The 144,179-nt window shown below is 41.2% G+C and overlaps 2 protein-coding genes across 12 annotated transcripts; both read left to right on the top strand.

Moving 5' to 3' along the window:
* The first annotated feature begins 41,491 nt into the window (after positions 1 to 41,491).
* DAB2 (DAB adaptor protein 2) lies at positions 41,492 to 98,381 on the top strand. Of its 5 annotated transcripts, none has more exons than XM_034440786.3 (15): positions 41,492 to 41,731; positions 69,413 to 69,614; positions 71,147 to 71,286; positions 72,612 to 72,710; positions 74,212 to 74,343; positions 75,976 to 76,059; positions 78,049 to 78,072; positions 78,163 to 78,210; positions 78,450 to 78,512; positions 80,653 to 81,279; positions 84,256 to 84,412; positions 90,534 to 91,064; positions 93,566 to 93,681; positions 95,205 to 95,282; positions 97,106 to 98,381. In XM_034440786.3, exons 2-14 carry the CDS (start codon positions 69,512 to 69,514, stop codon positions 95,271 to 95,273), a joined length of 2,193 nt encoding a protein of 730 aa, XP_034296677.2. In that variant the 5' UTR covers positions 41,492 to 41,731; positions 69,413 to 69,511; the 3' UTR covers positions 95,274 to 95,282; positions 97,106 to 98,381. The 5 variants fall into 5 exon arrangements, with proteins under 5 accessions (XP_034296677.2, XP_034296680.2, XP_087744354.1 ...); XM_034440789.3 differs by having other exon boundaries at positions 41,501 to 41,731; positions 95,205 to 95,278; XM_034440788.3 differs by lacking the exon at positions 41,492 to 41,731 and adding an exon at positions 43,481 to 43,600.
* A 5,775-nt stretch (positions 98,382 to 104,156) lies between these two features.
* Positions 104,157 to 137,267, top strand: LOC117679140 (complement component C9-like). Of its 7 annotated transcripts, none has more exons than XR_004595298.3 (13): positions 104,157 to 104,264; positions 106,676 to 106,769; positions 109,510 to 109,657; positions 110,940 to 111,087; positions 115,129 to 115,267; positions 116,802 to 117,014; positions 120,939 to 121,179; positions 125,157 to 125,282; positions 127,044 to 127,225; positions 133,072 to 133,300; positions 134,857 to 135,031; positions 136,959 to 136,991; positions 137,137 to 137,267. XR_004595298.3 is itself a non-coding variant. In XM_034440783.3 (13 exons), exons 1-11 carry the CDS (start codon positions 104,188 to 104,190, stop codon positions 135,009 to 135,011), a joined length of 1,752 nt encoding a protein of 583 aa, XP_034296674.1. In that variant the 5' UTR covers positions 104,157 to 104,187; the 3' UTR covers positions 135,012 to 135,031; positions 136,964 to 136,991; positions 137,137 to 137,267. The 7 variants fall into 7 exon arrangements, 4 of the variants coding, with proteins under 4 accessions (XP_034296674.1, XP_034296676.1, XP_060546686.1 ...); XR_004595299.3 differs by having other exon boundaries at positions 137,096 to 137,267; XR_004595300.3 differs by having other exon boundaries at positions 137,069 to 137,267.
* The last annotated feature ends 6,912 nt before the right edge of the window (positions 137,268 to 144,179 follow it).

Here is a 144,179-nt window from a genome sequence, read left to right as displayed (position 1 = left end):
GCCTACAAGAGAAACACTGACTGATGAAGTGAGTTCCGTCATCTTGAACCAAATCTACCTAGACTTAAGCCCAATATTTTAATCATTACATTGTACTGGCTTTCAGTGTAATCCTGGTTATTAAGGCATTTCAAAGAAATCCTGGTTTAAAAATGGGACTTAGCATGATGTGTAAATCCTACCAATCATCTCCCCTGCACTCATCAGGACGATGTTTTTGTAAGATGATCTTTTGAGTGCCAAAGACCTTACTGACATTTTCCATTCTGCAGCAAGTACAAATAGTATCTTCAGACCGTCACAAGAAAGACATATTTTCCAAGTGTCCTGCAAAGATTTTTTTTTTAAGCTTTCTCCCTCTCCAAAAAAGTGGGAGAGGCTACTCTGCCTTAAGTTACAGAGTGGTTGAACTGTCTTTGAATTTTCCTTTGGTGTTTCTGAACTTGCTTTTATTATTGGGGATAGCAGAAAAAAGCATGAATAGGAATATATTTTTCTACACTGTGATGGAATTCTTTAAGAGTACACGATCGTATCAGCTGCTGCAAATACCAAGGAATATCTTTGGGAGGTTGGCACACAGCTACCCTGGTGGGAAAGATTTTTATTTCTATGTTTTGGAAAGAATTCTTGTTTGAATGCCTAGGAAAACATGGGTGGAACCACAGGCAGCAAGAAAACTATCTTGGTTCTCTTCCCACTCAGATACAGAATAACATAATTCTCAAAAAGGCTGCTTGGCTCAGTTTCTAAATAGCACTCAATATGCAGTTAGCAATGCAGGGAATACTCATTTGAACGTGATTGTATCTAATTTTGCATGCTTTCCCCAATATGCAAACAAAACATAGAGACATCCTTCAAAATAAGCCCTTTTGCAAATGTTCCAAGGCAGTTCTCTGATTGTATCTTAGGGATACATAAGCACCTAAATTCATATATTCATAAAAACAATATATTACAAAATCCTGTACGAGAAAATTGATTGAAAACAATGTGGACATTATCCAAAATTGCAAATCAATATTATGGTTGTTAGTTGTGAAGTCATGTCCTGACCCATGGACAACGTTCCTCTGTCTGCTACCATCCTCTGGAGTCCATTTAAGCTCACGCTTACTGCTTCAGTGACTCCATCCAGCCATCTTGTTCTCTGTCGTCCCCTTATTCTTTTGCCTTCAATCTTTCCCAGCATTAGGCTCTTCTTCTCCAGTGAGTCCTTCCTTCTCATTAGGTGGCCAAAGTATTTGAGTTTCATCTTCAGGATCTGGCCTTCTAAAGAGCAGTCAGGGTTGATCTCCTCTAGGATTGACTGTTTGATCGCAAATCAATATAGTTGGAGAATTATGCATTGCAGTTTTCAAGCTAGTGCTGACTGAATCACATTGATGAAAGGGTAATTGGGAAATGCCACAACTGGTAGATTTACAAATATATGGAAAAAATCCAGAATATGAGATTTTTCTCAACCTTAGTTCAGGTTTTGCAAATTGATCCTAGCTATGGGATTCTAATAGAATAGTTATTCTATTCATAAACTATGGCTTGTCAATGAATAGTAGAATAATTCTTCCTCAGTCACAGCCATTTATGGAGATGGCGGAGTTTGATTGTAGAGCACGTTGCTTATGGAGATAGACTAAGTTGAATTCATATTATCCACAGATAAAGATATAGTAGATATGCATTGTAGTCCACCAAAATAAGGAAAGTATCACACCAGGGATTGATAGGTAGGGATGGGATTTCTCAATCATTTTATTCAGCTGCCTTCACAAATGAAGTGAATTGGAATGGAATTATCTGTGTATGCTTTGCTACTCTGTCCCTCTCCACAGCTTTTGCTTGACTTATTTGATAACTATACAAAATCATCCCTTTCAATTATTCACATATATACAGTTTCTCCATGCAAAAGTAAGTCCTGTTTGGCATAAATGTGTGGCACCATAGCTAAAAGTGTCACTGGGAGCATGGTTGACCAATATCCCATGAATGGTGATTGGCCTTTGTTAGCTCTAGTGCAGGGGTATCAAACTCGTGGCCCACAGGCCAGATGCATCACACGCTGGCCACGCCCACTTTAGCAAAGGGGGGGAAGTCCTGATACATCACATGACATCACTGTGACGACGTGAGTTTGAAACCCCTGCTCTAGTGCCTCCAGATATATTCATTTAACAAGTCTGCATAATATTGCTGCATAATACTCAAATATTCCTAAACTTTTGCTGAATGTTGAATAAATTGAATGAATTTATTCGTAGTGAATTGGTTTATTTATTCTTCTTGGGGAAGGATAATAAAAATGAAATTTTAGGCAATGAGAAAACCACAGTGACAATTGGTGACAAAATAAAAATATCTGGAGACTGATTCTCTCATTGCCCATTGTAGAAAAAAAAATCCTCTCAACTTCTGCTTATAGTTTTAAGTAGTTTATCTAATAAACCAGAACATTCCAGAAAAGTCTCTCTAGAGTCCATTATTTTTAATATATGACATAGTAAAGAGATGTAATTTTGTACATGAGTAGATGCCCCCACCGCATATACTCACCCTGCATATTTAACTCTGTTTTTCTCAGTTGGACTCATTTCAGATTTGCGAAGAGTTCACAATATTTCCAGGAGTATCTGTGGAGGTTCAGAAAAATCAAGGTGTGCTCAGCTGAGCCGCGGCTTCGTCAGTTCATCCCATCCCTGCAGATGCTCCTGTGTAATTCATGGATGTGGGGCCACATTTTAAACTTTCTGAAGTGATCTTGAACAACCATGAGATTATCAGGCATTAGGGTCAACGTATGGAGGTCAGTTTCTAAATTCAGCCATCCAACATGGAAGATGAAGCTGAGGGCCCTATCAATCCCAAAGAACTCCACCTTGTTTTCTCTCTTTAGACTGCAATTCATAAGGACAATTTTATTAACACCAGTTAAATAGTTTAAATAGTTTTGAAACTCTAGAAAGAGTGCAGAGAAGAGCAACCAAGATGATTAGGGGTCTGAAGGCTAAAACATAAGATGAACGGTTGCAGGAACTGGACATGGCTGGTCTACTAAAGAGAAGGACCATAGGAGACATGATAGCAGTATTTGAGGGGCTTCCACAGAGAGGCTGCCACAGAGAGGAGGGGTCAACCTATTTTCCAAAGCAGATGAAAGTCAGACAAGGAATAATGGATGGACACTGATCAAGGAGAGATTCAACCTGGAAATGAGGATAAATTTTCTGACAGTAAGAGCAATCAACCAATGGAACAGAAGTTGCCTTCAGAAGTTGTGAGAGCTTCATCACTGGAGACTTTCAAGAAGAGACAGGACTGCCATCTGTCAGAAATGGTGTAGGGCAGTGATGGCTAACCTTTTTGCCATCGTGTGCCAAAAGTGGGGGGAGTGGGACGGGGTCACGCGTGTGTGTGCCCACACCCATAATTCTATGCACCCCGCCCCCCCGCGCATACGTGTGCGACCCCCCACGCTCCCCGTTTTTGGCATGCAATGGCAAAGTAGGCCCAGTAGGCCTGTTTTTCACTCTCCCCAGGCTCCAGAGTCTTTCTAGGAGCCTGAGGAGGACGAAAACGGCCTTCCCCAGCCCCCTGGAGGCCCTCTGGAGGCCAGAAATGGCCTGTTTCCCACCTTCCGGCGCGCCCAGAACGCCCAAAAATCAGCTGGCTAGCATGCACATGCTGAGCTAGGGCAACGCTCACTTGCCCACAGATATGGCTCCGTGTGCCAACTGTGGTATGCGTGCCATAGGTTGCGGGTGTAGGGTCTGCTTGGGCAGAGGATTGGACTACAAGGTTCCTTCCAAGTCTGTTAATCTGTATCTGATTATGCCACTCTAAACTCACTGTCAGCAGGTGAGTTAGAAACCAAAGACTTTGGGTTTAAAACATGATTCAGGACCCAGAAATTCCTCTGAATGTGGGTCTCTGAGTTCATTTTTGTTCTGAAGAAGTTTCCGGTTTCCATATTGAGCAAGAGGAACAACCTTCCTTTCTTCACATCCCTCTAAAAGTGCAGTTTGTACAAATGCTTTGTTTGTCTTAGGAAAGATTTTTTTCCCAGAATGAAAGTCATCAGGATGTTGTTGCTTTAAGAGCAAATAGCAGTCACCAAAATAACTTGACACAGTAGATTTTGTTCTTCGACTTTATTTTAAATTTATTTCATAAATGTTCTAAAAAGTAGTGTGGGTGTTTATTATTTTATTTTATTTATTTTCTACTGGGAAGAGGAGATGTTTTTCTGCCAGTAAATAATAATCAGGCTGGAAGGAACACATGAATTGTCAGGCGTCCAGAGGCTAGCATTGAATTCTGAAAAGCCAAACATTTATAGTTCGAGTAAAAAGAAAGAGCTTTTAAATATTCTGCCTAAGCAGAAAAAGATGGCACACATTCTGTCCATCTATGCTTACTGATAACCACTTTTGTTCTCTAGAATCTATTAATCCCAATTCTTCTTTTGATGTTGAAGGAGGTCTTTGTAGAGTCTTTTACTGTACTACCAAGAGCCCTGATAGTACAGTGGTCTAAAGCACCCTGTTATTAAGACCAGCTGCCTGCAATTACTGCAGGTTCGAATCTCGCCAGGCTCAAGGTTGACTCAGCCTTCCATCCTTTCTACGGTAGGTAAATTGAGGACCCAGTTGTGGGGGCAATAAGCTGACTTTGTATGAATATACAAAAGGATGAAGGCTATTGCTTAGCACATTGTAAGCCACCCTGAGTCTCCGGAGAAGGGTGGCATATAAATCAAATTAAAAAAAAAAAAAGTCCAACCAACCAGCAAGCCAGTGGTGGGTTCCTCCTGGTTCGGCCCGGTTCGGCTGAACCAGTAGCGGTGAGGATATGACATCACCGAACCGGTTCTCTTTGTTCGGGAGCTGGGCCCTCCCGCACCCCCCCATGTTATTCTTACCTTTTATTTGGCCCCACCCCCAATCTATGCCTCCCAAGTCCCAGCTGATCAGCTAGAAGGAAAGAAACTGTTTAAACTCTTGCCACAGGGCTTCAAAGGGCCGCCCTACAGCTGATCAGTGTTAAAAGGCAGTGTGGTGGTAGACCAGTGCGCTCCAAAAACAAATGGGTAGACCGGAACGCTCCAAAAACAAATGAGTAGACCGGTGCCTCCAAGAACAAATGGGTAGACAGGTACAGCTCTGCAAGCAGTTAAAAGCCTGGTAGACCAGTACCTCTGCTAAATCCTAAAGAATTGTCACATGACCATCAAACCATGCCCACAAAATAAGCCACACCCACAGAACCAGTAGTAAAAAATGTTAGAACCCACCCCTGCAGCAAGCACAGAGTGGTTGTTGTGGGGAACAAAATAGGAGGGAACACAGCAACGGTGGGTTGCTCCCGGTTCTGTCCGGTCCTTTAGAACCAGTAGTAAAAGCGGCGGGAGGCTCCACCCGCCTGGACGTCATAAATGACGATCTGTGCATGCGCAGAAGCGCAAGCGAGTGAGCGAAGCAAGTGCTTGCGCACGCTCTTATTGTGAACCGGTAATAAAGGTAAGTAGAACCCACCCCTGGAACACAGTTTAAACATCTGATCAATATTGAGGAAAGGGTGGTGGTAAGGTTGTATTGAAATGGCCTTTTTATATTTGCCAGCCTATTGGACAGCAATGGAACAAGATGACATTTTGAGAAGCATTTATCAGGACCAAGGGTTAAATGGACATACTTCTTGCAGACAGAACAAGTCCTATAGATGGAAAACTGATGATCAATATCTTGCATAAAGTATCAATGTGGATTCAATTTTTTATGCATTGATTGCTAAGCAGTTTGGCTTCTCTGGAGTTTCTCTCTCAGTTTCAGTATTGTTTCAGGCCCGAAGATTTTCAATATCAGTCCTTAACATCTTGGTATACTGTATTTTACAAAAACTTCCACAGTTCTCACTATTCAGTATCTTGGCTGCTTTAAGCTGTGTGGACTTCAACTCCCAGAATTTTATATACAGATGGATTCTTTTTAATGTCTTCGTTTGTTTGACTTCATTTTTCAGGTTGGCTCTAAACAGAAGAATGGTATATGGGGAAATAATTTAAAAATTAAAGAAGTATTAGAGGTAGTCCTCGACTTACAACAGCTTGTTTAGTGACCGAAGTTACAAGGGCACTGAAAAAAGGTCTACAGTATGTCTCATCACATTTCCCAAAGTGCTTATGTAACTATGAGAGCCATAAGAACATAGAGACAATCCAAAGGGACATTGTGTTCATAAAATTGAAAGTCATCATTGACTTAGAACAGTGAGTAATCTCAGTTTGCCATTTGACATATTTTTTGAGGGGGGAGAAAGTCCTACATTTTATTCCAACTAAAGATGGAAAGAATACAATGAAATTATATGTGGTAACCCAGTCTTCCTCAACCTGATGCCCTCCGGATAGATTTAATCACAACTCCCATCCTTTACACAGTGGCCCTTTTGGAATTATAACCTAACGCTTCTGGATTATGGCCTAATGTTTCTGGAACCACCAAGTTGGTAAACACTCTGCTAGATGACTTTCTTATTTTTTTTCCACTGGAAAATATTGGGGTGGTTAAATGGATATGGTTAATGGTTTTAAAGGGACGCAGTGGCTCAGTGGCTAAGAAACTGAGCTTGTCGATTAGAAGGTCGGCAGTTCAGCGGTTCGAAACCCTAGTACCGTATAATGGGGTGAACTCCCATTACTTGTCCCAGTATCTGCCAACCTAGCAGTTTGAAAGCATGTAAAAAATGCAAGTAGAAAAATAGGGACCATCTTTGATGGGAAGGAAACAGTTTTCTGTGCGCCTTTGGCGTTTAGTCATGCCGGCCACATGACCATGGAGATGTCTTCGGACAGTGCTGGCTCTTCGGCTTAGAAACGGAGATGAGCAGCGCCCCCTAGAGTCGGGAACGACTAGCACATATGTGTGAGGGGAACCTTTACCTTTACCTTAAATGGATATTATAGGTAGTCCTCAACTTACAACAGTTCATTTAGTGACTGTACAAAGTTACAGCGGTATTGAAAAAAGTGATTTATGACCGTTTTTCAGACTTATGACTGTTGCAGCAGACTGCTTGTCACGTGAACAAAATTCAAATGCTTGGCAGCTGACTCTGACGGTTACAGTGTCCTGGGGTCATGTGATCACCTTTTGAGACCTGACAAGCAAAGTCAATGGGAAGTTGGATTCACTTAACAACTGGGTTACTAACTTATCAATTGCAGTGATTGACTTAACAGCTGTGGCAAGAAAGGTTGTAAAAAGAGGCAAAAATCACTTAACAAATGTCTCACTTAACAACAGAAATGTTGGGCTCAATTGTGGTCGTAACTCAAGGACTACCTGTGCAATTTATATAATCCATACCAGGGGTGAAATCCAGACAGTTCTGTCTAGCTCGGGTGAACCGGTAGTGGCGGCTGCGGGACATTTTTTGATAACATTTTAAGACTCTGCGCATGGTCAGAAGGCTTTGTGCACACTCAGACAACAGCGCGTGCATATTGGCGAACTGGTAGGGAAGGTAAGTGAATTTCACCCCTGATCCATACTGCTGCAGGCTGAGGAGACAACAACAATTTGATGAGGGTGAGAGGTTGCAGTAACAAATGCATATAAATCTGAAAGTATAAAATGTTGATTTTGGCTGAAGCTATTGCTAAACAGCAGGAGAAATACCGGAAGCTCCTGCTGCTTCCTTTCCTTCTCAGAATACATTCTCTCGCAACCTTTACTTGGATGGATTCCATCAGCCTGCAAACACAGCCCAAAATACATGAAATTAGATTTTCCTTTCCTTCTCTGCCTGCCCCTCACCTGATTGTTTCAGCTTTTAGTTTTGCTGAATCAGTAGCACATCCCTTCCACATGGATACATTTGTGATTGCAAAAAGTAAATGAAGGGTTCCTGAAGTTCTTGTACTAAGAGTAATTGGCAAAAGTTTAGCACAGAAACCAGTGGTGAAATGTAAAATTTGTTACTACCAGTTCTGTGGGCGTGGCTTGGTGGTGGGGGTTTAATATGACTGAGTGGGCGTGGCCAACTTTTTTTTTTTTACTTTTAAAACCATTTTTTCTACAACCTCTTCAGCCGAAGAGGTTGTAGAAAAAATGCTTTTAAAGCCTCTGACGATCCCAGCTGACTTGCCTGTTTGGCAGAGGCTTTTTTTCCTTTTAAAAACATTTTTTCTACAACCTCTTTGGCCGAAGAGGTTGTAGAAAAAATGCTTTTAAAAGCCTCTGATGATCCCAGCTGAGCTGCGTGATCATCAGAGGCTTTTTTTTTTACTTTTAAAAGCATTTTTTCGGCCAAAGGGGTTGTAGAAAAAATGCTTTTAAAAATAAAAATAAAAAGCCTCTGATGATTGCGTGGCTCAGCTGGGCAATGTGGGGAGAGGGATTTTTGCTACTGGTTCTCCGAATCACCCGCCTCCATTGCTACTGGATCGGGAGATCCGTTCCGAACCGGGAGCATTTCACCCGTCAGAAACCATAAATGACTTCGGTTGTCTTGCTTTAAAAGAACAATGGGAGTGAAAAATAACAATTGTTTAATTTGGAATTGTTCAGTATGTCCCAAGTTAATTAACCCAGGTCCCAGTTAAGAACTATCATCACTGGCAGAAGAAAAAGAATCACTTTGCTCCATGCATGTGATAAATCAGGCCTTTCCAGATAATGACCCAAACCTACACAACAATGTTAAGAGGATCAGAAAGAACACAATACATAAAAATAAATATGAAATTCATATATGGGTCTGTTTAGAATTCTGAGCTGCCGTCATCCCTAATAATTGGATGTTTTCAGGCCCAAAGAAACAGGAACAACACATGGAGTTCCCTTTGAGCAGTTTCCTTATTGTTGAGGAATGTTGTCTAAAGCAATTATCTGCATAACTATAGCAGTACTGCTCGGTAAAGGTAAAGGTTCCCCTCGCACATATGTGCTAGTTGTTCTCGACTCTAGGAGGCAGTGCTCCAGTGGTGGGTTGCTACCGGTTCACCCAGGACTGGACGAACGGCGGTGGCATGCGCAGAAGCGTTGAGCACACGAGCGCACAAATGTCCACGAGTGAACCGGTAGTGATGGGTTTTGAAACCTGCCCTGCAGTGCTCATCTTTGTTTCAAAGCCAAAGATCCAGCACTGTCTGAAGACGTCTCCATGGTCATGTGACAGCATGACTAAACAAAGGCACATGGAACGCTGTTACTTTCCCACCAAAGGTGGTCCCTATTTTTCTACTTGCATTTTTTACGTGCTTTCGAACTGCTAGGTTGGCAGAAGCTGGGGGAAGTAACAGGAGCTCACCCCATTACGCGCCACTAGGAATTCAAACCGCTGAACTGAGGACCTTTTGATCGACAAGCTCAGCGTCTTAGCCACTGAGCCACCACATCCCTTAGAAGTACTGCTAGGGAGAGTATCCTTGCTCTCTATGAACTAAGGAGAAACTTCCTAATGGTGAGAACAATTAACCAGTGGAATGCCTTGCCTTCAGAAGTCGTGGGTACTCCAGTACTGAAGGCTTTTAAGAAGGGATTAGACAATCTAATTTTTCTGTCCAAATCCATGCTTTGTATGCCTCCAAATCTATATGTCATCAGATACCTTGAAACTGGCTGCTTCACATGTGCTGAGTGAAACAGAGTTAAAACTGAGCAGACAGAAACAGAACAAATAAAAATGAAATCATTCTGTGTTTTGTGCGCTGCAAAACTCATTGCTAATTTTTATGGCAAAAACAACAGTAGGGTAAGTCCACAGTGGTGCAGTCAACCTCCTGAGCCTTCAAAGGCAAAAGGGCACCCCCTCCTGATTACAAGGGAGTCCCCTACTTTAGAATGTCCAAAGTTGTTGACAAAGAATTAAAATGGTGGCTTACATGGTGCGATCAAGGCTGGGCTCATCTATATATATAAAAGCGAAATACCACTCACACATAATCACAAAATCTCCAGAACCGTAAAGCCTACAAACTTGAAATTTGGCATGTATGTTCCTCTTGGCTTCTAGGTGCTCGCTAAGAAAGGATTTTTCGAAATGACCATTGGATCATTAGTATTTCTTATATTCTTATAAACACACTCTGATGCTAAGGAGTTAGATGTTCTACTCCCCCTCCCCACCTGAAAAGAACTCTGTTCCAACTGCTACTTGGGCATGGGTATGGCCAGCGCATGACTCATCCAGCCTGTGGGCTGGGAGTTTAGACATTCTACTCCCCACCTGAAAGGGAGAGAAGGGGATAAGATGGGAGAGGCCTCTGTGGGGGCAAGACTGAGGGAAAGAAGGGATAGGAGAGGATCAATGGGGCCAGCCTGAGGGAGAGAAGGGGGAGAGGAGAGGCTTCTGTGGGGCAAGCCTGAGGGAGAGAAGGGGAGTGGAGAGGAAAGGCTTCTTTAATTTTCAAGCTGTAAGTGTCGATTTATCAAGCCCGATCACATAGTTTCGTACCAGAGCACGGGTATCCAGCTAATTTCTAATACGCAGCACATATCAGAATGAATATCTATTCAATCATACCATCTTGAATCTTGCAACCTGCAGATACCCCTATACCTATCTCTGCTTTGGCATGCATGAACACCTCCTTTAAATTTTATCTATTTTCGCTCATATATAGAGTACTAATGAAAGTCAGTGAAACTAATCCTTTCTAATCTTTAGGAATTCTTCTACATAACGGGTAAAATTGAAAAACGGTGGTTTGACATTATTACCCTCTCAAACCTTAGCTCCTGCTGCTACATGAATTCCAATCAGCTAGAAGGTAGGCGTTTATAGAATATGAATCCTGAAGCAGAGCTGACAAGTTTTGTTTTTTTTCAGAGCAAGAGGCAGCTGTCCCAGACTACATTCTGTATTCATGACTTCATGATAATTTATTTTAGGATGCCAGAATTGAAGGAGAGTCCTAGATTGCACTAAAATGAGCAGATAATTAGGACTTTCCATATTTTGACTTTCCCAAAATATGTATTGTCTCCTTCATGAAATTTTGTTCTACATGTTTCTCTTTTGGTTTCTATCCTTTTTGGAAAAAAAAATAGTTGAATTCTGTTGTCCTGCACTTCATCTCCTGGTGCTTAAGGGTCATTATTATTATTATTACAGTTGGTCGCACAGTCAGCCATATGTTTAGACTGAATTTGGCATTTTTAATCCACCTATCAAGTCCTTCCCAAGCAGATTTTGTTACTGTTATATGCATAAAAACATGAAACCACAGCTGCCAGTTCTTTACTGGTGTTGGCCTTCAATCATTTTGAGTTCTTCCCAAGAACCTAGGATGTCATAATGTATCAGCATAGTATATAGGCAGATCCAAACAGTGTAATTAACAGATGGAAATTTTGTCAATGCGCAGATTTTCTAAGTGCCATACAAGTTTTTTTCTGATCTGGGATCTTGTGTGGCACTTCAAAAAAGTGTGCTGCTAAATATCAGTTTTGCCACTGAATTTTGGTTGCACAAACTGGGGACATTCCAGGGATAGCAGAAAAGTGAGGTTTGCAGTCTACCTGTTGACTATAGTGGTGGGATTCTCCCGGTTTAACAACTGATTCGGAGATCATGCGCTTTGCGCTCGTGTGCACAATCTGAAGAAATCTTCACTTCCTGGTTTCTTCAGAGGAGTAACACAGCTGATTTGCATGGCAATCTGTTCTACCGTGCAAATCAGCTGAGACAATAAAGATAGGAAAATAGCGTGCGCGGGCAGGCGGGTAGGCCCATCTGATCATCAAGACGAACTGGTTCGCTCCCAGCTGGAGCTCCCAGTTCGCTCCCAGCTGATTGTTGGACCTATCGGTTCGCCCCAACCAGTCTGAACCAATAGAATCCCACTGCTGCCTATAGATATCTACCTTCTGCCATAAACTATGATTTGAATAGTTCACAAGGGTTGAGTTCCCAAAATATGCTAAGAACAAAGAAATCTGATTATGGCTGAACAATACGTGAATCCTGTCTTACATCACATAATACCAAGAAAATTCTAAAAGAAAAATGAACCATGTTTCTTCGTCACTAAAACTAGTTTTCCTGTATGCATGCTGATCACTGTGACAGATGATGTGTGATCTTATGCAATATGAATTGTACATAAAGTAGTGGTTTTCATGGGAAAAAAATCAGTTGAATTGGCTGATTCTTGTGTGCACCAACTGTTCCCAAAAATGAAGCAAAGACAATAGTTGGCTTGACTTTTGCTGATCCATCTTCTTTCCATCTATTTAGAGGCAGCTGAATTTCACCATCCATCCTGTGTATTTAGCAATCTGCTGCCAGTCATTTCTGGCCAGCAGCTTCAGCCATCATGTGACTTTACACAGGCCAGCCTGAGAAGTTATTGTTTGACTGTAATGATGAATGAAAAGCAAATAGTTAACAAGTGACTTGAAATCCTTAGAACCTCTGACCTTTGACAGTCCATATAATGTGACTTCAGGCCACTGAGTAATAAAAAAAGGCAGAGGTAATATTTGCAGACATGTCTGGGATACCATTATTTGTTCCCTTACGGAGAGTTATTGATGATCAGAGATGGAGGCAGATGATAGCATATCTGTCCTGGCATTTATGCTTAGCGCTCCTGATTTCTTTTGAGAGGCCTTTGGCATTTTACCAGATTAGAGGCACTGCTCTGTTTTCAAAGTTCAAGATCTGTTTGAAAAATCTTCATTTAACAATTAGACATTTTTCCAACAATAGGGAAAGGGTCTAGAATAGGGGTGGGCTTCAAAAATTTTAGCAAGGGGTTCTCTTCCTGGTTGCTGGGTGGGCGTGGTCATGGTGGGCGTGGCCTAGTCAGCCTCTCCTGCACCACAGCAGGGGGTGTGTGTGTGTGTGTGGCATTTTTGCCCTCCCTGGGCTCCGGAGGCTTTCCTCAAGCCTCCGGGAGGGTGAAAACGGTATTCAGAGCCTCCAGAGGCCCTCTTTCTGGTAGGCCCTTTTTTCCACCCTCCCCGAGCCTCCCCGCATGCCCTGCACTTACCTGCATCCAAAAGGGGCTGTGTGGGGCCTCCTGGGAGGGGCGGGGTGGGGTAGGTGGGGCCAGCCAGGAGTGGGATTTGGGGGTTCTCCAAACTGCACAGAATCTTAGCTAGAGGTTCTCCCAAAACCCTGAGAATCCCCAGCAGCCCATCCCTGGTCTATAAGCCGGCTCTTGCTCATACCCCTGGGGTTGAAAAGGAACAAATCATTCAACTGAATGGGTATTTTTTTTCCCCTGTTCAAAGTATAAACTGAACTGTTTCATGGGTCTAGCAGGCAGATCCCACAACTTTAAAACATGCAGTTATTTTAAAAGGGGGAAATGTGGGAAGCTTGTTGTCTTACAGAGAAATCAAAACACGCATCTTCTAAGTTGAAAATCAAAATACCTGATTGAGAAGCGGAGTCTGTGATTGGAAATCTTCGTTTTTGTCCTCCAGAGAATTTAGTTACTGGGCCTTGCTGAGAATATAGGATTTGTTTGATTAAATAGAGATACTGTTTCATATTTCAGGAAAATAGCATTATTCCAAATCAATTTCATAATGAATCTTAGATCACTCTGGACATGGTTGGTAACTCTTTGCAACTGACCTGAGGCTGTTTATTAAAATTCCACCCTAAGAGCAAAGACATGGGGAGAAAGGAGGCTAGTGCCAGTTTTCATTGATCCTGTGGTGTTGAAGGTATTCTGAATATTACTACCTTGTTTTTGTCTTTAGGCCAACAACAGAAGAATGCATAGATCTGTTTCCTATTTAGAACAGGAACATGTAATCAGATTATTTATAATATCTAGCTAAAAATATGTGAAAGGCACCAATTATCTTCAAATAGACCAGCAAGAATTTTTATTATTATTATTATTTTCAAGAAACAACAAGGAGAAGGAAAACAGAACTATGGGGAGGAAGGAAAAGTTTGAACAGTTGATAACAAGAAGTATTTAGGCTTCAGTAAAGTACTTCTAATGCTAGTCTTGATAAATACAGAACCTTGAAATTTGCAGGAGGAATTTCCTGCTCTCGTTTATAATTAGTTTATAAAAGCGGAGTCTCTGAATGATTGGAAATGCTTCTTCCCAGGTTTCTTGCCACATAGGCTGCATTACCCTTTATGAGGGAAGCTGTTGCTACTTCTTCGTAAGCTAGAAAAAAGTGGGCTAGATAGCTTCACCATCAGATGGATTCGCAACTGGCTGACAAACCGTACTCAACGAGTAGTCCTTAATGGGCCTAAGTCTACATGGAGAGAAGTAAGCAGTGGAGTGCCACGAGGTTCCATCTTAGGCCCAGTACTCTTCAATATCTTCATAAACGACTCAGATGAGGGAGTAGTAATAGGAGTCTGGTGGCGCAGCAGACTAAACTGCTGCTGTTAACGTAGCACTTAGCTGCCAGCTGCCTGCAATTACTGCGAGTTCAATTCTCACCAGGCTCAAGGTTGACTCAGCCTTCCATCCTTTCGAGGTAGGTAAAATGAGGACCCGGTTTGTGGGGGCAATAAGCTGACTTTGTATAAAATAGAACACTGCTTGGGGGGGGGGGCAAAAAAGCCCTACTAAGCACCTGCTTAGTATATACAAAAGTATGAAGGCTACTGCTTAATGCATTGTAAGCCGCCCTGAGTCTCCGGAGAACTAAATCGAACTAATAATAATAAAATAAAATAAAATAAATAAATAAATAGAAGGGGAACTCAGCAAATTTGCAGATGATACTAAGCTGGCAGGAATAGCTAACATCCTAGAAGATAGGCTCAAGATCTAGATGGATCTTGACAGACTTGAACACTGGGCCCTATCTAACAAAATGAAATTCAGTGTAGAGAAAAGTTAAGTCTTACACTTAGGTAAGAAAAACCAAAAGCACACATATAAACTGGGGGAAACCAGGCTTAATAGCAGTGACTGTAAGAGGGATATTGGAGTCTTGGTGGACAATCAGCTAAATATGAGCCAGCGGTGTGCAGCGGCAGCTAAAAAAGCCAACACAATCCTAAATTGCATTAACAGAGGGATACAATCAAGATCAAGTGAGGTACTAATATCACTCTATAAAGCTCTAGAAAGACCACACCTAGAGTACATCACCACACTATAAAAAAGATGTTGAGACTCTAGAAAAAGTGCAGAGGAGAGCAACCAGGATGATTAGGGGACTGGAAACATGATTAGAGGAACAGTTACATGAACTGGACATGGCTAGTCTAGTGAAGAGAAAGACCAAGGAAGACATGATAGCTGTCTTCTAATACTTGAGGGGCTGCCACATACAGGAGGGGGTCAAACTCTTTTCCAAAACACCTGAAGGCCAGACAAGCAATAATGGATGGAAACTGACCAAGGAGAGATTCAACCTAGAAATGAGGAGGAACTTTCTGACAGTGAGAACAATCAACCAATGGAACAGAAGTTGCCTTCGGAAGTTGTGGGAGCTTCATCACTTGAGACTTTCAAGAAGAGACTGGACTGCCATTTGTCAGAAATTGTGTAGGGTCTCCTGCTTGAGAGGGAGGGTTGGACTAGATGATCTATAAGGTCCCTTCCAACTCTGTTAATCTGTTAAATCTGTTAATAGACTTCCTATTAATCTCTTGATTGTTGGTGACGACTTTAGTGGGAGGGAATTCTCTGGAAAACACTATTACATGAAAATCAACCAAAGATCTTTGGGTCATCTAGGATTAAATGTTCACTTGATAGTCCTATTACTGGGAGAGGGAAAGGAGTGATTCTGAAGATCCTGGGAGCAAACAATTAACACCTTTGATATAAACCATCTGCATGAGTTAGGGGGGTTATTGTATCTTCTAAATAGCGGTTGCAAGCAGAACTTTCTTGAGGTCATACACATTTAATACGATCAGCCTATAAAATTCTACTTCAATGTGTGAGGCATGAGGCTTATCCAAATGATTTCACCCAGTCTGAACAGCTCCCATCACAAGATACCAGGTCCTCCATCGCAGATTAATGGGTAGGATATCATCAATAAATGCTATTTCTTGCTTTTCATTTAAGTCACCCAGATTGCGTAAATACATCTTGTGCAGCACAAAGCATTTAAAAATCTTTTCCCCTGTATTAAGTATGCAACAAAGGAGAGAGAGCTATTGAACAGCATATTTTAGGCAATGAACATATTTTACCTGTTAAGTAACACTGTCTAAAGCAGTGTTTTTCAACCTTCTGAACTTTAAGATATGGGGACTTCAACTCTCAGAATTCCCCAGCCAGCAAACCTAACCCAGCATGCTGGCTGGAGAATTCTAGGAGTTGAAGACCACACATCTTAAAGTGAAGAAGGTTGACAAACACTGCTCTAGAGAGTTTCCTTTCTCTATCTTGATATAACTTTTCTTCCTTCCATTCCTTTCGCAGCCTACCCATAATCTCCCACAATAGTAAACTAGGGTTTTGTGTGTAATTATGATACAAAAAAGATGCTGAGACCCTAGAAAGAGTACAGAGAAGAGCAACAAAGATGGTGAGGAATCTGGAGGCTAAACCATAAGATGAATGGTTGAGGGAACTAGATATGTCTAGTCTAACAAACAGAAGGACTAGGGGTGACATGATATCAGTCTTCTAGTACTTGAGAGGTTTTCACAGAGATAGAATAGAATAGAATAGAATTTATTATTGGCCAAGTGTGTGATTGGACACACAAGGAATTTGTCTTGGTGCATATGCTCTCAGTTTACATAAAAGAAAAGATACATTCATCAAGAATCATAAGGTACAACACTTAATGATAGTCATGGGGTACAAATAAGCAATCAGGAAACAATATCAATATAAATTGTAAGGATACAAGCAACAAAATTACAGTCATACAGTTGTAAGTGGAGGAGATGGGTGGTGGGAACAGTGAGAAGATTCATAATAGTGCAGACTTAGTAAATAGTTTGACAGTGTTGAGGGAATTATTTGTTTAGCAGAGTGATGGCGTTCGGGAAAAAACTGTTCTTGTGTCTAGTTGTTCTTGTGTGCAGTGCTCTATAGTGTCGTTTTGAGAGTTGAAACAATTTATGTCCAGGATGTTAGGGGTCTGTAAATATTTTCAAAGCCCTCTTTTGAGATGGTGGGGGGCAGGTTTCCACCTATTCTCCAAACCACCTGAGGGCCAAACAAGAAGTAATGGATGGAAGATCATTAAAGAGACTATGGATATTTTCAGTACTGAAGAAGCTTCTTTGATAAGAAATGAAATGTTTTCAAGGAAAAAAAAAACCAAGAAAGTCCAGTTGCCTTTTGAAAAGCACCTTTGGGACAATCGTTAAAGAGAGATCCAACCTACAACTAAGCAGAAATTTTAAAAGAACATTGAAAAGTAAACTTCAGAAGCGAACAAAAAAAATGCATGCTCCAATTTCAATTTGATAGAGAGATGGAGATTTATAGGGGGCAATGCCATCCATTTCTGCCTTCCAGAATATTCCAAAGGGTGGGATCCATCATAGAAAAGGCTCTTCTAAAGGACCCTGCCAGCTACAGTTCCTTGGCCAACAGGATCTGGAGCATGCCCCTTCTTCCAGAATAAGTGGGATGGGCTGATCACACAGGGTGAGACGGTTCTTCCTATTTAACTGAGACAGACTATAGTCACTATAATCTTGCAACTCTGCCTATGTTTCCTTCCCTCTTTTGTTCCTGAGAATCAAGAAGAGAAAGTCTCTTTCTAATAATTTCCTTCTCCCTGTCTCTGCATCTGTTTTTGTCTTAACAGTTTCTGGATGGTTTCTCCAAGGTCATCTCCACAACTCCCTAAAGACGTAAAAAATAAAAATAAAAATAAAGCACCCTGGAAGATAGCAATTCACTTCTGCTTTGTTATCAAGCAATAAATATGGACATATCACCAGGTGTTGAATTCAAACCAAGGGAGCTGATGGTGAAAAATCTAAGCTAGATAGGAATTGTTTAGTACTTGGATGTGAGATTACTAGGAAATCCCAGGGCTGAGAAGTTGAGAAAACATCCTAGTTGAAAGCAATGGCCAATTGTTTTCCTATTGCTGCTAAGAAAAAAATATGGACACATCCACATAGATAGTAGGAGCCAAGATCAATACTGGGGAAACACCATCATCCCTGGATCTAAACATTGGCAGTTGTATCATCAAGAATTGGCATGTTTGCAACATACACCTTGTTTTGCTATCTAGATAGCTTAAAAGGTTCAATACAATCAAATATAGAAATGTGAATCAGGAATTAAAAGAACTAGTACGTTACCATTCTGGTCAGAAACAGTTGAGGCTTTATGGGCAAATGTTATGCTCTGGATTTAAATCCTTCACCATTCATCATGCTTTCATCAGGATTTCATTGGCAATGCATCTAGAAAAAGATTTCTACACACAACTGGTTTACACAACACATTGACACATCAGAGGTGGGTTTCAGCAGGTTCTGACCACTTCTGGAGAACCGGTAGCGGAAATTTTGAGTAGTTCAGAGAACCGGAATTAAAATTCTGACTGGCCCCACCCCATCTATTCTCTGCCTCCTGAGTCCCAGCTGATCGGGAAGAAATGGGGATTTTGCAATAACCTTCCCCTGGAGTGGGATGGGAATGGCGATTTTACAGTATTCTTCCCATGCCACACCCACCATGTCACGCCCACAGAACCGGTAGTAAAAAAATTTGAAACCCACCACTGTGACACATCACATACAAAAGAGCTTTAGTTAGTTTAGGAGCCCAGCTAATACAGTTTGTAAACTTGATTTTGTGACCTAGCATGTTATGCAAATCCAAATTGCAGTTAATTTAATAGACTAGACTTAATGACGTTGTGAAGTTGTGACGTTATGAGCCCAGTAATCTACACCCACACATCCCAATGGTTTTTCTTGTTGCTAGGAAACAGCCCAATTGTCAATTGTCTGACTAAAAATAGATGGTGCGCTAAAATAACTTTGTCTTAATTGTAACTCCCTTAATACGTCATAAGTCCCAATTGAGATATTATTTATTAAAATTAAATTGATATTGTTTCCTTCAATCCCTCCTCCCTCCCCAGGAGAATTGCAATTACTTCTTTTTGTGTGTGTGTGCACCTATCTGAGTTCTGATTAAGCCATCATTAGCATACAAATGAGAAGTTCATGCCAGGAGAACTGCACAAACTGTCTCAACCATTAGCAGCATTGTCTGAAAGGCCAAATTAAAAACCATAAATACAGCCACAGTTCAAGGAAAAAACAGAGTTAGTTCTGACTTGCCTGCATCTCCCAGGGGAATGATTCATTGCTTATACTTCTCTCTAGACATTTTTCTTTTTCACAATCTGGCTCCATTTCTGAAACTGGATTTTGCCAGTAGGTGAGTGGAATGTTCCTATATTTAGATTTTTTAGCAAACTCGTTTGTCTTCTGAAAGAATAGGCCTCCTATGAATAAGCCTTCTGCTTCCTCCATTGGTTCTCTTCTCTCGCTTCCCCCAAATTAATTTATCTGAGTTAGTAGGTTGCAACCCCTCACAATATTCTTAGCAGCCTATGTAAAGTTGTTTTTGTTTCTCTCTTAAAACATATAGTATCCCCTTTCCAAATGCCAGATACAATGATTTAGCAATACTAATGGATTGGGTTATACTGAAAAGAGACATCCATTCCACCAGCTTCCAATCAATTTTATCTATGTTTATCCTTCTGGAAGCAATCAATTCAGAGGCTCAATTCATTTTTTTTTTAATTTGATTTATATGCCGCCCTTCTCCGGAGACTCAGGGTGGCTTACAATGCATTAAGCAATAGCCTTCATACTTTTGTATATTTATACAAAGTCAGCTTATTGCCCCCACAAACTGGGTCCTCAACCTTGAGCCTGGTGAGATTCGAACTTACAGTAATTGCAGACAGCTGGTGTTAATCACAATGCTATCAGTCTGCTGAGCCACCAGGCCCTCTCATTCAAGAGAGACACTTGGCAAATTCCCAGATCCTTCCTTACTGAAGGAAGGCGCATCTTTCCTCGGCTTTCAGAAAATTTTCGACTTTATGGAATACGGGGGCAGTGGGGTGTAAGAAATACAGCTATTCTTAAACCATTAAATGGCTTCTACAAGATGGCTGGGCCCAGTTTTCAAAAAGTGCAGTTCTCAGTTGCATATTGGTTCATGTATGAATATGTATGTGTGAGTGTATATGTGTGTGTGTATATAATTAGCCAAATCATTCCATTGCAGGATGAATCCTCTTCACTGAAATTGCAGATGATAATAACAACAGCAACACTGTTGACATTGACAAAATCACCATCAGTCAATTGCAGAAGGCAGCTTTGCTTGGAATAGCTTACATCCTGCAATGATACCTTTAACACCATCAAACAACATCTGCCTTTCCAAAAATCTTTGGGAAAGATTTGATTAATAAATAAAAATCACAAATCTAGTCTAAATATTTGGCCAGTCTAAATATCTGGCCAGTCTAAACATCTGTCCCAAAGCTCCACGCTTGTTTCAACTCATTCCAGATCAGAGGTGTTATCCAGTTGCTTTGGCATAGTTCATGCAAATCCACCAATACAATTTTCCTTAGAAAAAGGCAGAGACCCAGGAGTAGTGCCGGGCTCCTCAATCAGACATTCACACTGCCTGCATCCCTAGAAGCAATCATTTCTTCAGCCAGAGCCCCTGTTAACGGAAATAAAACTAGTCTGAGTTCCCCACTAAGCCAGATCCACTATGACATTTCAATAGGCTGGAGGAACTGGAGGAACTGAAGCAAGCTAAAGCTATCTGGAGGGAGAGGAAGAAGAAAGGGAAAAGGAGAGGAAGAAAACAGGGGAAAGAGGAGCAGAAGAGAAGACTAGAAGGGGGGAAAGAAGAGAGGAGTGGGGGAAGGGAAGGGGAAGTAGGAAAGAGAAGGAGAGGAAGAACGAAGAAAATAGGAGGAGAAAGAGGAAGGAAGAGAAGGGGAGGAGAAGAAGAAAGGTTGTGATAAAGATAAATGGTAAAAGAGCAGCCCCGAAAAAGCAAAAATTAAAAATGAAAGTTAAAAGATAAGATGAATGAAAAATGATGGATAAATGACTGTACATGTAAATGTGTTTATGAGAAATAAAAATAAAAACTTTTTTTGGAAAAAAAAAAGCTATCTGGAGTTTGAAGCAGAAGGTGCAGAAATAGGATGGGGAGGAAACCACTTTGTAGGAGAAGCAGGGGGGCTAAGGAAGCAGCAGGTGCAAAAAAGAACCACTTTTAAGATGTTTGGTCTTGCTTAGAAGATGACCTTGGAGAAACTATGCAACAGCAATTTAAAAAATAGGAGTAGGGCAGAAAGAAAACATTAGAAAGAAACTCAGCCTGGCTCTGCCTTAATTATTTTGAGCATAAGAGGGAGAGTAGGAAGAATTTAGCCAGCTTTTCAAGATTCATTTAGCCCATATTGAATCAACAGACCTCCAACCTTCTGCTCTATCTCAAAAGGTTGGGTGTTCAAAAACCATAATTATTCTGTGAACCATAGTTAAAAATGTTGATATGTCCAGATTACTAATTACTTTGATACCTCTTATTTTGAAGACTAAAATGTTGAACCATCAACAGTACCTGTTCTCTAATTTAGATATCACCCCTGCTCCAGAAAAAATCCAGTTAGAACTTGTAACGGAGTGTTACTTCAAAATTATCAGTGTTATGAACTTCCTATATTATTCTTGCCACAATGTAAAAAAGAGGTGGAGACTCTAGAAAGAGTGCAGAGAAGAGCAACAAAGATGGTTAGGGGACTGGAGGATAAAACATATGAAGAATGGTTGCAGGAACTGGGTATGTCTACTTTAATGAAAAGAAGGACTAGGGGAGACATAATAGCAGTGTTCCAATATCTCAGGGGCTGCCACAAAGAAGAAGGAGTCAAGCTATTCTCCAAAGCACCTGAGGGCAGGACAAGAAGCAATGGGTGGAAACTAATCAAGGAGAGAAGCAATTTAGAACTAAGGAGAAATTTCCTGACAGTTAGAACAATTAATCAGTGGAACAACTTGCCTCTAGAAGTTGTGAATGCTCCAACACTGGAAGTTTTTAAGATGTTGGATAACCATTTGTCTGAAGTAGTATAGGAACCCCGAGCAGGGGTTTGGACTAGAAGACCTCCAAGGTCCCTTCCAACTCTGTTAATCTAGTCTATTCTTTCTCCCACCCCATTCTTTCACTTTCTCATACAAATCTGCCATTTCCTCAGAAAGAAGGGACATCATTTTTTCAAAGCCTATTGGGACCTCCTTCCGAAAGACACAGAACATCCATTCATCAATGCATCATTTCCTGAGCTTTTATCTTCTACTGATGGACATCAGACATCCTGGGATGATGGTAAGGAACCTGTGTAACTTCATTGCAAATGAGCAGTTAGAACAGTGTTTCTCAACCTTGACAACTTTAAGATGTGTGGACTTTAATTCCCAGAATTCTACAGACAGCCATGCTGGAATTCTGGAAGTTGAAGTCCACATATCTGCTAAGGTTGAGAAATACTAAGCTAGAATAGTATCTAAATTAGCCTTCATCCTTCTGAAGTCTTCCAGATATTTTGGGACCCAAAATTCTCTAGCCACCAGAAAAAGTAGAAAACTGGGGGATCTCAACTTCTCCAGTACATATTTCTTTAAATGCAGCCTTGCAGATTCCCAAAATACATGCTGAATGCTCAGAATATGCTGAAACAGGAACTTTGGTTTCCTATAAATTTAGAATATGTTATTTTCTCATGCAAGGATGGATGGGTTCTATCTCAAATGTTAAGGATCCCTTTTTGTTTTAGAAAATTTCCCAGTCCTGGGTGGGTTTTTGGGTGGGTAGGTGGGAGAAGCCCAGTTGTGAGGCTAGCTGCAGAACAGAGAAATTGTTTTAAAATTCCCCTTCCAGTTATCATTAAAATTTTACTGCTTCAGAAGTATCCTCCTTGGTTATAGTAACTCTTAAAGGGACATTTCTCCAAAAGATGTGGCAGGAAGGGAAATAGATCCCTGTAATTTGTGTTTCCTCCTCTGCTTCCAAATTCCAATGATAATTTTTAGTGAAACATTTACAGCTGACTTGGGGGTTAGAAGCAACCCATCCTACTTATTTGTTTTGGGGTTGACTGATTGTTACTGTAATTATTATTTCGTTCCACCTAAAATATGAGTTGTCTTCAAAATTCAAGTAGATTTTCCTTTCCTGTTGAGAGTGCCCACCTCCTTCCAAAATTTTTTGGATGGCAATATCCTTGCAAGAAGTTCAGTTTCTTGGAGAAATAAGACATTAATTATCTGCATTATAAGGTAATGGAAATCAGCACAATGGTAGACAAAAGTCTTCTCTTTTTTTTTAAGGAAAAGGGGGAAACAAATCTAATTTCTGCTTAGAATGCAGGATATAGTGACGTGATGGTGAACCTATGGCACATGTGCTACAGGTGACACGCAAGGCCCTTTCTGCGTGCATGCAAGCCATCCCACCGGCCAGCTGATTTTTCAGGTCTCTGCCGTGCATGCATGAGGGGCGGGGCGCATGTCGGAGATGCGTGCGCATGCACAGGGGAAGGGGGATCACACGTGCATGCGGGGGAGGCAGGGGAGCCTGGGAGGTCACATGCACATGTGCGGGGGCAGGGGGGATGCAGGGGAGTCGTGTGCTTAACATAACTCCTGTGAATGCCAGCGTGGCATAAAAGAATCACATATTCCACAACTCATCATACTTCTTTTCATTATTTTAGATTCTTTAAGGTTATTACATGGGAAATTTAGTAAGTTACAAAGAAAGAGTTGACCCCATGCAAACTTTTATTTGGCAGAATTCCTAATATCCCAAGACAATGAAAAACACTGGTAAATAACTTACTTTACTTTACTTTACTTTTATTTGATTTATATACCGCCCTACTCCCGAAGGACTCAGGGCGGTGAACAGCCAACAATAAAATACATACATACAAAATTTAAAAAGCAGAAATAAAATCAAATTAAATAGTTTGGCCCAGGCAGATTAAAACCCCAATCAATTTAAAACAAATTTAAACTTTGAATATTAAAATATTAAAATTGTTTAAAAAGAGGGAGAAAGTTAGGCCAGGCCCGCCTGGTGAAATAAAAAGGTCTTTAGAGCGCAGCAGAAGGTGCGCAGATCTGGGATCCTTCATATTTCCGGGGGGAGCTTGTTCCAGATAGTAGGTGCCCCCACAGAGAAGGCTCTCCCCCTGGGGGCCGCCAGTCGACATTGTTTGGCCGATGGCACCCGGAGGAGCCCCTCTCTATGAGAGCGTACCGGCCGGTGGGAGGCTATTGGTGGTAGTAGGCGGTCCCACAAGGACCCAGGTCCTGAGCCATGGAGCGCTTATAACGAAATAACATTGGCAGGTGATTGCACACTTTGTTGAAATTGTGCCTTTCTGCCAGACAAAAGGTATGGCAGGAAGCATCATGATAGAATGAAAGGAGACGATGAAGAACAACCGTCTTATGATCAATGTCTATTTTAAGTCTCTGGTCAGTGGTGGGATTCAAATTTTTTTACTACCGGTTCTGTGGGCCTGGCACGGCTTGGTGGGCATGGCTTGGTGGGTGTGGCAGGGGAAGGATACTGTAAAATCTCCATTCTCTCCCCACTCCAGGGGAAGGTTACTGCAAAATCAACATTTCCTCCCGATCAGCTGGGACTCGGGAGGCAGTGAATAGATGGGGGCGGGGCCAATCAGAGGTAGTATTTGCTGGTTCTCCGAACTACTCAAAATTTCTGCTACTGGTTCTCCAGAACTGGTCAGAACTTCCTGAATATCACCTCTGCTCTGGCTATCATGGCAGCCCTTCTATGAGAACTCCGGATTCTCCACATACCGAAGGTTGAGGACTCCTGTTTTAACCCCTCCTTGAGATCTATCTTATTTGTTTATTTAATTTCAATTATTATGTTAGTATCTTCCATGTTTTATGTCATTGTTATTTTTTTTTAAAAAGACATTTGGAGAAAATGACAATAAAAGCACAGGGATCCGGATCAGATGATGATGATGATGATCAGTGGTGGGTTGCTCCCGGTTCTGTCCGGTTCTTGCAAACTGGTAGTAAAAGCGGCGGGAGGCTCCGCCCACCCGCCTGGATGTCATAATGGACGATCTGCGCATGCTCAGAATATGCGCACGCTCCTGTTGCAAACCAGTAGTAAAGGTAAGTAGAACCCACTCTTGATGATGATGTACAAAGATCAAGATAATATCTTCAACTGTTTGGGGACTGCATTCCAAAATGGTCCAGCAATTGTAGCTCTTGGCCATGTTGACTGGGAATATGCTTTAACTCTGGAGAACACAAATTGACTCTGCACACAGAGAATGCTGAACCAAATGCCTGAACAGATTTTGTAATCAGATTTTAAGACTGAGAATGCAACTCCAACTAGAAGGTTTGGAGGTTTTTAGCCAAAGCAGACTAAACAGCTGTTTTCAAGAAAGATAACCAGAATTACCTGATGTTCAGGGTAGTGTTCAGTGGATTGAATGTATGACCTTAAACATATATTCTCTCTCTGCTCCAGGGCACCATGTCAACTGTACATTGAATTAGGGAGGAGACTTTGAACAGCTTGAAACAATTGGTTTATGGAGCACCTTGATTTGGCAGCCGTATAAATGTTTATCAGATTATTCAGATGACCCAAATCTAGACCTAGAAGAAAATAACCTGTTGTAATGGCTGGAGGTGGAACAGGCAGCTTGGGGCTTCCAGGTACTTTGAATTCTCATGCCTAATGTCTGTGGCCACCAAAAATAGGATATAAAATGGAATCTTAAAATCCTGAAAGTTGCCCTCTACCATCAGTTAGAACAATCAATCAATTAATCAGTTAATTAATTAATTAATCAGTTAGAACAATTAATCAGTGGAACAACTTGCCTCCAGAAGCTGCAAATGTTCCAACACTGGAAGTTTTTAAGAAGATGTTGGCTAACCATTTGCTTGAAGTGGTGTAGGGTTTCCTGCCTAGGCAGGGGGTTGGACTAGAAGACCTCCAAGGTCCCTTCCAATTTTGTTATTCTATTCTGTTCTGTTCTGTTCTGTTCTGTTCTGTTCTGTTCTATTATCTCTTATACCAAAGAGGATCAAGATGGGGTAATCTTGAACTTCTTTTTCACACCCTTTAGCTTTCCCAAGGTCAAGCTGATATTTATTTAATCATTCTTACATTCTCCTCTCAAATTCATTTCTGATGAAGGTTAAACCTCAAAACATGAAAAGGGCCAGTATGAATCTCCCTGCGCTGCACAGAATTTTGTAAAAGTTTAAGATCATCTCCAGATCTGTCATTGGGTCAACAAGCAGAGTCAATCAGTTTGGCATGAGGCATATGACATCCTAACACATCCATCTTTTATCTTGAAGTGCTTTGGCTGGGCACAACCTCTGGACCATCATTAGTGGGAATTTTGGCTTCTCACTGTCTTCTCGCTTTTTTTCTCTGAACATTAGCAGTGTTCTCTTCAAAATGGAATAAAGACCACAGCAGGTTGGTTTCCAAATACATCTGAAGATTAGTGTGGAATTTGGTGTGGAAGTGCCATTAGAATGAAGGCTAGAATTGTGAAAACCCAAATTCAACTCTCCATGAAGCTTACTAGATAACCTTAAGTTATAATTATTATTTTTATTTATTTAATTTGTATACCGCCCTTCTCCAACAGGACTCAGGGCGGTGAACAGCCACGGTAAAACATAACATATAAAATTTAAAATAAATAATAAATAATAAATAATTACTGTTTATCACTTATCCTATTATTATATTATAATATAATATAATTATTATATTTTAATATAATTATTATATTAAGGGATGTGGTGGCTCAGTGGCTAAGACTCTGCGCTTTTTGATCAAAATTTGATAAATAAATAAATAAATAAAAGGTCGGCAGCTCAGCAGTTCAAATCCCTAGTGCCGCATAATGGAGTAAGCTCCAGTTACTTGTCCCAGCTTCTGCCAACCTAGCAGTTCAAAAGCACGTTAAAAATGCAAGTAGAAAAAATAGGGCCCGCCTTTGGTGGGAAGGTAACAGCGTTCCGTGCGCCTTTGGCGTTTTGTCATGCCGGCCACATGACCATGGAGACGTCTTCGGACAGCGCTGGCTCGTCGGCTTTGAAACGGAGATGAGCACCGCCCCCTAGAGTTTGGAATGACTAGCACATATGTGCAAGGGAACCTTTACCTTTACCTAATCTTATCCTGCAGGGTTTCTACCAGTGCTCTATGGGAATGTTTGAACTGTGTGGGAAATAACTGTAATGAACCAATCCCTGAGAATTTTATAGGAGACAGCTCAATTTTATAACTCTAAGAGTACTCTTCAGAAGCAAATGGAAGTCTATGTGGCCAAACTGTCCGATTTTGATGCTACTTTTTATCAGCTTGCATTGTTATCCAGCTTGCAGGTTAGCGTAGTCAAATCCATAGATATAAGGGGCTGTAGCTGTTACCCTGGCCTCTATACAATCACCTGGAAAGGAACACAGAGGCTTATGAAAGTATGTAATAATGGGTCAAGTTCCTTTGTATATACAGAAGAATCTGTGCTGGGTTGAGCAAAGAGCATGGATCGCCATCTGTTTCTACACTGCAGAGCATTCCAAGATCTTTACTGGCAGAACAAAAGAGTGTATTTTACTCATTGTTGATAAAAAAAACAAATGAACAAAATAGGAAATTAATTAGAAGAAATTTGCAGTATGTGGGAAAGAATACACAATGAGTTCTATGTTTATAAAACATACATAATAAATGTCCCAAAGGTGCTTTTTTTTCCAAAAGGCAACAGGACTTTCTTGATTTTTTCCCCCTTTGAAATGCTTTGCTTCTCATCCAAGAAGCTTCTTCAGTTCTGAAGTTCAGCTTGGTTCTTGGATGAGAAGTGAAACATTTTTTTTAAAAAAAAGCAAGCGAGGAATGTCCAGTTGTTTTAGAAAAAGCGCCTTTGGGACAACCATGACCTGGATGATTGAGAATATTCTTAAACATATATATTAAATGCCTATTTGTGTTTAAAAGTTTACATTAGATGCATACAGAAGTTCTGTATTTCAGGGAAAAAGTAAGGTAAAAAGGATCAAATTCCATTCTTGATAATTTTATGGGCTTAGAGCTTTCCTGACAGCAATATAGAAGAATTTGGCCACTGCCATCTTCTGGGATATATTTTGAACTTTCTGCCTGGCATTTCCTAATGATCTCCCACCCAGATAGTAACGCAAAAAGAAATGTGGCACACATGTGCATGTATGAACTAGACAGAGAAGACCTCTACATATACCTTTGACAATGGACCTCAATGGAAGGGGATACAATAAAGGAAATTGAATGGCATGTCAAATGTGGCTGACAGGCATTCAGCATGCTAAGCATAAGATGTTGAGACTCTAGAAAGAGTGCAGAGAAGAGCAACAAAGATGATTAGGGGACTGGAAGCTAAAACATATGAAGAACGGTTGCAGGAACTGGGTATGTCTAAGTTTAATGAAAAGAAGGACTAGGGGAGACTTGATAGCAGTGTTCCAATATCTCAGGGGTTGCCACAAAGAAGAAGGAGTCAAGCTATTCTCCAAAGTACCTGAGGGTAGGACAAGAAGCAATGGGTGGAAACTAATCAAGGGGAGAAGCAATTTAGAACTAAGGAGAAATTTCCTGACAGTTAGAATAATTAATCAGTAGAACAACTTGCCTCCAGAAGTTGTGAATGCTCCAACACTGGAAATTTTTAAGAAGATGTTGGATAACCATTTGTCTGAAGTGGTGTAGGGATTCCTGCCTGGGCAGAAGTTGGACTAGAAGACCTCCAAGGTCTCTTCCAACTCTGTTATTCTATTCTATTCTATTCTATTCTATTCTATTCTATTCTATTCTATTCTATTCTATTCTATTCTATTCTATTCTATTCTATTCTATTCTATTCTATTCTATAATTTTCAAAAACAACTTCCTCCCATGCCTGAAGAGAAAAGTTTTCAATCAGTGTATGCTACCTACTCTAATAAATGCTGGTGAAACATGGATATTAACAGTGGTGAAATCCTTTGAAGTCTGCTACAGGTTCTGTGAGTCTGCTACCAAGTGCGTGCTTTGTGAACATGTGCACCTGAGGCGCACCTGCGCAGCGCTAAAAAATGAACATTTTGAAGCTTTCCAAGTCTGCAAAGGTAAGTAGAACAGAGGGGGGTGGGAATCCACTGTGCCACACGATTTAGATTAGCTAGAAAGCAGGAAATCTGATGATTCTAGCTAATATAAATCGTGCATCACAGCTGATCGTCGCCCAGTTGATCATCGGAAATGTTCGCCTGAACCAGTAGCATCTTTTACTACCAGTTCGCGAGAACTGGTCTGAGCCGGTAGCATTTCACTCCTGGACACTAACTTCACAATTGATAAATGTCTATGGAGATTCTCATTCATCCAAGTCATGATTGTCCCAACAATGCTTTTTCAAGAGGCAAGTGGACTTTCTGGTTTTATTTTGAAGATGTTTCACTTCTCATCCAAGAAGTTTCTTCAGCTTGGTGGGGAATGGATCCTTCCATTCCCCTCCATCCAGTCAGAGCTGAAGAAGCTTCTTGGATGACAAGCAAGATGTCATCAAAGAAAAACCAGAAAGTCCAGTTGCCTCTTGAAAAAGCACCGGTGGGACTCACAATCAAACAAAAGCTACGAGTGGTGCGAAGAGCCATGGAAAGAAACATGCTCGGCAGCACAAGACAAGATAGAAAGAGCTGCACGTGGTTTAGAGAACAAATGAAAGTATACCATATCATCAAGAGGGTAAAAGAATTGCAATGGAAATGGGCTGGTCACATAGCAAGAACTGATGGCAGGTGGACCAAGGCAGTCATAGAATGGACACCCTTGATTAAAAAGCATCCACGAAAGAGATCTAAAAAAAGATGGATCAACCACATCAGCAAGTACTGTGGGCCAAATTGGCAAAAAGAAGCTCACGACCGTATTGGTTGGAAACATACGGAAGAGGCCTTCATCCTGCAGCGGATAGACAATGCCTATAATGATGATGTATTAAGAGCATTGGCTCTTAAACCAATTAAGAAAAGAAAGGAACTGGAACAATGACCTTTGAATGCAGACATTGCAAGAGCCACTTATTTTTCAGCACTTTGGTCTTCCAGCTGACAAGCGACACCACGGATTAATTCCAAGCCTGACTCCTGAATGAATGTTTAAGAACTTTAAAGTCAGTGATTATTTTACTCATTTTGTTTTTAATGAAGATTAAATAAACATGGGTGGGCAGGGCAGGAAAGGATTACATTTAAGCACTTGCTGGCAACAAGAGTCCTTTGTGTAGCATTATTTTCTAGCTTTAACACATGCCCATGTTGGAACTGTCGCAGAGATACTTGCAAAACTATTTGAAGAAGAAAAAAAATACCATCCAGGTAAAATTGTTGAGGTGTATAGGTGTGTGTCCCATTTCCAACCAGGAGTTATAGTCTATTTTTGCTGTGGCCCGCCAGCGGCCTGTGCGGATTGTGGCTGATCCCGACGACGAGGAGGCTGGTGTGGTGTCACGCCAGCAGCCTGCACAGCCGGTGCTCGCGTCAGACAGCGAGGAGGCTGAAGAGGATGTGGTGCCAGAGGCAGAGACTCAGCCAGGGCCTCCAGAACCTCCAGAGGCTCCTTCAAGTGGAGATAGCGAAGTGGAGGAGCCTCTCCTCAATGCTTGAGCACGCAGGGCTACCAAAAGGCAGGAGTGGCTACTCAGGAGAAGGAGGTCTCCTCAAGAGTAAGGCTTGAGGATAATTGGCCACTCCCATAGCCTATTTAAGTCGCACGCCGTTAGTAAGTTTCTTGCTAGAAACAACTTATAATTATCATCAGAGCATTTTTGGAAAAGTCTTATCGTATCTTGTTTTCTGAGCTGGTTGCCAATCTTGCCGGATTTTGGTTTATCCTTGCTTAATAAATTTGATAAGGACCGTTGGTGTGTGTCAATATCCTCAGGAATCTGGAGCTGGGGCAGAACAATTTTGAGATCATCTTGACAATGTGCATTTATAACCAGGCTGTTGGTACTTTTGTAGGATCTGTTAGAACTTGCAGTAATTCTTCAGGATCCATCGCAAGGATAATCATAATCATAGTGCTGTGAGTAATTTCTAAATTGATGTCTAGTACACTTTCACATCCTGGATTACAGCATCTGCCTCTTCTTAGGACTGATTTGCATCACTTCCCTTTTTTTTCTGCTTGCGTTTTATAACGTTCTATATTCCCTTCTCTTTCTTGGGTAGAGTTCTTTTCTGAGAGAGGGAAACTCTTTTAAAGGCTGCAGTTCGGTTCTTAGTGAGAGGCAGCCACGCGTTCCCTTGGCAGCTGCTCCAGATTGAAGCATGTGGGAGGCCATGGTAAGCTCAGCTCCTCGGGCCCGTGGGTGGCTGGTTATTCTTACGATGTTTACAATTGAGCAACAATAATAAAACAGCTGCTACAGGTGGTGAGTTGCCGAACACCGTAGAATCATAACAGAGATTTAAGCATGGCGTACAATCGACGTGGAGAATATTTGATCCTGCAGAACGTAATGAATTATAAATCCCATTATCCTTCATCTAGGACAGTGTTTCTCAACCTTGGTAGCTTGAAGATGGGTGGACCTCAACTCCCAGAATTCCCCAGCCAGCGCTGCTGGCTGGGGGATTCTGGGAATTGAAGTCCACCCATCTTCAAGCTACCAAGGTTGAGAAACACTGATCTAGGATCATAATGGGACTGCTGTGAACTCTCATTTGGCAATCCCACAGGCTCGTTATTCCTGAGTGTAAAGAACCAACCATGTATAGGTCTTTAACAGGACCAATCCTAATACCCTGTTTCCCCGAAAATAAGACCCAACCGGAAAATAAGTCCTAGCATGATTTTTCAGAATGCTCGTAATATATTTCAATTTTATTTTAAACTGGGATGTCTTGAATTATCTAGGACCAGAGTATTTAGTATATTTAATTGGTTTTTGTTTAATTAACATTTGTATTACATGTATTTTTTATCGTTCGCTGTTCACCGCCCTGAGTCCCTCAGGAATAGGGCGGTATATAAATTTAATTAATAAATAAATAAATAAATAAATAAATAAATAAATAAATAAATAAATAAATAAATAAATAAATAAATAAATAAATATAAGCCCTACCCCCAAAATAAGTCCTAGTTAGGATTGCAGCCAGATGGATGCATTTAGGACTGTATTTCCCCCAAAATAAGACCTAACCAGAAAATAAGCCCTAATGCGTCTTTTGGAGCAAAAATTAATATAAGACTTGGTCTTCTTTTCAGGGAAACCCCACACAACAAAGGAACACATTGTGTATTTTGTGTATTAGCCACACACAAAAAAGGAACACATTGGATGGCAAATTGAAAAAAGCTCATAGAAGAGTCTACCCAGTCTCCTGCCCAGAATGATCGCTTCATCGCCCTTAATATGTCAGGCTCTTTACAGCAATTGACAACTCCTTTAGCATCACTGCAAGGGCCACCTGTGAATTGGTTGTGGCTCCTGCAATTTTCAGAGTGAGCTCACAATCAGTTGCTTTCAAAATTCCATCAAAGCCACATGGACAGGCTAAGTATGTCAGTAAGTAGCATTCCTTCTAGATAAGACAACTTTATTGTCATTTTTTTTACTGCGAGCACACCAGACCACATTAAAAATAAAATTCTGTTGCCTGTTCTCAAGAGAAAGTATATATCTACCCAAACACATACATAACACATATAAACACATGCTATATACATACATAAATATATACCTATATATAGGTATATAGGTATATACATATATCAGGGGTGAAATCCAGCAGGTTCTGACAGGTTCTGGAGAATCGCTAGCAGAAATTTTGAGTAGTTCAGAGAACTGGCAAATACCACCTCCAGCTGGCCCCAGAGTGAGGTGGGAATGGAGATTTTGCAATATACTTCCCACAAGAATGGGGAGGGAATGGAGATTTTGCAATATCCTTCCCCTGCCATGCCCACCGAGCCACGCCCACCAAGCCCCACCATGCCCACCAAGCCACGCCCACAGAACCAGTAGTAAAAAAAATTTGGATTTCACCACTGACATATATGTATATTAATCGCTGTCCATTTTGAATAGGTAGCAGAAAGAGGTAACTTGAGAGTTCACCAGTTTGATGCTACACGGTACAAAATTGAATCCAGATGTTCGGAATCTAGATGCTCTGAATCTAGATCAGGGGTGTCGAACTCGTGGCCCGCAGACCGGATGCATCACATGCTGGTCACGCCCACCCCTGTTTTAGCGAAGGGGATAAAAGTCACAATATGTCACGTGACGACAACATGACAATGTGAATTTGACATCCCTGATCTAGATGTTCTGCTTTGGATACCACAAAGCCTCCTCCCAGAAGGTAACAAGGAAAACAGATCGTGAAGAGATTGTATAGGGTCCCAGACAATCCTGCAGACTCTACTGTTTCTACTGTTGTGTGAAAGGGAAGTGCAGAAGAGAAAATGAAAAATCTCAGATAGTGATTCCTGCAATCCGAGGACAACCTGGTGGCCTTCAAAATCCATTATAACTGGGTCCTTCTAAGAGCCTTTGGAAGTTGTCATTCCAAATGCATGAAGCCAGTAAACTAGTATACCCCATTACAATGAACTGGCATAGTTTGGTAGGGAACTATCCCTCTCATATGAATATACTAATCTACCATGATGGCTAGTGAGCACGTGCAGAGTGCTTTTCTCTCACCAGTGACTAACAGCCACTGCCCCATCTATCTTGGTGTGTTTGATCATTCAGGCCTTATTTTTAAATCAGAATTACCAAGAGGTTTCCATGCAATTTGCTGAACTTTATATCATGGTTGCGGTATGAAATATTTTGTGAACCAGACTGGGCAAAATGAAAAACAGACTTCTGGTCTAAAGATAGAAAAGAGGAAGGAAGGTTATACATCTCCGAATTGCAGATAACCAGGATGGCGGTTCATGTGAGCTTTCTGGCACCTGCTCTGTAGATCATGGGCTGCAAACTTGAGATCTTTGCTCCTTCTAAGATAGCAATGGGATAGTTATGTCTAACGCAGTTGGCTTTGAAGATTTTGAGGGTGGCGGTGGTTATGCTGCTGAGCATCTTTGGTTTAATCCTCAAGGTAACCATATCCCTTGTAGCTCTTATTGATATAATAATACCTTGCCAACACTTTGATGCTTCAAGGATAGTCCTGGTAGAAACACGTGATTCATCAAGGGCAAGAGAAAGTAGAGCAATTAAAAACTCAAAACAGAGCTGCAGGGAATTCTCCTCCTCCTTTCCTTGTTCCTCTAATGAATAACATCTCAATTTGATCTTGTTTTTATTTGTTAAGGATTCCTCCTTCTTGAAAAAAAACCCTACACACTAATTGTCTTTAATTACCTTGCCATATATTTTAGATGCTTTTAATTGTTTGAAATAGAGGTTATCCTTAGAAACCTATTAGTAGTGCCTGAACATATGTAAAGCCAAAGAAAATATCAGAATCTCCAGCTAATAGAGGATGGAGGGTATTATCCAATGCAGAAAATGGGAAATTCTAAATTTGAAAACCTAAAACCAGTGGATGATGTTCTGTCCCCGTCTCACACACGCACACAAACAGTCAGCCAGGGGTTAAATAAAACTTGCAGACAATAAATTCCATCGATAACAGGATTGGCAGCAACCCAGTAGCTGCTTGCCAAGAACTTTACTCACAGAGGGAAGTGTTCCTCCTCCGTCAGATAAACCAAAATAAATACACAAAGTCAAAGAATTGTCAAGTCCAGTCCGTATTAAATCCAAGGCAGGCAGATAACGTAGTTTCAGAGATACAATGCGACTCACTAGTTGTTTAGTTTTGTCCGTCACAGAGCCTGAATGGCCACCACACCCCCTTTTATCCCCTGTGGGGTGTGGTCCAGTGACTCAGCTTAATCTCTGACACGCCTCCTTTTCTGTTGCGTGTGCTTGTCTCTCTGACACTAGGGTGGATCCAGCCAAGACTTATCTCCGTCACTGTCCGACTGCGACTGCTCAGAGATACCTGGCTCCTGGCCAATCTCTTCTCCTTCAGGAGACACCTGAGGCATTGCCAGAGAGGAGGGTCCTGGAGACGGAGGCCTGGCCATCTCCTCTCCTTCACTTTCGGAGCCTTCTCCCTCCGATAAGACGGGCTCGGGGGTCGGAGTCACAACAGATGAAAAGGATTAAACCTAGTGAAATTTGATGGGCTAAGGCACAAAGGTCAAACTCAATCGTGTCACGGGCTGGATTGTGACGTATCGTGATGCTTTTGCCTTTGCGGAGCCGGGGTGGGCTGGCCTGCGTGCAGAGGTGGCCTTCACATTCTTTCACCACCGGTTCGCCAAGCACTGGAAATGTGTGTGCACGCCATCCACACATGCGTGTGTGACATCAAACAACATGGGAATTTGCTCATGCACACCATCAACACATCCGTGCGGCATCAAAACCACAGCGATATAGGACAGGATTGCACCCCGGCAGGTACTGGGTCACCCGAACCGGTTCAAGCCTGCTGAATACTACCTCTATCTATGCATGACATATCAGGCCCATGGGCCAACAGTTTGATAGGCCTGGACTAAGGATTTTTTCTCATGGGTCAAAGAAAACTTTTGCCTGGTTTCGCATGGTATGTGTACCATATAATCTTTTTTTTAAATGAAATCTATAAATGTTTCAGATCTCCAAATTCTAATTTGCAAAGGAGTGATCTCATTGATCTAGGTAATTAGTTGTAAATTCTAGAGCTGGGGTGTCAAATTCGTGGTGTCATGTGACATTTCACGAGGTTTTCCCTTTCCAGTGGTGAAATCCACTTTCGCCACTTTCGCTACTGGTTCGGGAACGGGATTGTGCGAGCGCTATGCACGCATACCTCTTCTGCGCATGCTCAGAAGGTCAAAAACTGGACATAATAATATCCCTGTGGGTGGGCGGAGCCTCCTGCCGCCGGTGCTACCAGTTCGTGTGAGCCAGATAGATCCGGACGGATTTCAGCGCTGTTTTTCCCCTTTGTGGAGCTGAGGTGGACATGGCCTGCACGTGACACATGTGGCCCACGGGTCGCCAGTTTGACACCCCTGTTCTAGAGGAACAGTGGAAGCATGCTTTAAGGAAACTCTAGAAAGGACATATTGGCATTTCTAATTATTTATGCAACCTGGGTGGGAGGATTTGCATGTATGCGAATATTGTAATTGCCTTATAATGTAATAAAGAAAACTTCATTATGAACCAAATATATGATTCAGCTTATTTTTATTAACATGAGAAAAAATGGGCAGAATTGGAGAGTTCCCCCATTTAATCAAACATTTTGATTAAACATTTTGCTCTCTTCAATGGCCAACCAAAAAGATTTCAGAATTCCACCAGAACTTGTGCAAAATGTTGTATTTCAGCAATTATGTATATTGAGCATAGCATATTCAGTGCCAATATGAGAGTAGCATACAGTGGAACCTCCGGTTACGATCATAATTCATCCCAGGACTTCGGTCACAACCCAATTTGGTTGTGACCGGAAGCAAGACTGACTGCACATGTGCATACCCCCCAAAAATGGCACAGAATGGGAAATCACTGCGGCAGGGAAAATCGCCACGGCTGTGTTTGATCGCCACCCGAGGATGTGCTCATGACCAGAGTGAAACATTTAGCAGATTTTTTGGTTGGCACCCGATTTGGTCATGGTCAGAAGCATTCGTGACCCAGGTTCTACTGTATAGGCGTTGAGTATAATAGCCACCTCCTCCATAAATTCTGCTTCTAAAGATATTGAATGAATAAGGTTTTTCACTTACAATTGCCTCATGTGCCATTCCCAAATTAATGTACAGTTTCTTCTGATTATGCAGTCAGTCTGGAAATATTTCCAACTCATGGACATGATCATAACTAATTAATTTTTAATTTAATTTAATTAATTTAATTTAATTTTTTTTTAATTTTATTTGATTTCTATACCGCCCTACTCCCAAAGGACTCAGGGCGGTGCACACCAAACAATAAAATACATACATACAAAATTTAAAAAGTAGAATTAAAATCAAATTAAATAGTTTTGGCCCAGACAAATTAAAACCCCAATCAATTTAAAACCAATTTTAAAAATTTGAATATATAAAATACTAAAAAATATTAAAAATTAAAAATCTTTTATAAAAGAGGGAGAAAATTAGGCCAGGCCCGCCTGGTGAAATAAAAAGGTCTTTAGAGTGCGGCGGAAGGTGCGCAGATCCGGGATCCTCCGTATCTCCGGGGGGAGCTCGTTCCAGATAGTAGGTGCCCCCACAGAGAAGGCTCTCCCCCTGGGGGCCGCCAGTCAGCATTGTTTGGCCGACGGCACCCGGAGGAGCCCCTCTCTATGAGACCGTACCGGCCGGTGGGAGGCTATTGGTGGTAGTAGGCGGTCCCGCAAGTACCCAGGTCCTGAGCCATGGAGCACTTTAAAGGTTGTAACCAAAACCTTGAAGCACACCCGGAAGACTACCGGGAGCCAGTGCAGCTCACTCAGGAGGGGTGTTACATGGGAATCCTACATTCTTGGGAATACTAAATCTTTTGTGTAAGGAAGGTAGGAGGTGTGGCTTCAGTCAATCCTGCCAATCCATTTCATTTAATAACACTGACTTGCAATAGAACCCAAGAATGACTGAAGTGAGCTTTTCTGTAGGGTAATGAATTGACAGCCTTTTCAGCCGATGATTACCATTGTGAAAATTTACATATCAGAGATCATATATAATAATGTAGCCTTTTTCTTTAAATAAAGGCTATTGTAAAATGTTTGAAATTGTAGCCATTGATATTCCCACCCTGAGATGTCAGTATTATGAAGACAAATAATGTAAAGCCACGATGGTGCAGTGGTTAGAGTGCAGTACTGCAGGCTACTTCTGCCGACTGCCGGCTGCCTGCAATTTGGCAGTTCAAATCTCACCAGACTCAAGGTTGACTCAGCCTTCAAGGTCGGTAAAATGAGGACCCAAATTGTTGGGGGCAACATACTGACTCTGTAAATCGCTTAGAGAAGGCTGCAAACCACTGTGAAGCAGTATATAAATCTAAGTGCTGTTGCTAAAACAGGTGAGCTCAGGTTGATGGTTTTGTTCAGGGCCTATTTTGTTCAACACAGCCAGGAAAAATTGGTTGATATTCCATTAGCAGAAGTTAATCATTAAAGGGAAGGATTCATGAGAGTTGAAACTATTTTTGAAATGGTTCACATATCCATATCTAAAGAAGATGATTGGTTCTCCAGTTGATGCCTGGGTGGAGTCAGTGATAAGGGATCTTCCATTTCAAAGGAAGATGCAGAGAGAAGTAAACCAAGGAATTCTTGATTGCATTAGCCAGAATTGAGGATGCAATCTTAGAAAAATGCTGGAATTGTTCTCCTGGGATCTTTGTCCTGAAAGGGTACCATTGTTTCCCCACTGTCTATATGCTTGTTCATAACACATTTTCTCATCTCAAGGAAGTCATCCTGCCCTTGAAACTACTCACTGCTCAGGAATGTGAGGAATAACACTCTTAATTGTAATAATAGTTATGTAGTAATCTTGTTTCATGTGTGTTTCCTTACTATAATCATTGAAATAACTACATAAGGCAGACTTTTCCAACATGGAATCTCCAGATGTTTTAGACCAGGGCAGTGGTGAGATTCAAATAATTTAACAGCCGGTTCTCCTGAAGTGGTGCGAACTGGCTGAATCCCACCACTGGACCAGGGGTCTCCAAACTTGGCCACTTTAAGACCTATGGACTTCATCTATAGTGGGCTGAGGAATTCTGGGAGTTGAAGTCCACAAGTCTTAAAGTCTTAAAGTCTTAAAGTTTGGAGACCCACGTGTTAGACTGTAACTCCCAGTACTCCAAGCTCTATTAACAGTGGATAATTAAACAATTATCAACCTTAGCTGTATAAAGTTGCAGCTGTTGTCATAGCCTCTAATTGTGGATACAGTGCTTCCCAATCTGGTCATTTTCATATGTGTGGACTTCATGCTCTCTAGGAATTCTGGGAGTTGAAATTCACACATCTTCAAGTGACCAAGGTTGAGAAACACTGATCTATGCTATTGTTGACCCATGAGATTTTTGCATAGTATAAGTAAAATTGCAAAAAAATACAAACAATTTAAATGGATGTCATGTCATGGAACTGGTTTTTTTTTTTTTTTAGGTTTCCACTCACAAGCATTTATTATTGCTCGAATGCAAAAAACTGAATGGAAGCTACTATTAAATATCAATTTTAATTATGCTCAAAGGTTAATAAACTGTTCACAAAGGAAGTGTAATTAAAAGACAAATAGGCAGAAATAATCATGCAAAATTGGGTTTTTCAGATTATTTTTTCAACAAATATTCTGGTATATAGATAGCAATTGAGCGAAATTTTCCAATTCCCTTTGATTCATATGGAAACTGATCACTCAGTTAAAAAAAAAAAGATATATTCTGCCTTTACATGCTTGAGTATATACTGTATAACAATGAGTTGTTTTATTCAATCATTTTGAAGAATTGTATAAAACAATAAAGTGATACATGGCCTACTGCAGTGTTTCTCAATTTTAGCAACTTTATGATAAGTGGACTTCAACTCCCAGAATTCCCATGCTGGCTGGGGAATTCTGGGAGTTGAAGTCCACCCATCTTAAACTTGCCAAGATAGAGAAATTCTATAGAATTTGGGAAATGAGAAGGCCAAATCTGTTTCATTTATTCCTTTCAAATATAAAAATAAAACATTCCTCTAGCTTCCAGGACATCTAACCCACAATTTACTTAATCAGGATTTACTCAATCAGTTGGATTCACCTCAGCCTCTCGAAGTAACAGTAACAGTTGGAAAGAGGTGGATCTCTTGCCTCACAATCAGGAGGTTGTGAGTTTGATCCTAGGTAGAGGCAGATGTAGGATCTCCTGTTTCGGCAGTGGGTTGGACTGCAAGATCCTTTCCAACTGTTAATCTTGGAGATCATCTAGTCCAACCCCACTCACGAAGGAGACCTATAAGAGGGATTCAAACCCCCGACCTCTCTGATCGGCAAGCTCAGCGTCTTAGCCACTGAGCCACTTAGGGAGCAGCCTTTGAAGCATCTCCTGCCAGAATATCCCAAACTACATTTGAGCTCATCCAGTTATATGAATTCTGTCACTTGCTTTCTTCTTTCTGCCCAGCATATATGTGTGTGTGTTTTGTCAACTCAAATGAGTTGCTCGGTTCCCAAATAAACTGAGCAATGAATTTAGGATATATTGGCTAGAATATGGTGGGTTCCTCTATGATTTGCTGGCAACACCAAATCAGTTAAAAGAGCAAGGAACTGCATTCACACAACATACTAAACTTGGTTAGCATTAATTCTGTGTTAACTTTACACTTCTTTTGAATGTCAGGAGAGCCATTTAGTCGACTGTGCCAAATCCAGCCTGGGGGAGGGGGCTAGTTGACAGATCAAGGTATCTAGCTAGATTTACAAATCTAGCAAGCAGAAGAAATCATCCATGGGGTTACTTTATTTATTTATTTTTTAAATTTGATTTATATGCCGCCCTTCTCCGGAGACTCAGGGTGGCTTACAATGCATTAAGCAAATAGCCTTCATACTTTTGTATATTTATACCAAGTCAGCTTATTGCCCCCACAAACTGGGTCCTCAATTTACTTACCTTAGAAAGGATGGAAGGCTGAGTCAACCTTGAGCCTGGCGAGATTCGATCTTACTTTAATTGCAGACAGCTGGTGTTAAATTACAGAGCTCTGTCTGTTGAGCTATCCAGGCTCCTGATTTAGTTGAGAGGTCTATAAGGGGCGTGCATAAGTGCACCAGCGTGCCTACCGTCCCTGTCCTAATATTCCTTTTTTACTTACTCTTTTCATGTATTCAAATTATGCTTATACTTTTACCTGTTATCTTATATATGCTTGACAAAATAAATAAACTTAAACTACAAAAATAAAGGGAACCCAAGCAGAAGACATCCGAGATCTGAATGAATGAAATAGCCTTATTAAATACTTTGTTCTTTACATACAGTAGTTTATACACTGCTCAAACAACTAAAGGAAACACAAAACTACTGTATGTAACGAACGAAGTATTTAATAAGGCTATTTCATTCATTCAGATCTCGGATGTCTTCTGCTTGTGTTCCCTTTATTTTTTTTTTGAGCAGTATATTTAGTTATTTATTTAGTTATTCAGCACGCAGGCTAGGGTACCAGGCTAACCCCGCCGGAGCGGCTATTCAAAGGGATGCGCGAACTCGCAACACTGGCGTCGTTCACACAACCGGGGAGGGAGGGGGGGCTCGCGTGTCGTGCGAACGCAGCTCCTGCTGCTGCTGCTGCTGCCGTTTCGGCTCTCCTTTCGGCGCGGAAGGAGTTAAGTTTTGGCAGGCGCAACAGACACGATAAGGGGGAGTAGCCCGAAGCCGAGGCAGGCAGCGCAAACAGCGCGGCGCATTCCTGGGTAGCCCTCAGCTGCCAGCATCTGATTAAAACCATCTCTCTCGCTGTGAGTGGCTAACTAAACAGAAGGCTGGAGTACGGCTGCGTCTATTTAAGCCGAGTTGCCGGAGCTGCGCCTTCGCCGGCTCCGAGAGGGGAAAAGCCTCATGCGCCAAGCGGGTCGGGGGTAAGCCGGGTAAGTGGGCAACGGAGTAAAAAAAAAAAAAAGAGAGAGAGAGAGAGGCGCGTCTTTGGGGAGCCTCGGAAGGGCGACGCTGCAAAAGGGGTCGCGGTGGGCTGCGCGTTTGGAAACGCCAAATTGGGTGAAGGAAGGAAGGAAGGAAGGAAGGAAAGAGGAGACGGTGGCCAACTCGAGGGACGAAGCCGAAGCGGTCGCGGCTTGGGAGGGAAGGGTCTTCCGCGGCTCTTTTTTTTTTTTTTTCCCATTCCCTTCCTTCGCCCCCCCCCCCAAAAAAGGAATCTCCTTGGGGATCTATTCCTCCAGGCCGGTCGCTTGGGCGAAAGCGGCTCCTGCTGCTTTTTTTTGCTCGAGCTGCTTGCGAAATAACGAGGATCTTTTCTGATCTCCATCCGAGCTGGCTTGTTGAGCCGCCGAGCAGACGCGCATGGATTATGCGGGCTATAAAACCTCTATGGAGACAGATTTTTTTTTCCCCCTCTTACGTTTTCTAAACGCTTTTTTTTTTTTTAATTTGTTGCCCAAATAATTGGGGGAAGGTGGGTGGGGGGGAAGGAAGAGTGCTTTGCTGTAAGGCTTGTTCGAGGAATCCAGAAACCTTTGCCAATCTTGGAGGGTGACGGTAGGAAAAAGGGAGGCAACAGAATGAATGGGAAGCACATAAGAGACCTGAGCGAGCTGTAAATATGGTGTTTTGTATAGGAAACTTGGCTTAGAAGATTACCTTTTCAGCGTGGAAAATACCACCCTAAGAGTCCAGGATTTCAAAAGGGGTTTGGGGGGGGGAGCATTGACTTAAGAAAATAAGTATTGGGCACAGCCTTAAAAAAAATAATAACAGGCAGATGCTTGCAGCTGCTAAAAAGGAAAACTTGGAAGAGTTGTGGAGTAAAGATTGCAATGAAATTTCGGAAGACGGAATTGCAAATCCCTCAGAACTGGAGGGGAGGGAAAAAAAATAGATGGTTAGGAGTTGTAGGCCTTTCCTCTTAATGTAAACCCACTTGTTCGTATGCTAAAAAAAAAAAATGTTAAATTGAGCCCTGGTACTTTAAGTCACTGGACAATGTTCTAAACTTAATAGCTTTGCCTGGAGCAGAATTTCCTCCCAGGTGTAACATTATTCCTGCAGCCCCTTCCTTGCCTAAGTGAAAACAAATAGTAACTTCCCCAAGCAGTCCAAGATGGAATGATACGGTTTTCCCAACAGCAATGGATGAATGGTGTTTTAGTCTGTGAGCGAACCAGTTATGTTGAAATTAACTTAGGCGTGTCTGGCTCATCTTTTGAAGATAAAGTATTGTTACTTTATTGTTACTCTGAAGAGCTTGTTAGGATTCTTGCTCCCTTCAACCTGCCTCCCCCCCCCCCAGTCCCTGTTTGTTACATGGGGAAGTCTAAACCTTTCTTATGGGATAAAATGCGTATTTGGTGTCAGCATCTGGAAGCATTTGTCTAAAAAAACAACACTGGCCATGTTACGTGAAATAATACATAATCTATGGTTTCAATAAAATGTCTTGTGTCCCCCGTAAAGGTGGAAGCAAAGATTATCTGGGGATTGCAGGATTAATTGTGGACAGCAGACATTCTTGCTTAGGAAGAAAGTGGGTTTGCCAATTTATCTGCTAGTTCTTTATTTATAATCCAGCATGTCTGAACGCAGGCTGACTGCCTGCTTTCTATTGCTGGGTTCATACCAAGTTAGCTTCATTACTCGGAAAAAAGAATTGCTCCCCTCACTGGTTTTGGATTTAGGAAGCCTAAAGCACACACCCTAATGTGTATTGATGCTGGCTGCAGGGAAAGCTGCTGATATCTTGGAAGGAAAATTGTCTCCAGCTGTATGTAGAGATCCTGCAAAAGGTTAGTTGAAGCTAGAAAAGGGAGCTGATGTGTCATACATTTTTTTTTTCTTTTGGGCTGTATGAAGCAAAATGAGAGACAGCTGACTACCCTCACAGGTGTGATAAGGAGTGCAGGACATATGAGTCAAGCTGTGTTGTGGCTTCTGTTGCTGAAATAAAATCTAAAGAAGGTTTCATGATGATCTGTGTATAACCTTGGTTAGCTGAAATGCTTGCTATTCACTCAGCCTGTTTGATTTGTAGAGTTGGCAACTACGGGCCAAGGAAAATAATTTTCAGCAATGCTCTTTTAACCTCTGATACAAACGATGGAATTTTTTTCCTCTTGGACTGCATGTCCAGGAAGACCTGGAAATTGCTTTGTAAGCAGAAGACTGTGTGAGTGAAGATGTAATGTTTAACTCTGGTTAAAAATGTCTTCAGCAGGCTACTGACATTGGGAGCAATGTAGGATCAAGGAGTACAATGTGGATGTGAAATGTTATGGTACAGTTTTATTAGCTACTTATGAGGAAGCTTGAAGGCCGTGTTAGTCTCATTAGTAAGGCAGCCCCTTACAATGGCTGTGCAAAATCTTAAGTACTTGCTGCATTCTTTCACTCATGTAAATGTTGAGTCATCTTTTCAGTCCCAGCAAGGGGCTGTAACAGCAAATAGAGATATAGAGGATAACCAGCTTAGCCTGCTCTGTACAGCTGAGATACAGCCAGCAGGGGGGTTTATTGGAAAGCTGGTTTCAGCAAGATTTTTCATAATCTAGTCTCCTAATATGATACCCTCCAGATAGGAGACCACAACTTCTTGAGTGTGCCAGGTATGGGGAAACCAGATTGTGAATAGTTTTGAAATGTATAGATGTACGTAATGAATGTATGTAAATCTGGGATTCTTAAAGCAACGGGATGCATAGCTAGTGCCAACCTCGGGTTATACCAGTCATTTGATGTACGGAACTAATTTCCTAGTGAAAGCTATTGAATAGGGCAGTTGGCAACAAATCATGGTCATGCAGAAACTTTGCTTGAAGGGCTTCAGTTTTGTTCTAACGTATCATGCTGAGAGTGTCTTCCTCAACACCTTGAATTTCTTTGGATGAAAAGTCCTCTAATACATTCTGAGGAATCTCTAAAATGTAGACATTGCAACATGTTTTCCTGAAGAGTTGCTTCTACTGGAAATCGATTGGACGACAGTTGTGATGATGAGGAGATGATTAATTTCCAGCCTGATACAGTTTTTTCACAGATGTTGCCAAGCAAGGCACATGACGGTTTTGCTGAAAGGATATTTGATTAGGAAGGAAAGTGAAGAAAGCAGATGAGTCAGTTTGCCTTCTAGTCAAATTGTGTTTGGCTACAATTTCTACAGTCTGATGTTTTGCTTTGTGCTGCCTGGAACTTTTGGAGACTGAAGTCTAAATCTTTTGCAGATACCTGATTGCTTATTCCTAGGTCTTATATATTGTGCTAGTTATTGAAGTCAATGACCTTAACACATCTGTCCTGGGCCTTGCTGATTTTCAATAGCACTTAGATTTATATACCACTTCACAGTGTTTTCCAGCTCTAAGTGGTTTACAGAGTCCCCAGAGTCTATTGCCCCCAACAGTCTATTGGGTCCTCATTTTACCGACTTCAGAAGGATGGAAGGCTGAGTCAACCTTGAGCCACTCAGAATTGAACTCCTGGAGTGAGCAGTGAGTTAGCCTGCAGTACTGCATTCTAACCACTGAACCATCTTGTCTGTGTACCATCAACCATGGTATCTATCTGGATCAGCTCAATGATTTGGAACACACCATGTTGTGATGGTTTCCCCCCAATTCCACTTGCTGCTGGGGGGAGTTGTCCCGCCTTAGAATTCTGCTTTGCAGGGGTATCAGCTTGGGGGCAATATGTTGACACTGTAAACTGCTTAGAGTGGGCTGTAAAGCACTGTGAAGTGATATATAAACCTTAACTGCTATTGCTATCAGGGCTGTACCTTCTCTCTACTTACCGGTATTTTAAATATATACAGGAAACTACTGGGGAAGGTCATTCCACCATGTGGTGTCCAGTATTATCAGTACATTGATTATTTCAGTTGTAGATCTTTGTCCTTGGCTGAACAAGTGTGGCTGTCAAAGTCCTGGCCTGGCCATCTGGATACTATAGGACTTTGGTTGAGGGAAGAAGAATTTTTGGTGAAACTTTAGCAGCTGTGGTTGCACAGTGGTTAGAATGCAGTATTGCAGGTTAACTAGGCTCACTGCCAGGAGTTCAATCCTGACTGGCTCAAGGTTGACTCAGCCTTCCATCCTTCCAAGGTTGGCAAAATGAGGACCCAGATTGTTGGGGGCAATAGGCTGAATCTGTAAACCGCTTAGAGGGAGCTGTAAAGCAGTATGAAGCAGTATGTAAGTCTAAGTGCTATTGCTACTTATCAAGACCAGATTGTCCATTCTTGGTTCTACTCAGGGATGTACTCCCCTACTCAAAACTAATGTGCAATTTTGCCAGCCTCCTAGACTCGAGCAGCTCCTGATCGAAGAAGTGGCCAGAAGTACTTTTGTCCAACTTGTGCTTCAGTTGCTTCCCTTTCTGGATTGGGAGGTCCTGCCTACTGCTTCTGAATGGAGTACTGCAATGTGCTCTATCTAGTGCTGCCCTCTAAGGCTGTTGAAAAACTCCAACAGTCCAGAATGCAGTGATGGTTATAGTTATGGATGCACCTCATAGACACACATAATAACATCATTAATTTTCTAAGCCACACCAACTACCTATGGTTTGATAACTTGAGTGCAATTTAAGGAACTGGTTATTTCTGACCCTACTGGTCTTCAGAAAGACATTTAAAAATATGGCTTTTTCCTGTGGATTTTAACTGGGATTGTTGTTTTTTTTCTTTCTTTTATTGTGCACCAACAGGAGTCACAGCGTTTTGAGTCTGGAGGCCGTATAAATTCTTTAAATAACTTAAATAAATGAAAACCATATTATGGCTCAAAGGTGCATGCATCAAAAGATTTTGGCTTAAAATCGTTATTTTAGCATCATTGGGTTGCATATGTGAATTTAATTTATCTTGCATCTACTGTGTTTCCCCGAAAATAAGACCCTGTCTTTTATTTTTTTTTGAACCCTGAAATAAGTGCTCAAAAGCCCGATTGGGCTTATTATCAGGGGATGTCTTATTTTGAGGGAAATAGGGTAAGTATTATTAGACCCTGAAATTCAGAGGAGTTTATTATTACTTTTGTTATGGCTGTCCAGTCCAAAAGGCATTGTGCAACAAGCAATATACAAAAATATCAAATTAAAACATTGAAACAAAATATATCAACCTGGACAAAAGCCAGCTATAATAACCAGGCACACTAATACACCTAGACCAGGGATCTCCAACCTTGGCAACTTTAAGACTTGTGGACTTCAACTCCCAGAATTCCTCAGCCAGCGAAGCTGTTCTAGAATACTATCAGGTCTTAAGGCCTTCTAGAACCCCAAGAGAGGGGAAGCCAGGAGTGAAATCCAGCAAGTTCTGACAGGTTCTGGAGAACCGGTAGTGGAAATTTTGAGTAGTTCGGAGAACCAGCAAATACCACCTCTGGCTGGCCCCAGAGTGGGGTGGGAATGGAGATTTTGCAATATTCTTCCCCCAGGAGTAGGGAGGGAATGGGTATTTTGCAGTATCCTTCCCCTGCCACACCCACCAAGCCACACCATGCCCACCAAGCCACACCATGCCCACCAAGCCACGCCCACAGGACCGGTAGTAAAAAAAATTGGATTTCACCACTGGGGGAAGCTATATAAATGTCTGAGGCAATGGTGTACCAGAAGGCAGGAGCAGCAGCGACAGAGAAGGCACACTTTCTCTCTTTCACAAGATGATTTTGAGGGGGAACCAGGGATGGGTTCTACTTACTTTTACTACTGGTTCACAACAGGGCATGCGCAGAAGTGTTCGGGGTCGGTGGGCAGAGTCTCCCGCCGGTTTTGCTACTGGTTCTATAGAACCGGTGCGAACCGGGGGCAATCCACCACTGCGGGGAACCACAGTGTCTCTGTTTGAAGATACTGGGTAGGGAGAAATGATTGGAGACAGGAAGTATCACAAAGAGCTTTATAGGTGATGACCAGTACCTTTGAATTGCATTCAGAAGCCAGTTAGCAATCAATGCAGCTTGTATAACAACAGTGGTATGATTACGAGGCATGAAATGTGCCCATTACAGTTTCCACCACTGCATTTTGGAACAGCTGTAGTTTCTGGATGGTCTTCATGTGCAGCCCTCTAAATGCAGTACAGTAGCCCAGTTCTGAGATCACCAGTGACTTCCTAGTCTGTCAATTCCTGAAATTGACAGACTAGATAAACCTATGCAAAGGGCCTCCTGGCTGCAGTTGTCATCTACTCCTCAGGTGTCAGCCTCCAAGACCAAGGATGGAAATGTCCCTATCCCAGGGGGCTCAATCAGTCACAGCTACTCAGTTATGTCAGGCTTGAGCTGAAGTCGGTTCCCTATCCAGTTGTTTAGGTTAGTACACAACTGACGTCATCCATGCAGCTTGGAGTTGAGATGTATAGTTGGGTATCATCCATATACTGATGATACTAAAGTCTTAACTTTTAAATTTGGTTCTTAATAAAACATCTAAGTACATTGTATTGTCACTGAGTTTTCATGTACACTCTGAAATTCCTATCCAGCAGAAATTGAGCAAAAAAGTAGGCATTACAATACTTATATACCACTTGTCTTAGAGCAATAGCAACCATCCTATCCTTTGGAGAGGTAATATACCAAGATTTATCAGTTTATATATCTCAGATGTTCTGCATTTATAGAGGAGGATACAGATTGTATAGCAATCTGGTGTAATTCTGTTTTTCCTCCAGCAGTTTGGGGGAGTGTACCTATTACCTATTACTTCATTCTCCCCACAACAACTCTGCAATAGGTTGAGCTGGGAGCTGGTCCAGAATCACCAGCTGAGCATCCATGGCCAAGGATAAACTTGAATTTGGGATTTTAGCCAATGTTCTGGTCTTGTGGTTGCTAATTGAATACCCATGAGAAACATACAAGAAGACTGAATATTCTCTTGCATGGTTCTAGTAACATGAAACAAAGGCAGTGAGATAAAAATCAACTTCAACACAACATAGTGTATAATTAACTTTCACCTGTGAGTGCTGGAACCATTAACAGGATTGTGAATTAGTGATGAAGAACATAATCCACCAATTGCTGTATACTTGACAGAGCAAGTTGCCTTAGTTCTGGGATCCATGTATTGGCCAAGATAAACCTTGCATCACTAGACTGAGTCATGGGTGGAACCATTGGCATCATTGCAGTCAACCTTGTGATAAATGCATAGCCATGCCTTCCTTGCTTGATATAAAACTTCATACACTTGCTAGCCCAGAGCCCCATCACTGCATATTCTTTTTTTAATTCTTATTAAACTTCAAACCAGTGCTTGCTATTAAACTTCGTACACTTTCCTAGCCTAGGACCCATCAGTGCATGTTATTCTTAAAGCCTTAATCCAGGGGTGTTAGTCAGCAGGTTCTGACAGGTTCTGGAGAACTGGTAGCAGAAATTTTGAGTAGTTCAGAGAACCGGCAAATACCACCTCTGGCTGGCCCCAGAGTGGGGTGGGAATGGAGATTTTGCAGTATCCTTCCCCTGCCATGCCCACTAAGCCATGCCCACCAAGCCACACCACGCCTACGAAGCCACACCCACAGAACCTGTAGTAAAAAAATTTGAATTCCACCACTGTCTTAATCCATGTTATGGATGCTGTTTTCCCCCATTAATTTGACGTAATGGGGTCCTTGCTTGGTGCAAGCATCTCTAAAGGAAAAGGATCCCAAATCACGTTTCAGGATGCCATGGATTAGCTTTTTCAGATGTTTTCCAGATGTAGTGGGACAATCAACATTTATGTGACATGATGACAAATATCATATCATTTGATCTTTGTCTCTCTCAGAAACAACTGGGAAGATTGACAAAACCTGGCAAAAATGTTTCAACAAATTCAGTTTAAGATTGAATATCTTAATATTTTAGGAACTTATAGTAGTGAGTTTTTCTTGTAATCGTTCAAGAAAGAATCAGAAAAATCGCATTGATCTATCTTGGATGTTATAGTAAACAAAGCAAATAAGGAATGTCACTTTAAATTCCAAGATAAGAAAGCGAGGTTCCAGTTGTACAATATTGAAAAGTATTTTGTAAATATTTCCTGTTCGGAATTCAGCGTCAGAAAAGAAGGATTGTTTTTTTCAATGGGATTTTTGCTTTAATTCATTCTTACCTATGCAGACTCTTAACAATTAAGCCTCTGGATCAGAGGTGGTATTCAGCCGGTTTCGATCGGTTTGTCTGAACCGGTAGCGGAAATCGCCCACCCATCCCAGCTCTATGCCATCCTATTTAGGCATGTTTTTTAGCCATGCACATGCATGCAAGCTGCACGTGTAAGCAAAGCCCATGCGCAGAAGGCCGTTTGCATGCGTGGACTGCGCGCACGCTCACATTTGCAAACCAGTAGGGAAGGTAATGAATACCACCCCTGCTCTGGATGGCTAGAATTAGTAATCAGGCAAATATGAAGTTATAATGGGAGAATAATATCTATGCCCTACATTGAGGTGTGGGGTACAGAAGAGTTCACCATCCTGATCTGGCCAAGAATGAAGTGCCAGAATAAACCGTGACAACCCATGTCTTCTTAGCATAGGGCTCTTTCCCTGCAGACTTACCACCGTGTTTCCCCAAAAATAGGGTCCAGATAATAAATTATTGTATGATTTTATGTATCTTATTATTTACACAGTATGTCTTAGAAATAAATCTCTTCCTAAGGAAGTTTCCAAAATGTCTTAATAAAACAGGCAACTAAAAGCAGCATATAGAATAGTGCTCTAGAGTAGTGGCCGTCAATCTTTCTGGTCTCGGGGATTAGTTTTGGGGGGGATTATCTTTCATGGGACTGGGCACAATTGTAGAAGATGTCGGGGACCCCTCCTCTAAAGTTTGGTTTGAATCCTGGTTCTGCTTGTTAAGGGTTAGGATTGTAGACAAACTTCCTCAACCTCATTCTCTTTGTGTGATGTGAAGAGGTGGAGAAGAGTAATTGAAAATATTACTGTTGCAGTAATTGATCAGGGGTGAAATTCAGCAGGTTCTGACAGGTTCTGGAGAACCGGTAGCTGAAATTTTGAGTAGTTCTGAGAACCGGCAAATACCATCTTTGGCTAGCCCCAGAGTGGGGTGGGAATGGGGATTTTGCAGTATCCTTTCCCCAGAGTGGGGTGGGAATGGAGATTTTGCAGTATCCCTCCCCTGCCATGCCCATCAAGCCATGCCCACCAAGCCACACCATGCCCACCATACCACGCCCACAGAACCGGTAGTAAAAAAATTTGAATTTCACCACTGTAATTGATATACTTAACTGCATATGCTGTTTTGAACACTAGAAATACTGAAATGTAAAATCAATATTGAATTTCGAAGTTGTAGAAATTTGAATGAGAATGTCATCCCCTAAGAGCAGGCTTAATGCTCATATATTCAGATCTGTTTATGATTCATTGATAGGAAAGGAGTACAATTCCATTCTACAAAGGAAGGTACATTTGCTGATGACTGAAGTGCTATATAATAAAATGTGCTGTATCAGCCAAAATGCCTTAGTTTTTGAAACGGGATGTTGTAGTTCATTTCACAACTTCCCCTTTGACGTATGTAACAATTCATGAATTATCCTCTTCTTGACTTACCCTTGACTTAAGGATATCACCATTCTTGGTGGTATGAATACAATAGATATACAAATTTAGCAAATTTTTGGCATAATTTCCCAATACAGTGCTTTACTACTCATTCAATTCCAGTGGAATGCATTCAGTTATAATATCCATCCATGCGCATGGCTCGGCAAAGGAGGGAAAACTCTTGTTTCTTGCTAAGGAAATGTATTCCTTCCTGGCTATTTCTAAATAATAAAAATCCAAATAAAGGAGTTGTCTATTCTCCATGGAAGAAGACAAATTTTCCTGTGTCCTACACCGATGAGAATAAGTTGGCTGAATTTACACAATGTGCCTTGTCTTGGTTACTGAATTAATTCACCTGCCTGGGTTTTCAGTAGCGTATTGAACAAATTACAAAATAGGCAGCCAGATTTTAACAGTGTATTAGCTATGCCTTTGAACTGTTTGGTTTCAAGTGATTTAAAAATAAAGAACAATGGGAAGGAGCCAAAATCTGAAGGTTTTGACATCAATCATTAGCAATAGATGGAATAAGCTGGTTTTCTTAATTAAGGTGAGATTTTTCTTTGACACTGACTTCTAAATTTGTCTCCATCTTTATCTATGAATAGAAGATGGCATTCCTTTTCTATACTTTGGTATAGGACATATCAGTTATTGTACTAACTGAATTCCCTAAGAAATGGAGATTAGATGCAGGATAGCTTTGATTGGATAAAGGACACAATTTTTTAGAATATATTTAGAGCTATTGACACAACTGAATGCACATTGCCGGGTTAAATGTTGGTATTTGGTGGGGGGGGTTTCTTGCTTTTAAATATTAATCTTTATCATGATAAGGTAATTCTCAATTTACAGCTGGTCATTTAAGGACTGTTTGCAGATGTGACAGTTGTAGAACGGATGCTTTGTGGCCTGTAAAGCACTTGTAGGCATTGTAAACTGTTGTGCTGCCCTCACCAGCTCACATGACTATGTTTCTTAGCAGAGTCTTTCCGAATGCTGGTTTCACTAGCATTTTCTCCCCCAGAGAGGAGAAGGATGCTAGCGAAAGAGATAGATTCCAAAAGATAAAATACTGAAGGCTTCTGAAAGGCTCCAAGTCTCAGTATTTTGAAATGTATGCAGTTGCTTAAAGACAGGTTCCACTTACTTTTGCTACCGGTTCAAAACTGTGAGTGCACGTGTGCACATGCACAGAGCATCCGTGATGACATCCGGGCCGGGGGGGGGACGGGCAGAGCAGGAGTGAAATGTTTCCGGTTCGGACCGGATCGCCCGATCCAGTAGCAATGGTGGTGGGTGGTTCAGAGAACCAATAGCAAAAATTCCTACCCCCCCCCATGCCCAGCTGAGCCGCACGATCATCAGTGGCTTTTTTTTTTTACTTTTAAAAGCATTTTTTTCTTCGGCCGAAAAAATGCTTTTAAAAGTAAAAAAAAAAAAAAGCACAGCTCAGCTGGGATCGTCAGAGGCTTTTAAAAGCATTTTTTCTACAACCTCTTCGGCCGAAGAGGTTGTAGGGGGGGGCATGCATGTTCCCCCCTGTGCCCCGTTTTCACTAGCAGAGGCACCATGGGTCTGTCCTTCGCTATTTCCAGGCTGGCCCCGCAGGCCAGATTTAAGCACCCCACGGGCCGGATCCCGCTGTGAGCCTTGAGTTTGACACCCGTTGTTCTGATCCAGCTCCCCAAACACGACAAACCTTCTGAAGTTAACTCAGTTCTTTTATTAGGAGCGCCAGCAGCCCCGGCAACAAGTTTCTCTCTCACTGCAGGCTAATAAGTCCGGCCAGCCAGAAGATGAATAGTTGTCTGCCACATCTTTTCAGCTCTGCCCCCTGCCTTTTATCCCCAGAGCTAGAGTGGGGTTTCGCTAGCAGTGGTGGCTCTTCCTTCCCCAGGATCGGTCCATGGATTTCTGCTGCTCTCCTCTTCTCTGCCTTCTGCGCATCCACGCGTCAGGCACTGGACCCAGCTGTTCCTCCTCTTCCTCATCAGCCACCTCCAGACCTGGGTGCTGTTGTCTCTCCATCTGAGGGCCGACGGCCAGCCCAGGCTCCACCTCTCTCTCTCTCTCTCTCTTTCTCTGCCAGCTCCATTCTCTCTTCCCCCCTCAGAGCTCTCAGGTTGCCTTGATGCTGACCCTGACTCCCACACCGCCTCCTCCTCTGATTCGGCTGCTGGAGGGGCCGGCGGCCGACAGGCCACCACACCCCTGTTCTAGCCCAAGATCACCCATTTCAATCTGGGGAAGAAATTCCCTTCCTGCACATAGGAAGAAAATGGGAAATGATCAAAACAATCTCCCACCCCACCCCCACAAACACTATGTTTAATATATGCTTAAAAACCATGTAAAACATAATTATTAATGTTAAACAACATTATCTTCTTAAATTCCAAAAAGCAAAGCTATCTTCCATAAGCTATGTACATTCTTAGCAAGATGCAGGAAGAGGATAAGTATTCTGAGACTTCCCATATATCTGCCTGTGAAATATAGACTATTAATCTTGAGTACTTGCTAGACCAGTGTTTCTCAACCTCAACAACTTTTAAGATGTGCGGACTTCAACACCCATGCTGCTTGGGGAATTCTGAGAGTTGAAATCCACACATCTTGAGTTAGTGAGGTTGAGAAACACGGTGTGAGGCCATGGAGAGATCAACATAAGACATTTGCTGTTTGCTGCCTGGCTACATTTTAATAGACCTCAAGATAGTAAATACCCAGAACAATACCCAGAAAGATGAAAATAAACAGTAGACCTGTATAAGAGATGCATGAAGTTGTGGGCTAATTAAGATGGTGGTATATGTTTTGTAGCCTGAGGTTAATGCCTAGCTCTGGCAATCTTGGGCCTTGATACAATTGGCAGCCTGGTTAGCAATGTTTTTCATGATACCCGATCTTATTACGTAAGTTACTTTCAGTAGCTGCCTGTCAGGTCTCATCAACTTTCTCTAATTTGTGAAGGTGAAATGAGCATGAGAAGTTAAGGTGAATTCCTGCTCTTCCTGTGATCAGTGAGGCAGTTCAGGTCCATAAAGGGAAATTAAATGAAAGGGCCTTGATAGTGAAATGGTTGCCCTTTTGGCAGGACTCTACACCCCTAATCAGTTATGATTTCAGCATAGGCCAGTTTAAAAGACACCTCTTTCTTCCTGAATGAAAGTGGGTAGCCCTTGCTTAGAGATTGCCTCACGTTATGGTGGTGCTAAAAATCAACTTAGTGTCCAGTCCTTACATTTGTAACCTTCACAGAATATCCCTGCTCTTAGATTTACTTATTAGTTCCATTTCAATATGACCTAATAGAGAAAGAACCCAGTTCAGTTGAAGAAAGTAATAAGAAGCAAAGTAAAACTGAAGTAAAATCGTAAGCCCTATCGCTGTCATGGGAGTTTCACCTAGCAACCGCTTCACTTAAGAACCCAAGTTGCTGGTCCCAACTGTAGACACTAAATGAGGACTGCCTGTACTGCTTCCAAGATGACCACTTGTAATCCTGAAAAATTTTCTTCAGATAATAATTCCATTTTTCCATTTGAATTGAGGTACCAAGATTTGGCTCAGTGGCTAAGACACTGAACTTGTCAATCAGAAGGTCAGCAGTTCGAATCCCTAATGTTGCATAACAAGGTGAGCTCCCATTACTTGACCCAGCTTCTGCCAACCTAGCAGTTTGAAAGCACGTAAAAAATGCAAGTAGAAAAATAGGGACCACTTTGGTGAGAAGCGCTCCTTTGGCATGCAGCCACATGACCACGGAGATGTTTTTGGACAGCGCTGACTCTTCGGTTTAGAAACGGAGATGAGCACCGTCCCTAGAGCCAGAAACGACTAGCACGCATGAGCGGGGGAACCTTTACCTTTACCTTTTTACAGGTATTTTTAAATTGTAACCAGGTTTGCACATTAGAGTAAATCCCAGCTTATTTATCTACTGTTTATTGAATAAACTCTATACCGAGATATAAATTGTGGTTTACACAAAACCTCAATGACTGGGGTCATGCAGCCTTGTAAACCACAGCCAAATTACAGTATGGCTTAGCTGTACATTGTCAGAGCCATCTTTCAATGTTCTTCAACTTTTGCTAACTTTTGCTATGCCTGAGTGGCGTAGGAGGCTAATGCCTCCTACTAAGGCAGCATTTAACATCCAGCTGCCTGCAATTACTGCGAGTTCAATTCTCACCAGGCTCAAGGTCGACTCAGCCTTCCATCCTTTCTAAGGTGGGTAAAATGAGGACCAGGTTTGTGGGGGCAATAAGCTGACTTTGTATAAAATATACAAAAGTATGAAAGCTATTGCTTAACGCATTGTAAGCCGCCCTGAGTCTCCGGAGAAGGGCGGCATATAAAAATAAATAAAAATAAAAAAGAATAAAATAAAAATGTTCAGCAGTGAGAAGCATTCATATCTTTGCATCTACAAGGGTCAAAAAAGAGCTTGAAAACACACGCTGTATCTCTGTTCCTGATCCTGTTGGCACATTTTGTAGCATGAATGTAACTCTGAAAATAGAACTTGACTTGCCGGTCACAGAGTGATCCAGCTATTCAGCCATATCCAACTTTCACACTTCCTTCTCTTGCGCTTCCTTGGGGTTCTGTCAAGCAGTGAAAGGCAGGACCAACACTAGGCACAAAGCTGAACAGGGCTTGGGTGAAGATTTATGTGATCCGCGTCATAGTAGGTCAAGGCTGGCAGGCATAAATGATTGTGCTATTGTACAAGGCATAACTAGTGAGCAGCTTGGACTATGGCTTGCTATTTATAAATGTCATGCTACTTTGGCTCTACACAAGCTTTGTAATGAGTGATGGAGAGTTCTGTAATTTTCTCTTTTTGACAGATGTTCCCATCTATTACTTGGATACATATATTCCAAATGCAAAAACCACTGTACTGTGACAATGCATTGCTTCTTCAAATTGGGTGAAAAGTGGGGGAACTCACGGTAATTTAAATGTGAAGTACTCTGTTTTGAGGACAGAAGGCAAAGAAGTAAATTTATCTGTCAAAACCCCACATCAACTTGGAAAAAAAAAAATTTTTTTTTCAGGGAATAGATAGGATGTTGATAGGAAAGTTATTTTTCAGTACTTCCTGGCCTTTTGATATCATCAGCACATGATTAAAAGCCTTGCAGTTCTCATGATTTCCAAAAGGGGGCCTCCAAGATTGATTGATTGATTGAATCACATTTCTACCCCTGGTAATCATAGAACATGTGGCCGCTTACAGTACATATAAATTAAATTAAAACAGCCAGTGTGAGATTAAAATTGATCTAAATCATAATCTCCATCAATAACCACCATTAAAAATGCCAAAACATAAAAAGCAACAAGAAAAGAAAATGGAACAAGGGAAAATGTAAGAAAAGTTTCCCTAAAACAATTCAGTTTGCAACTTTCCTTCAATTTATGTGGAAAAGTGAGAGAAGAAGTTGAACATAATTCCTTTTGACTTGACAAGCTAGATATATATCCCAGCAGCCACTGGGTCTCCAGAATTGGTAAGGTAGGTTCTCCTAATAATTAAAAAGAATAAGATCAAAATCAATGAGAGAAAGCTTTTCCAGAGGACCTGCATTGGAAACCTGGCACCTAAAAATATTTGGCTGTTTTTCCTTCCCCCAGGGGGTGAAAAGTTCTTTTCCACTGCTGGTTTTTTTCCCCTCTGTCAGGGTTCCCTGGAAGTAAGAATTCACATAATAGCAACATTTAGGTAGAGTGGTATATATTTTCTTCAAGGGACAATTATGTTTGGGTTTTCATTTGTTGAAATGAAATGAAATTTTGTTTTTAGGATGGTAGATAATAAAATTGAAAAGAACACCTTTATCCTCTGATAACGTCAATAAGTAGGTTTGTATATTAGTAGTAGATTAGTACATACTAATCAGTGGTGGGTTTCACATGTTACTACCAGTTCACTGTGTGCATGCTTGCTTCGTCCGCATGTGCATCCAGTTCACACATGCACCTGCCTTCCACACATGCGCTTTGCTCATGCGTGCGCTTTCCGTGCTTGTGCCCAGCCTCAAAAATGTGCCTAACTAGGAAGGGATAGAGCTGGGGTGGGTAGGCGGGCCCACCTGTGATTTCCGCAACCTGTTCGGGTGAACTGGTCTGAATCGGCTGAATACCACCTCTGATACTAATCATGAAAAGGGTCCATTCTCTCACCTCTATGGGATTAGAAAAGATCTAAAGAGCTCTCTAAGTAATTCCACAGCAACATTCCCAAGCTGGTGCTGATGTTAGGAGTTCTGGAAACTCTAATCCAATACATCTGAAGGACATAAGTTGAGGTATGCAAAATGTTTTGAGTTTGAAGCATTCTAACCTGAAACAGAAGCGGAAATGGTTTTTCTAAGACTAGAGCAGAGTGTTTTGACCTTGAAATATTTTGTACACCTCTAGGCATTAGATTACTTGGTATTCAATAACTTCCATGCTTTTATTTTTTTTTAAGTTGTCCTGATGTGCTAGAAAGTTTGAACATAAAGTCCTAGAATTGTTGTATTACGGATCTGGAACTTCTTAGGCATTTGTTATAAAAAGCTTCAAGAGCTATCTTTCTGGAACTACCATTTCTTTATAGGGAATAGCTGGCTTACAAAGCTATGTTTCCCCAAGAATTGAAGTTGTTCTCAAATGCAGTCACAATCCATCTTTATGTCTGTTCAGCTGCAACTTGCATCATATCTAGCTGCGTACCTACCATGATGGGGAGTTGCAATCCAACACATCTGGAGATATCAATGGAGATCCTCAGTCATCCAGATCATAGTTGTCCCAAAGGTGCTTTTTTTCAAGAGGCAACTGGATTTGTTTTTCTTTGAAAATGTTTTGCTTCTTATCCAACAAGCTTCGTCAACTCTGGGCTGGATGAGAAGTGAAACCTCTTCAAAGAAAAACAAGGAAGTCCAGTTGCCTCTTGAAAAAGCAACTTTGGGATATCTGGAAATAGTAGGTTTAAGAAGGTTGCTCTAATGAATAACTTTGAAGGAAGAAAGTTCTGCTGTCTTGGTGAATGTACTATGGTATGTTAGTTGACTATGATGACTGAATGGAAAGTCCACATTAAAAGAAGATTTTTAGTCTAGATGTTTGTGTCCTATTGGCAGGATTGCTAAAGGCATCTGAAAGAGGCAGATGGACTGCTGGCTTGGATGCACCTTGACCCACCACTGTCTTGTGTTCTAATGGGATAGTGCCACTGGTTCATGCAGTTCAAAAGCATCCACTGCAGAGTAAATGATTGGGTGCCTTCCAAGTGTTATCTAGATCAGGGGTCTCCAACCCTGGCAACTTTAAGACTTGTGGACTTCAACTCCCAGAATTCCTCAGCCAGCAAACAGTTGAAGTCCACAAGTCTTAAAGTTGCCAGGGTTGGAGACCCCTGATCTAGATTACAGCTGTGGTGAATCCATCAAATACAGCAAGTGTTTGAGGTTATGGAAATGTTTATCCAAAATCTTTGATGGACTGACCTTTTGGCTTTGTGTCCTGGCTGAAAGCTTTCCAATGTTCTGAGAGGAATCTTTTTTCAGCTCTAGCTGGAGATGCCAAAATTTAACCTGAGACCTTCTTCAGGCGAAGCACCTGCTGTGGCTCTTCTCCTAAAATACTGGGAGTTTCCTTCAACTAGTTGTTCTCTGAATGAACTATCTGACACCCCCATATAATTAGCATAACATGCTCATTATTGTATTTTGTAAATTATTGCTCTTTTAAAAACAACTAAAACCTACATCCACATTGCTCAACTATCAATTAGGCCTGATTTGTTCTTTCATCTGTATGGAACCAAGTTTGGCTTCTTTGTAACAGCAGGATTTTGTCCTTCCGCTTTTCTGATGTACCTTGTTAGTGATTCTTTTTTCCTCTTCAAGACAAATGGAAAACGTTTCTTGTTAGATCTATAAATGTGACTTTTTTGAGTTTGTAAGACTTCTATCACAGTGTTGGAAGAAAATATCCATCTAGTTCAGTTCCAAGTTGGGAGAAAGACACTGGAAACATAGAGGCTGATTGGAAAGATGGTTGATGAAACAGAACCACATGTGATTTTGGTAGCTGACAAAATGGAGTTGAGAGTGGGTGGCTTTTATAGCTTCTCTGGGCTTTGTATGTGAGCTTCCTGTTCCTGTGCAAGAACATATATTCTATTGGCTGTTGTCAGACTCCCATGGGGCCATGTAGGGGTTATGTAGGGGTCATAGCTGGCTCTATAGGCAATCTACAAATCCTAGGTGTTTGTCTGAGCTAAGTTTGGTTGAAGTTTGTGAAGGTGATGCAATGACTGAAATACCCTTAGGACAGGGGTGTGAAACTCATGTCATGGTGTCACGTGACGTATCAGGACTTTCCCCCCCCTTTGCTAAACGGTGTGGGCGTGGCCACCACGTGACGCAGGCTGGGAGTTTGACAGCCCTGCCTTAGGAGATTTTGCAATGTAGTGAGCTCTCTGTCTTCTGATACATGGTAGTGGGTTAATTTTATTATGTCCTGAAGGCTCATGTCCTGTTCTTAAGCCCATCCTGCTGGAGCTGAAAGTCTTTTGTTTTGTAGATAGGCTGGCCCAGTCTTTCTTAAGGGGCACCAGATATCTGCTGGGGGGATGGGCTATTAAGAGTGACTCTGCTTCCTGCCTCTAGAAAAACCATGTTTTTCCATTTCTCATTTAGGGAAATAAAATATTCTGCCTTTTTAATATTCCTCAAAATATTTCATTCTTCTGGGGGGGGGGTTAGCTTCCCACAACAGTCTCATACAAAATGCATGTTTTCTAAGCCTTATTATTGAAAACAAAAGTGTTAACAATAGCTGTACTGTCCTCACACATTTATCTTGAGGTAATTACTGTTTTATGTATGTCCATTGCCTGTTTCCTTCTGTGCTGGTAGTTATATCTAATAGGGCAAGGTATTTTTTTCTGTTGGATTATGGAATACTTATGGAATTTATGGAAATGTTCCAGTGGAAAGCTTCAAACAGGCCTGTACAGGTAGTCGTCAACTTACTACCACAATTGAGCCCAAAATTTATGTTGCTAAGTGAGAAATTTCTTAAGTGAGTTTTGCCCCATTTTACAACTTTTCTTGCCCCATTTACTAAGTTAATCACTGCATTTCTTAAATTCCCCCATTGACTTTGCTTGACTAGCTTTGACTAGCATTGTCTAGCTTCCCCATTGACTTTGCTTGTCAAAAGGTCGCAAAAGGAGATCATGTGACTATGGGACATTGCAGCTGTCATAAATGTGAGTCAATTGTCAAGCATAGAAATATAAATCACGTGACCATGGGGATGCTGCAACGGTCATAAGTGTGGAAAATGGTCATAAGTCACATTTTTCAGGGCCGTTGTAACTTCGAATGGTCACTAAGTGAAATGTCGTAAGTCGAGGACTACCTGTATTGATTTAAGTTCATTGGAAATGTGTCTTTGTAATGTCCTTTCTGGAAAGGCTTTAGTTATGATGTAACACAAGCTTTCCCATTCTCCTAAGACGACTTCAGGGCATGAGGTCGACGAAGGCTTTTCTAAGAATTGTTATTACCCGAAAAAGCATTTTTCTAAAGTACAGTTGTGTTTTTTATTAACATGGAACAGTGCAGGAGAGAAATAGCGCAACATTTAATGGGTGTTTTTTTCAGAAACATGTTTAAATACTATTGATGAATCTTGGTCACAAACTGAAAGCCATGTGCTTATATTTTAGAAACAGTAGTTCTTACTGAAGTGTTCTGAGATTGAATGTGAGTAGTTTACAAAGAAAAAGGTTGGTAATGGAAGTTAAACCTAGCTGGTACCTAAGGTAAAGGTAAAGGTTCCCCTTGCACATATGTGCTAGTCGTTCCCAACTCTAGGGGGCGGTGCTCATCTCCGTTTCAAAGCCGAAGAGCCAGCGCTGTCCAAAGACGTCTCTCTGGTCATGTGGCCGGCATGACTAAACGCCAAAGGCGCACAGAACGCTGTTACTTTCCCACCAAAGGTGGTCCCTATTTTTCTACTTGCATTTTTTACGTGCTTTTGAACTGCTAGGTTGGCAGAAGCTGGGACAGGTAACGGGAGCTCACCCCGTTACGCGGCACTAGGGATTCGAACCGCTGAAGTGTCGATCTTTCGATCGACAAGCTCAGCATCTTAGCCACTGAGCCACCGCATCCCTAAGGATAGAAGGCTTCAATATCATTTGAGTCCTCCATAAGGATTTTCAAATCGGCTATGTAAGGACAGGGTCCTCTTTTTGCTGATGCTGCTTGAAATAGTGAAAAAGCAAAGCTCCAAAATGAGCTGGAATTCAGGAGCAAAAGTCTTCCTTAGCTGAAGAGCATGGCAGGATCAAAGGAAGGAATCATGGGGACTGAAATATTAACTTGTTAAGGCTGCAACCTTTGTACTCCAAAAACCCATGTCAGCATTCCAGCAGTTTCAGCTGACAGATAAAAATCCAAGCAGGGAAGAAAACATGGTTCAGTCTTGGGTTTTAGCTGGGATTCTCTTGCAAATACTTTTCTGTTCCAGTAAAGGAGAATACAGTATTTGCAACTCGGGGTTGAAATGAGGTGTCCTTGGGGGGGTCTCTGAGGTTGGTTGCTTTCTTGCAGATATTCTTGCTAGCACTGACAATGTTGCCTAGTTTGGGTAATTGAAACATCTGCAAGAAAGCTAAGCTGAGAGAGCACGAAGGACCCCTCTGCTCCTTGCTAAAAGCACAGAGGAGGGAACACATGGATGCCAGTAGGACAAATGCTTACATATCTCTAAACAAGAACACGAATCTGCAAATCTGGCTGTTCCCCTGCCTGAGGCGCTGAATGTGCTAAGGGCCATGTTTCCTGGCTGTATTATTAACTGATCAAATATCTTGCCCCCATGTGTATTTAATTTGGATGTCTTTAGTGTGTTGTTTTAAAATGTTCTTAGTCTTTTTCATTGTAAAGGGGTTTTCTGAATTGTAAGCTGCCCGGAATCATTGACTGAGATGGGTGCAGTGGTGGGATTCAGCCAGTTCGCACCACTTCGGGAGAACCGGTTGTTAACTTTCTGAGCAGTTTGGAAAATGGTTGTTGGAAGAAATCATTAGGGCAGAGAACCAGTTGTTAAATTACTTGAATCCCACCACTGGATGGGTGGCTATAGAAGTTGAATAAATAACACGCATTTTGCTATAACTAAATGAAATGTTTTAATGCGAAGACTGTGCCCGAAGCCCATTCCTCAGTAGGATGCTGTCTACATACTAATTGACCATAAGCCTTTTCAAATCCTATATTCCATTTATCTTTATTTTAGTTATAAATGGCCTTTTAAACCAAAGACTTCTGGAAAATAGATGCAGGGGTTTCCTATAATGTATGTATTAATTTATTAGGGCCAAATGCTGCTTCGTTCCATTATTCAGTAGAAATAATGAAATTAATCTTTCTCATGAGAAGAACTGAAATATGGAAGGTAACAGCACAGAGCTTGCCTTGGCCAAATTGGGAAAAAAAAACGGGGGGGGGGGAGGGTCAGCCGTATGAGGAAGACCAGGTCAGAGAATTGATTCCACAAGACGACTTGGACTAGACTTTATTCAGTGGCTAAGACGCTGCGCTTGTTGATCGAAAGGTCGGCAGTTCAGCGGTTTGAATCCCTAGTAACGGGTGAGCTCCCATTACTTGTCCCAGCTTCTGCCAACCTAGCAGTTCGAAAGCATGTAAAAAATGCAAGTAGAACAACAGACACAGGCAGGTAGACAGAAAAGTATTAGGAAAAGACTCAGATTGTCTTCCCTGATTTCCTGGCACATTAAGGGAGGGAAGGAAAATACAGGCAGATTTGCAATATTCTGATTTGATAGGTAAAGGTTCCCCTCGCACATATGTGCTAGTCATTCCCGACTTTAGGGGGTGGTGTTTATCTCCATTTCAAAGCCGAAGAGCCAGCCTGTCTGAAGATGGTCATGTGGCCAGCATGACTAAACACCAAAGGCCCTGTTACCTTCCCACCAAAGGTGGTTCCTTTTTCTCCAAATGGCTTATAGTTGCCTTCTCCAAGGTCTTCTCCCTTGTACTGAACAGAGTCGGTAGAGGAATGGCAGATCACAAATGTCACAGCTGTACAGTAGACTGAAGATATGAACAAACATACTGGAAAGAGGTAATGATGTTTCCACATTGCTGCCAAGAAATTTACATGGATATGCCCTCGTAATCACCAGGAATTCAGCTTGAATCCCTGAATCTTTTACTGCCAGCAGCATCTAATAAAATACTGCATAATGAAATGTCGGGGGGAATATAGCAATAGCACTTAAACTTATATACTGCTTTATAGTCCTTTACAGCCCTCTCTAAGTGGTTTACAGAGTCAGCGTATTGCCCCCAACAATCTGGATCCTCATTTTACCTACCTTGGAAAGATGGAAGGCTGAGTCAACCTTCTGCCTGGTGAGATTCAATCTGTCAAATTGCAGGCAGCTGGCAGTCAGTAGAAGGAGCCTGCAGTACTGCACTCTAACCACTGCGCCACCGAGGCTCATAATGAAACTCTGGGATTCTTAAGATGCAAGGCCTGATGTTTCTTCATCATTTTCTTGGTTGTAATTCAGGTCAGTGATCCAAGAGAAATGAAACAATGGAAACCAGTTACTTAAAAATATAAAAATGTCTCATCACGATTTCATCATACTTGTGGCTAATGGGAAACTTCCCTGAGTGAGGCAGGATACAATATTATAGTTTCCAGAGATTAATATTTAAGACTGTTCAGAACTCCAGCAACTGTGACACTTGTACCCCCATCCTAAATATTTTGAAATCCAGCCTAAGACTTTCCAAACTTGACTAGAAAAAGCAGGCCCATTAAGAACATTTGATTTCTTCTGAGACTTTAACTAATACTTTCAACAGGCCGAATTGAGTATTTCATAATATTGCAATTTGTTGTTGTTAGTTGCGAAGTGGTGTCCGACCCATCGTGACCTGATGGACAACGTTCCTCCAGGCCTTCCTGTCCTCTACCATCCTCTGGAGTCCATTTAAGTTCACGCCTACTGCTTCAGTGACTCCATCCAGCCACCTTATTATCTGCCGTCCCCTTTTTCTTTTGCCCTCAATCTTTCCCACATTAGACTCTTCTCCAGTGAGTCTTTCCTTTTTGCATAGCTTGTGGCAATTGCTTAGCGCATTGTAAGCCACCCTGAGTCTCCGGAGAAGGGCGGCATATAAATCAAATTAAAAAAAAAATTGCATAGCTTGTGGCAATAACCTTCCAGATTCTATGGCTAGAATCTATGGCACATCCTGAGATTATAACCCATTCAAGATATTCAACAGTCAAGATGCTTGTCAAAGGAAAGACTTTTAGTCAAGCAATTATTGTGGCATAATCAGGGTGCAGATGATCGTTTCATTTTGGAAGTGATGTAGGCTTCCTTGTACCATTCAACATTATATGGGTCTACTTGCTTTATGGAAGCGCCTTGAATTCAAAGTGAGAAAGCATCACTTAACCTTACCAAAGTTAATGTTCTGGAGAGCCAGGTTTAAATTATGACTCATACTGTTTGGCAATAATGCAAGGTATCATTTTGAAAGCAGCAGGTTGGGAAAGGCTGGTTTGATAGAAATAAATGACATGATTCTGCAACTGACTGTTCTATTTTAGCCTCACTGGAAAAGTAGAAAGATCTAGTGGATTCTCAAAGTAGAAAGATATGGGCAGGATGATGCAATCTGTGGGTTTTGGATTTAATGGTTCAGCTGTGGCTACTTCGTAGGGCAAATTTCAGGATCCAATATAACCATATAGAGCAGGGGTGTCAAACTCGCATCGTCACGGTGGCATCATGTGACGGGACTTTTTTGCATTTTGCTAAACGGGTCAGCACATGACACATCCAGCCCATGGGCAGCGAGTTTGACACCCCTGATAATAAAGAAATATAAGGATCAGGCAGCCATCACCTAATTTGGAATTACTTAGTTGATATTACTTGCTATAGCATTACTTTCACAGACAACAGAACATATTAGGTCACAAGGATGATTTTTTAAAAAACATTTTAATGTACAACTATGTTTTTCTAAAACTACATGGTGCATACTGTGAGAGATCATTTAGTCTAAGGTCTGAATTTACCTTGGTGCTCTGCAGTTTGGATTGTAGCTCCCAAGAAACTCTTCTCCTGAAGCCACATTGCTTGATGAGGGTGACGAGAGTTGAAATGTACAGTATCTAGCAGGCTTCAGCCAAAAGACGTCAATAGCATTTAATATTTTGGTTTGATTGATGAGTTGCTCTGGAAGTCATAAAATAAACTGAATGGGGGGATCTTGGCTTTGTTGATAGCCCATCCGTCTTTCCTCTGTGAGCCAGTTCCCTTCAGATCACACGTGGGATATGAGATCTGTGTCAAGTATGTGAGACGTTTTGATACAGTTTGCTATCTTAGTCTCATGCCAGAAAGTCTTCTATTTTTATTATTCCTCTGGATGTAATAATTGCTGATGGAAAAGCAATTGAAATATTTTCACAAATTTTTAACAGATGAGGTAGGGTTTCTGGCACTTTGCTTCATTATGATGGGAGTTATATATGTATATGTAAGACTATCTAGTACAGTGTTTCTGAAACTGTTGAAAATGCGTGGCCTTTAACTCCCAGTATTCTCCAACCACATGGTTGGCCACAGGGAATTCTGGGAGTTGAAGTCTAAATATCTTCAAGTTGTCAAGTTTGAGAAACACTGGTGTAGTCACTATTTCATCACCAGTTTGCAGTCTGATGTTCATATTCCAATTTGTCCCAAAGGAAAGTATCGTAATGAAACACTTTGTCTGATGTAAATTTTTCAGATCAAGAAGCAAGGCGAACCAGAGAGGCTGTAGAATGATGGGAGCTTTATTATTATCATCATTATTTTTAAACTACTGAATGCTACCTTTCTGAGCAAAGCTATCCCTCCTGGTAGCTTGCAGCATCTTAAAGTTACAATTCAAGTATTAAGTTTTCATTGAAAACCTGTAACTGGAATATACTTCTGTAGCCAAATGAAGTTAATTCAATTCTTTGGAAGAAAAATTTAAAATATATTCACACACTCCTCCTGAACATAAAATAGTGCCATTAGCCATTTGCAACATCATAGTAAACTCATAAATACCATACTTAAAGGTACAGAAACAGGCTTTTTCAAAAAAGGAAGACAGTATTTAAAATATTAGATAACATAATCTTAGCTGCTCACCATGATGCAGGAACAAATGGAATTTAAATAGGAGTAGGACACATCTCTAGAGGGATGCAGTGGCTCAGCGGCTAAGACGCTGAGCTTGTTGATCAAAAGGTCGGCAGTTCAGCAGTTCGAATCCCTAGTGCCGCATAACGGGGTGTGTTCCCATTATTTGTGCCAGCTTCTGCCAACTTAGCAGTTCGAAAGCACATAAAAAATGCAAGTAGAAAAATAGGGACCACCTTTGATGGGAAGGTAACAGCGTTCCGTGTGCCTTTAGCCACATGACCACGGAGACGTCTTCGGACAGTGCTGGCTCTTCGGCTTTGAAACGGAGATGAGCACCGCCCCCTAGTGCCAGGAACGATTAGCACATATGTGCGAGGGGAACCTTTACCTTTACCTAGGACACATCTCTAAATGTGTATTTCCACTAGGAGAGATGAGTGTTCAGAAACTTTGATTGGATCTTGCAATGATGAATTTAGAGAGTTGAGCAACCCTTTCGAGAAAACAGTCCTGTTCATTTCCAGTGTGAGTACTTATCCAGACCTATTTAAATCTAAATCGAATCAAGTCCATTAAACTTTTAATCTTATCAAGTTTAAGAATTATTCTAACCTCAAGGAGCTGATTATGTAGTTTATCAATGAATTTGTAATTGAATGATATCAAGACCTTCTGTTTTTTAATTGTTACTATCAGGGAATTGCAGGATAGAAAGCTTTTTAACACCATTGAAATTATTATGGAGGTATCTGACCTTGTCCGGGATTAGAAATTAAGTAGTGTGGTTGTTTTTTATCTGTACTTGGATGGAAGTTCATCAAAATGTCAGGGCTGTAGACAGTACTGGAACAAAAACAAAATACTGGGAAAAGGCAATGGCCAATCAATTATATACTGATGTGAAGGCAACTGCTTCGAGGTTCCATGAAATCACCATCAAATTCAATTCAGAAGACAAATTGTTTTTCCATGCAAAAAAATATATATCTAGCATTCAAAAGTCATATTTAATAAGACTTAGAATTGGAAGAATGAATGACAGAAGTGAGATGGACAAATATTCTATCTTAATGTAAAGCAGCATTTATAGCTTTCTGGTTTTTTGAGAGCTACATGTTTGAAATTAGAACATGGATCCAGAAAATCTGCCACAGAGCTTGTTGAGAGTGAATCTGAATCTGGATTTTCTTTGCCACTGATTCTGGGGGACAGTTGAGCTGCACTGTTTTGGAGTAGTCAAGTTTCTGCTCCACATCCTGCCATACTTGAAAAGACTGAGTCCTTTGATGGTTAGGGACCTTTTGCCAGTTGCTTGCTAGAATGTCCATATGATAAGAATATCATGAGGCCTGCAGCGAGAATTGTATTTGCACAAAATTGGAAAGCAGAAAAAAACCCTACAGAGCAGGGATGGGTTCTACTTACCTTTACTACTGGTTTGCAACGGGATCGTGCATGCGCAGAACGTTGATGATGACATCCGGGCGGTGGGCGGGGTCTCCTGCCGGTTTTACTACCAGTTCTTGTGAGCCGGTCTGAAACGGGGGCAACCCACCACTGCTACAGAGAGACAGATAATTTAGAAAATATTAGAATGTGCAGAAATGAATAGATTAACATTGGTAATTAAAGGGAAGAAAGAATCGGAGTATTATAATATATGGGGGCAATTTTATCATAGGATGAAAAGTGAATATGGACAAAAAGTGGTATAAAATTAAATAAATTTGGAAGGAAAATGTTTTAACAGGAGATATAATAAATTGAAATGTAAAAGTAAAGATATGTACATGTTAAGAAAGTGGTGGTAAGTGTTAAATATGATGACACAAAGGATTTGTACCCAGATGACGCACTGATAGATCAATGATGTAATGTTTGTTATGAAGAGAAAAAATAAAAAACTTTTTATTAAAAAAATATCATGAGGCCTCTGGGGTTCAAATGGGTCGCTTTGTTGTAAAATGTGCCTTTTAAAAACTATTAGAAAATGGAAGAGACCTATGTCATCCATTTTAGTTTATGGCCACATCTGTCTTTGGACCAGATCAGATTCATTTTTCTGTTGACTTTTAATGAGAGAGACAGAGTGAGAGAATGGAGGTTTACCAGATCAGACATTTACTCCCAAGTGGAGATCATTAAACAGTACAGATCTACTTTTGAGTTGCTCCTTCCTACTTGAATGCAACACACACTGAAATAAATCAGTTCAGAATGTATTTGCACAACATTGGAAAAGTGGAGAGATTCCCATTGATGAGAAGGTGATAAGGAAAGTATTAGAATGTGCAGAAATGAACAGACTAATATTAACAATTAAGGAGAAAGAATAAACTGAATATTATGTGATATTGGACATATTTTATCAATGGCTGGAGAATAAAAAAGGAATTTGGAAATGAAGAAGATTAAAGAGAAAGTAAAAATATATTAAGATAAAGATGTAAATAAAAAGGAAATTGTTAGTATATATATATTTAATGAGAATATGGATGTTTAATGTTAAAATGTATTATTATAAGATATTAAGAAGAAAATTGAGAGTTTTATAATGTTTAAATGTATAATATATATATATTAAGCTTAGTGAAATAATGTTATGTGAATGCGAATGAGATAGAAAATGGTGAATGATGTTGCACAGAGATGTTTGTAACCAGACAACACACTGCAAAATGGACAGATGGAATGTTTAAGTTTGTAATTGAAAAATAAAAAACTTTTTATATGAAATAAATCAATTCATTTTCTCTTCTGAAGGTCAGAGTGGTATGCTTGTCCTCTGAGGACCAGGAACTGGAGATCAGTTTTATTATTAAGCCCAGTCTTTGTCTTTGGAATTGAAGCTGGCCTCTCACCATGTCAAGTGAAGCAGAAACAGTCAGTGTCAACAGTCAACAGCCAACTGCCCAGCAGCAAACACCACTCAAACCACAGCCTTCCAAAAAAGAGAAAAAGAAAGGTAAGGTGTAAAAGTGAATCAGAAGGAAGATCATTTCTGAAACCACCTGGAAAAGACTTGAGGAAACAGCCTGGTACAGATCAAAATAGGGTGGAGAACCTGGTTTCAGTCCAGTTTGAATCAGACCGCACTCATAATTTGGTGCTTGGGATTGTCCAAATGATGGGACATATACTTCTCTGATGAATAAAATGCATGAAGGTATCTGTGAGTAAATAGCAACTGGGAAAGCAGATAGTAGGAGGAATCGTTTGCAGGGGATGCTTGTAGGAGAGGAATATATGTGAAAGTTACAAGAAAGTTCATGCAACATGTATCTTAAGCATTTGCAAACAGATGCAAGAACAGAAAATGTACTCTGGAAAACACAAAGATAAAATGAATAGATTTGGTGGATCCAGTGGTCCAGTTTGAAGCAAATCTTGAACATGATGCTTATGAATCTTTAACATATTTTATAGGGTACACAAATATACACCAGTCTCTTAAATATCCATCTATCCTTTTTACTTTGTTATTACAAATTGAAAACAAGCTACAGTAGTGGCCAAAATTGTGGAAACCTTTTGGGAAAGGTGTATTTTTGAGGTTTGATGGCTAATAACACCACTTTTTTTTTTTTTTTTGAGTTTCAAGATAATCATATTTCACTGCTGGAATGGCCTGGGAATAACCCAGACCTTAACCCAATTGAAAATCTATGGAGCTGACTAAAGAAACTTGTTAGTCAGAAGCGGCCCAGCAATAAAACCCAGTTAATAGAAGCAATCATTCAATCTTGGTTTCACATTATAACAGCTGCAGAACTAAAAGACTTAGTTCACCCTATGGGAAGACGTAGTAAGACCATAATTCATGCTAAAGGTTACCCAACTAAGTATTAAATGACGTAACATTTTTTGTATATTGCATTTTTTTCTATGGTGATAATTTCTGTATATCTCGTTTTTTCGACGTGTTTCACTTTCTTCTTTATACTGTAACTGCTATTTTAATAGCAAATTCTCCATAAAAGTTATTGCATTACATTCTTGATTAAATTATATTTCCATTGATATATAATTTTATGGTACTACTCCCCAAAAAAAAGTGGTGTTATTAACTAGTTTTAGAAAATACACTTTCCCCAAAAGGGTTCCACAATTTTGGCTACTACTGTAATTGGAATCTTGCATTAGACTGCCATCTTATGGTCTTGACGTACATAGCAGAATTCTTTGACTTTAAAAAGCGGTCAGCCAATCTTTGCTCTTCCAACTTTTATGTGTATGTAACCTTCTATTCAGAGAACTGACCCTTTGTGCTCCTCTATACGCAATTATAGCTCAAGTATATTTATGGCTAGTGCAACACGAAAGAATTACTAACACGCTGAATGTCTGCTCATTGCATCCAGAAGAAGAGCGAATAATTTATTAACTACAGTACACCGATGAGGGTCGCTGGCGGTTATAAATTGCATACTGTACTCTGTTATCTGTAGCCACAGCAAGAGTTCAGATGGGCTTACATGAATTAAACTGGCTTTTCAGGATTGGAAAAGACAGAGGAATTCCTTTTGGCCAGATTTCAAGGTGATGGGGTAAAGTACAAGGCCAAATTGATCGGTATTGATGATGTTCCAGAAGCAAGAGGAGACAAAATGAGCCAAGATTCAATGATGAAATTAAAGGTAGGTTTGAGACATTCCTTGCAAGTTTAAGTCTTATTAAACCTATAGATAATGTCATATCATGTACATAGATATGGCTTTTTGTCTAAGACAGGGGTCTGCAACCTTAAATATTCAAAGAGCCATTTGGACCCGTTTCCCGCAGAAAAGAAAACAACGGGAGCCACAAAACCTGGGTGGGCGTGGCCAACTCTGTCACTAACTTCCACCAGTCACATGATCCCCTAGCCACGCCTACCCAGCCAGTCATTAGGGCAGAGAACCAGTTGTTAAAAAACACTGGGAACCACAAAATCCTGTTGACATATCTCTCTCTCCCCTCCCTTCCTCTCTCCCCCTCTCTCCCTCTCTCTCTGTATCTCTCTGTTTCTGCCCTGGCTGCTTCTTCATCCCCCACCGTCGCCCTTACCATCTCAGGCCAGGTGACGAGTGACTGGGAGGGGAGGGCAAGGGGGTGGGGCCAGCCAGTGGTGGGATCACCCAACAGGGAGCCACAGCAGAGGGCCCAAAGAGCTGCATGCGGCTCCGGAGGTTGCTGACCCCTGGTCTAAGAAGACCATCTCTAGCATTGGAGATGGTCCTTGGTGGTCTCTGAGCTTGATTGTTTTCTTTGCAGGCATTTCATTACCCAACTAGGTAATGCCATCAGTGCTCTGTTGGGGATGGTGATGAGTCATTGACAATGGACAGGATGTGCTTGGAAATCTAGATTTACCAGAATTTTTGGAGCTATTCATTATTGCATCCTGACAAAGACTTAATTTGGAGATGGGCCAAATGTCATGTTTGTGACTTTTATGAAACAAGTGTTTGAAGAAAAGAAAAATATCTAGAATTTCCAGACTGGGGCGGGGGGGGGAGGAGAAGGAAACCTTACTAGAACAAGTGTTCCGAGTCTTGTATTCAGCTTTCTTCTGGCTTTTCTTTATATTTTCCATCAGAAAGCTTTGTTTACTGCGGCAGGGGAAGTAAGGTTCAAGATTTGTACATTTTCCAATATAGGTCAAAAATGTTGATAATATTTTGAAAAGTGACAGTTCATTATGCTGCATCCCAATTCGACAGGACTGCAAAAATCAAGAGATGTACTGGATCCATCCAGTTAAGCCAGGCGGTTTCTTAACTGTGTGGCTTCATTTTTCTTTGGATGAAAGCACTAAAAGACCCAAATAGTTTTTACCTGCTCTTTTAAGGGGAAAAAAAAATGCAAAGTGAAGTGAACCGATTTGAATAATGCCACTCTTTTTACTTTCTTTCTTTCTTTCTTTCTTTCATTCATTCATTCATTCATTCATTCATATAATATGCTGGCTTTTTATTACTAGGGAATGGCAGTTGCAGCCCGTTCCCAGGGACAGCACAAGCAGAAAGTATGGGTGAACATCTCTCTTGCTGGAATCAAAATCATGGATGAAAAGACTGGGGTGAGTTCCATGTCCAATTGTGTTTAGAGGCCTACCTGCTTACTGAAACAAGTAAAGGCTAGTTTTCACTCTAAATCAGAGGTCTTCAAACTTGGTAGCTTTAAGACTTAAAGGTGGCTGGAGAATTCTGGGAGTTGAAGTCCACAAGTCTTAAAGCTGCCAAATTTAAAGATCTCTGCCCTAAATCTTTATTACTCTCAAGCACTGTGTCTAAACTAGAGTTTAAGTCCACAAGTCTTAAAGTTGCCAAGATTGGAGACCTCCCTTGGTCTTAACCGAAGCTGGAGTTCCTTCAATAAAGTGAAATAGCCATGTTAGAATGGAGAAACTAATTATTGCACCTGGGTTAAGTACTGTATATCCTGTTTTTAACTTTAAAAAAATTACCTGCCTGCAAACTCTTGCTGCACTTTGTGAAGCAAGTAAAATTGGGCTAGCTCTGATTTGCAAACAGCAAATGAGGAATTGACATTGAGGCACAACTTTTCTTAGGTCAAAGGACAAGCAACTACTGTAACATCTTTGATCGCTATCTGACTGCTTGTCCTATATTCCTTGTTCTAAACTGAAACTAAAGTTCTCTTATATCAAATACTTTTGACCCTCGTAACAATATCTGCAGTTATGAGCCTGGTTGCGCAGCAGACTAAAGCACTAAAGCACTGTTATTAACATCAAGCTGTCTGCAATTTCTGTAAATTCAAATCTCACCAGGCTCAAGGTTGACTCAGCCTTCCATCCTTTCTAAGGTAGGTAAAATGAGGAGCCAGATTGTGGGGGCAATAAACTGACTTTGTATAAATATACAAAAGTATGAAGGCTATTGCTTAACGCATTGTAAGCCCCCTTGAGTCTCCGGAGAAGGGCAGCATATAAATCAAATTTTTTTTTAAAAAGTTTCTGGTTCTATGATCGGCATATATGACTTATTCAGGAGAACTTAGCTTTCTAGATCTTGGTACTGTTAATTCAAACTACATGTTAGACTATGATGCAGTTTGTTTGCTTTTTGCTTAGTATACTGTATAAACCCAGCCAAGTATGATTTAGTCAGCCACTGTTAAACTAAGGTTAAACAGTAACATGTGACTCAGTGTTTTATTTATCAGAGTAAAAAAGTGTTTTGAAAGTATTGAATATCGGCTAAAGTGAACAAGAGTGGCAGCAGTCTTGATTAGAAAACAGGTTATCCTCTTTAAAGCTATTGCTTAACGCATTGTAAGCCGCCCTGAGTCTCCGGAGAAGGGCGGCATAGAAATCAAATTAAAAGAAAAAAGAGGTATGGACTTCAACTCCCACAATTTCCCAGTCAGCCATGCTGCCTGGAGAATTCTGGGAGTTGAAGTCCATGTCTCTTAAATTGGCCAAGGTTGAGAAACACCGGGTTAAACAATCAAGCGTGATATGCAAACTTGTTAAATTGCTTGTTCTGAGGTCTGATTTCTTTGACAAGGTATTATGCTATTCATGGTTATTTCTATGTCACTTGGTTTGATTCTAGGTTATTGAACATGAGCATCCAGTCAACAAAATCTCATTCATTGCTCGAGATGTGACAGACAACCGAGCCTTTGGCTATGTCTGTGGAGGAGAAGGGCAGCACCAGTTCTTTGCCATCAAAACGTCACAACAAGTAAGAGGATAATAGTGCAAGAGTAATGATTGGCATAGAGCCATGATGGCAAACCTATGGCACGCGTGCCACAGATGGCGCACATAGCCATATTGGTGGGCACACAAGCTCAGCTCCGCCAGCTGATTTTCGGGCCTTCTGGGCCCACTAGAAGTAGGGAAACAGGCTGTTTACTGCCTCCAGAGGGCCTGGGGGGGTTGGGAAGGCCCATTTTTCTCTCTCCCCAGGCGTCAGAGCCTTTCTAGGAGTCTGGGGAGGGCCCTTCCGAGACTCCTAGAAAGGCTCTGGAGCCTGGGGAGAGAGAAAAACGGGTCTCCTGGGATATCGTGTGCCAGGAGCGGGGGGAGCGGCGGGGATCACATGCACATGCGTGGAGGCAGGGCACATAGAAATATGGCCTTGGGCACGCTCGTGTGCGGAACCCCCACCCCCACCCCCGCTCCTGGCACACGATGGCAAAAAGGTTATCCATCACTGGCGTAGAGGCTACTGTCCCTTGCTGCCAATTGCCAATACAGGAAAGGGAAATGTGATACTTCCCCCAGTCAAAACCATCTCTGGTTTAAAATAAGTTCTGTGACTCAGCTGCAGGTTCTCCCTGAATGTGCTCTATCCATAAACATGTTCTTTGTCTTTGGACAATCATGTTCTGACCTGGGCTCCCTTAAAAAGGGAGGAAGCAGGAATTGGTCCTAGCAAAACCTCTTTGATTTACACAACTATGAATTACTTTCATTCACAGTCAGCAAGGTTTGTCCAAACAGTTTTTCAAAGGAATATTTATCAACACACTTTCTCATTTGGCAAGCTGCCATGTTTTTCCAAACACGAGTAAGACAAAACTTGGCATAGAGTCTCTTAAGAGTCACGAACAGAACTTTCCACTCTTGAAACTCTGAACGGACGAACAAATTGTTTCCTGCAAAAGCTCCCCATTCGCTCCTCTTTTGTTTCCTATGGGAGGGGCCAATCATCTCCAAGGTGTGGCTTTACTCCCAAGTCGACCCTGCTTTCTGAGTTGTTCTTGTCTTCTGGCAGCTCTGCGCATGTGCACACTGGGAATGGGCTCCAGCTGTTCCTCTGCCTCAGTGCTGTCTTATCTCCCTCTCTGCCTCCGACGCAGAGCCCTCGTCCAAGCTTTCCCCAGTCCCCAGGACTGGCCCATGTTCCTCCCCAACCTCCTCACTGTCTGACTCTGCTGCCAGCTTTGTGGGCTGCCAGCGGGCCACAACAAATCATTGCTAATGCAATTCCTACGGGGTTGATCTATTAATAATTATTTGTGGTCCTACCTATTGCATTCAGAGTGCACATGAGATGCATAATGGAGCAACACTTGGGAAACAAGAGCTGTGCTTCATTCTGGCTCAGAATTATGGCCCAGGCTCCTTATTCCTTAGATCTTCAAGAAAGATGATCCTAGAGAACTGTAGAGTGGATTAATAGCTGAGATACTACACAATTCCTCTTAGTTCTCCAGGCCCGGAGTAATCTTTTCTCCTTGGATGGTGCTTAGCACAACCATTTATATTTCTCGAAACCATATATCTGCCATTTAAAGAACTTGTAATTCAAGCCCTTGAATTGCCTGCTTTTTTAGAAAATGCATCTCACTTGGCTCTCTTTTCTTAGGCTGAACCTCTGGTTGTAGATCTGAAGGATCTCTTCCAAGTAATCTATAACATGAAGAAAAAAGAAGAGGACGATAAGAAGAAGGTAATGCTGCTTCATGGTAGACTCGACAGATTTCAGACTACATTGTAATTGGATATAAAGCTGGAAAATGCTTCAGTTGATTCCCAAATGTTTGCTACATCTTGAACTTCTAACTAAATTATAGGGTTGTATAGTATCTTCAAAGGGCCCCTTTGCTTGGATAAAAGTCTGAGCACGTTGCTTGCGCAGCATAAATGCTGTGGTGCTTTGCTCTTAATTGGTGGCCTGGATGTGGTGCTTCAATTGACAACAGTGGCTTTTGTCAACTGAAGTAGCAAGGGAGGGAAGGAGCTCTGACTCTTCCAGTGCTCTCATTGGCTGCAGAGCCACAAAGCTGCATCTCATTGATTCAGCAGGCTGCCATTCACACTTAAGAAAATGCTTTCCTTTTTCAAAGAATGAATGTTTGTTGCACTGCTGGGCCAATATTGCTGCCAGTCTGGGTGGAGGGGTAATTTGAGAGGCCTCTTTGATTGGAGAGCCCCAGAGTGCCCCTTTGTCCATGTCCAATAGCAACCATAGCTTGCTGCAAGAAAGCACACACAGTACCCAGATGTAGCCTTTAATTTTAAAACAGTTGAAGATAATACTGCTAATATTATATTGGATATACCTTTATACCAGTGGTGAAATCTAAAATTTGTTACTACTGATTCTGTGGGTGTGGCTTGGTGGGGGGGGGAATGTGACTGGGTGGGCGTGGCCATTTTTTTTTTACTTTTAAAACCATTTTTTCTACAACCTCTTCAGCAAAGAGGTTGTAAAAAAATGCTTTCAAAAGGCTCTGACGATCCCAGCTGAGTTGCCTGATTGACAGAGGCTTTTTTCTTTTAAAAACCTCCGCCGATCAGGCAACTCAGCTTGGATCGTCAGAGGCATTTAAAAGGAAAAAAAAGCCTCTGCCGATCAGGCAACTCAGCTGGGATCATCAGAGGCTTTTTTTTAACTTTTAAAAGCATTTTTTCAGCCGAAGAGGTTATAGAAAAAATGCTTTTAATTTTTTTTTAAAAAAGCCTCTGATGATTGTGCGGCTCAGCTGGGCATGGGGAGGGCAGGCAGGGATTTTTGCTACCAGTTCTCCAAACCACCCTCCTCCATCGCTACCGCATCGGGCGATTCGGTCCGAACTGGGAGCATTTCACCCCTGGGTTATACCTAAACACTGTTTAAACAAACAATAATAATCACAAGATAATATAAAATCAGTGCTCATAATGCAGGTTGTCCTAGGACCACAGTTGAGGCCAAGATTTCTATCGTTAAGTGAGACATTTGTTAAGAGAATTTTATCCCATTTTATGGCACAATTGTTAAGTGAATCACTGTAGTTCAGAAGTGGTATTCAGCAGGTTCTGACCAGTTCTGGAGAACCGATAGCGGAAATTTTGAGTAGTTTAGAGAACCGGTAAATACCACCTGTGACTGGCCCTGCCTTCATCTAGTCTCTGCCTCCTGAGTCCCAGCTGATCAGGAGGAAATGGAGATTTTGCAGTAACCTTCCCCTGCCACGCCCACCAAGCCATGCCACGCCCACCAAGCCATACCCACAGAACCGGTAGTAAAAAAATTTGAATCCCACCACTGCTGTAGTTGTTAATTGAGTAACACCATTGTTTAGTGAATCCGGCTTCCCCATTGACTTTGCTTGTCAGAAGGTTGCAAAAGGGGGATTATATGACCCTGGACACTGCAACAGTCATAAATGTGAGTTAATTCCCAAGCGTCCGAATTTTGATCACATGACCATGCTGCAACGATCATAAGTTTGAAAAACTGTCATGAGTCACTTTTTTCAGTGCTGTTGTAACTTCGGTCACTAAATGAACTCTTGTAAATTGAGGACTACCTGTATAATCAACTTGAAACACCTGGATACTGACTGGGGAATTCTGGGTGTTGAAGCCCACATGTTTTAGAGTTGCCAAGTTTGAGAAACACTGAACAACTTTTCTTGAATTTTCCTGATGCAAGTTTTTTTTTCTATTTCAGAATGAAGAGGCCAGTAAAACTGAGGTAAGAAAGACGTGTCTTATGGGCCGAGTTATATATCGGAGATCATAGCAATGGATTTCTTAAACCTGATTTAATTTTGTTTTCTTCCAGAATGGTAATGATGAAGCCACTACTGATCAAGTTGGCAAAATAAAGTTGGTATGTAGAACTTTCTAACTTGAAGAGCAGGTTATTAGTCTTCTGAGTGGTGGTTAAACCAGAATGAGTTGCATTATTGCCGCAAACTTTGACTGACCTGATATAGCTAGTTTGTCTCATAGCTTAATGCAACAACAGCTTGGTTTTTTTCCAGCATTCCTGTGTCTGCTTTTGTCTGGACTTGAGTGATTTATAGATTGAAGTGTGGAATCCTAACTCTTACAAACCTTGTACTTTAGGGTGTCGACCAGATGGATCTATTTGGAGACATGTCTACTCCTCCTGACCTCAACAGCCCCACAGTGAGTAGTAAATGATTACCACCTCCAAAATCAGGAACATTTTGAAAGTCCTCTTCAACGTTCTCCTGTCGTGCCTGGATGATGAAGTGATCCTCTATAGACAGTCCTCTGTTCAAAGGATCTTGACGGAGGGACCTTGAACAAACTGCAGATTGTAGTATTGATCGATGCCAGAGACTGATTATAGTTTTGTATATAAGGATTTATCAGGATCTAAGGAAGAATACCTAGCATAAACTGAGTTCCCAGTTGGCTGGCTTGAGGAATAATGATAACTTCGGTGATAGTACAGAAACACATTGGCAGTCCAGAAAGTTATAATAAATGAGTGTAAAGAAGCTTGGAGGAAGAGATATGGAAACATTTAGCAGAGCTTATTTGAAGAAACTACCTTAATGCATTTGGCTTGATAATTAGCTAGATTTGGAAAGCTCTTAATCAAACACTGCTATGAGCAAGTCTTCATGACATCCAACATTGCCTATTCAGGCCTGTTTCGGTACAAGCTTCCTCCTTCTACCACTGTTTCATAATCAGGTATGGATAATCGTGGTCTCCAGTAGGAATGTTTTCACAGGACACAAAGCCAATCCAGTTGTTGAATGTAAAAATGCATCCAGCAACCTAAACTTATGGCTCCTTGTTATAAACTGTGGCTTTTTGGTGACTCAGTCTACTGTATGTATTTGGAAGAGTCATCGTTTCTTGTTAGAATGAATGAGAATTTAAAGTCTGTCTAATTGTTATTTTGATTCTAGCTCATGCTAACTATAAATGATGCCTGCTCTGTATGTTTAACCTATGCTTAAGTCATAGACAAAAAAAATCAAAAACTGTGGTTAAAGAATTCCCGAAACGGTTGATATCATGACTGTTTTTTGTCAGGATGGGGTTGAGGGTTGTCCCCGAACCGTGAACCAGCTCACGAGCAAACACACTAGGACTGAAATAAAACTAGCAGAGGAGTCTTGTATAAAAATATACTTTACTTCAAAATGTTTAAAAAATACTATATCTTTAAAAAGGCACATTAATAACAAAGTCTTATCTTGGTTAAATGAAGCCAGGCCATCTCCCTAAATTCCTCTCCACAATACCGAAACAGTCCATAAGAAAAAAACTAACATGACATTAAACAGCTTCGGTGTTGATACATCATCGAGGTGGTAGAAGGGCAGCAGCGTAGGCTTCACAGCTAAAAGTCACCTGTGAAAAACAATTCAATCAGCAAACGTGGCTTGAAGCTCCTGGGAGGGAAAGTGTTCAGCTCTTCCTCCGATCGTAGCTACAACAGCAGCAACAGTTTGAAAACTGTGGTTAAAGAATTCCCGAAACGGTTGATATCATGACTGTTTTTATATATTAAAGAGTTGTGGTGTGCTGTCCAAAGACACTTTTTGTGAGATGGATGGCCCTATAAACGTGATCATTCAATAAATAAAACAGGAGATTAGATGGTTGTACATGCATGTTCCCAGCCTGATTGGTTTGATATGTATTATTTATCCATTCTAAATCCAAGCGAGATTGAACTTCACAGTAGGGCAGTGGTGAAATCTAAAATTTGTTACTACCGGTTTTGTGGGCGTGGCTTGGTGGGGGGGTAATGTGACTGGGTGGGCGTGGCCAATTTTTTTTTACTTTTAAAACCATTTTTTTACATGTAAAACCATGTAAAAAAATGCTTTCAAAAGGCTCTGACGATCCCAGCTGAGTTGCCTGATTGTCAGAGGGTTTTTAAAAAACCCTCTGCTGATCAGGCAACTCAGCTGGGATCGTCAGAGCTTGAATCGTCAGAGGCATTTAAAAGAAGAAAAAAAGGCTCTGATGATCACGCAGCTCAGCTGGGCATGGGGGGCAGGGGCAGGGATTTTTGCTACCGGTTCTCCGAAGTGCCCGCCGCCATCGCTACCTACTCGCCCAAGCCGGTCCAAACCGGAAGCATTTCACCCCTGCAGTAGGGTGATAGTTAAAAAGAAAAAGGAGAGCAGCAAAAATGCCTTTCTGTCATAATCGCGCATCTTCTATTTTAAAAAAAATCCATTTCAAATCTGCTTGCTTACCATTTTTTTTTTTTAATCAAGAGCTCATGAGACTACTTGCCCACATGCTAATCTGTCTTCTTTCCCAAACCTAACAGGAGGAGGAAAAAGAGATCCTGTTAGTGGATTTAAACTCTGAGATTGAAGCCCCTCCAACTTCTCTCAAAGGGGAGGACCTTTTCTTGAACGACATCACGCCTTCCTTGCCATTGCCAAAGCTACAGCCGCCTTTCTTGCCTGAAAACGCTTTTTCTGCAAACCTCAGCTTCTTTCCTACCCCCAGTCCTGACCCTTTCCGTGACGATCCTTTCACGCAAGCTGACCAATTGGCACCCCCTTCCCTTGATTCTTCTTTAAAACCTTCCAGTCAGAAGATGGAGAACAGTTGTGTGAACGGGGACATAGACTACTTTGGGAAAGAGTTTGATCAGATTTCCAACCGGACTAGCAAGCAAGAAATGCCGGCCAGCCAATGGCTGCTTGAAAGTAAATCGGCACATTTAGCGGTGAAGACATCCGACGGGGTGCCGGAGACAGAACAGAACGGTTTCGTGGCCAAATCCCCCTTGAGTGTCTTTGCAGAAAGCTCTCCCAAAGGAACACCTGTGCAGAATGGGTTACGGCTAGACTCTGATAGCAGCCACCTGTCAATGCCACAAGACTCCATCACGATTAGCCCACCTCCACAAAGTACAAAGCCAGGAAGAGGAAGGAGGACTGTTCAGGTGAACGTTGGGGCATGCACAAAGTGGTAATATGCATGTTTTCTACTTGGAGTAGGTGAAGGAAACTCTTTTCCTCTCTTCCTGAAAGCTCTGCTGGGCAAGAAAGCTTTCCTTACCTTCACTCTATAAATGCTGCAACTGCTGTGAACTTAAATTTTTTTCTCTGTAGAATCATCCTTTCCTAACCTTGCTTTCTTTCTCCTAACGCTGCCATATATTTATATCTTGGGTAAGTAAGACACTTGGAACTAGTTATATTTGCATGCAGTTATATTGTTTTGGAAGAGACACCGTGTTTTCCTTGTGTAGTTCAAGTAGCGGAATCTGGTATGGGATGATCCACCATGTATAGTAGACCTCAAAGGTCTGGAAGTGAGGTCAAGGAGATACATAAACAACCTTGGTTTTCTCATATAAACTGAAACTAGTGCAGGATAACCCTCCTTCAAGCCACACCTTGTCTTAATTACAAGAACAATAGATCCCAGTGCTAATGGTACTAATGAGAACCATCTCAACTATAGGCTTGGACTGAAAGATTTTTCAGGAATGTAGCATTTTCATTTTTTAAAGAAGGCATGTATGGGGAGGGCAGGTGATTAAAATTAGGAGTGTACACAAGAGTGGGTTGAATACCATCCATTCAGGCTGCTTTAGACAGGTACATGAATTGGAGGTACAAGGAGTAGAATCTTCAAAATCAAAACTGATTTACCTCACACCTGATTTTTCTCTGCCCAATAAAAAGCAGAGATGAGAAACAATAAACCAAAGTTAAAATAAATGAAAACCTGTTTGCAGAGGAAGTGCAGAATGACCTTCCCTGAATCTGAATATTTGCTTATACCCTCTGCGTGTACCTATCTGAAATTAAGTATAATTGATCTTTGAAGAAGGAATAGTTGTATGTGAAAACGTATCCCAATCTTTCTTTATTTGGAAAGATAGGTTGGTTGGTTGGTTGATTGACTGATTGACAGACTGAAGTTATCTTTTTTCCCCATTCTAATGATTATGCTTTGGATTTTGGACTTAGAGCCAGATCACTCAGGGTATGCCCCCGGTTAAAAGCCTATCTTAAAAATGTAAGTTTTAGCATTACACTGAGTGATAAAAAGGCTTGTTGTCCATTAGGCTTCTGTTGGATTTGGGCAGACAAAACATACCTTATTGTGCAACTGATGAGTTGTCTTAAATTGGCCAAAGGTGCTGCTGGGGTTTATTTCCAGTAGAAGAAAATGTATGAATATGTAACTCTGGTTTGAACTATGGACTTCTAAGTGCTCTCTGAACTTGGTTGTTTGCTTGTATACATTTCATTACCCAACTAGGAAATGTCATCAGTGTGAGTAAATGTGAGGTTTGTTATCTGTTTATAATAGCTTCCCCTGCCAATTTTGGTGAGAGATTAGTTTCCTCCTTGGTGGTTCTTTGATTAGAAAATTATTTTCTGCTTAATTGTATCTCTGGCATTGATCACTGCTTATCTGAGTGTTAGCTACTGGAAGAAATGTGTTCTAGGTTGTTTGTTTCCTTCTTGGATTTTTTTTACTCTCTGTTTTGAACTGTATGTAGTTTATCTCCATTTGTCTACTGATGATTGATTTGTCTGAATGACAAGCCTACAAGAATTCCCTAGTATTTTTCAACTGGGCTTGATCTAAAGCATGGGTATCCATCCTTTTGGCTTGCCTGGATCCCACTGAATGAAGAGGAATTGTTTTGGGGCACATACCAAGTATATAATATAGTAAATGTATATAAATCACATAATAATGTTAAAAGTTTGTGAACCTGTGGGGCTACATTATTAGCTGTCCATGGATTGGACAGGCCTGATCAAAAGTGTAACAGTTTGCCAGATGAGACTTTGGTTGAAACTGTCCACGTGTTCTGAAATGAAGGCATTTTTCATTAAGAGGTTTATTTATTTTTTATTAAATGTGGAAAGCATCTTTCCTATAAGAGCTGAGCACATGCTACCTGAGAGGTAGATTGGGCTTAGACCAGGGGTCTCCAACCTTGGCCACTTTAAGACTTGTGGATTTCAACTCCCAGAGTTCCTCAGCCAGCTTAACTTTGCTGGCTGAGGAACTCTAGGAGCTGAAGTCCACAAGTCTTAAAGTGGCCAACATTGGAGACCCCTGGCTTAGACCGACTTGGCCATGAGTTTCTATGGTTGATTGGATCATAGTTTCACTCGGTTTCCCAAATCCTAGTCCCCATGCTTTTGCTTACTATCTTACACTGATCAATTATCATTTTATTGCAAACTGTTTTGACAGTTCCAGGCATTGGACATGCAATGGCATTAACGCTAGCATTTAACTAATTCTAATCGTTTCTTCAGGAACTAATTCATTTCTTCAGGAATATATTTAAAGCATGCTTCTGAGTTTATATGCAGAAGTAATTATGTTTCCCCAGAACATCACTCTTTTGGGGCTGTTTATTCAGTTTGTGTGTAGCCCAGTGCTTCTGCGTTAGAGAGACTGCTTGTCAAAAGGACACACAATTTGTTCTTCGCAACAAAATGCTCTTGGCAGTTGATGTGGCACCATCATTTACAGGAAGTTGCACATGAAAGCTCTGCAGGCCACAACTACAACTGTAAACATTGCAAAGTCTTCCTTTGTTGTTTTTTCAGATTTTTTAAAGAAAAGATTGTACCCAGTTAAAGGAGAATAGGCTTGTAATTAATGTTTTGCATCTCTATACCTGATGTTTCTGAAGCATGCCACCCTGTTTAATATGAACTGAAATTATTTGCCTGGGAATTAATCACTCACATCTTACCTTTCTAGCTTGGTTTTGCGGCTGGAATGTCACAATGTCGCTGAGCAGATTGGGGTGCTGGTAGCATAAAGCACGACTGAGGACATTTAACTCCAAATAACAGACGTCTTTCTGTGCAAAAAAAACACGGCCTTTCTAATGAAGGTTCCCTCTGGTTTTTTGTTTTTTTTTTTTTCCTAGAATGCAGCCAGCAACTTGTTTGGTCCTGATATTTTTGCTCCTGGATATTCTGTAACAAGCACTCTGACTACTGCAGGACAGCCTTCCGGTGTACAGACTAACCCACTAGACCTCTTCAAAACCAATCCTCCTACAGCAGCTCCCATACCTGGACTAGGTTGGTAAAGATTGTGAAACACGAACCTAACTTACATATTAGCTGAGTATATTGAATGAATTATGCACATTCTCTTACTCTATGGTCCAGGGTGTTATGCAAACCCATTAAACTTATGCGGTTTGAATCCCCCCCCTCCTTCCTTCAGACTGAGCTTTGGCCTATTGGCCTACTACGATCATAGCTTCCCATCCATCTTGGCCTGCTGAACTACTCCTAATTTTTTCCCATTTCCATCTGGCCTGTCTGGATTCCCTACCATGTAGAACTTTTCTGACGAACATTTACGAACTTAAACCTCCTTTGAGCTGGATATTGGATTCCCTGATGCTGCTAATCCCAGGAGGGATACTGGTTCTATGGACATGGGGCCGAGGAGGCGGAATATGGCTATCCTCACCCTTGAGCTTTCTATCAAAGTCCCCATGGATTGGCCTGGTGAGAGACGGCCACCCTGGAAACTTTCGGGGTCGAATGATATGCACCTCCTTAGCCACTGTCGTGAGAGGACAGTGGAGCTTGGCAGCCTGACCATGGACTGGAATTTTCCCTACGCTTATAACATCAGTGGTCCCCCACCCTTGGACTGTTTCCCCTTGATAGCTATATGTATTCGGTGTCGGAACTCCTCGCCCTGCGAGATTCTCCCCTCTCGCAGATTTGGCCCCCCACATTATCGAGGGCCTATCTCGATGACGGACTTTGGAGTCCGGAGAGATGGCATGGAGCAAGGAAGAATTTATGGGGCTTTTTAGGGAAATTTTTAAAGATTTTAAGGGGTTCTGGGGGAGGGGGTTGTAATTATTCTTTTAAAGATATTGGGAAGACGACTAAGGCGGATTGGGGGGGAAATCCACCAGGGTCAGAGCCGTGCCCGGCACAGGGTAACGATCCGGGGGGCACCGGACGAGGGATTGGGAAAGGGATGGGGGACGATATCTATGAGGGCTGTACCATCGGCACGGTGAATGGGAGGGGCAGATATGGCGGGAGCAGGGGACCACATCAGGTGCTGGGGGCTCGCACTTGCTGTCTGAGAGCAATTGCTTGCCCCGGTCCCCAAGGCTCTGCTCGGATACTAGGTGGCTTAGATACTCAGGAGCTGGGCCTTCGGCTGATGCTGTGCAATGCCAGGTCCGTGGTCAATAAGGCCCCCCTCATTCACGATCTTATACAAGAGGGAGGAGCGGACCTGGCGGGTATTACGGAGACCTGGTTGGGCCCGGAGGGTGGCGTCCCTCTGGTTGAAATGTGCCCACCAGGCTTCAGAGCATTCCATCAGCCGAGGGCTCAGGGGAGGGGCGGGGGGGTGGCGGTTATTATTAACGAGGATCTGGGTCCGAGGGAGACCACTGTGCCTCAGATAGCCGGATGTGAGTCCCTCCTTGTGAGGTGGGGCCGTGGGGTTCAGATGGGCTTGTTGCTTACGTACCTGGCTCCCTGCCGCGTGGCAACAGCCCTACCTGAGCTACTCGACGTGATAGCCACGGTGGCAGTAGATACACCCAGGCTTTTAGTCATGGGTGATTTCAACTTGCCATCCGTCGGTGAAACGTCTGAGGTGGCTCGGGAGTTCATGGCTTCCATGACGGCCATGGACCTGACCCAGTTAGTTCATGGCCCTACTCACAGGGGAGGTCACACTCTGGATCTGATTTTTGTCTCTGGCCAGTGGTTGAGTGGTCTTGTTATAGGGGATATAGACATGGAACCCTTGTCATGGTCTGACCACTCACTCCTTCGCCTAGATCTTCGAACCGCGACCCCTCGCCGCAGGGAGGTGGATCCAATTAGATGGATCCGCCCCAGGCGCCTGATGGATCCTGATAGGTTCCAGACGGAGCTTGGGCCATTTCCTGAGGATCTAGCACATGACTCGGCCGAGGACCTGGTAGCCGCCTGGGATCGGGCGGCTGGTGGGGCCTTGGACCGAGTTGTGCCTTTGCGGCCTCTGACCCGATGCCGATCCCGTGCGGCTCCTTGGTTTACTGAGGAGCTGAGGGAAATGAAGCGCCGGAAAAGACGCCTGGAGAGCGGTTGGAGGGCCAGTCTCGCTGAATCTGATCGAACACTGGTAAGGTCGCATATTAAGGCCTACCTAGTGGCGATAGAGACGGCAAAGTCTAACTACTTTTCCGCCTCTATTGCGTCATCAGGGAATCGTCCGGCTGCCCTGTTTAGGGTGACCCGCGCCCTGCTCCATCCAGGAGTGCGGGAGGATCCCTTAGAAGGCAGGGCGGAGGATTTCGGACAATACCTGTATGACAAAATCGCCCAGATCCGGGGGGATTTGGACTCTGACTGGGTAGATCAGGGCAGGGTGACGAGGAATAGTCTTGAGAATGTTATCTGGGAGGAGTTTGATGCTGTGACTCCTGATGATGTGGACAGGATTTTGGGGAGACTTAGTGCGGCCACATGTTTACTGGACCCGTGTCCCTCCTGGTTGGTACTGGCTTCCCGGGAGGTTACACGAGGCTGGCTCCAGGGTGTTATCAACGCTTCGTTGAGTGAGGGTTACTTCCCCACCGCCTTGAAAGAGGCGGTGGTGAGGCCTCTCCTCAAGAAGCCGTCCCTGGATCCGGCAATATTGGCCAACTATCGTCCTGTCTCCAACCTTCGCTTTATGGCGAAGGTTGTTGAGAGTGTGGTCGCACGACAGTTTCCGCAATTCCTGGAGGAAACATCTTATCTAGATCCGTTCCAGTCGGGTTTCAGGTCTGGGCACAGCACAGAAACGGCATTGGTCGCGTTGGTTGATGATCTCTGGAGGGCTCGGGACAGGGGTTGTTCCTCTGTTCTGGTCCTGTTAGACCTCTCAGCGGCTTTTGATACCATCGACCATGGTATCATGCTGCACCGGCTGGAAGAGTTGGGGGTGGGAGGCACCGTGTTGCGGTGGTTCTCCTCCTTTCTCTCCGACCGGTCGCAGTTTGTGTTGGCAGGGGGGCAGAGGTCGACCTCGAGGCCTCTCATTTGTGGAGTGCCGCAGGGATCGGTCCTCTCGCCCCTTCTGTTCAACATTTATGTGAAGCCGCTGGGTGAGATCATCCGTGGCTTTGGGGTGAGATACCACCAGTACGCTGATGACACCCAGCTGTACATCTCCACCCCAGGCCACCCCAACGATGCCCTTGAAGTGATGTCCCAGTGCCTGGAGGCTGTACGGGTCTGGATGGGGAGGAACAGGCTCAAGCTCAACCCTTCCAAGACTGAGTGGCTGTGGCTCCCGGCATCCCGATATAGTCAGTTGACTCCATCACTGACTATTGGGGGCGAGTCATTGGCCCCCACAGAGAGGGCTCGCAATCTGGGAGTCCTCCTGGATATGCAGCTGTCCTTGGAGGAACATCTGACGGCTGTAACCAGGGGGACCTTTTGTCAGGTTCGCCTGATTCGCCAGTTGCGGCCCTTTCTTGATCGGGATTCCCTGTGCACAGTCACTCATGCCCTCGTCACCTCTCGCCTTGACTACTGCAACGCTCTCTACATGGGGCTCCCCTTGAGGAGCACCCGGAGGCTCCAACTGGTCCAGAACGCAGCAGCGCGGGTAGTGACGGGAGCAGCATGGCGCTCCCATGTAACACCGCTCCTGCGCGAGCTGCACTGGCTCCCAGTTGTCTTCCGGGTGCGCTTCAAGGTGTTGGTTATCACCTTTAAAGCGCTCCATGGCATAGGGCCTAGCTATCTGCGAGACCGCCTGCTGCTACCGACGACCTCCCAGCGACCCGTGCGCTCCCACAGAGAGGGCCTCCTCGGGGTGCCATCAGCCAAACAATGCAGGCTGGTGACCCCCAGGGGGAGGGCCTTCTCTGTGGGGGCACCCACCCTCTGGAATCAGCTCCCCCCAGAGATAAGGAGAATCCAAGACCTCAGTGCCTTCCGTCGCGCCCTTAAAACCCATTTATTTAAACAAGCCGGGCTGGCTTAAGATGAAATTTTTAACTGTTTTTAAATGTTTTAAACGTTTTTAATTGGTAAATGAGTTTTAATTGGGCCAAATTTATATATCTTTTAATTGTTTTTAATATTTGTTCTGCATGTTTTTTTTTAATCTGGCTGTACACCGCCCTGAGTCCTTAGGGAGAAGGGCGGTATAGAAATCCAATATAAAATAAAAAATAAAATAAATAAAAAGGGGGTTTGCAGCAGTGGTGGGATTCACACTTTTTTACTACCGGTTCTGTGGGCGTGGTGTGGCTTGGTGGGTGTGACGGAAAGTATACTGTAAAATCTCCATTTCCACCCAACTCCAGGGGAAGGATACAGTAAAATCTCCTTTCCCACCTCATTCCTGGGGGAAGGTTACTGCAAAATCCCCATTCCCTCCCCATCCCACTAAAGTAGCTGTAAAGCAGGGCAACAAAAGAAGACCCAGCAGATGAGCTGGGACTTGGGAGGCAGAGAATAGATGGGGGGCGGGGCCAGTCAAAGGTGGTATTACCGGTTCTCTGAACTACTCAAAATTTCCACTACCGGTTCTCCAGAACTGGTCAGAACCTGCTGAATACTACCTCTGGTTTGCGGGGAAAGCAGTAGATTGGTTAATTGTGGGAAAGTATGTCAAGCAAATCTCAAAGATGCTTTTTTTTTCAAAAGGAAATTGGACTGTTTTTTTTTTTTTCCCCTGAGGAAGAAGTCAGCATTTTGCTTCTCGTCCCAAGAAGCTTCATCGGTTCTGGCAGGATGGTGGGGGCAATGGAAGGATTAGTTCTGAGAGGGTGGGAGACGGGGTTAGAAGGATTATATTTCTTTGCATTCAAAGCACCTGGATGACTGAGAATCTCCACATTTATGTCAAGCAAATCAGTCCTTATAATCATTTTTTGGAAAGGCCTCTGGTAGTGGAGGACACTGTTGGATACAACCCTAAAATGATTAATATGATTTTATTATATTAATTTACTCTTCTTTTATTACTTTTATTGTTTTTATATGAGGTTTTATATTCAGTAAGCCACGTTGAGTCGCCATGTGCTAATAGGCGGCAATATAAATGCAATAAACAAACTACTGTATTTTTCGGAGTATAAGACGCTCCGGACTATAAAACGCACCTACCTTTTTTGGTGAGGAAAATAAGAAAAAGAAATCTGCCTCTGCCTCCCAGCAATTTTGCCTCATTGCAGCAAATAGCAAACAGCCTGCTTTACTTTCATTTTCGTTTTCAGCATAGCTTGATTAGCACAAGGAAAAAAAAATCTGCTCCCAGCAATTTACCTCCTTGCAGCAAGCAGCAGAGGCCCACGCAAAACAGCTCAGAGTCAGGAGGCCAATCCAATCAACTTGTGCTAATTAGGTTGTGCTGAAGCTGAAAAGAGCTGTTTCTTCTTGCTGCTTACTATAAGGAGGTAAATTGCTGGGAGGCAGAGGCCAAAGGGTGGGGGCCAGTGGGTGGGCGGGGCTACATTTGGTGTATAAGATGGACCTAAATTTTCACCCCCTTTTAGGGGGGGAAGGTGCGTCTTATACTCTGAAAAATACAGTATACAAAAGCAGCTTGGTCATTTCTGCATCAGCCAAGAAGGCCCACAGAATTTTTTCCTCAGAAGTTTGAATGGCAACAAACTGCAATGTTTACGTGCCTGAGTGCCATTAAACTCCTGAGAGTTTAAACTCCTATTAACTGTTTTTAATTCATTCAGGATTTTGTGGGTTTTTTTGTCCTAACTCTACATACGTTAAGAAGTAACGTATTGACTCCATAACAATTATATACTGTACTTCCAGGCTAGGGGTTGGGAAAAGTAGTGCTAATCTGTGAGGCTACGGTCCCAAATTTAATAAAATGACTTCGAAAGTATTCCAAGTAAAATGATAGTGAATATAATCTGAAAGTAAAACGATACCGCATATTCTGTACTTGGATTTTCAGAATTTTTAAGTCCACAAAACAAAGTCACCAGATTTTCCAGAAAACAATTTACCGTGGGTTAATAATTTCCAGCAAACTCTGCTGAGAAAGCCTTCTTGCAAATAGACGGAATAAAAACTGAGGGAAATCGGATAGAGATAATATAGGGAAGAATATAGTCAACATTTATGAAATCATATTAATATTTTTTTTTTTGAGTTGTCCAATGATGAGTTTACTTAAATGAGTTATTTTATTCTTCCCCAGGTGGCCTGCCTACATCAGCATCCCCAACACCAGCGTGGGGTCCCCAGTCTACGGCCTTCGGTCAGCCAACCCCGGTGTTTCCTGGAACTGCTCTGAGCGCTCAGCCAATGAAATTTGCACCATCTCTTGGTTTTGGTGCTCCTCAACAATCACCTGGTTGGGGCCAGCCAGTTCCAGGCCAGACTCCAGCTCCTGATCCCTGGAGTCAATCTGTGTGTGTTTCTCCATCCAATGCATGGGCACAGCCTCCTACTAGTGGGAACCCTTTCCATATCAACATGTTTCCACCTTCTCTGGCATCTCACCCTCCATCTATGTTGTCCTCCATGTCATCTACTAGCCCTCCTCCTCAGTTGCCTCCTAGAACTGCACCACAGAAGGAGTGCAGTGTAAAAAAAGAAAGCGATGCCTTTACTGCTTTGGATCCTCTGGGTGATAAAGAGATAAAAGATGTCAAGGAGATGTTCAAAGACTTCCAGCTGACGAAACCACCCGCTGTGCCTGCCCGGAGAGCAGAGCAGCAACAACCAGGTAACAAAACAGAGGTTCTTCAAGATGTGGCTGACCACGATCTCATTGGTGTCATTGAATAACCTAGTTCTATATCAAACCTCTTCTTGACCATAGATTTACTGAGTGGCCTTGAATAAGCCATTTCTCTTATATTAGCTAAGTGACTGATACAAAAAGTGTGGTATTTGGTAACAACTTAACTTTTCAATTTGAGTAAGTCTGAGATAGTCAGTGCCTCAGTAGAGAACACTAGAACTCTATAACATACCAGTATTCCCAATCTACAGAAACATGTAGAGCTCAATACTCAGAATTCCCCAGTCACTGCTCAGAATTCTGGGAATTGTTGGCTAACAGGTGAGGAAGGGTGTTGTATATGCTGCCTTGGGTCGACAACGAATGTGCTATAACAATAACCAAATAGATTACAGCTTTGAATTGACACCAGGAGATCTGTTAAAGTAAGAAAGAAACATGGCTGCTTTCCTGAGGCAGCAGAAGTCTCTCTTCTTCATCCACAAAGCTGCCTTCCATTCTAGAATTCCTGGCTTGCTAAAGGAAAGTCACATTCTTTATTTTACAATACTCTATAACTCAATAAAAATGTTTACCAAAAAAAAAGTCACATTCTTAATCTATCTGGGACTTTTCTCCTTGGCTCTTTATGAAACTAGGCAGAGTTAACAAAAGTTGTGCCACCTAGGTGCAACAGTGGCTGCTAGAGTGCTTTCATCTGTCTGAAAAAAAGCCCTGAAGATTTCCCAGAAATAAAAGTAAAAGTAAATAGTGTTTAGGGAGGAGAAGGGCTAGGAAAATCAATCAGGAATTTTCTCAAAAGCTTATAATAATAAGCCAGTTCTGGGAAATCAAAATGAAAGCTGCAGGGTAATTGTAACAGGCTGTGAGAATAACCTTGGGAGACAGGAGGAAGAGCCAGAGCCAGGGCAATGGTCAGGAAAGTGATATCCCAGCCATAAAAGAACAGGAGTGGAGAAAACGTGTCAGAAGAGACCCTCCCTAGTTCTCTAAGTAGCAAAGACTTATATATTGCTTTTCAATGCTTTATAGAAGAAGGTGATATATATGTGATATATAGCATAAAGCGGTTTATAGAGTCAGCTTATTGGCCCCCAACAATCTGACTCCTCATTTTAGCCACCTCGGAAGGATGGAAGGCTGAGTCAACCTTGAGCCTGGTGAGATTTGAATTGCCAAATTGCAGGCAGCCGACAGGCAGTAGAAGTATCCTGCAGTACTGCACTCTAACCACTGTGCCACTGAAGCTCATTAAAGTCAAGCGAGGGAAGAAGTAAATAAAGATAGTGTTAGCACACATTATTTTGGTTTCCTGTCTAGACTAACTTGAAAGGCTGACACTAATACTGTGCATTAAAAGAAAACAACTATGTCCCTGAATCCAATGCTGTTGTGGCCCGTCGGTGGCCTGTGCAGTTAGTAGCTGATTCTGACAGCGAGGAGGCTGGTGTGCTGCGCCAGCAGCCTGTGCAGCTGGCGCTCGAGTCAGACGAGGAGGCTGGAGAAGATGTGCCAGACACAGGGATTCAACCAGGGCCTTCAGAACCTCCAGAAGCTCCCATAAGTGAAGAGGAAGAAGAGGAGGAGCCTCTTCTCGATGCATGGGCGCACAGAGCTGTTAAAAGGCAGGAGTGGCTCCTCAGGAGGAAGTCTCCTCAAGAGTAAGGCTTGGGGTTAATTGGCCACTCCCCTAGCCTATTTAAGGAAGGACAATGACTGATGCAATTTGCAGGAAACAACTTTGTTCATATTCCTTTGTGTCTTGATTCCAGAAATGTTTGATTCAGCTCTTGTTTCTGTCTTGTAAGTTTTCCTGCAAATTGCTTCTGGGCATTCTGCCAACCATAGTAAGATTACGGTTATCTGAAATACTGTGCCTCAGAATTGAGTTATTATTCTTTGGATTCTTGTTGGCTGTTAATGAAGTTAAATTAACAGCCCTTGTTCAGAAAAGACTGATTTAAACTGTATTTGTGTTCGAACAACTACTAATAATGCTCATTAGTAGTCTTTAATTAGTAAACTAAGGTTTGTACAGACTTTGCGTGTGCTGCGTTCTTTGGGGTCCGTAGCTGGGGCAGAACAAATGCTGATTTGTGTTGATTGTATGAAATCTGGGAATCATGCAGGTACAGTATGTAATGTTGGTTGCTTAGTTAACCTTGAGTTTGCAGAAAAAAATTATGTATTGTTCTAGTGGAGGTATCCTCAATTTGGGTGCTGTTTCCTGTGAAGTTCATGTTTGATGCCAAACATGTACTTCTTTGCTACCTACCCTGTTTCCCCCAAAATAAGACATCCCCTGATAATAAGCCCAATCGGGCTTTTGAGCTCATGGCAATAAGACTAAGCGCTTATTTCAGGGTTCAAAAAAATATAAGTCAGGGTCTTATTTTCAGGAAAACACGGTAATAAACTTCCTGGTGAACCTTTTATAATGTAATTTGGATATTTTAGAAAAAGTGTCCTTTTATTCAACATAGGGCCTCCAAAGCCTGGTCTGAGACAAAATGCTGCCCCGCTTATTTCCAAGCCTGCTGAAGACCGCTTTGAAAATCCTTTCAAGATGGATCCTTTCGCTGCTCCCTCACAAGGTTTAGTAAGTATCCGGTCTCCATTTTACATGCAGTGACTGATAACATGGCTTAACTGTGGGCTAAGGGGAAAAAAAACATGAACATAGAAACTTTGTGCTCAAATAAATAGACTCTACTATGGCTTAACTCAGTGGTCCACTTCACACAAATATTAAGACGATGCCTGGATTGCCATAAAAAGTTAAACCACAAAATCCATGTTAGCCTAGTTTTGAATGTTGTGTGAAAAGACCAAAAAAAATATGTTACCTATAGCTACGATCTAGTGCAGGGGTTTGCAACCTTAAACACTCGGACCCATTTCCCACAGAAAATAAAACACCGGGAGCCACAAAACTCTTTCTGTGCCTGACTATTTCTTGAGCGGCCACAAAACTAGCATATGTAGTTGAATTAAACGTTCTGGTTTCTTCTGAAACTTTTCTTTTCTTGGATTTATCCATGGTTGGCCTACAGGGGGTTGAAAAGCTCAATAAATCGTGTGCCGGCAGGTGTTGCACATTGGTGGTTGTGACACATATTTTGAGTGACAGGGAGCCGCAGAGGGATAAAAGAGCCACATGTGGCTCCAGAACTGCGGGTTGGTGACCCCTGATCTAGTGTTTTCTCTCAAAATGAAAGAAAGTGGGCTCCTATAAGCTGTTAAATTGAATAGCAAAGTTGTGGCCTCTAATTGGGAAGAACCAGAATGGGAGGTTCCCAGTAAAGTAGAAAGACTTGAATCTGAATGTTCTTCTTAGTACCTTAAAAACAAAATACTGATTCACAGTGGCGACCCTTTAAGGAGAAAGGAGCTCCTTTCAATGGCCTAAGAGACTTTAAAGTTAATCAAAAGTTGGCCCACCACATTTTTCAAGCCAGATTTAGTTACATAATGGAACATAACATTTCTCTGTGTCAGTTACTCTTGTAGGAGAAAATCCGTAGCAGATGGATGGGTGGAAAAAATAGAAGTCATACTTATTTGTTAATATCTAATAAGCTGATAATACTGGAAAAAGCTACAGATACTTTTAATGAGAAATGTTTCAGGAAAGGCTTCTTGGTTCTTTTTTTCCTAAAATGATAATTTTAGATATGTGAATAATTCTCAAGCTGCCCTTGATCCAATAAGTTAGCTAATATGTTAGGTGTATTCAACTGGGCTAGATGTGGGTAGACTATACAGATACAGTAAACTGAACATGTTTTGGGCCTGAAGAAATCAAGCTACTGCAGCAAATATTTTGAAGTCCTCCGTGTCCTGCAGTTTTTCAAGGTGTAAACTGGACTGTATTGCTTGTCTTTCATCTTTGTAAGAAATCTACATCTCGATTTTGTAACATGTTGTTATTATACTTAGTTTTCCCCTGAGAAGTATATGCTTGTAACATTAGCTGCTAGAAAAGTAGTGCTTAGTTTTGCTTCTGTGGGTCGAAAAATTCTAAAAATATAGGAGCGTTCATGTACCTTTGGCTTGGAAAAAAGTTTGTCTGCAAAAATATCTTCAAATCATGGTGAAAATTTTCTTTTTCCTTGTCTCCAGATTACAGCTCAACAACAGCAATTGTCTTCAGTTCCTTGTAATGATCCTTTTGGAAATCCATTTGCATAAATTAGGTTGGTAAGTGAGAGTTAATGTGGTTATTACTATTTAGCATATAATTAAAACATGACAGAAGAGAAGTAAATGTATGCACATAATCCACATAATTATACAAAACATCTATGGGGGAAAAGGCAGTGGCCTCATAATGGGATGTCCAATTCAGATATCCAGGCTCTGGCATTGCTTCGTGCAGAGCTTCTAGGAAACCAAAGAATGCACATCCTGGGCAATCTTGCACAATGTGGTTAATTGTTTGTGTATCAGCACCACAATCGCTACAAGGGCAATCTTTCCATTCCCACTGATACAATGAAGAGGCACTTCTTCCAATATCATGCTTAATTCTGTTCAATTTCATCCAGACAGAGGGAGGCAGGCTTGGTAGAGGGATCACTAATGGTCAGGCCACAAGAAGGTATCTTGGACCATTCCTCTCTCCAGGCATTCTCGAGGTTAAATTGGGTAGATGTTAAATGAATAGCGGTTTATTATGCTGGCCTATTTAAATCTTGTGGTGGGCGGTGCATTGTCCTGGGGAATAGGAAAGGCCGTGTTATTCAGCATCCTTGACTTCAGCCAACCAAGATCTTGTTGTCGTCTTATGTGGAGAGGTATGATATTGCTAAGTACTGGTAACCAGTGCACAGGAGCGGGATACAATGTGCCAGAGATGATAAGCATTGTCCGGTGGAATTGGCTATAGGCCATTTGGGTGTGGGCGCTGTTATTTTATTTTTATTTTTATTTTTTTTATTAGTCATATTTCTATGCCGTCCACTCTCCGAGGACTCTGGGTGGCTTACACCAAAGACAGTGTACTAAATAGCATATTGCCCCCAACAATCTGGGTCCTCATTTTACCCACCTCAGAAGGATGGAAGGCTGAGTCAACCTTCAGCCGGTGAGATTTGATCCACTAATCTGCTGAACTAGCAGTCAGCTGAAGTAGCTGCAGTACTGCACTCTAACCACTGCACCACCTCGGCTCTTTGCCCACATGTGGGCAAAAAATTCAGCTCTGGAATAAACCAAAGCCAGGGCTGTTGCTCTAGTACAGTGGTGGTGAACCTATGGCACACATGCCAGAGATAGCACGTAGAGCCCTCTCTGTGGGCACACATGAAACAGCTCTGTTTCGGGTCTCTGCCACGCATGCGATCATGCCTCTGGCTGGCCAGCTGCTCTTTGGGTCTCTGCCATGCATGCGTGGGGTGTGTGTGCATGCGCTGGGGGTGCACCCGCATGTGCCCACATCTTGCAGTTTGGACATGCACGCGTACACTTTGCCATCACTGTTCTAGGGTGTTGGCATCAGCATGCCAAGGTATCCAGCTTTAATGTACTTTATTGTATTTTATTAATGCATTTAATTTAAATCGATTTAATTTATTTAATTTACTTAATGTGGTGGCAATCCTATTTAACTTCGCTTTTGAAAAACCCATCTGAACTCAACTGAACAGTCAGCAATGTTTTAAGGCCGGATATATCAACATGGGCTTTTGACTGATGGCAGCCGGAGCCTCCTTAAATTGAAATAATTAAAAAAAAACCTAAAGTCTTGTGAGAATGTAAGATTCTCTTACATAAGATTTCTAAATTTCAGGGTTCTCCTTTGAAAATGTATGAGATTCTATTTGAGATTTGGCAATTTCACATGACTGCTATATCTTATTTAATTATAAACGTTGCAAGTGTTATTTTGGAATACAGTGGGATAGCCAGACATTCATAGGCATTATATTGTTCGATCCCATTCTAAAGTACTCTGTAGTTAAATAAAACAAAAGAAATACTTGTCTATACATCCAGGTAAACACAAAATTTGTTTCCTACAGCCCACCAAATGTGAAAAGAAAACAAGTGTTATGGAATGCAGCTCTGAGATGCTCACGGTCCATCTCATTTCTCTTCACCACAAGTGGGTGTTATTGGCAAAACTATAACTGGATTGTTGGGTCAAACAGATGCAAGGAACAACTGGACACTGAGCTTACTGTCTTCGGTCTGCATTATCTGCCTCATTCTTCAACTTTTGGATCATTCAAGTTAAGACCTTAGAACTTCTTAAACCAAGGAAGCAATTTGCTTGAGACCAAACTGGAACTGGTGATAATTTTTAGCCCGTGTGGATGGAAGAAAACACTCTATGGTGTCTCTTATTCCCTCACTTTCCGTTTTCATCAATGCTTAGAAGCACTAAAAGTGAAAAATGAAAGAGAAATTAATGGTTCTTTATGGAGAAAGACACACAGATTTGTACTCACTTCTGCACAAGGAAAGACCATGATATCAGCAGCACTGAGTTGCCAAGAACATAAAATAAAATAGTCAAGTGCTATTGTAGAGTTTTCCTACCAATATTATTACAATTTTTTTAAAAAAAAAAACCTTCCAGCACTCTATTTACCGCCCACCCAAATATCAAGGTGAAAGAATATTTAAATTATGAAATGGGCAAATATTGTATTACTTCTAACTGGTGAGTTCTAAAAATGCAGTTGCTAGCTTTAAATTATGCAAATTTGAAACATCTTTGATGGTATCTTGTCCAGGATATCAAATGCTGTTTTCCTAGAACATATTTTTGTTATGGATTGGTCTCTGGTAAGATTCTCATTTTTGGAATCGGTGCTGGAAAAAAAAGAGTAGCTACAAAAATGGATAAGTGGGTTTTAAGATAAGTTATTAAACTGGAGAGCAATTGTACTTTTAACAACTAGTCTGAACAAAATGATATTCATGTCTATTAATTATGATAAGGCTAGAGGCTGATAATTCACTCTTTAAATAATAAGTTTAATAATAAGTTGGACAAAGCTATTGTTAACAGCCAGATGTCTCTCCAATACAGCAGTTACCAATATAAACTTGAAATAGTATCCATGTTTAAATGTTTAGGTGAACGCAACATGGTGATCTACTTCCTAAAAAATACCAAGCCTCCAGTGATCCGTTCAGCTCTGTATAATACTCTATTGCACATTCCTGTAATACAAAGCTCTCCATGTATGTGTTTGTCTCAGACTGAAAATACAGAAACTTCTTCTGGACTGTGTTACACTGTAAAAAGTACTCGGGTGTTATGGCAATTAAATGTAACTTCATTTCAAATTGGTATCAGAGGAAATGTTTTGATGATTAAATATTTTCTTTACTTGTGTATGGAAGAATGTCTGCCTGGTGGATGAATTTCAGTTTAGTGATCAGATGAACTCCTATTAAGCAGAGCAATTTAATGAAACCGGGATTTTTAATTTTTCTAAAATGTAAGAAGCCACTGAATGCCAACGGATGGTGCTATTGATCCAGTGAGTTGGTATGTTGGTAGATTATGAATTTACAGTACAAAATAACCAAAGAGTTGAAAATGAGGGTATCCGCTCTTGAGAGTTTATAGCTGTTGATTCTGTTCTTTGACCAACTAAGCATCTAAGTAGACTCTTAGACACCACTTAGCAATAGCACTTAGATTTACATATATGTATATACTGCTTTATAGCTCTCTCTAAGCAGTTTACAGAGTCAGCATATTGCCCCCAACAATCTGGGTCCTCATTTTACCGACCTCGGAAGGATGGAAGGCTGAGTCAACCTTGAGCCTGGTGAGATTCGAACTGCCAAATGGCAGGCAGTAGAAGTAGTCTGGACTACTGCACTTTAACTACTGTGCCACCACAGTTCTTGATGTAGTAATATGGCTTTTTTAATAGAAAGGTTTCTTCACCTTATATGCTAGCATCAGTGTAGAAGCCCATTGTAATGGAATGTGCACCTGCCAGCAGCAGAAGGGGAGGATTTGGTCAACTTGGAGCAAGAGACCCAGTTCAAGACACTGCATAGTCCTGAGCTGGATGGGAGAGAGAGGATGAGGTTGGCATATCTCATCACATTCATGGACCAAATAAATCAATTTGGACATAATAGTATCTAAATTTATATACCATCCTATTGTGCTTTACAACACACTGCATGGCTTACAGTGTCAGCATTATTTTCATGTTGTCCCCAACAATCCTGGTTCACATTTTACTGACCTCAAGAGGATGAAAGGCTGAGTCAACCTCGAGCTGCCTTAGGATTGAACTCCAGGCTGTGGGCAGAGTTTGTCTGCAATAGTGCACTTAACCACTGCACTACCAAGGCACTAAAAATAGATAGGCAAACTTGACCAACCATCAATAGTGTTTCACTCTCCTTTGATAATCCATAGTATGCATTGGTAGTGGGCTAGCTTCCATAAAAAAAAGTCTGAACTGCTAAGGTATATATATCCATAGCTAACATTGTGGTTATAGCTACAGTAGGTCTTGAACTAGAAAGGTTTTTTTAAAAAAAGGTAGGAAAATTCTATGGAATATCCATACAGATATGTATGGAATTAAGGTTAATAAGGATTTTGCAATGGCTGTTTGTAGATTATATTCAACTGGGCAACCATGGAATATAAATAAGAAAGACTCAGTAATGCAGGAGAGAGGGGAACAGCAGAGCACAACTGAAAGCTGAATTTATACAGAGAAAAAAAAATCAGTGGGATTATTTTTGCTATTGGTTCAGATGACCCAGAAAAAAACACATGGGCAAGGTGTACACATACTACAATTGGCAAATAAAGGTAGGAACAAAATGCCTTGTTTCCAAACCACAATTGGTAGATCATCTTCCTATTAAAACAAAGGCTGTGATAAGAAATGAAATGGGATGATAATATACTGATATCTTCTAAGGATGCTCTGAGACCCAAATAATGCAGCAGCAATAAGAATCTGGACACTCTTTGAGTTCCTTAAGTGAGTTAAAAACAAAAGTGATGGACTGGGTTGTAGAACTGAGAGCTCAGGTGAGCTAACTTAACTGGTACACTGGTTAACAATTGTGTCATATTTTGGACAGTTTGGTGTAGTGGTTAAAGACAGGCTAGAACCAAGGGGCTCTGGGTGAGTCTGGCTTGGGCATGAAGCCAGCTGGGTTTGAGACAGTCACTCTTTCTCAGCCATGGAGGGAGGCGGGTGAAAAAATACTTCTAAAAAATCTTGCCAAGAAAACTGCAAGAGTCAAAAACTGACCTGAAGGTGCGCGTGCACACACGCGCGCACACACACACACACACACACACACACACACACACACACACACACACACAAGGCCACTGAGTGAGTTCATCCGTTGCCATGAAATGAGATATCATTGGTTTGCTGATGTTACCCAATTGTACATTTCTGCCCCTGGTGAATTAAGTGATGCCATGAATATTTTACCCTCTGCCTGAAAGATGTGAGGATCTAGATGGGAAAAAGCAAGGTTCAGCTGAACCCTGGCAAGATTGTGTGGCTTTGGGGCCTGCCACTTCTAGGACTGTGCCATCCGTGATATTGGATGGCATTGCATTGTCCCAGGCAAACCCAATGCACAATTTGGTTTTCTTTTTGGACTCACAACTGTTGCTCAAAAGGCAAGTGGCAGTTGTGGCTAGGAAGGCCTATGCACAGCTTCGTATTGTGTGCCAATCACACCCACATGGGGGAGAGGGGCTCCATTCACAGTCACACCCTAGTTCACCTTTCAAATGGTTATTGTAATGTGTTCTTTATGGGCCTGCCCTTGAAGAGTATTTGGAAACTTCAGCTGATGCAGAGTGCAGTGGTGCGGGCAATAATGTGTGCGTAGAGAACACAGTACTTCTCTTCCATGAGCTGCATTATCTACAGGTCCAATTAAAGGTGCTGGTTTTAACCTTTAAATCTCTTTTTATTTTATATTTATTTATGCATCCAATTTAGAAACCGCTCATCTCATTCACAGAGCCCGGTCATCTGAGGGACTGCCTCTCCCTGATCAGAATAATTTCAGACTTAATACTTCCAGGCATGCAAGATTAGTATTACAAATTTAGTAATTAGTAATTACTACTTTTAGTAATGCTAATGTATTAATACTTAATACACTCACACTTGTAAGATTCTATTAATATAACCTTACAATAAAATAGAATTAACTCATCTGCTCTTGTTTCCTGTCCAGTCTATTTGGTAGGGCTGAGATCAATCTTACAAAGTCTGAAAGTAATTTTCTCTCACCATCCTCTTTGCACCTCAATACCTAGGAAGGGTCGCTTCTGAGCCTTTTGCTCTGCCCACATTCCTGGAGTGAGCTTAGCCACCCCTCATCAGACTCTTCCTTTGGTTGAGTCTCATTGCCCTGTCTCCCAAGGTCATTCCCACACACTATTTTTTGTTGTTATTAGTTGCGAAGTCGTGTCCAACCCATCACGACCCCATGGACAATGTTCCTCCAGGCCTTCCTGTCCTCGACTATCCTCTGGAATCCATTTAAGCTCACGCCTACTGCTTCAGTGACTCCATCTAGCCACCTCATTCTCTGTCGTCCCTTTCTTCTTTTGCCTTCAATCTTTCCCAGCATTCTCGAGTGAGTCCTTCCTTCTCATTAGGTGGCCAAAGTACTTGAGTTTCATCTTCAGGATCTGGCCTTCTAAAGAGCAATCAGAGTTGATTTCCTCTAGGACTGACTGGTTTGATGGCCTTGCAGTCCAAGGGACTCGCAGGAGTCTTCTCCAGCACCATAGTTTTATTACCTCTGCTTTAACCGAGAGTGCCCCAAACTGCAGGTTGGATGAACATGCATTCAAAGTGTGTTCTCAGTGCTCACTCATATCTTTCTATATATTACTACAAATCCTAGCATTCTTCAGGATTAGCCATGTTGCCTAGATCTGTTGGGAATTGCAGTTCAACAATATCTACAGAATCTACATCCTGCTTACCTGTTAATGTTATCACCTTCTCAACTACAATTGTTAATAAAACTGCAAGGCTATAATGAGGGATTTTTTTTTTCTTTCTCAATATAATAGAAAGTTGATTTAGACTTGATTCCCCTTAAACTTGGCAGCTGAAAATGAAAGTGCAAATATAAAAAGAAACTACTAGCAAATATTTAATTTCTTTTATCAGGCATGGGTTTCTAAAGAATTAAAAAGTCCCTCTCCATGGGATAATCTCTTAAGTAAACAGTGTGACTTAATTGCAAATAGCAAGAGCTTGGCTTCCCATATTTTCATCAAGCCTTACATGAAAGCAAAACTTCAGCTTTATCACGAAGTACTATTTTGCAACTTTTATACAGGTTACAATATAGCAAATAAAATTAGATGAGCCAAAAAGCTTATTGAACAGCTACTCACTTTAAAGGGAAAAAAAACTGTTCTTACTAAATCTTCAACTTCGTAAAAGCTATCTGTTCATGACTATTATATCACACTATTTCCATTAAATTAAATATTGAATTAGTTAATGGAATGGATTGCCCCAGTTTGGAGTCTAGGGTAGGACAATGAGAAATGAAATTTGCAAATATCCTCAGTTTAAAAAAAGGCCCTGAAAATAGACACACTTGCTTACTTAAAATGCGTGTGTGCGTGCATGCACTCACACACACACACACACACACACACACACACACACACACTTTCCCAAGTGTCAAAGTCATGATCAGGTGCCTAGTCAATTGGCTCTTTTGGACGCAGAGACAATAAGCGTACCAGTAAATAAAGGATTTAAATCTTTATTAAGCCTTTATTATTAGCTCAAGCAAATAAGATTTTGAAGCACAATATAGAAAGATATACCAAGCAAAATGATTCCCAAATCTCTTACAAGCTGGCAGGAGCTCCCTAATAGAAGAAATACTCTTCAGGGTAGTCTGTTTCCACACTACCCAATGATAGGTTCTGTGCAGAAGCTGCCCGCAAACAACCCCAAAGTTTTTATCAAAACCTGACATCATAACTTCATGACCCTGGTGTGGTCATGAAACAGAAAGACGTGTAGAACATGGCTCTGGAATGGGAATTAGAAGTCTGAGATTTTCACAATAAAAAAAGTTCTGTCGCTACATAAAGATTCCTACTTCATCTTTATGCTCCTTGACACAAGAATTTAAAAAAAATTAGGTTAGCCCAGAATATGCTCTAAAACTCTAGACCAGGGGTGTCAAACTCAAGGCCTGGGGGCCGAATACAGCCCGTGGGGTGGGGCCACCCTAGAAACAGCAAAGGACCAGCCTGTGGTGCCTCTGCCAGTGAAAATGGAGCTCACAAGGGCCGCATGCAGTCCACCATGCCGTCCCAGCTGAAAACAGAGCTCATGAGGGCTACACGTGCAATCCCCCAAACTCCGTTTTTGCTGGCAGAGTGTTCAGGCCACCACAGGCACCCCAGACACGAGTAATGCCATGCTGGCCATGCCCACCTTGGCCATGGCCACACTAGCCCCCGAGGTCAAACACAACCCTGACGTGGCCCTCAATGAAATCAACCTTGAGCCTGGTGAGATTCGATCTGCCAAACTGCTGGCAGCCCATGACCAACAGAAGTAGCCTGCAGTACTGCACTCTAACCACTGCACCACCGCGGCTCTTTGACTATCTGACTATCCACTCAGACAACAGGTAAGAAGCAGTCATAGCATTTATAATGGGCCATGAGCATCACACTCTACCATCTAGGATAGGTTTGCGGTCCTTAATTGTATGTCTTATTTCCATCCATTCCTATATATTGAACAATACTGCTTCTAGTACAAAAATGTCATTTACCAACCTCATTTCTACCATACTTTATTCTGCAGTGGAAATAATGAAGTATCAGTGCTCACGGCTTACTGAATTTGAGTTCAAAAGCTTGGGTTTCCCATCTGCCCTTCGCCTCTATTTGTACAAATAGACTTGCCAAATTGAGTACATTTACAACTAGGCCCAGATCACTTCCCGGTAGTCAGCATGAGCACTGACCTTCATTAGCCATCACTTTTTGTTTATTGTCCTTTTAATATTTAACAAAAATGAACAGATTAAAAGACTTAAATCTGGGTCTGATTTACTTTTTCGTAGACCTACCACCATGTCTACTTCTTTGTTTCTTATAGGAGTTCTCTGCATTTTAGAAGCAAATAGTTTTGCCTCAGTAGGGAAAACAAGGTGAGTTCATTGCACAGGATAGAGATAACATTTGGTAGCATTTATGCGTGATCTTCTCCAAATTTCCTGGTACTCTATTTTTAGTTTCTGGAAGACAGAAGGTAAGAGAACTACCTGCTTCCTGCCATTTTTCAGAAGCATCTGAACAATCCTATTGAATGCAATAGAAATTATTTCCATGCATAAAATAATCAAAATGTTAAATGAGCATATAAATGAGTTATTTTATCACTAACAGATAGTTAAATTTTATGTACCTCTGAACCAGTTTGTGAATACTGGAATTTCAAAACAAAAATCAAATATTTTTTACATTAGAAATATTCATAGAAGCATAATTTAGTCAAATGCTGACACTACTTTATATAATCTGTTTGTTCTATTCCAGCTTGCCCAAACTGAATCTCTCAAATGTAATTTGTATTTCTCCACAAATTTTATTCTTACAAAAAAAAATGGAAGGAAGGAAGGAAGGAAGGAAGGAAGGTAGGAAGGAAGGAAGGAAGGAAGGTAGGAAGGAAGGAAGGAAGGAAGGAAGGAAGGAAGGAAGGAAGGAAGGAAGGAAGGAAGGAAGGAAGGAAGGAAGGAAGGAAGGACTTTGAAGTTACTTCTCTCTAACTTGAGCAAAATGCGTTATTGCTTAACGCATTGTAAGCCGCCCTGAGTTTCCAGAGAAGGGCGGCATATAAATCAAATAAAAAAAGGGGGGGGATTTAAACTTAGCAAACGTACAAACTGGAACACGATATCTGATGCTCAATACTTGGTAGGCCTTTACTGTTAAGTGTTGATATTCTAAAACTTTGATGGATGAGGCCAACCTCAACCTCATCTCAAGGTTTATTTCAATAGAATAGAATTCTTTATTGGCCAAGTGTGATTGGACACATAAGGAATTTGTCTTGGTACATACACTCTCGGTGTACATAAAAGAAAAGATACATTCGTCAAGAATCATAAGGTACAACACTTAATGATAGTCATAGGGAAACAGTCAATATAAATCTTAAAGATACCAGCATCAAGGTTACATACAGTCATAAGTGGGAGGAGATGGGTGATAGGAACGATGAGAAAATTAATAGTAATGCAGACTTAGTAACTAGTTTGACAATGTTGAGGGAATTATTTGTTTAGCAGAGTGATGGCGTTTGGGAAAAAACTGTTCTTGTGTCTAGTTGTCCTGGTGTGCAGTGCCCTATAGCATCATTTTGAGGGTAGGAGTTGAAACAATTTATGTCCAGGATGTGAGGGGCCTGTAAATATTTTCACAGCCCTCTTTTTGACTCATGCAATATACAGGTCCTCAATGGAAGGCAGGTTGATAGTAATTGTTTTTTCTGCAGTTCTAATTATCCTCTGAAGTCTTGTGTCTGTCTTGTTGGGTTGCAGAACCAAACCAGACAGTTATAGAGGTGCAGATGACAGACTCAATAATTCTTCTGTAGAACTGTATCAGCAGCTCCTTGGGCAGTTTGAGCTTTCTGAGTTGGCGCAGAAAGAACATTCTTTGTTGTGCTTTTTTGATGATGCTTTTGATATTGGGTGTCCATTTTAGGTCATGAGATATGGTAGAAACTAGAAATTTGAAGGTCTCTACTGTTGATACTGTGTTGTCTAGTATTGTAAGAGGTGGTAGTATGGGAGGGTTTCTCCTAAAGTCCACCACCATTTCTACAGTTTTGAGTGTGTTCAGTTCCAGATTGTTCTGGTTGCACCAAAAGGCTAGTTGTTCAACCTCCCATCTGTATGCAGATTCATCATTGTCTCGAATGAGACCGATCACTGTTGTGTCATCTGCAAACTTCAGTAGTTTAACATATAGATCATTTGAGATGCAGTCATTGGTATATAGAGAGAAGAGATAAAAAAATATTTCAAGGATAAATAGCCAATATAGGAACAGCGTGGAAGAAGAATGAGTAAAATAGTGCCTCTTTCCATGGTGTGCTGTAAACCCAAGACAAAGTTTGCCTCTTGAGTCCTCGTTTATTTTTCCTACATCCGTGGTACAGAGAAAGTTTCTGAGAATTGTTTAAAAATATGAATGTACAAAACCATCAAATCATTTTTAAAAGTTTCTTTGTGCTATATCACATCAGGTAACATCTTTCTTGTTTGAATTCTGTTTTTAAGACAAGAATTGCACTTAGAAATGGCAAATCATTTGCAGGAGTCAACCCTCTTTTTTCTATGGTTATGGAGTTTTCAACATTCCAAAATGCAGCTTCTGTGGAATCTTGAAATCAAGTATTCTCATGCAAGGTTATGTACCGAGAGACCACAATGAGGTGGCCTGCAACTAAATGAGTAGGAAAACAAAGTCATATCGTTCTCTTTCAAACATTGTACAAACAAACAGTGTTAAATCAGAAACATTTCAATTTACTTTAAGACTATTTTATTCTAAGGGTGACCCGACAACCTAATGCTCCAGAGCCCATTGACTGCTTGCTGACTGCCTGGAGTGATTGGGGGCCATGTGTTCCATGCTCAGAAGAAAGAGTAAGTTGTTTTTCCATAATTTTGTTCTCATTGTTAGTTGTGAAGTCGTGTCCAACCCATCGCAACCCCATGGACCATGTTCCTCCAGGCCTTCTTATGAAGATGAGGCTCACAGCATATCTCCTTTGCTAGACCCCACAGGAAGATATAATTGGGTGGAAGTGGACCTCAAATAATGATGGGTTTTAAAAGTCAAAACTAGCACTTTGAATTAGACCCAGAAGCAAAATGGCAACAAGTGCAGCTTGAAGAGCAGAAGTGTAACATGTGCTAGTCTAGGAGCACACATAACTACCCACATTGCTATATTTTGCATCAGATGAAACTTCCAGATCTCTTTAAAGGCAACACATGTAGAGTGCATTACAGTAGTCCATTTGGGAAGTGATTAGGGCATGACTATGAGTAGTTTCCCAGTCCAGGAGCACGTACAACTGGTGGACAACACTGAGCTGTGCGAAAGCCTTCCTACTCATGACTGCCCTCTGCTTTTCAAGCAGGAGTTACAAGTCCAGAAGGACCTCCAAATTCTGCATCTGTGCAAGGTTAATAAAAAGTCCTCTCTTATTATCTCTTGAAACAGTCAGTCACTAACCCAGCCAAATCTCCTTTTCCAACAATTGTGCTTGAACAAAATCACCTTAACTTGGCCAAAAATCACCATTTTGGAAATTAAGTTTTCTGCAAGATGTCCACTGCCCTCTACTAATAAAATACTGGCAAGACTTCACACCTCACTAATCCCTTCCCCATAGGCCAGCGAGGCAGCAATGGTTGTGGCTAGTTCACAGCAACTAGTTGGTATTTAGAAAATGCATCCGGTCCTGGAAGTTCAGAACTGGATGCATTTGATGTTCCCAAAACACTTCTCATTGTCCTTGTTCGCATTCTATAGGAATAGGGTCTGTATATAAGAATAATATAGTGATATAATGATAATCAACTCTTGCTCTGGGATAATTTCAGGGGCAAACCAGTTGTCATATTAACTCCTCATAGTGAGTTGTGTTTAGCGGGATCAGAAAAATTTGAAATAGAATCCTCCATTGAAATAGCCTTCACAATCCAAGCATGTTATTATAGTCATTTCACTACCTGCCATTCTTTTTGTGATTAACATTATATGGATCATGCCCAATATCTATTAGGCAAGGAAGGGGAAAAATGGATCTCAAGTATAGGGGGAAAAAACTAAGTGTAATGTATATAGTTTTTCTTCAGCAGAACAATAACTAGGTTATTTACCAAGTTGATATTTGTTGTTGTTAGTTGTGAAGTCATGTCTGACCCATCGTGACCCCATGGACAATGTTCCTCCAGGCCTTCCTGTCCTCTACCATCCTCTGGAGTCCATTTAAGCTCACACTGACTACTTCAGTGACTCCATCCAGCCACCTCATTCTCTGCCCTCAATCTTTCCCAGCATTAGGCTCTTCTCCAGTGAGTCCTTCCTTCTTATTAAGTGGCCAGAGTATTTGAGTTTCATCTTCAGGATCTGGCCTTCTAAAGAGCAGTCAGGGTTGATCTCCTCTAGGACTGGCCGGTTTGATCATAATTTCATAATTTATCTTATATTAAAAGGGCTTCATAAAGAAGATTTATTTATGAAGTATAGGCTCCTTGGTGGATATTGGTTTCAAATAGTAAAAGAAAAAAGGCTTTCTTGTCTGGAATCACTGGTTGTCCACTAATTATAGTGTTAAATTTGAATGGATGGTAAGAGATCACCCATTTAAATCCTTTTCACAGTGTAAATGTGTACATTTTCAGTAGCTATGAAGATTCTCGGTGATCCAGGTCATGGTTATCCCAAAGGTGCTTTTTCAAGAAACAACTGGATTTTCTGGTTTTTCTTTGAAAATGTTTTGCTTCTCATCTAAGAAGTTTCTTCAGGTCTTCTTCAGCTCTTGAAGAAGAGCTGAAGAAGCTTCTTGGATGAGAAGCAAAACGTCTTCAAAGAAAAACCAGAAAGTCCAGTTGTGTCTTGAAAAAGCACCTTTGGGACATTTTCAGTAGTTGTACACTGGCTTTTTCAACAACAGCAACTTTAAGATGTATGGACTTCAACTTTTAGAACTGGAAATCCACACATCTTAAAATTTGCTAGGGTTGAGAAACACACTTGTAGATGATCATCCAGTGATTGAGTGATAGTCTGTCCTCCTAATAGCAATAGCAATATATACCACTTCACAGTGCTTTTACAGCCCTCTCTAAGCAATTTACAGAGTCATCATATTGCCCCCAACAATTTGGGTCCTCATTTTACCCACCTCAGAAGGATGGACTGCTAAATCAACCTTGAGCCTGGTGAGATTTGATCTGCCAAATTGCAGGCAGCTGGCAGTCAGCAAAAGTAGCCTGCAGTACTGCACTCTAACCACTGTACCACAGTGTTGAACCCTGAATTTCCCATCCTTTCCATTTTGGAGTAATAAAATATGTTTCCATTTCTTTTACCTTGTATATTTATTTTATTTATTTATCATCTTTTGAAACAGTTCATCTCCCTCACAGAGGGATTTTGGGTGTTGCACAAATAAAATATTAAAACATAAAAGTATATCAAATTTAAAATGTATAAAGCGGCAAGGATGAATTAAACTTCAATGTTAATAATTAATTAAAAGGCAGAGGGAGGGCTTTCGAGACCAGCCTCATTTTTCCCAGCTGTTCATCCCCTCCATAGCCGATTGATTCTGAGCCTGTTTTAATTTTGTTTTTAATATCTCTCACAAAGCACCGCTCAAGGAGTATTCTGAAGTTTGGACAGTTTGGAGGGAAGCCATGCATTGAGGCTCTGAGTGATAGAGAGTACTGTGAGACAACAAGTCTGTGTCCAGATGAGAAAGGTCATTGTAAGAATCAAGAGTTTGTATGTGAAAATGGTAGGTATGGAGATGCTTGACATCATTTCTCTACTGCCATCACTGACCATAGTGGTTTTATGACAATATGGAGATTAAGAGCCACATCATGATTAAGATTCGTCTTATTTATAGGGTCATGGGTAAGGCGTTTTAAATTGGGGAGCCATTTTGGATTGAATTCTGTTTTAAACGTATTTTAATGTTTATACTGTATGTTTTTTAATTTTGGCTGTTCATCGCCGCGAGTCCTTCGGGAGATGGGGCGGTATAAAAATCTAATAAATAAAAATAAAATAAAATAAATAAAGATGCCACTCTAGGACAGTAGCAGTGGTTCAAAATTTTTTACCACCAGTTCTGTGGACGTGGCTTTCTGGGCATGGCATGGCTTGGTGGGTGTGGCTTGGTGGGCGTGGCAGAGGAAGGATACTGTAAAATCTCCATTCCCACCCCACTCCAGGGGAAGGATACTGCAAAATCCAGTCCAGCTGGGACTCGGGAGGCAGAGAATAGATGGGGGTGGGGCCAGTCAGAGGTGATATTTACCTGTTCTCCAAACTACTCAAAATTTCCGCTACCAGTTCTCCAGAAGTGGTCAGAACCTGCTGAATACCATTTCTGGACAGTGGGCTTCTTTTGCAAGGAAAGCCTCGAGTCACATTCCAGATGGAAAAAATTACAAATGTATTCTTGCTTGCTTTTAACTGAAAAAAAGCAGCTTTCTCCCATTCCACATTTTTTTCTCAGCCTGCATTGTACAATATGATGTTGAATATTCTGTTTGCTAATGTTATTTTTGTAATAATATTTTCTTTACGCATGTATTTTTATAAGCCATGTTTTGATGGGAGAACCATACTGTCATGTTCAGAGAAATGTTAAATATCAAAGTATTATGATGTTTCCTGTTTAAAAAGCTGAAGAAGATCTTGCTCAATTTCAGTATACTTTAATCACCAATGTGTATTATTTTCACTGCATTATTATATTATGATGATTGTTGCATTTCACCAAATAAAACCTTTTAAAAATATTTTGCATTACATATAGGTGTAGCTACATTGACGCTGAAATGCACGGTATCATTCAAACAAGTATTATAGTATTTTCCCCCCTGGACAAATTAACACTAAATCAGTCAGTCATTCTGACATAAAGGGCAGTTTGTTTTATTTAAGCTGCAAATTTGGGGAGTTGAAGTCCAATACACAACCGGAGAAGGCAGTGTTGATTTATGAAAGCATGCTACATATCCAATTACCTATAATTATAAATGTTTCATTCTTTGTTCTACACTAAGGATATTGTCTAAAGAATAGGCTGGTATGTAACACAGAAGATGACTGTGGTGACTTCTCTGACGAAGATCATTGTGATGAAACCAAGCGCCCACCCTGTGGGTATCGTGAAGTTGATATATCAGAACTTGGAAAAACAGCTGGACAAGGGTAAGTTCTAGAAAATGTTCACGAGAAGAATACAAATTACCTGTATTTTTCGGACTATAAGAGTTAAGAGACACTTTTTTGTCTCCCAAAATTGGGCAAAAATGTCTGTGCATCTTATAGACCGAATATTGCCAAAACCCCACCCACCCTCCAGACATTTTTTGGACCTCTGCACATCCTCTTTTCAGGCCTTTTTTCAGCCTTTTTCAGGCCTTTTTTTGGCCCATTTTCGAGGCTTTTTTCAGCCTGTTTTCAAGGCTTTTTTTGGCCTGTTTTGGAGGCTTGTTCTGCCTGTTTTTTGGGGGTGTTTTGGCCCATTTTTGACTTAAAAACAAGCCAAAAAAGCCCCAAAACTGGGCTGCAGAAAGCCTTGAAAATGGGCTAAAGAAAGAACCCAAAACAGTCCAAAAAAAAGCCTCGAAAATGGGCCAAAAAAGCCCTGGAAACAGGTCGAAAAAAGACTGGAAAAGGCCCCCCAAAAAGGTAGGCCGAAAACTTTTGTTGTTGTTGTTTTTCTCTTAAAACTAAATTTAGGTACGTCTTATAGTCCAAAAAATATGGTCCATATTGTGCTACCCAATAAGGTTGGAATCCTCAAAATGGTTTTCAAGAATGCAAAAGTTCTGAATAACTTTCTTAGTTCCATTAGGATCACATTGCTATCTGACTTTTATTCACACACACACACACACTTTAAAAGTTATTTGATTTCCTTGCTTTTGCTCTGGCCTGTCATGTACTTTCTGCTAAGCATCATAAGACATTTATATGATGTGAACCTTTTTTAAAAAGGACATATAATAACAATCAGCTGGTGTGTAGTGCCACTGACCTTTTATCAATCCCTTGCAGTTAATGAATTGCCATTTGGCTTTCTGATCCCACATTTCGACATCATGAAGATGTAAGTTCTTCATTATTTTTAGCTGCTTCTACACTGGGAAGATCAGACCTGCCCATCAATGATTAGAATGTTCAATCTGCTAACCTTGGCATCTCATGGATGTTAGCAAAGACAGCTTTATTTCTTCTGTTTTGTACTGCTGCCAGCATACCAGCTTAGAACAAATCAATAGAACAAAGCCTGACTAGGTGGCTAAGACACTGAGCTTGTCAATCAGAAAGGTTGGCAGTTCAGAAGTTTGAATCCCTAGTGCAGGTCTCCTGCGTGAGTAGGGGGTTGGACTAGATGACCTCCAAGGTCCCTTCCAACTGTTACTGTTAAATCAATCCAGCCTAGATCTTAACAAAAATGGATCGGATTCATCCACTCTTTTCTAGCTAAAAGAAAACCTGTTCCATATTATCTTGATCTGCTTTAGAAAGGGGCTTCAGATTAATCCAATGTGTAGCCCATTAATGGATAAGCATGTAAACTCATATGATAATTTGGATTGTGATCCTTGAAATAATGTGATCTTATAGGTTCCAGGAACTATACTTGGAACCTCTGGAATGATATCCTACACACACACACACACACACACACACACACAGAGAGAGAGAGAGAGAGAGAGAGAGAGAGAGAGAGAGAGAGAGAGAGAGAGAGACTTTAGAACAGGTCCCACCATAATGACACTCTGATAATCATTAAAAATGTGCCAGGCTATGGAAAAAGATTGTTGTATAATCCCCATAACTTTGGCTTTTTACTGGTATTCACTGGTGAGCTAAGAATTCTTTTGTAAGTCTTCTTCTCTATTCTGTTATTTGTAAACTACCTAGAAGTATTAAGGAGTGAGAGAGGCTCAAAACTGAATTAAATAATTACTAAAGCCTACCAGGCAATGCATGCTAATATTTAAGGCAACATAATTGTCTTTGTGTGAATTTAGTGGTTAAATTACTAGTAAGGTGACCAGACGTCCCGCTTTTGGCGGGACAGTCCCGCTTTTGAACAATTTGTCCCGCGTCCCGTGGAGTTTTTAAAAAGTCCCGATTTTTGGAAAGAATGCACGGCGCAGTGGTGGGTTGCTCCCGACTGCCTCCTGAGTCCCAGCTGATGGCTAGAGGGAAAAAAAACTGTTTAAATTCAAAGGGCCGCCTTTGAATTTAAAGGGCCGCCCTATAGCTGATCAGTGTTAAAAGAAAACAAATGAGTAGACCAATGCCTGCAAAAATAGAAAAAACAGCCCCTTAAAGCTTCACCATAGGTTAATTAGCACAAGTTGATTAGATCGGCTTCCCGACTCTCAGCTGATTTGCTCTCAGCTGTTTTGCTCAGGGCTCTGTAGTTGCTAGTTGCAGAGTGCTGGAGATTTTTTTCCCCTAACTATGCTTTAAAAGCGAAACTGAAAGTAAAGCAGGGTCTTTGCTGCAACGTGGCAAAATGAGGCAGAGAGAGATTTCTTTTTCTTTTTCCTCACCAAAAAAGGTAGGTGCAAAACTGCAAACAATGGGAAATTTAGGGCAAAAGAGGAGAGTTCAAGATTTTAAAACACAAAAGAAAAAAAGCTCTATTTAACTAGGGAATTGTAATAATTGAGATACTATTAATTGTATATTGTGTTGAAAGCAGAAATGGTTAAGTTGTGGTTTGGAGGAATATATGGGGGAAATTATTTGGTTTATTATTATTGGTAAATATAATTAATTGATTTGTAAGAAATTGGATTGCATGGAAATAATTGGAATATTCATGTTCATATTGATTAATATACAAAAAAGATAGTTATATAACTAATTGATTTATATTAAAATGTTGAACTTGTATTAAACAACTGTATTACATAATTACATAATTAACCAATGTGAGGATGGATATCAATGGGAAGGGGTATAATATAGAATAGAAGGGAAAAATTGAATTTGATTAAGATTAGAGATGAGGATGACGGGTAATATTGTTTTTTTAAAAAAATAGATGAGGAATAAATATGGCAAAAAGGAAATACAGAAATTGTAAATTTAATTGAAATGACTAAACACTGTTTAAATTTGTGAACCAGCCAAATATTCTGTTCAAAGAAAATGCATTGTATGTTTGTATGTGTGTTTCTAATTATTGCTATTTATTCATATTTGTTCTCTTTTATTCTTTAAAGTTTAACAATTCATTCTTTATCTTAATATCTTTATATTTGTTTGGGGTTGGCTTTCTTCCCCTTCATCTTTTTTTTGGTACAACAATCTTTCTCCTCAAACCTACCACCTCTCTCTTTTCTTTCCTTCTTACTTTTACTTCCCCCCCCTTCTTCTCCTCCATACTTCCTCTTCCTTTCTCCTTCTCCTCCTCTCTTCCTCCCTCTCTTACCCTCACTCCTACTCTAATTTCCCTTCCCTTCCTTCATCCCTCTCTATTGCTGTATCCTTTTATGCATATGGACTACTCAGAGGGCTGAAAAAGTTATTTTTGACTGGTCTGGTCTTGACACTTTTGACCAGTCCTCGAACTTACGACTGTCCTCACATTTTATATTTTTGCCCTATCTTGTCATCATGGTGAAGAGAAGCAGTTGTGAAATGAGTGACATGGTTGTTAAGAATGCTGCACAGGCATAAATGTGAGGATGGTCATAAGTGTGAGGACCAGTCAAAAGTGCGAGGACCTGTCAGAAATGACTTTTTTCTATACACATAGCCATGGCCACCCGGTCACATGACCAGCTAGCCACGCCCACAAAATGGTGAGTGTCCTGCTTTACCAATGTTAAAATCTGGTCACCTTATACTAGGGTAGAAATCAGGAGTGAGTTCTAGTCCCATCTTAGGCATGCATGTTGTATGGATGACTTGGGTTCAGACACTCTTAAGCCCACAATATCATGCGTGGGTGACAAACCAGTTCATCAGGGGTTTTTTTTGCAACCAATGAATCAACACAGATTCAATACAAATGAACTTGGGGAAATATGGTAGGATAAAAAAGAATATCTTTATTATTTATATATATATAACTGATTTGTCTTTGTTGTATTGGCTTGATATTTCTGATAGTATATGACATTTAATACTCCAATGAGAAGGCTGATGATTAATAACCCTTCCTTCCTTCCTTCCTTCCTTCCTTCCTTCCTTCCTTCCTTCCTTCCTTCCTTCCAGTGTGAATGTGCTGGGAATGTTACCGGCTCAAACTGCATTTCAAAATAAGTTCTACAATGGCATCTGTGACAGAGTCCGTGATGGGAACACAGCCATTTATTACCGCAAGCCATGGAATACGGCTGTCCTCAATTATGACGTAAGATTCTATGTGTAAAGCAGAGTTTTGGTTTGCATCAAAAGGCAAAATCCATTTTGCCTCAGCCTCAGCTTTTAAAATGTCAAGGGTGTGTCTATATAATTTTCTTGGTAACTTTACATAAATGTTTTGCCATTGGTTTAGGATTTTTTTTTAATTCCCTTGTCTAGTTTATAGGAATTTCTAATGTCCCATCCAGATAGTCCTCAGTTCTGATCCTACTTGGTCTTTTGAGATTATCCTAAATCAATCAGGTGCTTTTGTTGCAGGAAAACAAACCTGGCAAAACCAAAATGCAGTGCTGTCTAGTTTCGGGCGGAAAATTCAGATAATAGTAAGGTTTCCCTATCCATGTTTATTAATTCAGACTTCCTATCACAGTGTTGGCCATAGGCATCAGGATTACAACATTCAAAAATTTGCATCACCTGTAACTCCTGTTTCATGTAACTGAAAGGCTGTTAAATGCTGTTAAAAGTATAGTGATTAAAAACCACTTTCTATGCTGGAAAGATAGAGTTATTCTGTATATAGGTGCTTTAATTTATATATAACAATAAAAGTAAGCAGTTTAGTTCTTTAACAACAACAACAACAAAATGTGGAATTTTAGCCCTCTTCAGACATTCACCTGCCAACATGAGGGATCCCCACTTCTCTTCCAAATTTTATTTGTTATTTTTCAGTCAGAAACCTGTAGAAGAAATAGCCTCACATTGGCCTTAACCTGTCTTCATGAATATGTGTAGATTAGACTAGTTCACCACATACTTTTCACCCCTCACAAGCTTAAATGATGTTGTTGGCCACAGATTTACAGAACAATCTGAAGGACCGGTAACTTGGGAATGGGGATAGTAGCATAGGATGGTCTGAATGTGATTATCCAAAAGGTATTCCAGGGATGTGGAAGGAGATGTGTCCATCTCCACAGCTCCTGTCATCTCTGCTGAAAGTTCATTGGTGATAAATCCAGTGGTGGGATTCAGCCTGTTCGCACCACTTCGGGAGAACCGGTTGTTAACTTTCTGAGCAGTTTGACAAACTGGTTGTTGGAATAAATCATTAGGGCAGAGAACCGGTTGTTAAATTACTTGAATCTCACCACTGGATAGATCCACCACTGGACATAACTACCTCTCCATCCCATGGTCTGTTATGGAAGAATCTCTTATTTCCCTAGAAGAAAAGGTATTAGTTGAGCCACTTTTAGATGTATGGATTTTAACTTCCTTGCTGGCTGGGAAATTCTGGGAGTTGAAGTCCACATATTGGAAAGTGGCCAAATACTAAGAAAGTGACTTAAACTAAGAAGGAAATTAAGAGGAGTGATTCAAACAGGGAGAAACATTCTACAGCCTGGATGGATTGGCTAGTGGTGCTAATTCAAAATCTGGTTTGCTAACTTATGGCTTAGTGTATTGTCTGAACTAAGCAAACCTTGGAGTACCAAAGGATGTCATCACAGATTATGTTGTTTATCATTACCTATCTGTCAGTCAGCCATTTAATTGTAATTTTTCTGCCTTTCAAGACAAGAGGAGACAAACATTTTACAAGTGAATTCTACAGTGACCAAGTATCAACAATTAAAGAAATATTCAAAACAAAATCACAGACTTTTGATGTGAACTTGTCTGTTAAACTGAAACCGACTGAGTCCAATGTATCAGCTACTGTTGGGGGAGGCTTCAATGCTGGCAGATCATCCAACATGAATAAATTCTTGAAAAGCACCAAAGAAACGGTAAGCTTTTTTTTTAAAAAAAAAAAACTCATAGGTAAGTATAATGTCAGGGTTCCAAGTAACATCCCTAACGAAAGAAAACTCCAAAGCTAGAAGTTCCTCAAAGTTACATTGTATTAGAGATGTCATATTGGCACATCTGGGAAAACCTGAATCTGAAAGCATCCAGGTTTTCCCCATCCAAAAGAAAGTCCAAGTCCCTTCCCCTGCACCCACACGTCCATCACATGGTCCAATCACAGCACCATCTACAGCAGAGGTCTTCAAACTTGGCAGCTTTCAGACTTGTGGACTTCAACTCCCATAGCTGGCTGCAGAATTCTGGGAGTTGAAGTCCACAAGTCTTAAAGCTGCCAAGTTTGAAGACCTCTGATCTACAGGCTAAATATCCCTGAAACTCCATGCAATCCCCCCTCCCAGTTTCCCACAGCATTAAATGTGGCAGCCCTGAAGATCCCAAGAAAAAGATGGCCTCCAGGACTGACATATACATTATTCCAAAGGAATGATAATATACATGCCTAAAGAAATACTGAGCCATTGGCAACATTCATGCTGAATTGGTTATTGAAATACCAAAAAATATTAACCTTGTTTAAGTTTTCTTAGCATGACATGGGAATCCATTTATTAGTTTATGGGTTAACGTACTGTGTAAATCTCCACAATAGATTATCTTGATAACCAAAATAAAGATGCTGCATGAATACAGAGATAGGAAACCTACAGTCCTCTGCCTACTTTCCTTGAGTAAGGTACACAGGATGATACCAAAGAACTAAAAACCCTAACCTAACTCACATACTGATATGTTTGGGAGCCCCACTTTTAGCCAACACTTTTAGTGATCAGAAGTTGGGTCTTTTCAGTGTCACAGTGGGATTGGGTATTTTAGGATGGAGGTGTAACATTGGAAGCTTTTGTGCTTCTTCTTTACCATGTACAGTATTTACTGGAAGAATTTACAATAGGTATTTTCAAGATCTTTTTTTTTTATTGAAAAGTTTTAAACTGTTTTACAAACAAATTTCCCCCCCCTTCCCCCACCCCTTCCCCTCTCCCTCTCCCACCCCCCCGACTTCCCAGAGCAAAATACAGGATATTGCATTTAACAGACATAATCTAACATAAGCAAACTAACTATAAATTCTTAACTTCTCCTTACTCTTTAACTCCGCGATAGGTACTAAAATATCAAAGTAGAAAAAAAAATCATCTAAATATTTCATTCATAAGCTATTTGCAACTTTTTAGTCCCGTATTTGTTTTGTATATAGTCAATCCATCTTCTCCATTCCAGTACATATCTTTGATTCGAACGGTCCTTCAAATATGCAGAAATTTTAGCCATCTCCGCCAGATTAGCTACTTTTAATGTCCATTCTTCAATAGTAGGTATTTCTTCCTTCTTCCAGTATTGCGCCACCAAAAGTCCAGCTGCCGTTATTAAATTCAAAATCAAATTAGTCTCTATAACTGTACATCCTTCAATTATACCCAGTAAAAACAACTGTGGAGTAAATTTTATCTTCCTTTTAAGAATATTTTGTATAATCCACCATATCTTAATCCAAAATGCCTTAATTTTCTTACATGTCCACCATAAATGAAAATATGTTGCATCATCACATTTACATCTCCAACATGTAGGTTGTAAATTCGGGTACATACAGGTTAGCTTTTGAGGATTTAAGTGCCATCTATAAAACATTTTGTAAAAATTTTCTCTTAGATTTTGGGCTTGAGTAAACTTCATATTTCTAACCCATATTTTCTCCCATACATCCATAGATATTGATTCCCCAAAGTTTTGTGCCCATTTTATCATACAATCCTTCACTAACTCAGTTTCTGAATCTATTTCTATCAGTGCATTATACAACTTTTTAATATGCATTGGACTTTGATCTCTAATTTGTTTTATTAAATTTTCTTCATTTTGCACAATACCAATTTTCTGATCTTCTTTCCACCTAGTATACAATTGCCCATATTGAAACCAGGTTTGAATTTTCCTTTCTTCCTTTAATACCTCCTAAGATTTTAATTGCAATATACCTCTTTCCAAAATAAGAAGCTCTTTATAAGTAGTCATATCTTGTTTCTGCTCCACACTTATATTTTCTATCATATGTCTAGGTATTGTCCAAACAGGTAATTTGTTATTTAATTTATATTGATACTTTTTCCATACACATAGGTATTTTAAGATCTTGGCTGCTACCAAGTATCAGGTTTCTTCTTAAGAAGAAATCTCCCTCCCAGAGACTACAGTAGAACCTCTGGTCATGAACGCTTCTGACCACGACCAAATCAGGTTCTGACCAAAAAATTCACAATTTTTTTTCCGCAGCCAATTTCCCCTTCTGCACCATTTTTTTTTATAAGCACCAAATTTCCAAAATTAGGTTCAGGTCATGACCCAATTGGTTTGTGACCAAAGTTATGGAACAAATTATGATCATGACAGATGTTCTACTGTACTGTACTTCTAACTTTCCTCATAAATGCTTAACTTACTCCCCCTTCACTTTATCTCCTCCTTCCTCCTTCTAGGTTTATCAAGAGTGAGTTAAAGAAAAGAATGTTCAGGATTTATTAATGAGTATGCTTGGCATCACTCATCCCCTTTCCTTGGGTCTCCTCAGCCAAGGCTCATTTGCATCTCCTCCAGTTCCTCCCCACAGACTGGGGCCTTACCCTCTGTCTATAGCCAGCTGTCTCCCTCCTTTCTATCTTGGGTGAAGATACCATTTCTCTGGGATGTCTCTTCCTCCAAGGAAGCCACCTTTTCTGTTTTTGACTAGGAAATGACAACTGGTCTACATATTCACATCAACTTTACTCCCCAGGTTTTCTCTACAGTCATGCCTTCTAATGACAGTCTTTGTTGTTTTCAATGTTTCTCTTCATTCTTTCTTTTTGTCTTCTCTCAATCTCCATTGTTGGGTTAAACTGGCAGAAAGTCCCCCATCAACTGAGAAAGTTAATGTCCCTCAGGGCTACAGTCTCCAGCATCTATATACAAAGCTAGACTGATGGGAATAGCAATAACAATAGCAATAGCACTTAGATTTATATACCACTTTACAGATCTCTCTAAGCAGTTTACAGAGTCAGCATATTGCCCCCAATAATCTGGGGCCTCATTTTACCCATCTCAGAAGGATGGAAGGCTGAGTCAACAAGGCAGCAAGATTAGACAATCACTTTCATCGATGGAGGAGAACCATTAGAATATTCATCCGAAATAAATGAAAGTTTAAAAAAAATCAGAGTTGTGATTTCTATAAAATTTCCATATTTTCACATATACTTGCTTTTAATTATTCATAATTTACTTAAGATTTCACTGAAAAATAGTTGCCTTAAACACCAAGCACAGAGTGGTGTAGAAAAGAGAGCATGTCCAGAATCCTTCACTGAAAAAACAGTCTAATAAACTAAATTAAATGTGAAAAACAGACAATCCCTGGTGTACCTAAATCTGACTTTACAAGAACTTCAGCTCCCATTTTTACACAAGCATATCATGTTGTCTGTTAGGGGCAAGAATAATCTATGAACTGTGGTGGCACAGTGGTTAGGATGCAATATTGCACATTCTGGAGTTCGATCTTGATGGGTTCAAGGTTGACTCAGCCTTCCATCCTTCCAAGACTGATAAAATGAGGACCAAGATTGAGTGGGGCAATAGGCTGATATTTGTAAGCTGCTCAGAGAGTGCTGTAAAGTGGAGTGATATATAAGTCTAAATTCTATTGCTATTGTCTATGAATTCCTGCATGACCTGAGAATTCCTGCATGACCATATAAATAAATTTACAATAATCAGAGGACAATGTAAAAGAGTAACACAATCTCGTTCTCTACCTCTATACCTGTGGATAGAATAACTGATATATTACTATTTTCTCCTTATAGAATTCCATCTTTTTACATGTCAAATCTAATATACAACTGGGAACTTTCCAAATGCGAAATCGTGATTTGCGCTTGAGTGAGACATTCCTGGAAGACCTAAAGTTTTTGCCAAGTACCTATGAGAAGGGAGAGTATTTTAAATTTCTTGAAACATATGGAACTCATTATTCCCGGAGAGGAAACGTTGGAGGAAAATATGAGCTAATATATGTGTTGGATAAACAAATTCTTTCATCACAGGGTAAGGACAGAATGAAAGTGGTCTCTTATGCACAAGAATAATGGTGTAGCTGGCAATCAGAGCAACTGATTTCTGACCCTAACCCTGTTTTCACAAACTTCAACTTGGATTGGTTCAGGGTACCAATTGCACCTTAGGGCAGCGGTGAAATCCTATCAGTTCATACCAGTTCGGGCAAACCGGTAGTGATAAAAACTACTGGTTCAGGCAAACTGGTAGTAAAAAAAAGCTATCGATTCCTCCAAACCGGTATTTCCGATGATCAGCTGTGCCGCGCGATTTAAAATCGCTAGAAAGCAGGAAATCCTAATTAGAACCAAATCTCAGCACTGTCCCACATGGAACATATTTTGTTAAGCCTAGGGTGTATCTTTCTTTCTTTCTTTCTTTCTTTCTTTCTTTCTTTCTTTCTTTCTTTCTTTCTTTCTTTCTTTCTTTCTTTCTTTCTTTCTTTTGTGTTTAGATTTCTTGTGTTTAGATTTCTTTCTTTCTTTCTTTCTTTCTTTCTTTCTTTCTTTCTTTCTTTCTTTCTTTCTCACAATAAAGAATTTAGGGTACCTTAATCTAGGTACCCTACATTAAAAGCAATAATAAACTCCAAATGTCAAAAAATTAAGTTAAAAAAACTTCAGCAGTGCTATTATAATTAAGAGTTTGGAAAGAATTGATAATAAAACAATGAAATCATGTTAAACTCAGTATTGCTTTGAGATCCTCAGACCTACGTTATGTTTAAAAAGTGATAAAGTTATGTTTAAGGTCCTGAAAAGACGTCTAGGATCAAGCCAGTGTCACTTAGGGGAGAGGGAAAGTATGTTGTCCTGGGTCTCTTATGCAGATGAGCTCACAGCATATCTCCTTTGCTAGACCCCACAGGGCAGGAAGACATAATTGGGTGGAAGTGGACCTCAAATAATGATGGGTTTTAAAAGTCAAAACTAGCACTTTGAATTAGACCCAGAAGCAAAATGGCAACAAATGCAGCTTGAAGAGCAGAAGTGTAACATGTGCTAGTCTAGGAGCACACATAACTACCCACATTGCTATATTTTGCATCAGATGAAACTTCCAGATCTCTTTAAAGGCAACACATGCAGAGTGCATTACAGTAGTCCATTTGGGAAGTGATTAGGGCATGAGTGACTATGAGTAGTTTCCCAGTCCAAGACACGTACAACTGGTGGACAACACTGAGCTGTGCGAAAGCCTTCCTACTCATGACTGCCCTCTGCTTTTCAAGCAGGAGTTACAAGTCCAGAAGGACCTCCAAATTCTGCATTGGTGCAAGATTAATAAAAAGTCCTCTCTTATTATCCTGCTCTTGAAGCAGTCAGTCACTAACCCAGCCAAATCTCCTTTTCCAACAATTGTGCTTGAACAAAATCACCTTAACTTGGCCAAAAATCACCATTTTGGGAATTAAGTTTTCTGCAAGATGCCCTCTACTAATAAAATACTGGCAAGACTTCACACCTCACTAATCCCTTCCCCATAGGCCAGCGAAGCAGCAATGGTTGTGGCTAGTTCACAGCAACTAGTTGGTATTTAGAAAATGCATCCGGTCCTGGAAGTTCAGGACTGGATGCATTTGATGTTCCCAAAACACTTCTCATTGTCCTTGTTCGCATTCTATAGGAATAGGGTCTGTATATAAGAATAATATAGTGTTATAAGGATAATCAACTCTTGCTCTGGGATGATTTCAGGGGCAAACCAGTTGTCATATTAACTCCTCATAGTGAGTTGTGTTTAGAGGGATCAGAAAAATTTGAAATGGAATCCTCCATTGAAATAGCCTTAACAATCCAAGCATGTTATTATAGTCATTTCACTACCTGCCATTCTTTTTGTGATTAACATTATCTGGATCATGCCCAATATCTATTATGCAAGGAAGGAAAAAAATGGACTTCAAATATAGGGGAAAAAACTAAGTGTAATGTATATACTGAAGTTTTTCTTTAGCAGAACAATAACTAGATTATTTACCAAGTTGATACTTGTTGTTGTTGTTAGTTGTGAAGTCATGTCTGACCCATCGTGACCCCATGGACAATGTTCCTCCAGACCTTCCTGTCCTCTACCATCCTCTGGAGTCCATTTAAGCTCACGCCGACTGCTTCAGTGATTCCATCCAGCCACTTCATTCTTTGCCCTCAATCTTTCCCAGCATTAGGCTCTTCTCCAGTGAGTCCTTCCTCCTCATTAAGTGGCCAAAGTATTTGAGTTTCATCTTCAGGATCTGGTCTTCTAAAGAGCAGTCAGGGTTGGTCTCCTCTAGGACTGACCGGTTTGATCGCCTTGCAGTCCAAGGGACTCGCAGGCCTCAATTCTTTGGCACTCAACCCTTCTTATGGTCCAACTTCAGATATCAATATTGTTAAAAAATAAATTATGAAAAAGTAGACCATTTGGAGAAATGTTTTACATTTAACCAAATAACTACCTTTGCTTAAAATTAACCCGATCTTTACTTTTGGCTTTGCCGTAGAGTGTTTATTAACCTGCTATGATACTATATATTTGAAAGGAAATTTATTTGCATTCAACAAATACTTGACATTTTCTGAACTACAGTAAGGACTCACCAGCCTTTAAATAACAGTTAGGAGCTTTATAATATAAGGGGGAATTCAAATCTGCCCAATTCTAGGGATGAGCCAGACTAATGCTAGTCTATGATCTCTTAAGCCATCTTTCATGCATTTTTTTAAATTGGTGCCCTAATGTCTCAGTCCTTGATCTGTGTCACACTGTTACACACATTCATCACAGGAGTGAAATTAAAAAATTTCCCCTATCGGTTCTGTGAGCATGGCTTGTTGGGGGGAGGTCATGTGACTGGGTGGGCATGACCAGCTTGACATCACTCACATCAAGGGGCTCCTCACCGGCTCCTTCCCTCCCAGCCACTCCTTGTCGCAAATGGCAGGAAAATGGGAATGGGAATATTCCTGCCTACCATACTTCCCTTAGTCTGTGCTGAGATTGAGGAATGGATGACAGGCAGGAAAATCCCCTTCCCCATTTTTCTGCCTTTCACAAAAATGGCTCCATTTCAGCTGCTCCACCCCCCTCATCCCCCTCCCTCCTGGGGACTACCTTAAAAGGGACAGGCTGCAGCAGCTCCATTGTGAATGGAGGGAGAAAAGTTAGCATTCTCTCTGCTGCATCTAACGTTGAATTCTGTGGCAGAGAGAATGCTAACTTTTCTCCCTCCATTCACAACGGAGCTGCTGTTCCCTTTATGGCTCCCTCTTGGCCCCCTCCCTCCTGGGGACTACCTTAAAGTGACAGGCTGCAGCAGCTCCGTTCTGAATGGAGGGAGAAAAGTTAGCAGTCTCTCTGCTGCATTTAGCATTGAATTCTGTGGAATATTGAGCAGCCGGAAGAGGTGAGCAGTGACCGGCCGGGTGTGGGTAGGGCCAAGGAGGGGTAATTACTACCGGTTCGGCGAATTGATGCCCATAATCCCTAGCGGTTCACCCGAACTGGTCCGAACCATAGGATTTCACCCCTCATTCATCAGCCTTTCCCCAAATTGGTGCCTTACAAATGTGATGGCTATAATTCCCAGACTATAATTTCCAGTCTCAAAATTGTATTCTAACTTATATGGAGAGCTTCTGATTAGTATAAAATGATGGGGCAAGTTACACACTAAAGATAGTCAGTCTGCACTTCTGATTTGAGAACTCTTATATTACAGGTTGGTTCAGATCTCTCGTAAGAGCTACCATTGTTTCCTTGAAAGCAACCATTAGGAAAGCAATGACATCAGAAAAACAAATAGAGATTGGGGGGGGGGAGGGAGAGAAAATAAAAATAAAAAGAAAGGGACAAAAGTAAAAATTCTCCAATACTTCCCACCTTGCAACTTCTTCCAATATTGATTGGAAAATCAGGATTTTGATATCATATTTTCTGTGTAACAATTGTGTACACCTCTAATCATATTTTATTAACTCTATTTTCAGAGTTCACTGCAGAGGATGTAAACGAATGCTTAGGCTTTAATTTAGGAATTGGTATTACCGCAGATATTGCAGAAGCCACAGCGGAGATTAAAGCTAAACAATGTAAAACCGGTGGATTTAAAAGTGGTGAGTACATCAGTCCCTACTTCTGACATGTCAGAAATGACTTCTGAAATGTCAGTTCTTCTGACATTTTGATGCCCAAGTTTGCATATTGATTGGCACATTATATCCCTCATACAAGAACTAAGCTGTGTTGTCAGAACACATCAATCACATGCTGTATAACCACATTAAGTAATGAACAATACTGATGTACCTATTAATGCCAGTGTAATATAATATATAATGAGCAGCGTGGTGGCTTAGTGGTGAAGACCGTAGCCATGAAAGCCTGCTGGATGTCACTAGTCAATCATTCTCAGTCCAGCCTACCTCTCAGGTTTGTTATTGTGGGAAAATATGAGGAAAAGGGTATATTAGATACATTTGACTCTTGAGATATTTGTAAAAATAAGAAAGGCAGGAGACAGACAGACAGACAGACAGACAGACAGATAAAACATATTTCACTAATGTGCCAATCACTATATAATGCCACAATATAGTATTAATGTGTTAAGTATTTGTGTGAAGGGCTTTCATGAAAGCTGAAGTTCATAAGACCTACACAAAGCAAGCAATGAAGGCAGAATTTTTTGCTCAGGAAGGTTTTAATTGATGCAGTGTACGGAATACCAGAATAAAGAATCTGACAAAGACACAATAAGTTATATTTCACAAGACAACAGATGGTTGCCTGCCCCCTTGACATAAAGAGGCCATGGGACTCTTCTGGAAGAGCTCCCAGATATGTAAGGAAAAGCCAAGGTGGGACTGGCCAAGTTTCAGCTTCAGCTTGTATGGTAATTCCAGAGAACTCACCAAATGAATAATCTGGACCCTTCTCAGTCAGGATTCATATTTGGATAAGGGATTGAGATGTCACTGAACACACTTCTAGATTATCTCTGTCAGGAGCAGGATGGGATGTTGCATGGTCTTAACCTCTCAAAGAGTTCAGGACCATTGATCAGTTGAAAAACTGTGACTAGAACTTGCTAGCAAGTTGCCAAATTGGGGCCATTTAATCTGATTGCATTTTGGAGGCTCCTACAATAGATTGGAGGCTTAATTCCCTCATGGGATATGTGTTGCCAGCCCATAGATTGACATTAAGGCTGGCTTGTAGGCATTGATGGGGAAAAAAGGATAGTGAAAGCATCTCTAGAAGCACAGTATCTCTATGTCTCTAATGAGTGGCCCCCAATGTTTTGGGCATCAGGGACCGGTTCTGTTGAGAGAGGATTTTCCATGGACCAAAGGGGACATAGTTTCATGTGTTGCCTGCATCCTGTGGATGGGGCTTCACTTGTTTGTGTGGACCGGTTTCTGGCATGCTGTGGACCAGTGCCAGCCCATGAGTTGGTGCCTCCTGCTCTAAATAATGAAATAATTGAAGAGTGACCGAGCAAGATGTCTATTCTAAAAGCTTGCCTGATCGTTTAGGCACTATGAAATTCTAGCAGAAATTCCTAAATAATACACTGGTTCTCTGGATCACCAGTATGCAAGATGGAATCACTTGATACCAATGAATATAGAAAGATTGAATTTCCTCAATCTTGGCAAATATAGTTGGCAGAGACTCTTAGGTAATCCATTTCCAACTATAATCAACATCATCATTTTCCTTTCTTCCAAGTGAAAGTGAAAAAATAAAATCAAATGAATGTTCAGTTGCTCGTATCACCACCACCATCATCATCACTTTTTATTAACCAAGAAAAATTGTTTTCTTAAGGCCACTCTTCCTATTATTTCACCTCCATTTTTTTTCTCTTCCAGTTCCAGAACTGAGACGGAGTGGGGTTATCCGAGATGTAGTCTCTCTGATTCAAGGTGGGACAACAGCTACCTTAACAAGGTTGAAAGAATTGCTTTCATCAAATCCCTGGCTAATTGATGTAGAACACTATGTTGAATGGGCTGCTACACTACCTCAAGCTCCTGTAGTGATAAGACAAGAGGTGAGAGGATTTTCTTCTATCTATCAATAAGTTGGAGAAATTTTCAATAAATGTGAACCCACAAATGAAAGAATTTTCCTCTTTCTTGAAGAAATATATTAAAAGTTGCAAACTTTTCAGAGTCAAAGCCACACTCAAGTGAAGTTTGACTGCTGTAGTTTCTATGATGTTTTCTAGGAATGGTTCACCATGGCTTTCTTCTAAGATGTTTTTTCATTTTACATTCTGATCAAAAATCCTGGGATTTCCTAATAATCCTTCCTTCCTTCCTTCCTTCCTTCCTTCCTTCCTTCCTTCCTTCCTTCCTTCCTTCCTTCCTTCCTTCCTTCCTTCCTTCTTGCCTTTGCCTAGATAACAAAGCAATTCTTTTGGTTGGAGACCTTCTACTTCATAAGAATGTAATTTTTTAGGGCTATGGACCATGATCAACTTTTCTTTGGGTTGCATTCCAAAACATTAGGCAGAACCTGAAGAAAGAAGTATGTGGAGTTAAGGGGAAAATAACATTAACTTTAATTTATGATAAAATTAATCACACGAAATGGTACAGAATGAATGAATAGAAGGAATAATTGAAAGGAATAATTATTCCTTTTATAATTATATAAATTTATATAATGTATAATTATAATTATGTGACAATCTTTCATTGGGGACTTCATGTAAGAGTTTTGAAACCTATGGACTCCTATTTTAGTTTTCCAAGCAAACTTTATTTCTACAACTAGCCTCAGCAGGAGTTTTGCATTTATATCATTTGCATTAGAATCCCTGGGTGAATAGACTCAGCTCTCCTAATCTCATGATCCAAACCATATACATCCTGTAGACAAAATTTCATCCCAACAAGTTATGTGTTAAAGCACTTAAAGTTTTCAAACAACATTTTTCTGATTTTAAATTATTATTATTATTATTATTATTATTATTATTATTATTATTATTATTATTATTATTATTATTAAATTTATATCCCGCCCTTCTCCCCGAAGGGACTCAGGGTGGTGAATAGCCGAGAATTAAAATACCATACAATATAAAAGTTAAAATAATTAAAAATAAATTAAATTAAACAGCCGCCCCAATTTAAAACCCCTAGCAATACAATTGAAAACTAACCCCTAAAACCTATTCAGGCCAGGCCGGCTTGCTGAAATAAAAACGTCTTCAGGGCATTATGGAAAGTGCGGAGATCCGGAATCAGCCGTATTCCAGGAGGTAGCTCATTCCAGAGGGCGGGTGCTCCCACAGAGAAGGATCTCCCCCTGGGGGCCGCCAACCAACATTGCTTGACCGACGGCACCCTGAGGAGGCCCTCTCTGTGAGAGCCTATTGGCCAATGGGAGGTTATCGGTAGCAGAAGGCAGTCTCGTAAAGGGCCATGGAGCGCTTTAAAGGTGATCACCAACACCTTGAAGCACACCCGGAAGACCACCGGGAGCCAGTGCAGCTCGCGCAGGAGAGGTGTTATATGGGAGCGCCATGTCACTCCCGTGATCACCCGTGCGGCCGCATTCTGGACCAGTTGGAGCCTCCGGGTGCTCCTCAAGGGGAGCCCCATGTAGAGAGCGTTAGCGTAGTCCAGGCGAGAAGTGACGAGAGCATGAGTGACTATGCATAAGGAATCCCGACTCAGAAAGGGGCGCAACTGGCGTATCAGGCGAACCTGATAAAAAGCCCCCCTGGACACGGCCATCATATGCTCTTCTAAAGACAGCTGTGTCCAGGAGGACGCCCAAGTTGCGAGCCCCCACTGTGGGTGTCAATGACTCGCCCCCAATAGCCAGCGATGGCGCCAGCTGGCTATATCGGGATGCCGGCATCCACAGCCACTCGGTCTTGGAAGGGTTGAGTCGAAGCCTGTTCCTCCCCATCCATACACGCACGGCCTCCAGACACTGGGACATCACTTCAAGGGCATCATTGGGGTGGTTTGGGGTGGAGATGTACAGCTGAGTGTCATCAGCGTACAGATGGCATTGCACCCCAAATCCACGGATGATCTCACCCAGCGGCTTCACATAAATGTTGAACAGGAGTGGCGAGAGAACCGACCCTTGTGGCACCCCACAACAAGGCGCCTCGAGGTCGACCTCTGCCCCCCTGCCAACACAGACTGCGACCGGTCGGAAAGATAGGAGGAGAATCACCGCAACACGGTGCCTCCCACCCCTAATCCCTCCAGCCGGTGCAGCATGATACCATGGTCGATGGTATCAAAAGCCGCTGAGAGATCTAATAGGACCAGAACAGAGGAGCAACCCCTGTCCCAAGCCCTCCAGAGATCATCAACCAACGCGACCAATGCCGTTTCTGTGCTGTACCCAGGCCTGAAGCTGGACTGGCACAGGTCTAGATAGACGGTTTCATCCAGGTACTGTGGGAGCTGTTGCGCAACCACACTCTCAACAACCTTCGCAATAAAGCGAAGGTTGGAGACAGGATGATAGTTAGCCATAACAGCCGGATCCATGGTAATGTATAATAAAATAAAATTGTTCTAAGTGGGCATTTATTTTATTTATTAAATTTTTATACCACCCCCTCTCCCGAAGGACTCGGGGCAGTGAACAGCCAAGATTAAAAAACATACAATATAAACATTAAAATACATTTAAAACAAAATTAAATCCAAAATGGCTCCCCAATTTAAAACGCCTTACCCATAACCCTATAATTAAAACAAATTTAAAAGTTCCAACTTAAAAGGGGGAAGATTTAGGCCAGGCCAGCTTGATGAAATAGAAGAGTCTTAAGCGCGCGGCGGAAGGTGCACAGATCCGGGATCCTCCGTATCTCTGGGGGGAGCTCGTTCCAGATCGTAGGTGCCCCCACAGAGAAGGCTCTCACCCTAGGGGCCGACAGCTGACATTGTTTGGCCGATGGCACCTGGAGGAGCCCCTCTCTATGGGAGCATACTGGCCGGTGGGAGGCTATTGGTGGTAGCAGGCAGTCCCGTAAATAACCAGGTCCTAGGCCATGGAGCGCTTTAAAGGTGATAACCAGTACCTTGAAGCGCACCCTGAAGACCACCGGGAGCCAGTGCAGCTCACACAGGAGAGGTGTTACATGGGAACTCCATGTCGCTCCCATAACCACCCCCGCGGCCACACTCTGCGCCAGTTGGAGCCTCTGAGTGCACCTCAAGGGGAGCCCCATGTAGAGAGCGTTGCAATAGTCCAGACGAGAGGTAACGAGGGAATGAGTGACTGTGCGTAGGGAGTCCCGATCTAGAAAGGGACGCAACTGGCGGATCAGGCGAACCTGATGAAAAATCCTCCCGGTCACCGCCGTCAAGTGCTCCTGTAAAGACAGCCGTGAATCCAGGAGGACGCCCAAGTTGTGAGCCCTATCCGTGGGGGCCAATGATTTGCCCCCAATAGTCAGCGATGGCACCAGCTGACTATATCGGGACGTCGGAAACCACAGCCATTTGGTCTTGGATGGGTTGAGCCTGAGCCTGTTCCCCCCCGTCCAGATCCGTACGGCCTCCAGGCACTGGGACATCACTTCAAGGGCATCGTTGGGGTGGTCCAGGGTGGAGATGTACAGCTGGGTGTTGTCAGCGTACTGATGGTACTTCACCCCGAAACCACGGATGATCTCGCCCAGCGGCTTTACATAAATGTTGAACAGAAGGGGCGAGAGGACCGATCCCTGCGGCACCCCACATATAAGGGGCCTCGGGGTCGACCTCTGCCCCCCTGTCAACACAGACTGCGACCGGTCAGAGAGAAAGGAGGAGAACCACCTTAGTACGGTGCCTCCCACCCCCAACTCTTCCAACCGGTGCAGCATGATACCATGGTTGATGGTATCAAAAGCCGCTGAGAGATCTAACAGGACCAGGACAGAGGAGCAACCCCTGTCCCGAGCCCTCCAGAGATCATCAACCAATGCGACCAATGCCGTTTCCATGCTGTACCCAGGCCTGAAACCCGACTGGAATGGGTCCAAATACGACGCTTCATCCAGGTACTGGGGAAGCTGTCCCGCAACCACACTCTCAACAACCTTCGCTACAAAACGAAGGTTGGAGACTGGACGATAATTAGCCAATATTGCCGGGTCCAGGGAAGGCTTCTTGAGGAGGGGCCTCACCACCGCCTCCTTAAGGGCGGTGGGGAAGACACCCTCATCCAGTGAAGCATTTATAATCCCCTGGAGCCAGCCTCGCGTCACCTCCCGGGAAGCCAGCACTAACCAGGAGGGACACGGGTCCAACAAACATGTGGTCGCGTTTAATCTACCCAGAATCCTGTCCATGTCATCTGGGGTCACAGGATCAAACTCATCCCAGATAACAGTCTCAAGACCTGCCTCCGTCACCCTGGCTGGATCTACCCAGTCAGAGTCCAGACCTTCCCGAATCTGAGTGATTTTGTCATGCAGATATTGAAAAAATCCTCGGCTCTTCCCTCCAAGGGGTCCTCCCGCGCTTCCTGGTGGAGCAGGGAGCGGGTCACCCTAAACAGGGCAGCCGGGTGAATATCTGATGACGCAATAAGAGCAGCAAAATGAGTACATTTTGCTGCTTTTATCACCACTAGGTAATTCCTAATATGAGATCTTACCAGTGTCCGGTCCGATTCAGAAAGACTAGCCCTCCAACTACTCTCTAGGCGTCTTTTCCGGTGCTTCATCTCCCTCAGCTCCTCGGTGAACCAAAGAGCCAGGCGAGATTGGCGCCGGGTCAGCGGCTGCAAAGGCACGACTCGATCCAGAGCTTCAGCGGCCACCCTATCCCAGGTGGCCACTAGGTCTCCAGTCGAGGCGTGAGCCAGAACCTCAGGAATTGGCCCAAGCTCCGTCTGGAACCTGTCAGGTTCCATCAGGCACCTGGGGCGGTACCATCTTATCGGTTCCACCTCCCTGAGCGGGGTGCCGCGGTTCGAAGGTCAAGGTGAAGGAGAGAGTGATCCGACCATGACAAGGGCTCAATGACTATATCCCCTATCTCAAGATCACTCAACCACTGTCCAGAGACAAAAACCAAGTCCAGTGTGTTCCCCCCTGTGTGCGTAGGGTCATGAATTAGCTGGGTCAGGTCCATGGCCGTCATGGAAGCCATGAACTCCCGAGCCACCTCAGACGCCTCACCCACGGACGGCAGGTTGAAATCCCCCATGACCATAAGTCTGGGGATATCAACCGCCATCGCAGCGATAACATTGAGTAGCTCGGGCAGGGCTGCTGCCACGTGGCAGGGAGCCAGGTACATGATCAGCAAGCCCATCTGAACCCCATGGCCCCACTTCACAAGGAGGGACTCACAACTGGCCGTCTGAGGAACAGTGGTCTCCCTCGGTCTAAGGCCTTCTCTAATAATAACAGCTACTCCCCCGCCCCTCCCCTGTGACCTCGGCTGATGGAATGCATGGAAGCCTGGTGGGCACATTTCTACCAGAGGGACTCCTCCCTTCGGGCCCAACCAGGTCTCCGTAATACCCGCCAGGTCCGCTCCCCCCTCCTGAACAAGATCACAGATGACGGATGTGAGATCTCTTGCCCTATCTTCATGGCGCTACTTTCCTGAGGCCTACTTCTAAAGTCCCTCACAAACATCTCTATATCATGAAAGAATTATTGGGAATTTGATAGAAAGCCGTAAAATTGACACTTTACAAAACTATTAATGATGGAGCTGTAGTAAAATGAACAACTAAAATCTGCATTTGAAAGAATCGATTACTGAGGAGAGGTAAGTAGTAGGTAAGTTCTCCATGTAGGAGAACATGGATCTTCTCAGAATAAAGTGCTATAGTCCATATTTTCTTTACGTAAGAACCGCATAATAATGATAAACAATTATTTAAACTGAAAAAGTGCATTAAATATTTCTGCAGTTAACCCCAATTTCAGAACTTGTACCACTGAAAATCCGAGACTCCCGAACAAAGAAAGAAAATCTGGACAGAGCTGTAGAGGATTATGTGGCTGAATACAGTGTATGCAAATGCCAGCCTTGTCTACATGGTGGGACGGCGATGCTGATAGAAGGGAAGTGTGAATGTGTCTGCACTCCATTTTACAAGGGAGACGCCTGTGAAATAGCCAAGTCAATTTTTGTACCAGGTTAGAATTCATTCATTGACTTACTATATATTTTAATGGCTCTCTTGGCTCTACTGTGTTATTTAAAAATATACAGAACCTATACAAAATGTACAAAACTAATTATGTTGAGTTAACCCATCCTGTTGTCTGAAATGAAAAGAGTTATGCAGTTCTCAACTTATGACCATAACTGGGAGAAGAATTTCTATTGTTAAGCAAGCTAGTTGCTTAAATCTTGGCAGATTTTATGATGCAGTGGTTAAGCAAATTCACCTTCCTCCGTTGACTTTGCTCATCGAATGCTGGCTGGGAAAGTTGCAAACAGTGATCACAGGGAAGTTAGGATTGGAAGGCAGGAGTTAAAAATTAAGAGTTGATAAATAAGGTGAAGGGGAGCAATAGGAACTTATGAGCAGTCTGGAGGCCCAGACTCAAAGGGAAGACTCAAATAGATGTTTCACATCTATTGCACTGAGCTGTAATGTGGTATATCTTTTGTGGTTTGCTTATGGCTTCTTCAAGAAGGAATATACCACCATCTCCTCCAAGGCTGATGGAAATGGATGAATTCATCATGACTCAGTCCCAAGCACATGTGACTTCCTGGAAGATCTTAACTAATCTAGAGGGACATGGATCTAACAAGTATTTAACGTACAGGTGTTTGGATTTATAGCCCTGAGAACCCTGTCTACACTCCAAAGAATTATTCCAGATTCTTCCAAGAAATTAGGGCAAGACCATGTCTCAGTCAATTCAGCTGCAACTGCCCATTTTAAGTCCAACTTGGAGTGACTGACAGCTGCCTAGAAAATTCTTCACAGTGGTTCTGTACATGTTGTCGAGATTCTTTCTTCCTCAGCATGGGACAAGTCATTTTGAAAAGGGTGATGGGTTGACTATCAGTATCTAAGGATATGATAATAGCAGAAAAATAATAGTAATTTGCCACTACAAGGAACAGCCCCTAGAAAAGTACACTATAAACAAATAAAATACAATACACTAAATAAAATCCATAACCCAATAAGTAACAGTAAAATCAAAATCATCCATTCCAAATCAGAAAATATTACCAAATATTTTTAACTGAGCGGGACTTGCAACTGGGACTACAGGTCTATAGAACAGTTCAAATGTAATTAGACAGTGCATTGTTAAACTTTTTTTAAACAGTATTGGTTGATTTGGATTTATGCTATATAGTTAGTCCACAAACACAATCAACATACAATTAAAATATAGCAATAGCAATAGCACTTAGATTTATATACCACTTCACAGTGCTTTCCAGCCCTCTCTAAGGGGTTTACAGAGTCAGCCTATTGCCCCCAATAATCTGGATCCTCATTTTACCAACCTCAGAAGGATGGAAGGCTGAGTAAACCTTGAGCCTGGTGAGATTCAAACAGCCAAATTGCAGGCAGCCAGCAGTCAAGTAGCCTGTAGTACTGCATTCTAACCATTGTGCCACCATGGCTCTTTTATACTATATGATTGTGAAGGAAGACAATGTTATTTCTAAAATTCTGAATGTTCTGAAGTTAGACAAATTCTTTCTGATCCTGATCCAGCTCAAACTGCCATTGATGGGAACTGGAACTGCTGGTCTAACTGGTCCACATGTCGTAATAGAGAACGTCAGCGAACAAGAGAGTGTAATAATCCTGCACCTAGATCTGGGGGCAAATCATGTCCTGGAACAAGTGTAGAACCAGGCCATTGTTAATTGCAGAAGACTACTAACAGGTTTGTAACTTCTGAATGTGTGTAATGAATATGGTACTATTTTAACATAAGACCATGGGATATCCTGGATTTAATACTTCTGGAAGCAGCGTATCCACATGGAGAGCTGAAACTGTGAAGGTTTTGCTGGTTAAGTCAGAAAGGAGGGAGGGAGGGAGGGAGGGAGGGAGGGAGGGAGGGAGGGAGGAAGGAAGGAAGGAAGGAAGGAAGGAAGGAAGGAAGGAAGGAAGGAAGGAAGGAAGGAAGGGGAGGGAATGGAGAATGTCTTCTCAGAACTCTGACTCAGCTGACTGACTCAGAGAGAGCAAAGATTGGTAGAATTTGCTTGCTTTCAGTTGCTATTCCATCACTAGTTCTCCTCAGGATCTGGACTAGTGAGCATATGGGGGTGGGTGGGACATAGATTGGATTTAAAATATTTTGGAAATGATTTCCAAATGGGAGAGATGATGGCATGATTTGAAACATTTTTTAGTCAGGTCAACTATTCTTACTATTATATTATTATTATTATTATTATTATTATTATTATTATTATTATTATTATTTTTATTTATTTATTTATTTATTTATTTATTTATTTATTTATTTATTTATTTAATTTGTATACCACCCTTCTCCAACAGGACTCAGGGCGGTGAACAGCCATGGTAAAAACACAACATATAAAATTTAAAAGCAATTTAAAAAACATTAAATAATTTTGGCCATCAGTTTAAAATAACCCAGTTAAAACCAATTATAAATTTAAAACCGCAAGGATGGGGTCAAGCCAGCCCGGGCATACGAGCATATATTATTTATTTGTCAGATCTGTATCCAATCTTTCCCTCAGAACTCCAAGATAACAAACATTATGCTCCCCCTTCCATTTATTCCCCCCAAGAGCAACCCTTTGAGGTAGATAGGACTGAGAGAACCTAAAAGTCATCCAGGGAATATCTGTAGCCAAGGGTCAACTTGAACCTGATTCTCTTCAGCCCTAGCCCAACACCTGAACTACCAGAGCAGTGTTTCTTGGGCAACTTTAAGATGTGTGTTCAACTCCCAGAATTCCCCAGCCAGTGCAGGAGTTGACATCCACACAACTTATAGTTCTTGAAGTCAAGAAACACTGCATTAGATTGTGCTGGTTCTTCCATAGTAGGACCTGGTACAAATGTTGCAGGACATTCTCCTACAAAAACTGAGCAGTTCAGCCCTGTATACAGTATGTATATACTGTATACAGTATATACATACTGTATATTCTATAGGAGAAGTCTATGTAAAAAAAGAGATCAAATAATGATTCTTTCAGTCTTTAAAAGTTAGAACTCTATCCAAGCTTTGATCAGTATGAAATCATTATTTATTTTTATAACAATTTTTGAAATCTAAAAATTCCAATTAAATTATAACATTACAGTAACAGAATCTTGCAAGTCTGAAAGCTCTCTCCTCTTCTTTAACTTTCCAAGGAACCAGAGAGGGGCCCTTCATATACTTTTATCCTTTCTTTAGACTCTTTAGATGTCTCTTCTCAAATCATAGCCTAGGTCCCAGTCATTCCACCTATCTCCCAAGTTTATTCCCAGATCCCATTACAGAAGAGCCTAGTCTTCCAGTGAAGGGAAAAAGAGGAGCAGAGAAAAAGAGTCCATGGACTGACAGGAACTTAAAGCCATGCATTCAAAATTCTTTGTGATTAGAAACAATGAAAGTAAGAGTCAGCATCCTGTAGTGAGGTTCTCTTTACATTATTCATTGGAAGGATGTGTTGAAAGCTTATCCCACTAGTCACTCTCTGAACGGAAAAGTGAAACTCCATTTATTGTGATGGGACTTACTGCAAACATTTCTGCAGATTTTTAGTTAAGGAATTGAACTAAAGCTTAGTTAAACTAAAGCTTTACGCTTAATTTCGTCTCTTTCTCTCTTTTTTTAGTACAGAAAAGAAACACATTTATAGATATAAAAGGTGAGTCTGTTCCAAACAGTAAGAGCCAGATTGGAAAAGGTTGTAATCCAAGTCAGAAGATGCCAATTTTGCATCAGACCTTTTTATTGTGTCTTTTCATTTAGATGTTTTCTGTGTCTTTAAGCAACCTGAACATCCCTTTCAGATCTACGGATCAAGATTCTTGTGACCAGATTGAATTAAAAGCTATGGATCCATTGATCTCTGGATTTCAGAACACCACTTTATATACTTTATATACTATACAATAAATTTGATGTTTAATCAATGTTTAAACCCAGTGGTCTCAGTATAATGGCGCTTCATTTTATTTTATGTCACTCACTGGCATTTGAGTGATATTTGCATATTTGAAAATACTGGATATTTTATTGTTCCCACACAAAAAGAATGTAGAATAAGAAGCATGATCAACTGTTCTTACTTTTTGGAAAATCTTGAAGATTGCTCTTCAGGCATGGAGCATGAGAAGTTAGTTGAGACCACATTGTCATGTATGGTATTTTCAGCAGCCAGTTTGTCTTTTAGTTATTTATGTGTATTTTGAAAATTGTATTTTTAAAGCTTTCATAGACCACCCAGTGTTACATCAGTGAGATGGGCAGCCATATACATAATTTAAAGCAAATTATTTAATATTAGCAATAGCACTTAGACTTATATACCTCTTCATAGTGCTTTACAGGTCTCTCTAAGCGGTTAACAGAATCAGCATAAAAATTATTTAAAATTATTAAAATTATTTAATATTGTTCCATGATGGAATGCTGTTCAGAATGGAAGGGAGACAGGGAGGAGGGTGAGACCAGAAATATGAGATAGGAGTATAAGGTGTTATAGTTTGGGAAGGAGTTGGACCAGAAGATGCAGTTCTAGGTTGGGTCTGGATGAGAAAGAGGCAGAAAAGCAGCAAGAGGATAAGGCAGATTGGAGAAGAATGGAAGTGGCAGCAGTGGCCATTAGGCAGATGCTGCTGAAATTACACCACAGAATCTGGGGGTTTCAGAAGTTAAATTTGTAACTCTGAGTCCATGACTGCAGACTCCAAATTTTTGTTTCATAAGGCCTTGAATTAGACGGCAAAGTTTGACATTCTTTAAACACAATAACTACTGAGACAAATTCCAGTTTAAGACCTAATATGTCAGAAGAAACTTCTTGGGGCCAAGGATGCCCAATTCTTTGCTGTAACAGCACTTCTGACCAACTGCCAAACAAAATAGAAAATCTTGTTGTTGTGCCATATCCATCATCGGATGGATATGGCACAACATGAATATCCATCATCGGATGTTGGCGATCCTATTTTTATCAACAGCCGCACAAAAAAGTGCTGTTGAGTTTTGTCCAAACCAGTCCTTAGATTTTGAAGCCATGCTGTTCTTCTTCCGCCTGGACCTTGTTTGCCTTCAATCTTTCCCTGGAGAATTAAGTGAAGTATGCTGTATTTTTCTGAGTGTCACATCACATGACCAAAATATTCTAACTTTCACTTTTTTGTGGTTTTGATGATTTCCCAGGTGGCTTATCACCTCCTCATTTCAGATTTTGTCAACCCAATTTATACGTAACAGGTGATACGATTGTTTGAACACAATAGGAAAAGGAAAGTAAACGGGGAACACCACACTTCCTCACCACTGTTGTGGAACACGCATGGCATTATTTATTTATTATTTAATTAATTAATTAATTTCTTTTATCAGGCATGGGTTTCTAAAGTATGAAAAAGTCCCTCTCCATGGGATAATCTCTTAAGTAAACAGTGTGATTTAATTGCAAATAGCAAGGGCTTGGCTTCCCATATTTTCATCAAACTTTACACGAAAACAAAGCTTCAGCTTTATCACGAAGTACTATTTTGCAACTTTTATACAGTCTGCAATGTAATAAATGAAATTAGATGAGCCAAAAAGCTTATTGAACAGCTACTCACTTTATAGGGAAAAAACTGTTCTTACTATATCTTGAACTATGCGGTAGTTGTCCTTTTATATCTATTGTATCACATTGTTTCCATTAAATTCAATCAAATATTGAATTAGTTAATGGAATGGATTGCTCCAGTTTGGAGTCTAGAATAGGACAATGAGAAATGAAATTTGCAAATATCCTCAGTTTAAAAAAAAGATCCTGAAAATAGACACACTTGCTTACTTAAAATGTGTGTGTGCATTCATGCACACACACACACACACATTTTGCCAAGTGTCAAAGCCAGTGGTGGGTTGCTCCTAGTTCGGTCCGGTTCTATAAAACCGTAGTAAAACTGGTGGGAGGCTCCATCCACCCACCACGACATCATCATGGGTGATTTGCACATGCGCAGAAGCTTGTGTGCATGCATAGAAGCGCGTGCACGCTTCTGCTGCAAACTGGTAGTAAAGGTAAGTGGAACCCACCCCTGGTCAAAGCCATGATCAAGTGCTTAGGCAATTGTCTCTTTTGGATGCAGGGACAATAAGCGTACCAGTAAATAAAGGATTTAAATCTTTATTAAATTAGCTCAAGCAAATAAGATTTTGAAGCACAATATAGAAAGCATATACCAAGAAAAATGATTCCCAAATCTCTTACAAACTGGGAGGAGCTCCCTAATAGAAGAAATATTCTAAGGGTGGTTAATTTCCACACTACCCAATGATAGGTTCTGTGCAGAAGCTGCCCACAAACAACCCCAAAGTTTTTATCAAATCCTGCCATCATGACTTAATGACCCTGCTATGGCCATGAAACATCAAGACCTGACCTTGATTGGGTAGAACATGGCTCTGGAATGGGAATTAGAAGTCTGAGATTTTCACAATAAAAAAAGTTTTGTAGCTACATAAAGATTCCCACTTCACCTTTATGCTCCTTGAAACAAGAATCTTTAAAAAAGTAGGTTAGCCCAGAATATTCTCTAAACCTCTAGACCAGGGGTGTCAAACTCAAGGCCCGGGGGCCAGATGTGGCCCACAGAGTGGTTAAATCTGGCCCGTGGAGCCACCCTGGAAACAGCAAAGGACTGGCCCGTGGTGCCTCTGCCAGCAAAAATGGAGCTCACAAGGGTTGCACACAACCCTCCAGAGCTCCATTTTCACTGGCAGAGGGTTGCAGGAGGCTGTCCCAGCTGAAAACAGAGCTCACAAGGGCCGTGCATGTCCCCACAAGCTCCGTTTTTGCTGACAGAGCACTCAGACCACCACAGGAACCCCAGACACGAATGACGTCATGCTGGCCACACCCAACCTGGCCATGCCCACCCCAGCCTCCAAGATCAAACACAACCCTGATGAAATTGTGTTTGACACCCCTGCTCTAGACAGTTCTTAATATGAAGGTTAAATCAAAGCATATCACTAAAATCCTCAACATAAGAGTGGTGTTTTACAATGCAGCTATAGAAATGTGGAAAATATTTTCAGGGGAAAAATATTTCTCCCAGTTATGATCTGAAAGGAAAAGTTATGATCTGTTATCATCAGATAACAGATCAGATCAGTTTTCAGAGCAGTTATGATCTGAAAGAAAAATCACCATCTTGAACTAAACACACTCAAAACCATAGAAATGGTGGTAGATTTTAGGAGAAATCCTCCCATACTACTACCTCTTATAGACAACACAGTATCAACAGTAGAGACCTTCAAGTTTCTAGGTTCTATCATATCTCATGATCTAAAATGGACACCTAACATCAAAAACATCATCAGAAAAACACAACAGAGAATGTTCCAACTCAGAAAGCTCAAACTGCCCAAAGTGCTGCTGATCCAGTTCTACAGAGGAATTATTGAGCCTGTCATCTGCATCTCTATAACTGTCTGGTTTGGCTCTGCAACCCAACAAGACAGACACAGACTTCAGAGGATAATTAGAACTGCAGAAAAAACAATTGCTACTTACCTGCCTTCCATTGAGGGTCTGTATACTTCACCAATCAAAAAGAGGGCTGAGAAAATATCTACAGACACCTCACATCCTGGACACAAATTGTTTCAACTTCTACCCTCAAAATGACGCTATAGGGCACTGCACACCAGAACAACTAGACACAAGGACAGTTTAACCCCTGAATGCCATCACTCTAGTAAACAACTAATTCCCACAACACTGTCAGACTGTTTGCTAAGACTGTATTACTATTATTCTTCTCATCCTTCCTATTACCTATCTCCTCCTACTTATGACTATAACTATGTTGCTTGTATTTTTATGATTTATATTGTTCTGTTTCCTAGTATGATTTGATTGCTTAGAGTATTAGTATCCTATGACTATCACTAAGTGTTGTATCTTACGATACTTGATGATTGTATTTTTTTCTTTTGTTTTTTCCTTTTATGTACACTGAGAGCATATGCACCAAAGACAAATTCCTTGTGAGTCCAATTACACTTGGCCAATAAAGAATTCTATTCTATTCTATTCTATTCTATTCTATTCTATTCTATTCTATTCTATTCTATTCTATTCTATTCTAACGCCCATTCATGCATTACCTATACAATAAACTAGATCACAGTTCCTGCCTACCACAAGTTCTTTTTGGCCATAGAAACTCAAAATGTCCTTTACCTCCCTCATGGTTACAGATTACAAATTCTGCAAAGAGAAGCTTCCCATCTCTTGACTGAAACTTCACTATTTTATCATTAGGAACTTTCTTTTAAACAGTCGCTTCCTTGCAGTTTCTACCTACTGAAGTTTACAAATATCCTCTGGAGTAACAGAAGACAAATCTACTATTTGGACAGTTACTCAGAAATCATAAAGGGTGATCAATGAACAATCTTCCTAGATTGGGGAACCCGTCCTATTAGAAGATAGAGTCCCTTGAACATTATAACAGACTTTGAATGCCAGTGGAAGGCTGACTGTGAGTGAAATCGGTATCCATTTTGAGAGGAAGATTTAGGAGAGTATGAGAGTTTAGGATTTAGGTGCATTGCCTTCCAAGCAGCTAATCTGTGTATTAAGTTCTTCTCAACAATGAGCTGCTGCTTCCTGGTTTGAAGAAATTTAAAGACTTCATTTCAGCCATGACCTTCCTTAGGAATTGGTAGCACTAAATGTGAGCTAACTTTCTCTTCCACTTTTTAACAAATAAGATCAGCCCTATTATTGTGCAGAGAGAGAAAGAGAGACACTGTCCACTTAGACAACGTAAGAAGCAGTGATAGGTTAAGAGTAGAATTTAATGGGCCATGAGCATCACACATTACCATCTAGGATAGGTTTGCAGTCCTTAATTGTAAGTCTTATTTCCATCCGTTCCAATATATTGAACAATACGGCTTCTGGTATAAAAATGTCATTTACCAACCTCATTTCTACCATACTTTATTCTGCAGTGGAAATAATGAGGTATCAGTGCTCATGGCTTACTGAATTTGAGTTCAAAAGCTTGAGTTTCCCATCTGCCCTTCGCCTCTATTTGTTCAGATAGACTTGCCAAATTGAGTACCAGGTACAAGTGGCCCAGGTCACTTTTCGATAGTCAGCATGACCTTCATTTGCCATTATGTTTTGTTTATTTTTCTTTTAATATTTAACAAAAATGAACAGATTAAAAGACTTGAATCTGGGTCTGATTTACTTTTTCGTAGACCTACCACCATGTCTTCTTCTTTGCTTCTTATAGGAGTTCTCTGCATTTTAGGAGCAAATAGTTTTGCCACAGTAGGGAAAACAAGGTGAGTTCATTGTACAGGATAGAGATAACATTTGGTAGCATTTGTGCATGATCTTCTCCAAATTTCCTGGTACTCTATTTTTAGTTTCTGGAAGACAGAAGGTAAGAGAACTACCTGCTTCCTGCCATTTTTCAGAAGCATCTGAACAATCCTATTGAATGCAATAGAAATTATTTCCATGCGTAAAATAATCAAAATGTTAAATGAGCATTTAAATGAGTTATTTTATCAGTAACAGACAATTTATGTACCTCTGAAACGGTTTGTGAATACTGGAATTTCAAACCAAAAATCAAATATTTTTACATTAGAAATATTCATAGAAGTATAATTTAGTCAAATTCTGACACTACTTTATATCATCTGTTTGCTCTTTTCCAGCCCAAATTGCATCTCTCAAATGTAATTTGTATTTCTCCACAAATTTTATTCTTACAAAAAAATGAAAGAAAGGAGGGAAGGAAGAAAGGAAGGAAGGAAGGAAGGATGGAAGGAAGGAAGGAAGGAAGGAAGGAAGGAAGGAAGGAAGGAAGGAAGGAAGGAAGGAAGGAAGGAAGGAAGGAAGGAAGGAAGGAAGGATTTTGAAGTTACATCTCTCTAACTTGAGCGAAAGGGATTTACTTGTGTACAAACTGGAACACAATATCTGATGCTCAATACTTGGTAGGCCTTTGCTGTTAAGTGTTGACATTCTAAAACTTTGATGGATGAGACCAACTTCAACCTCATCTCAAGGTTTATTTCAAGGGTAAATACCCAATATAGGAATAGCATGGATGAAGAATGAGCTAAATACTGCCTCTTTCCATGGTGTGCTGTAAACCCAAGACAAAGTTTGCCTCTTATCTTGAGTCCTCATTTATTTTTCCTACATCAGTGGTACAGAGAAAGTTCCTGAGAATTCTTTAAAAATATGAATGTACAAACCCATCAAATCATTTTAAAAGCTTCTTTGTGCTGTATCACATCAGGTAATATCTTTCTTGTTTGAATTCTGTTTTTAAAACAAGAATTGCACTTAGAAACTGCAAATCATTTGCAGGAGTCAGCCCCCTTTTTCCTATAGTCATGGAGTTTTCAACATTAAGCTCATCAGTACATTTAACAAGTTCCTTATTTCTGTTCCTTGTACTTTCCTGAGGTTTGCAACATAACTTCTACTCCCACTTCAACACTTCTGAGAGCAACATAATACTGTGAATAATACAATACATATATTAATATGATTTATAGTATAAGACCCTCCTGTCTCAGTTGGAGAAGATAACACAGCAGCATATTGATTTAAAACCTGATTTGAAATCTGTTGGGGATTTTACCAGGGAATTATAGTAAAGAAATTGTATACTTGATTATTCATGTAATAACTGCGGCTAGAATTGTATTTGCACAGAATTGGAAAGATGAAGAGATTCCTGCAGATGAAAAGGTGATTAAGAAAATATTGGAATGTGCAGAAATGAATAGATTAACACTCACAATTAAAGGGAAGGAAGAATCCAATTATTAC

Source organism: Pantherophis guttatus, chromosome 2 (assembly GCF_059756535.1).
Source record: "Pantherophis guttatus breed Tessera chromosome 2, ASM5975653v1, whole genome shotgun sequence".
Taxonomy (NCBI): Eukaryota; Metazoa; Chordata; class Lepidosauria; order Squamata; family Colubridae; genus Pantherophis; species Pantherophis guttatus.
This window is presented reverse-complemented; position numbering and strand designations above follow the sequence as displayed.

Coding starts and splice junctions, on each gene's coding strand:
- DAB2 (XM_034440786.3), top strand. CDS start 69,512: ATGTCAAGTGAAGCAGAAACAGTCAGTGTCAACAGTCAACAGCCAACT. Junction 78,513..80,652: donor CTGACCTCAACAGCCCCACA/GTGAGTAGTAAA, acceptor CAAACCTAACAG/GAGGAGGAAAAAGAGATCCT. Junction 84,413..90,533: donor AGCTCCCATACCTGGACTAG/GTTGGTAAAGAT, acceptor ATTCTTCCCCAG/GTGGCCTGCCTACATCAGCA.
- LOC117679140 (XM_034440784.3), top strand. CDS start 104,188: ATGTCTACTTCTTTGTTTCTTATAGGAGTTCTCTGCATTTTAGAAGCA. Junction 115,268..116,801: donor CGGCTGTCCTCAATTATGAC/GTAAGATTCTAT, acceptor CTGCCTTTCAAG/ACAAGAGGAGACAAACATTT. Junction 121,180..125,156: donor ACAAATTCTTTCATCACAGG/GTAAGGACAGAA, acceptor CTCTATTTTCAG/AGTTCACTGCAGAGGATGTA.